Below are 117369 nucleotides of genomic sequence, written 5' to 3'. Positions count from 1 at the left end.
CCATGGGGATGTGGCTTTTGGGGGACATGAGTTAGCACTGGACTGGGTAGAGCTCAGGTTACTGGTTGGTAGAGTTAGGTAGTGGTTGCACTCTTAGACCTTAAAGGCTTTTTCCAACCAGAACAATTCTGTGATTCTGTAAAAACTCCTCTGTCACCAGCTGTTACCTACTGGTTTGCTGAGACTGTCCCTCTGAGCCTTTCCACTTGCATTCCCTAACCCCTTCAGCTTTTTCTATTGACAAATAGATTTCCTATTGACAATAGATTTATTTTCCTATTGATACTGTTAAAAAATCCAGCACAGTATAGACAGGAAAAAATGAGCAGTGTAAGAGAACCAATCATTTTGGCTGCTGGATGTTTGCCCTCACTTGAGGCTGGCCAAAATTGTGGCTCTGGGCTTGAGTCTTGAAGAGCGGACGTGTGATACTGAGGGCTTATAATTCGTGCAGCAGTTCTGGGTGGTAATTAGAGGATTTGGTGAGAGAAGCAGGAGGGATAACCTCTGTGTGAGCAAGGATGCTGGTAGCTGAGCCTCCCATCTCCTGTGGGAGCCTGGTGTCTGCTGCCCTTGTCTCTGGCTGGAGATTCCCTCTCAAGCTCCTGCCCTCCTCCAAAGGAGAGGCTGAGGGAGCTGGGGGTGTTGAGGCTGGAGAAGAGGAGGCTCAGGGGAGACCTCATCACTCTCTGCAACTCCCTGAAAGGAGGTTGGAGCCAGGGGGGGGTTGGGCTCTTTTCCCAGGCAACTCTCAGCAAGACAAGAGGGCAGGGTCTCAAGTTGTGCCAGGGGAGGTTTAGGTTGGAGATGAGAAAGAATTTCTTTCTGGAGAGGGTGATCAGGCATTGGAATGGGCTGCCCAGGGAAGTAGTGGATTCTCCGTGTCTGGAGATCTTTCCAGAGAGCCTGGATGTGGCACTGAGTGCCATGGGCTGGGAACTGCAACAGTAGTGGATCAAGGGTTGGACTTGATCTCAGAGTTCCCTTCCAACCCAGCCAATTCTATGATTCTATGAAAGGGAGCTGAGCCCTTTGCAGATCTGTCTTTAGGTCTTGTTTGGAATGGTGTCACACACAGGAGATCTGTGCAAGAGGCAGGTGTGAGCAGTGCTGGCCCTAAGAGCTCCCTGGACAACTGCCAGACAAGGAGAACATCCCTGCTTGGAGACACCTTGCTGAGCACCCTCCAGGCTGGTTGGGTGTTCAGTGACTTTAAAAGCAGTGAATGAATTTTCCAAGCTTATTCCTGATTTCTTCAGGTGACTGGGTCCTTTTCACTCAAGGGGTGCATATTCCATACAGCCTGGGGGCAATGGGAAGCTGTCATTAGTCCCTGAAGGCAGCAGGGCAGAAGAGGTGCCTCACAGCTTGGTGTAGAGCTGCTGGTTTCTGCTGCAGTACCTGCTGAGGCCTCTTCCAAAATCCCATCCTTCCTGATGTTGAAACAAGGATCTGGGGTTGCATCTTCTCTCCCACAATAAGCTGCTTCTCTGCAACATCTGTGAGCTGCACGGGGGGAGTGACCTGGTGGTGGAACCCCAGGAGCTCTGAGCTTGGGGGAGAGGAGAGGCTGGCAGGGAGAGCATGGATTTGCTGCCAGCTTGTGAACAAAGCTGTGGAGGGGATAACTCTTCTCAGAAGACAGCAACCTGGTGCCTTGGCCCCTGCTCTGGGGCAGTGCCATGGTAGGACACCTGCACAGGGGTGGGATGCTGTGATGCCCTTCGCACCTCCATCCTTGCTGGCCTTCTACAATATTCCAGGACTTCAGCTGCTGTCTGTGCTTTGTCACCAGCCTGCAGCCACCCAGGAAGCCCATCCCCAGGGCTGGGAGCCTGTGCCTGCGTCTGCTTTGGCCCAGAAGGTATATTTGGGGATGCTCAGCCAGGCTGGCTAGTCCAGCTCCAGGTCATTTGCTCCAGCTGCAATTTGAGGACTGGGGGCAGGGAGAGGAGAAAGAGGGAGGACCAGAGCTGCTGATGCTGCTGAAGAAGCCCTTGAGCCCCTTCCCAGCAGGGACAGCCTCAGCTTGGAAGTGAGTGCTCCCACGCAGAGGGAAGGACAGATCCTCTTTTTGGTTCTGCTTTTGGTTCTGCTCTGTGGAGCACATCTGGTGTCCAACCTCTGGGACCTGGTGTTGGTGGGTTGTGACTCTCCAAACCCACTGACCTCACCAAGGTGCCTCAGTCACTGTGTCCTGCAAACCCTCTGGCACCTGAGTCTCTGCTGTTGTATCCAGGGCAGGACGTGCTGGAGGGACCACGGGGCACTACGTGACCAGCACAAAAGGAGGGAACAACCCAGAAGTGAGACCCTGTGCTCTGGGAGCAGAAGAGATGGCTGCCAAGTGAAAGGAGCAGAGTGGAAGAGCAGAAGCTGCAGAAAGGACCTTGGTCCAGCTGGTCACCTGTGGCCAGAGAAGGATGCCAGCCCCCCCTCATGCCCTGCTCTAATTCCTGCAAAGTGGATTTTTGTGGCTTTTCTGCCAGGTGGGATGGGTGCCACAAGACAGCAGCAGCAACTGTGGCTATTGGTTTGGGTGCCAAACTGATCCTTTGGGTGCCAGGCCCTTTATTGCCAGTACTGAGCTGGCAGAGGGGGATCTGTCCCTGCTTGCTGGTAGTGCCAGCACGGGGTGGGTGCAGCAGCTCCTCCAGGCTCCCCAGAGGGTTGCAGGGCAGCTGGCTGGTGCCTCACAACCAGGAAAAACCAAAAAACGGGACAGAAACAGAGCTGTAGCTCAGGGGAGAGCAGCTTCCACTGGCCTGGGTGAGTGGTCAGGCAGCTTCATGTGTTTCTTTCTTGAAGCACAGTGAGCTCTGGAGTTGACCCCAGACCTCATTTCATGAAGATTGGCTGCAGGGAGGGATTGCCAGGGGCAGGTGTTTGGATGAACACAGGTAATTTCCCACTACAAAGGGGGTTGAGAAGCAAGGTTCAGTGAGTATCCCTGGTTGGTTTTTTTCCAGTTGCAGCCTGTGAGTAAGATTTGAATCACCCCCATGCTGCTCCTTTGCCTGAAGCCCTTGACAGCCAGGTGGCCAGAGCTGTCACCCAAACCTGCTTCTGTCTTTTCACATGAAACCCCAAGGGTTGGGGCTGGAGGAGGCTGATGTGAGTGGCCTGACCCCTCCACCCTCCTCTTCTTGTGCTCTTCTCAGTGATGTCCAATGATCCAAGGGGCAGTGGGGACAAACTGGAGCACAGGAGGTTCCACATAAATATAAGGAAAAACTTTTCCACTGTGAGGGTGAGGGAGCCCTGGCCCAGGCTGCCCAGGGGGGTTGTGGAGTCTCCTTCTCTGGGGCCATTCCAACCCCCCCTGGAGGTGTCTGTGTGACTGCTGGAGGTGACCCTGCTCAGTTGGACTCCAGGATCTTTTGAGATCCCTTCCAACCCCTAATTTTTTGTGATTCTATGTGTTTTGCTTCATGGCTTTGCCCCAGGAGTTTTCCTTGTCATCTGCTCTAAAGCTCAACATCCCTTTTGGAAACGTTTCTGGAGAAAAAACTCAGGCCTGGGTGAAAGTCCTGCTCCCAGTACCACACCCCCAGCTCCATAACGCTCGGGATAAAGTATTTGTGTAATTCTAGAGGCACCCATCATGTTGTTTTTTTTAAAATTTGTGTTTTAATTTATTTTTTTTCCCAGAAACCCCATGCTCTGCTCCAGGGTGAATTTTCTCCAGGGCGAGTTCTGCCGTGTGTTTAAGGGCCCCAAGTGCCTGGCCAGGGCTGGAGGAGGGATGCAGCAAGCCAGAAGGATCCATCCCCTTGTGCCAGCTGATGATGCCGGTGGCTCCGTGCCAAATGCTCCGGGAAGAGCTGGATCGTGTCACCCCCTGCGGCTCCCTGCCCGGCAATGCCAGGAGCAGCTTCTGACCCTGCCCACGCCTGGCAGCAACTCCTGGGCTCAGCAGCCCTGAGAGGGAAAGAAGAAACCAGCACATCTGTTTCTAATGATGCAGAAGCCAATTTAGCTCTAGCTCTGCATGAATCAGAACTTTTTTTTTTTTCTTTTTTTATATAACTGGAAGGGACAAGTTCTGCTCGACGTGTGGAACCGAGATGGCCGTTGAGCGGGAAACGGTGCCACCGGGCTTGGCACTGTGGAGTGGGGTTAAAACCCTCCCCCCGTGCCTCTGCCTTACTCTGCTGCTCCCTTTCCTTCTTGGAAACGCTTTGTTCTCATCCATCCAACCCTCCTCTCTGGCCCGAAATGCCCCGAAGAGGACAGGGGGGATTGTGCGGGCTGCTCTTCTCACTTGGGTTTTAACATTCTGCGTCACCAGCAGGTCCAGGGAAGGGATTCTGCCCTTGTGCTCAGCCCTGGTGAGGCCACAGCTTGAGTCCTGTGTCCAGTTCTGGGCCCCTCAGCTCAGGAAGGAGATTGAGGTGCTGGAGCAGGTCCAGAGAAGAGCAAGGAGGCTGTGAAGGGATCCAGCAGAATTCCTGTGAGGAAGGGCTGAGGGAGCTGGGGGTGTTGAGGCTGGAGAAGAGGAGGCTCAGGGGAGACCTCATCACTCTCTCCAACTCCCTGAAAGGAGGTTGGAGCCAGGGGGGGTTGGGCTCTTTTCCCAGGCAACTCTCAGCAAGACAAGAGGGCAGGGTCTCAAGTTGTGCCAGGGGAGGTTTAGGTTGGAGATGAGAAAGAATTTCTTTCTGGAGAGGGTGATCAGGCATTGGAATGGGCTGCCCAGGGAAGGGGTGGATTCTCCGTGTCTGGAGATCTTTCCAAAGAGCCTGGATGTGGCACTGAGTGCCATGGGCTGGGAACCACGGGGGGAGTGGATCAAGGGTTGGACTTGATGAGCTCTGAGGTCTCTTCCAACCCACCCCATCCTATGATTCTATGATAATGTCTCAGGTTGTTGGAGGGAGGGGACCCTTCTATTTCTACCCATCTCCAGATCCCGAGCATGGTGCAAAAATGTATGGGGAAAGTTTGGAGCTTGAAGGAGCCCAGATCTGGGATGTGGCAAGCAATGCCAGTGGACACCGTGGTCCTGCCTGAACCATGCGCATGCCAAAGCCCTGCCATGCTCTCACATTACCTTCCCGTCCCGGAATCACCCGGAATCACCTCCAGAATCTTTATTTTTGACAAACTGCACAGCTGCCAGCCCGGCGCACTCCGGGGTCGTCGGAGAAAGGGGGATGCTCTCCCGGAGCTTGCAGACCTCAGCACACGGAAGATCTCTAGGGGAGGCTCACAGCACACTGGAGACTTCGCGTGGAAAAGGCACTTTCTACCCCGCCGGCTCTCGGCTGCAGCATCCTCAGGCAGAGCAGGGAGGTGGCTCCTCGCCCCTCGCAGGGTGCTGGTTCTACAAATTCTGCCCTTCTTAACCTTGGCAGCGGCTTTCTGGGTGATGGAAAACATCCCGGCAGGGAGTGCTTAGCACAAGGGAGGAAGGGAGAAGTGCTGAGCCAGGGAAAAGCGGAGCGAGGGTCTCCCCCAGGAAGGGCCAGGGCACTGCCAGCCCCGATCCCCGACGGATGCAGGGCGCAGCATCACTCCGCAGGAGCTGGGTCTCGGGGCATCAAATCCCTTGGTTGTGGGATAAATCCTCCCTCAGGGAGTGCCAGCACATCCCTGACGGATGCAGGGCGCAGCATCACTCCGCAGGAGCTGGGTCTCGGGTGGGACTCGGGGCATCAAATCCCTTGGCTGTGGGATAAATCCTCCCTCAGGGAATGCCAGCACTTCCCCATCCCCGATCCTTCGTCTGCAGCCTGGGGAGCTGCAAACGCTGACTGGAAACATCCCTATCTGCCAAAACCAAATCTTCTCAGCGGGATAGGCACCTCCGAAAAAATAAGTGCAACTTAAGAGCTTTCTAGCAAGTATCTTTACCCCGACCGAAAAAGCCCGGCCAAGTTTAGGGTCTGGTTTAGGACGGGATTGGTGTGGCTGTGAGATCTCACCAGGAGAGGGCAGCTCGGCTTCTCAGTCAGCCTCCACCTCTCCTTCTCCCCACTCCCGCAAGCCCTGGTGGATTTTTGGTCCCTCCTGGTAGCTTTTGCCAATTTTCCCCTTCGTTCTGACTGGCCGACTTTGCAAAGCCCAGCTCTTCTCTGCTAACATATCCCTGAAGATGGGGGGTGATTAGGAAGGTCAAGTAAAGAGCCAGTAATTCCCTACAGCTGCTGATCCCACCCCAAAGTGTGAGGACTGTTGTCATGTAAATGTAAATGACATTTGTAAGCCTGTGGAACCCGGGACAGACACATCTCCTGTCCTCGGGCAGCTCGCTGGTGATGCTCATGTTTGGAGCAGAACAGGTGCTGGGGGAGCCAGGAATTTTCATAAAAGTTGTCATCTGGGAAAAAAAAAAACAACCAAACACACGCCTCAAAACCCCACCTTGGAGCTGGATCTCCAAACCAGGCAAGGAGGCAGCTGGGGAGGGATGTGCCAAGAGGAGATGGAGGTGACCCAGGGAGCTTTCCAGCCTCTCTCCAGGATTGATGGTCCCTTGGCTGCTCATCTTCAAGGGTTCACAAAGACTTGGGGAAAGTTTGTGCCTTCTGGTGATTTGGGATGTATTTATTTTCTTTTCCAGTGGTGCCCAGTAACAGGACAAGGAATAATGGGTTTAAGGTAGAACATAGGAAGTTCCACCTCAATATGAGGAGAAACTTCAGCACTATGGGGGTGAGGCACAGGCTTCACAGGGAGGTTGTGGAGTCTCCTCTGCAGACTTTGCAAACCCCCCTGGAATTGTCCCTGTGTGACCTGCTGTAAGGTGACCCTGCTGTGGCAGGGGGGTTGGATGCGATGCTTTCTAGAGTTCCCTTCCAACCCCTCACATTCTGTGATTCTCTGAATGGTGGGTGCTGGGGTGTGCTTCATGCCCCATTAAATAAAGGGGGTAAGCAAGATTTCCAGCTGCTTTCCTCCAAAGGATGTCCTGCTATGTGTCTGTGTATATATGGTGACAAGGAGCAGCACGGGTGACTGGTGCTGAGGGATAAGCTTGTGCTCCTGGGCAAGAAAAAGGCTAATTTTTCTTTCTGAGCCTATAAAGATGTGTCAGAGGGCTGGAAGGAAAAGGAATAATTGGCAGCACCCCTGTGCTTTTCAGTGTATTAAGATGTCACTGTGTTTGGGGTTTTTTTTAATATAAAAAAAAGAAAGCAAGGCATGAATAACAAATGGAGTGACACGCAGCTGACTTCCAGAGCAAGCTAATTTCCCTGGGGCTTGCTCCACACCATGTACATTAAAATCTGTCCTGCCTTGACAGCTCAGTGACCTGAGGAGGGATGGGAAGGAACAGGGAGGGTATTGGGGGCAGAACGTGGTCAAGGTCCTGCACCTCAGCATGATGAGGATTTCTTCTGTAATGCTTTAATGCACCCATGGAAAACTTGCATGTGCTGGGTTTGAGAGAGCAAAACAGCTCCCTGGAAGGAGGAAAAATCAAATTACTGCTCTTCCACATGAGAGCCAGGGTCTCCAGAGCACACTGGGCTTTGTGGGGATGGTTTGCTGGTGGCACCAGGAGGATGCAGAGCATCTGGTGTGAACGTGAGGCTGCTGGCAGGAGGGAAAAGTGGAAATTGGAAAGCTGGAATATTGCTTTTTTATTTGTTCTGTTTTGTTGTGTTTTTTTTTAAATATGGGAAACCCAAATGTCTGTGGTTAGCTGTGTGAAGGGCTCATAAATGTTATTTTCCACCTCCCTGTGGCATGTTCTGCACTGGTCTGCTGCAGCCCCTCAATGGGCCATGGTGGGCACAATGGATGATGGCATCACTGCCCCAAGGAGAGCAGAGGAGAGGGGACAGATGAGAGAGGTTTTTCTTCCCCCATCCTCAAATGAAAGTGGAAAATATTCACCTCCCAGGCCCTCCTGGAGCCTCAGCCTTCCAGAAGAAGGAATTAGAGCCACATCCAGACTTTCTGAACTCCTTTGATTTTCCATCACTTGAGCAGCCCTACTCTGGTGAACATGTGCCTTTCAGCTTTCTTTTGTTGATTTTTCATTCTCTCTGCATAGGCTGCAGAGGTTGCCTTGATGCCCTTCATACCAGAGCTGTGAAAATCAGCAATGGTCTGAGAGGGACTGGTCCGAGGTGCTGTCAGTATCTCAGCATCTTGGGAGAGCTCCCTTAGCCTTGCTTGCTGCTTGGTTGCTTGTCCATGGGGTCTTCTGGGGCTGAGCAAAGCAGGTTCATGTTTGGTGACCACCACCCTGTGGGAAAAGTGGATTTATCTAGGGATAGAACCCTTTGGGTGGCAGGTTGCTTTCTCAACCCCCATTTGAAAAGCTAATGGCTTCCTTATTGCTTTCTTCCTTACTGAGTCATTCCCTAGTTTGTTCCGGGAGCTTTTCTCGTGCCACTGACTAATTTCTCCTTAACTCTTTCCCCCACCCTGGCTTTTCAACTGGAAAAACTGGACCCAACCAGATCGGTTTGGTTGCTCCTTTTTTATGTGTGTTGTTTTTTGTTTTGTTTTTTTTTTTTAAATCCTGAGATTTAAAAAGTCCTGAGTCCGTGGCAGACTGTGACACGGTGTCATTAGGGCTTGCAGGGTCACATTAGGGTCACAGGGAGGTTGTACCTCTGTGTATCATAGAATCATGGAATGGGCTGGGTTGGAAGGGACCTCAGAGCTCATCAAGTCCAACCCTTGATCCACTCCCCCCGTGGTTCCCAGCCCATGGCACTCAGTGCCACATCCAGGCTCTTTGGAAAGATCTCCAGACACGGAGAATCCACTACTTCCCTGGGCAGCCCATTCCAATGCCTGATCACCCTCTCCAGAAAGAAATTCCTTCTCATCTCCAACCTAAACCTCCCCTGGCACAACTTGAGACCCTGCCCTCTTGTCTTGCTGAGAGTTGCCTGGGAAAAGAGCCCACCCCCCCCCTGGCTCCAACCTCCTTTCAGGGAGTTGGAGAGAGTGATGAGGTCTCCCCTGAGCCTCCTCCAGCCTCAACCCCCCCAGCTCCCTCAGTCTCTCCTCATAGGATCTGTGCTCGAGACCCCCCGCTCCCTGGGCAGCTCCAACCCTCCCTCCTCGGGTCTCGAACCCGCGGTCTCCCCATCTCCGAGCCGACGCATTCCCCTCTCCCCCACGGCAGGAGGGGCGGGGGGAAAGGGGCGGGGCCAAGCGAGCGGCGCCCCGCCCCTCCCTGCGCGGGCTCGCCTGACGGCAGCCGCACAGCGCTTTTTCAGCAGCCGCAAGTGAGGTGAGTGGCAGCCCCGCGACGCGGGGGGGAGGGAGGGGGCTCTGACCCCCCCACTCCGCTCCCCGTGGGCCGCAGCCGCGCTCCGTGCCCCTACCCCGGGACCATCGCCGAGGCTCCCCTTCACCCGGGGCGGGGTAGGGGGTGGGGGCAGCTTCCCGAGCTGTGGGGCCGACCCGGCCAGGGTGGGGAAGGAAGGGAAAGGGGGAGGAGGAGGGGGGTGTGGGGATGCGCAGGCCGTGAGGGGGAGGCAGCTCGGAGGTGCCGGTGCTGTGCTCCCCTCCTTGAGCCCGGCCCTGTGGGCTCCGCTCCGGCTCGGCGCTGCTCCCCGGGGAACTGGGGGTGGCCGGGAGGAAGGAAGGGAGTGTGGGGGGGGTGCCGGGCCGCCACCTTCCCTCCCGCTTCCCTCAGAGGTCCGGCGCAGCCACCGGGTGTCCTGCCCTGCCAGCCCGAGGCCTCCGCGCTACCTGAGCCAATGCTAGATCTGGAGGTGGTGCCCGAGCGGTCTCTGGGGAACGAGCAATGGGAGTTCACCTTGGGTAAGTGGCTCTCCTCCCCTCCCAACCTCTCCGAGCTTGCCTGGCTGCCCCTGGGCCCTGCTGCGGGGGGGAGGTGGGGATCCCGCTCTCGCCAGGCCTCTCCCAAGACTTTCAGGAGAGCAAAAGAGAGAATCCAAGCTCAGCTTTGTTCCTAAAACCCCAATGTAGGAGCTCTAAGGATTCTTTTCTAGCATACAGTCTAACCTTTAACTTTTGCACGCTGGGTTTTGCTTTGTTTATCAGCTTGTGTGGTTTCTACTACTTGTTTTCCTTGTTTTGGCATCTGAGCCTGGTAATCTTTCCAAATAACCCCTTAAAAGAGGAGGCAGGGGTGTGCTGATTGTCATCTGAATATATGTCAGGTGATTATCAGTATCTGCAGCTGTGTGCTAAAACTTCTCACTAATACTGGGCTTTTCTGTGCAAGTCCAGTGGGGTTTCACAATTTCTCTGTGTTGCTGAGGGGTTGCAACATTAGAGTGGAGAAAGCAAACTTCTGGGAGGGTTTTGGTTTTTTTTCAGGTTAGATAACCTCCCAGTGGTTCTAACATTCTGGGAGGCCCTTCCTTACCAGCTACTGCTCTCTTTACTCTGAGGAGAAAGAACATTCCCTCAGCTGATGGAAATTTGGCTGCTGCTCAGCCCAGGGCACTTAAATGCACTGTTGAAACACAGATGGTTTGGATTATTCAGATGACCTGTGCTTTCAAGTCCTTAAAACTCTCAGAAAATGCTTCTGCTGTTGTGTCTTCTGGGTGATTATTTAATATCTCAGTACTGGGCTTGAATTTCAGAGTTTTCTGCCTGTGCTGTTGCTCTTTTTATAAGCCCAGCTAAGAGCAGTGGTGGTTCGGCTGTTATGAACAACGTGGCAGCCAGAACCTGACTGACACTTGTGATGTTGATAGCTGTGACAACAAAGGGCCAGAGTGTCCCTTAGAGACCCTGCAAGGCAGCTGCAGTGAGTTTGGGTCCCACCAAAGGAGTGGGTGCTGTGCCCTGGCACCCATCAGGGACAAAGGATTGTTTAGGAGGCTGTGACTTTAGAGTCAAATCCAAGATGGTCACAGGGAGGGTGAGAATGGCTTTTTTAGGATAATTATAGTCCCACCCTTTGAACTCCTGGGGATCTTGTGCTCTTGCAGCTCTGCCTGACATTCTGTGATGCTCCAGTGCCTCTTTTACTGCAAAAAAAAAAAAATTTCCAATGATAAACCCTGCCAATCTTCACAAATATTTTGTATTGCCTTTCCCTTGTTCCCTTTATAAAAAATAACAACAAGGGAAGAGAGAAAATGTTCACTGTGTTCCCAGGAACCCCCCAGAGAAGTCCATTTCAGGGTTAAAATTCTGTCCTGGTGCCTCTGCCTGTGTGTACACACACCCAAACACATGCGTGGAGCTGAGAGGGAGGAAACTCAGCTGTAATTCTTGGAGTAAACATAGCCCCCACGTGATGAGGCTAATATATAATTAGCATGACCTGCTGGGCTAGAGCTGCCTAGGTATTAAGACACTTAATTTTGTCTTGTGCCAGAGGAGCTGGAGGAAAACTGGATCCCTGCTGCTGAGGCTGCTTGGGATTCTCGCTGCCAGTGTTGTTCTCTTTTTTTTTTTTTTTTTTTTTTGTCTTTGGAGCTGCTCTTCATAGAACTAATGGCAATATTCCTGAACTGCTGCTGGCTCTGCCTCCCTGTCTTGTGCCCACGAGGGAGATGACTGAGGGGAAATGCCAGAAAAACTTTTTACATGAGTTTTTTGGATTCTGTTTCTGGCTTCAGTGTTGACTCACTGCCTAACCAGAGCATAAAAAAATTTAAGTTTGAGTTTTGAGTTCAATTAGATGTGTGTCACTGCACCTCTTGGGCCACATTCCTGCTGTTTTAAAGCAGAACAATTAAATCCTTACCCTGTAATGCCTGCAGCTGTGTTAGTAGTGTGGGAGAGGTGTCATTTCTAAGGCATTGTGTTGTGTTTCTCTCACTTTTCATACTTTCTTTTCCTACTAAGTTTCACTTATTGATATCTATATTAATTGATATATTAAATATATATATCAATTAATATATAAGTATCAATAATATAAGTATCAATAATATAAGTATCAATAATATAAGTATCAATAATATAAGTATCAATAATATAAGTATCAATAATATAAGTATCAATAATATGTATAACTATATATATAACTATATTTATCTCTAAATATATATAGATCTCAATATAGATATCAATACAGATTATCAGTTAATATAGATATCAATTAAGGTGTATCAATGTATATCAATATGTAGATATCAATTAATATGTAGGTATCAATATATATCAATGTCTATATCAACTATCAATATAATATATATTGAATATATATATATAACAATTCAATTGAATTGAATTCATTTTATTTATATCAATTCAATTAATCTTTTCTGGGATTTTCTAGCTGCTTTTTCAATCTTTCTTCACTCCTCTACACCCTTCCTCTTCAAGGCACACAGTCTTGGCATAGATGCAGGCTTCAGGCCACCTTGTTCATGCCCTGCAGTATGTGTGAGGTGTTCCTGGTGTCACTGGAACTGCTCTAGCACATAGGAAGGGGGGAACTCCATGGTAGGAGAGTCCTAGTGCTGAGTTTTGGGGGTGTTATTTGCCAGGGCTGACTTTCTCATCTCCTGGAAACCACCTTTGCTTTCCCTTTACCCCAGCCTGGTGAGCAGGGCAAAAAGAACACTTTGTTTTCCTCTTGGACTGCAAGGGCTGAGGAATTACCTTGAGTCCTGTGTCCAGTTCTGGGCCCCTCAGCCCCTCAGGAAGGAGATTGAGGTGCTGGAGCAGGTCCAGAGAAGAGCAAGGAGGCTGTGAAGGGATCCAGCAGAATTGCTGTGAGGAAGGGCTGAGGGAGCTGGGGGTGTTGAGGCTGGAGAAGAGGAGGCTCAGGGGAGACCTCATCACTCTCTCCAACTCCCTGAAAGGAGGTTGGAGCCAGGGGGGGGTTGGGCTCTTTTCCCAGGCAACTCTCAGCAAGACAAGAGGGCAGGGTCTCAAGTTGTGCCAGGGGAGGTTTAGGTTGGAGATGAGAAGGAATTTCTTTCTGGAGAGGGTGATCAGGCATTGGAATGGGCTGCCCAGGGAAGTAGTGGATTCTCCATGTCTGGAGATCTTTCCAAAGAGCCTGGATGTGGCACTGAGTGCCATGGGCTGGGAACCACGGGGGGAGTGGATCAAGGGTTGGACTTGATGAGCTCTGAGCTCCCTTCCAACCCAGCCCATTCTGTGATTCTATGAATGTTGAGGAAAAGGGGATGTTTTGTGTGTGTCAAGGGTGGGGAAAATTACTCTTCCTTTACTCCTCCTTTGGCTCTCTGCTCATGGAGGCAAAGGGATGATCCTGGCTTCTCCGGGTGTGTTTTAGGTTCCTGGAGAACTTCAGTTGCTCATTATAGTTTTGCTAAGCAGCTGTCTGGCAAAATCTCCTTGATTCCCAGTTGCTGAAAACTGCACCAAGTCTGTCCCTGTCCATTTGCTTGCAGCTTGGGAGAGCTCTGAGTAAGAGTGTCACATGAGCCATCTGTTTGCACACTTAGAAACCCCAGATTGCATCAGTTTACATCAGGCTACAAACTGAACTTTTTGTTTGTGTGTACTTTTTTTTTTTTAACCACATCAGGTTTTTTTACTGAAACTTTGCCTACTTCAGGCATGTGGATTCTGTCACCTTGTTTCCTGGCTTTGCTTGAGCCTTGCCCCTTTTTTTTTGTGTGTGGGGTTTTCTGGGTTGGTTTTTTTTTGTTGTTGTTGTTTTGTTTGTTTGTTGTTTGTTTGTGGGGTTTTTTTTGTTTACTTGCTTTTTGTTTGTTTATTGTTTATTTGGTTTTTTTTTTTTAGAGAGCTCGTGGCCTAACCTCTGTAGCTCTGGAAATGCTGACTCTGAGACTCTGAAAAAAGTGTTATACTTCTAAATGTCACTTTTTTTTTTTGAATCATAGTTTGTACTAAGTTAGAAACTGTCAGACTTTCACAGCAGCATCTTTTGTCTCAACTTCTTGCTGTTCTTTATGTCTCTGTTCCATTTTGAAAATATTTTTTAATACATAACTGTCTTCTAAAAACTCAGCTGTTTAGAGAACAAGGCAACTGCAATAGATAAAAGGAAACAGTGCTGCTTTCTTGTGTGGCTCTGTGTTTTGATTTTTATTACTTTTATTAAAATAATGACTGTTCTTTTTGATTTTATATTACCTTCTGATGTATAATTTGTAGCTGAAAAAAACCTCAACTTTTTCCAGAATTATGGGCTAATATGAAAAACAGTTTCACAGAAGCAGTTGTATATGGTATTTACAAATTTCATCACTTTTGTTCTGATCTAGAAGCCTGTTTTGCCAACACTTTTTTTCCTAACTGCTGGAAAGCTGCAGTGTATGGGTAAAAGAGGTGTGTGCCTCAGTGCCACAGTGAAAATAATAGGGTTGTTTTGGGGTTTTTTTTCAGTGTTAAGCTAGTATTACATTAAAATGTTATCTTTGGTGATCTAGGTCTGTGATGCATCATCTATATATATATTTATGGAGAGAGGGGGGGTTTCTCTTTGGTACTGTAAATAATGTCTAAAAGCTGCTTTGGAATGGGATCTACAGTCTGATTTTGAGAGGTGTAGCTAGTAAGTAAAAATTAAAATGCCTGAGCTGTTACCTGAATAAAAGTGTAGGTCCTGTGCAAAGTTCTCCCTAATCAAGGCAAATTTCTTAGTGTTTAAAGATTAGAGAAGAATGGGGCATGGAACACATATAAAATGTTGGATAAATAATCTAAATAGACTTTCAGCAATTAGTAGTGAAGTAAAGCCTCACAATTATGAGTTCATAACATGTCTTTATACATGCCTACTTGGAATGCAGGAACACTCACATTTCATTGGGAGAGGCAACAAAGGTTTTAAGTGTGATAAAGGATGAGATGGTGAGGATGATTCTTTCTTGCAGAATCAGCTGCTTCATTCCACTTTCAGAAATTTAGAGCTGTAAAGATAAGATACACTGAAGAAGGAAAAAAACAACCAAAAAAACACCCTTGAAATGGTGATGGATGGTGAATGAATATTCAGTGTATTACTGCAGTTCAACCAAATTGTTTAGTGTGTTTATCTTGTCTGTAAGCTGAGAAGATAAAGTTCCTTCCTTGACACAAAAGCAGCTGTATCAGCAGCCAATGTGATCTGGGAGGTCTAAGGAGCATCATTGCTCTGTTCTAGCATTTGTAGCTTCTGCTCAGTAACTTATCAAAATCAAGAAAGGCTGTGCCATAAAATGCAGTCTGGGAGCCTCCTGAATGTACACAGGAATTCTCCAGCCACTGTGGAGTTTGGTGTGGGCTGTTTTTTTTTCACTTAGCCGATTTTTGACCCCAAAAAGAGTTTGGTCGTGGATGGTAGAAAGATCTGTGCTTTTTTTCTGGTCTGAACTTTGCTGTTTAATTTTGTGGCTAGAGTTGTTGGTTTTTTTTATTTCTTGGTAGATGGCTAACACACTGGTAGACAAACAATGACTTTTCTGTTTCCCAAGTCCAGGCCTGTGCTGATACCCTGAGTCAAGCTGGCATGTTTATGGATTGCATACCTTTCTGCTGTAATGTACTGTTTGCTGATGCCTGCTTGCTGACCTCATCTCTAACCTTGCTGTTGAAAAAACACTGTTAGCTGGGCTCCAAACCAAAGGAAGGCAATTGGTTGGTTGGTTTTTATTTTATTTAATTTGTTTATTTGCAGGAATGCCCTTGGCTCAGGCTGTAGCAATCCTTCAGAAACACTGTCGCATTATCAAAAACGTCCAGGTTCTCTACAGTGAGCAGGTGAGTGTCTGCCTGGGTCACTCACTTCCTTGTGCCCCAAAATGAAGGTGTTGGGGGGTATCATCCTACTGTGTCTTGTGTTTTATGAATTGTGGAATTGTATGAATTACACTAAATTATTGCCACCTCATCAGAGGTTTAGCTTTTAGAACTGTCAAGTGTAAGAATCCTCAGCACAAAACAGGTATCAGTTTTGTGTGCACAGTGGTGGGATATAATTGTTTTTACTTTAAAAAGTGTTCTGTAATTAGCTGGATAATTTCTAGTCTTTTTACATTATCCTTGTCAAGCACTGCACAATTTTTAAGTAGTGGATCACTCATTGCTTTCTTTCCTGCCTGGTTCAGTGGTGATGAACCTCCTGAAAAAGCTTCCACACTTTCTCTCTGGATCTGCAGTTTTGTCTGCAGAAAGTGGATGCAATAGTTTAAACCAGCTCTAGAGGATTTAATCATTCTCCATAACCTAAGCTTTAAGTTCCTAATACATTTGACTCTCATAAAATGGACTAGAAGTGAAACCTTTCTGCAAATAAAATGTGTACCCACCTGTACTTGGAAGGAAGAGGAGGTGTGACAAAGGATTGTGACTCTCCAAATATATTATCAGAAGATGATATCCACATGTTGGAGACTGCAGATTTTTTTCAGCAGGAAAAAGGCAAAGTCTTGCTAGGTTATCAGCTTGGATCAAAATAATGATGGAGGCCTCATGCATTTGCAGTGAATGCTGAATGCCTGAGGAACAAGCTCTGGGAATTAGTGCTGGATATGTTATTTTATATAATTGAGCATTTTTTTTGTTTCATGTTGTGTAGATTTGTGGGTTTTCTGATTGAGTTGCAAACTGGAAATCTGGCTTAATGCAGAGGAGCACACACCTGGCAGTGAAGGCATTCATTGGTTTTTGTATGCTCTGGAGAAGGTTTAGGGTTTTTTTCCCACAGTACATTCCAGAATTATTCCTAGGTTTGTTAAAAAAAATAAGATTTATATTCCTCTTAGGTTTATAGAATCACAGAAGGATTAGTGGTCCAGTGCTAGACAGCAAAGTATACCACTGCTTGGCTTTTCACAGCACTTCAAAAGCTACACTGTGCTTGACTGTGTACACTGAATTTTTATTCTATCTGCAGTGGAGGGAGGCTAAGGTTTTCCTTCCCAGACTCTAATAAGTATAAAAAAAGTTTCTAACATCTGCATAGTCCAACAAAATAGTAGTTCTCAACTTTGTGGAATAGCTGTGTTGATATTTTTCTGTATATTATTGTGATTCAGCTTCTATATTGGTGTGATTGCTTCCACATGCTGCTCAGGGCCTGTAGTTGACTGGCTTTATCCTCACCCTGGTGCAAAACCATGAGATACTTCATGAGCAGCTGAGCACCTGGAGCTGCTGCTGCACTTACAAGATTTAAAGCTTTAAATAAACTTTGTAATGGACAACTTTTATCTAGCTAAACTATAACTCAGCAGCCTTAATGTCTGTCTAATTTCTTTTGAAATGAATGCCTTTGAGAAAAGTGATGAAATGTTATTTAAAGCTGTTGCATCTAAACACTGAAATTCTGATCCTGTCCAGCAGTGAGCACTTCCTTTCAAAAATTTCATGACAAATTAAATGCAATTAGATCTGCCCACAGCTCTCTTTTTAACTTGACCTAAATGAAATGCCCAAACTGCCAAAAAAAGCTTGATAAACCCCTTTCTGTGACTGAAGTGTTTTAACTCCTTTTTGGTCAGTATAAGTGGGGAATTTATTTGCCATTGTGTGTTTTCCTAAGCCTCTGCCTCTGGATTCTGGTGACATTGTTCAGTGATAAGTTGTTTCTGCAACTTGATGTAATTAGCAGTGTAACTGCACATCTGAGTTGCTTCCTTCAGGAAGGACTCTGCTGTTGCTTCCTGGCCTCATCTTTCATATTTGAGGTTCTGTTTGGTGCAATAAAAGTCACATGAACTAAATTTGTGCCCTTGAAACTTTTCTTCTACTAGAAAATATGCCAGCATACAGCAGAAGCTATTTGCTGTATGAAATACCAAGCTTTTCCTCAGATGTGTTGGTGGGGTTTTTTTGTTGTTGTGTTTTTGTTTGTTTTTTTTTTATTTTATTTTTCACCCACTCAAAAGTACTTTTAATGCTCTCATTAATGTTGGAATAACCTCAAGAAAATTCTGCTTAGAAACCAGTCAAAAGCAGAGCATATACAAATCAGAGCAACTGTCTTGGTATATTTAAATGCACCATGACACTTTTTTTTTTTCTCTATGCATAGCCCTTTTAAATTAGATTTAGAAGGCATTTAAAAATAGATGGTGAGGAGCAAGCATTAGTTGTTTTATCTCAGGCTCATGGTTTCATTACAGTGCTGCCTGCATTATAAAATCATCAAATTTTGCCAGTATTAGTGAAATATGGATGCTATTGTGCAAAGCACTGTGAAGGTTTTAGCTGGAAGGCTAGCATGCTAGAACTCCAGTCTTCAAGAAAGGTTGGCTTGAATGGAAAGCTCCTGGAAAAGCTACTGGAGTGATAAAGGGGAATGGAAATCTACATCACAGGGAACTGAAATCCCTGTGGCATGTTTGGACCTGGTGATGTAAAGTCTAGGTTCTTATCACTGAAATAAAAGGTTTGGGAAGGGGTGGGAGGTGCTCGTGAGAATGCCCAAAAAGTGTCCAGGCTAGAAGACAGTGCTGAGGTGAGAAAATTTAGGGTGGAAATGAGACTTCTGAATGCCAAAATGGAGACCTTCACACAGTAGAGCAAAAGGGAAAGTAACTTTCAAGAGAGCTTATGCTTAATTCCTAAAAAGGGCTGTTTGGTGTGGCTGCCCACGTTGGAAACCTGTGTCCACCCCAGATAGAATCACAGAATGGACTGGGCTGGAAGGGAGCTCAGAGCTCATCAAGTCCAACCCTTGATCCACTCCCCCCGTGGTTCCCAGCCCATGGCACTCAGTGCCACATCCAGGCTCTTTGGAAAGATCTCCAGACACGGAGAATCCACTACTTCCCTGGGCAGCCCATTCCAATGCCTGATCACCCTCTCCAGAAAGAAATTCTTTCTCATCTCCAACCTAAACCTCCCCTGGCACAACTTGAGACCCTGCCCTCTTGTCTTGCTGAGAGTTGCCTGGGAAAAGAGCCCAACCCCCCCCCTGGCTCCAACCTCCTTTCAGGGAGTTGGAGAGAGTGATGAGGTCTCCCCTGAGCCTCCTCTTCTCCAGCCTGTTATCCAGCTCCCTGCTGGATAACTGCTTGGTGCATTTCTAGGGCAGGAATATTGGTGCCTGTTCTCAGTCAGCCTTTTTTTCCCCTCTGAGGAGGGCAGAGCTCTTAGAAGCAAATGTGCTCTGAGTAGCACAGAGTCAAATAGCAGAAATGGGGCTGTCTGTGTGGTGTAGGTGTGGATGTAACAGTGCAGGAGTGAGGAGCTTCCATGGGGTGACAGCAGACAGGGCTGGCTTGGAGCCTTTGCAGACACCAGTGATGCCAGTGGAATGTCTCCTATTGACTCCAGCAGACTGCAAATTAAGCCTCTGGTTGTTATGATACAGAGTAACTAAGGAAACCTTAATTCACAACATAAGAGCTTGAAGCTTCCTTTTGAAGCTTGAAAAAGACTGTGACAGCCTTTGATTTTTGAAGTGTAAAGCCCTCTCACCATCATTTTTTCAAGCGTACACTTGGTTCTGATGCATTTTTGGGGAGATGGGCTTTATTTTTGAGCCCCAAGAGAGCAACAGACTGTTCCTCAGTGATGTCTCTGATGCTGAACTTGGAATGTTAATTTTCTAGGTGTGGGTTTTGTTTGTTTTGTGAATTTTTTATTTTATTTTTTAAATTTTTTTTCCCTACACTTAAAGTAATGGACAGCTGCCCTCTTGGGAGTTCTTGCAGGGTGCAGATCTTACCCAGGCACTTCTATTTCTTTTCATAAGAAAACTGAAGGGGTTGAGAGGTTTGGCCCAATTTCTTTTCATTCTGCTTTATTCATTGAAGAAGTGGTGGTTTTCTGAGGCAGCTTGGTTTTAACAAAGAACCATTTTATACCTGCACACTGATCTATATCTTAAAGAAGCCTTAAAATTAAAAGCCTTACAGCTTGTTTTTTTTTGCTTGTTTTACAGTCACCTCTTAGCCATGACCTCATCCTTAACCTGACTCAGGATGGAATCAAACTGCTGTTTGATGCTTTCAATCAGAGACTTAAGGTAATAAAACACCCTGCAAACAAAACAGTGCAAACCAAAAGCCTGGGATACATTGACACTTAATGGAGCAGAAGCATGTGGGGTTTTTAGACATTTAATTTGCCATATACAATCCACTGTGATAACAAATTGCAATTCTTCAGTTAGGGGTTAAATCTTTCTTTTTAGGATTAAGAGACTTCTGGGAATTTTAAGAGTGCTGTTGGATTGTGGTGGTCCAGTGCAATCTCTGCCAGTCATGTTCCAAGTTGCTGCAGAAGCCCATTACCAAAGCTAAATCTAGGGTTTGAAATCTGTTGGTTGATGCAAACCAGACAGTGTTGGTTTTTGCTCAGGTTGCTGCCATTTTATTTTTGGAAATTAAGTTTCTTCCCTCTGTTCTTAGATTCCAGGTGAGTTAGGTTTATAGAGGTCTGGTGTGGTGGTGAGATACAAGCAGCTGCCTCCTGCACTGACTTCAGTTTGGTTTGGATGAGTTTTTATTCTTGACATTGAAGTCCCCAGCCCAGCTACTTCTGTGCTTTTAGGTGCCCGAATGTTGAACTGTCTCTCTGTGGGATGCTTTGTGTCATTAAGATGTAAAATAAAGGACAGACTGGTCACTGACCTCCTGAGTTTGCAAAAAATCTGTTAGAAAAATGCTATGTTCCATCCATACAACAGGGGTGACTGTGGGACTGTGAAGATGGGATTAGAACAGTACAAAAAAAAAGCTTTCCTAAGGAAAGCTACAAAAAACTTTACTGAAACATTGAAGTATCTGTGTGTAATGCCTTGTTATTCAGGGTGGTCCTTTTGTCAGGAGGATTACTCTGCTCTGCTGAAGGATTACCAGTGTGGTTCTCACCTGGTGTGTTTAAATTGCTGTGTTGATTGGGCTAATTGGGTGCCAGGGTGCTACTCTTCCTGCCCTGCTACTTCAGGCAGCAAAAGTGTGAGCTTAAAAGTGATACTAAAAAAAAATACAGTGCTTACCCTTTGGGTACATGGTGCTCACATCCATGCCTCCAGGTGGTGGAGCACTGGGAGGTGGAGCCTTGTTTATCACAGAATCATTCAGCTTGGAAAAGACCTCTAAGTCCAGTCAAGTCAGCTCAACACTATCATGCCCACTAAACCCTGTTCTGAAGTGCCACATCTAATATTTTTTTTTTGAACACACATCATCTGAAGCTTGAGCTCTTCATATACTGTGAATGTGTGTAAATATATAACTGCTGAAGAGCAACCTACAGTAATACTTGTTAAAAGTTTTTATATCTCTAGTAGTAACCTACATCACTGTAGTACGTTTGGCTTGTGTTTTTTTTTTTTCTTCAAAATCTCTTTTATACTAACTAAAAATACACATTTTAAACAATTTTCAGTTTAAATGGAGCTCAGATGGAGTACAGCTGAGCTTTTCATTTTTGGCACATTTCACTTTGCCTTATGGAAGTTTTTGTTCATAAAGTCATTCCTGTAATATTTTAATTTTTGTTAAGATTTAGAACTCAGTTATTCAGATTGCAAGTGTGAATTTAATTTTTTTAAATAGAATATATTGAAAAAACCCCCACCTTGTCAGATGGATGTAATCACTTCAAGTGCATGGCTTGCTCACTGATGTTTTTTTGGAATGTGGCAGTGGTATAGTGTTTTTTGAAGTGCTGTAACAAGTATATGCCATGTCTCTCCATCTCCAAATAGTTTTTGAGGGTCTGACTACCCAATGTTGTCAGAGCTGTGCCTGACCTTTCTCTAAAATGTGTTTTGAAAATTGTTTAAAAAAAAAAACAAAATTGCTTCAGCATTGTTCCCAAGAAGTTTTGTCTCCCTCTGAGAGGAGGAAAGCTTGAGCACAGCCTCCAGCAATTTCAGGAGCCAGGCACTGCAGGAGAGGTTAGTTCATTAAGAGTACTGATTAGTCCTGATTAGGACCTGGTTCTGAAAACACTCCTGTGATTTTTAACAACAAGTTGTCTCACACACTCTGAGGTGGAGGAAGGGTTAGATTTCACAGTGCTGGTCTGTTCTTGCTGGTTAGCAGATACCTGAATATTTTTATGAGACTTACTCAGTAGTCATCGTGAAAACACTGAGTGTGACAAAACATAAGGCTTTAATCATTTAAACCAGCTGCCTTCTGGCTGTGTAGTAAACATGTCACTGAATAGTTCTTGGGCTTCTCAGTTTTGTTCCTTTGCACATAGGAGGGTCACATTAATCCTTTTGTCAGTGTAGTTTTAAAAATAAACCCTTTTTTAGTGCTATGGGCTGTTGCAGTGTTTCTTTAATATGTCTTTCATTACATTCATGAGGTATTTTGTCTGCCTTTAAATTTTGCTAAGTTGTGCTTGTTTTTTCCTCTACCTTTTTTTTTTTTTTTTTCTATTTACTAAAATAAATATTGACATGGATAGACCTGTTTGTGAATCATGGGAAGAGGACTGATGGCAAATCAGTGTCTGTCTGCTCTCAGGGTGGAATGAGGTAAAAACCTCATTTTTGTGGGGCATGGTTTCTTTAGGCTCAAACCTTTCAGTGGGGAAAAGATGTGCAAAGTCAAAAAAACCTGTCCTGTAATTCCTAGTTTTTCATAAACGTAGCCTTTGTTTTTAACAAGCTGTGCAGTGAAGGAAATGACATGTCAAACTGCCTTTAAATTAAAATGCTGAATAACCATTTTTTCCAAGAACCATAATTCAAAGTATATTTATTAAGAAGAAAAAATTGTTTGCTCTTCTTTATGTTGGTTCTGCCAGAACATTCATTTGTTGCTTGCTTTGTGCTTTACTTGCTGCTTATATCCTGACATGTGTGGGCTTCCTGAGAACTCTTCCAACTTCTAATGAGTCAACAGTGTCCCATTAAATGTTGGGGGTGTTTTTTGTGGTGGGTTTTTTTGTTGTTTTGTTTGTTTGGTTTTTTTGGTTTGTTGTTTGGTTTCTTTTTCCAGTACAGTAGTTTAAGCATTCCAAGTTTTTTATTTATGGTTATTTTCTGGGCATCTCCTAAAACCAACTTCCTTCTTAGCTGGTGATATTTTTAGTCTTCAAAGCCATGTTTGGTAGCAAACTCCTTGAGGAATTCTACTTTATTCTCTAGCTGAAGAGTAAGTCCTTTCTAAATCTGCTGCTGATTTGTTGAAGGACTGTACAAAGTAATAAAAAGTTCTTTACCTTTTCTTCACAGCAGTTATGATGTGCTCTGTGTATTTCCCTGCTGACATAGGAACACATGTAGGGAGGAAGAAGCTTGTTTTTGACCATGGTTACTATCCAAAAATTATCTGGTTAATAATTATAGTAGATATAATAATACCTAGCCCAGCATAGCCTCAAGGTACATAAAAATAATAGGAAATCAATCTCAGGTGCACATTAGCAGGTATTCATTTAGAACAAAGGACCCATGTACAATATTACCTGTAGGGAGAAGAGCTCCTTCAGGAAGCTCTAAAATATTTAGTAAATGTCAGGGCTGGGTGTTATGGCTTGCTCTGATTCTTTGTGGGATGCTTTTCCTGATTTACTGTGTAATGCCTGGCTAGATGTCTATTTATGTAGTACTGAAATGGAATCCTGCTGCTTAGTCTTGCTGAGTTCATCTTTTGCTTTAGAAGAGGAGCTGGAAAGTTAGAATAGTGCCATCAGTGCTTGGGCTTGCTGTCCTGCACAGTCATTCTCTGGGGTCATAGGAGCACCCAAGGAATTCCCTACTGTTTGACATTCATTAGAGGGTTCCCTAATTAGCTGTCCTGTGTTTTTGCTTTCTTTTGAACTTGCTTAACTCTGCAGAAATCAAGATGCTGATATATTAGTGGAGAGGTTACTCTCTGTATGTCAGTGCAGGTTAACCCAGGATCTGAATTTGTTCTTCAGATTCAGATGTGCATTGGCTGAGTCAGTTTTGGAGTTTTGTCTCTGTCAATGTGACATATCCTTGCAGAGTTCTGGTAAGGAGGGGAGGGAGCAGCACAAGCTGGTCTTGCCATGTGATGAAAACTTTGTCCCTGTAATGATTCACAAATCTATGAAGAATGGTAATGTTTCTGTTTCCTGTCTTTCAGGTGATTGAAGTTTATGACTTGACTAAGGTGAAGTTAAAATATTGGTAAGTGACCTTAGATAACCCTTGATTTCTTCTTGCTTACAGTGATGGGGGTCTCTCTGGCTTTTAATCCTAAACTCATTTTAATTCAATCATTCTTGTTAAAGACAAAACAAAACAACTGTCAAAAAAGACTGTAGGTAATTACCCTTTCTTGAACATAGCTCTTGGTTAAATTACCAGTTTTCTCTTTCCTTCAGTCTTAGATGAAGTAAACATTTGTCAGTATGTCAGTAAATGTCAGTAAACATTTGTGGCATCTGTTCCATTTTCTTGTGTTTTCTTTTTTAGTGGTGTCCATTTTAACTCTCAGGCAATTGCTCCAACCATAGAACAAATTGATCAGTCATTTGGAGCAACACATCCAGGAGGTAAGCTCAAGTATTTCCAAGAATCAGAACCACACCTAGGTTGACAGTTTTCTTTCTAAGACGTTTTCCTTGTAGGTCTCCCAAGAGAAATGTTTAGAAACTTCTGTTGTCAAACTCTCTGAAGTTGTCTTCCAGAATGGTTGTGTTCTTAGAGCTGGTGTTGTGTAGCATGTACTGTAAGTTCAGTTGTGACTTTCTTCAAGTGAAATGGAGAGACAGGGAGTCAGTGGCATGGAATGGTGTGGTCAGGTATCATTGATCTGTGTTAGTACCAGAAAATTGTGAATTTATCATTGGTGCTGTTGTTTTTACACATTCTTACATATGTTCAGGTCTTAGGTGTTATTAGGGATGAAGTACACCATGAAGAGACAGACATTCAAGCTGATCTGTGTTTGCTCCACACTGCAAATGTGTCCCTGCTAGGGCAGGATCCAGTCTGAGCCTGTGTGTAACTGGCTTGCATCACCCTGTGCCTCCTTCCTGTTACTGGGGAGGGACGTGAAGCCAGCCTGCATGCAGCCTGACCAGAACCATGACAAGTTTAATTAACCTGGCTGAACCTACTCTGACTCCTGTGCTGCCACTTCTGTAGCAGGAAAAATCCTGTCTTTTAAGCTCCATTCTTACATATGAAATGGAATGTTTATTTCAGGGGTTTGTGAGGTGATGAAAAGGATTCAGTGGTGAAACTTGGAAGAGGATATTTATAATTAATCTACTCAGGAACTTTCAAGAAATGGAGCTGCAGACTGGCATAACAAGAAAGAAGATTTAAGGCCATATAGGCAAGATACTCTTTTTAAAGCATCATTTTCTATTTTTAGCTGAAGACAGTCTGTTTGCAGTAGCTGGGCTGATCCCAAACAGGCTAACATTCTTTGTGACTGATGGCCATTGCCTCTCCAGGCTTTGTCTCTGTGCTCTGTAGGCTCTCTCTTGCACATTACAGGACAGGATTAATTAGCTATGGAGGCTCATGTGGCTAAAGCAGTATCATTGCATAAAAGCCTGGTGTAGTAGATGAGTATCGGAGTGAGATAAATTAAACTTGGAGGATTATGAACCATAAAAATGCATATCCAGCTGGAAGCATTGCTTGTGATACAAATAGTATGTTTTATTACTTAATAAAATTGTATGCAAGCACTTAAAAACAGAGCTTGGCACCACGTGTTCTCTTGCTGAAATGGCCAAAGCTTGTGTGCCTGTTATACTTCCTTAAGAAAACTTGCACACTTGCTCCATCTGAGGAAAGTTTTTCATAACATCTTTTCATCCAGTGACATGTAGATATGACAAGGTATTTATTAAAACTTTGGCCTCTATTGCAATTTCACAAGTGCATTTGCTAATTCAGTTTCCTCCCTGGAAATTCCCTGTCTTCCATTATGAGCCCATCCAGCAGAAGTAGTTGCTCTGTATTAAGCTGCCTGTCATGAACAGTTTGAAGTGTATCATGCAGTGCAAATTTTTTTATCACTGTTTTTTTGGTTTTTTTTTCATTCTTTGTGTTTTCTGAAACAGGAAAGACAACAAAACAGAATAGTTTTCAGCTTGTGGGAGGGGTGGTGATGCTGTTTTCACGTCACAGGAAAATTTGAGCTGGGGTGGGGAGAGTAATGTAGGAAGGGAGACCTTTCTATTGATACAACAAAAGTATTAAGTGCCAGTTTTCATGAATGGAATTGTGAGAGAACCATCCCATTTCTTGGCTCTACCAATACTCCTCCAAAACCCTGATGCAATTCCTTTAAGTTTGGAAATGTTCTGTTGTCTCTGTGCATTCGCTCCACTGGAATTTCAAGCAAAATATTGTCTTTCACTTAAGTCCAAGGTGGTTGCAGCTAAGCTTTCCTGCAACAGGATACAGTGAGAGTTTCAAAACATATTTCAAAAGGTTAGCAAGGGTTTTGTGTTGAAACTGAGTGTCAGTAAACAGCTTTGGTTTTGCCAAATCACTGGTTTTAAAAAATGAAGCATCATCAAGAAGATTGCAACCAGCTTCATTACTTTTTGTCTTGTGTTAGTTTGAAATGCTGTAGTGTCTTGGTCATGGGGCTGATTGAAATATGACCACTTTGGAGGTCAATAACTTCATCCAAGCCAGTGTTTTATCCCACATTTCCATGATTCTCTGACCTATCTCCCTGCTGGGAAGTGCTTGCTCTTGCCAGTGGTTCTCTTGAAATCACATCCTGTTCTGAGTCTTTCAGGATGTGGGATTGAGCTGAAGTCATGAGGTACAAGAAAAAAAAAATTAAAAAAATCCTTCCCTCCTGCCACAGTGGCCTTGCAAGGACAGGAGCATCCTGTCTTCCAGCTCTGGAACTCCTCAGGATTCAGAGGTTGCCCAGGCTCTGCTGCAGTGCCAGAAAATTGTTGTGCTTCTTATTGGAAAGACTTGATTTGGGATCTCCCTGGCTCCATTCTGCAGCCTTGCTGGTGCTGATGGCTTTGTTCCATCCTTCTCTACAGAAAAATTTCCCAGCTGGTCACACTCTGCTGCTTTCCTGGAACGCAAACTCACTCCCTTTCATTCACCCAAACTGTAGCAGCAAAGAATCTGTCTTTTTGCTCCTGTCAGCAATTTTGAACAGAACTACTCTGCAGGGTACCTGTATAATAAATAAGGTTTTTTGGGTTTTTTAATTTATTTACCTTGTCCAGTCACATGGTTGTGACATGGTCTCAAGGGAAACATGTGTGAACTTGTTCAGGATAGAAGCATTTCTTGCCCTTTAAGCCAAAGCATCAACAAATACTTCAGGGATGGGAACTGATGTGATTTGTATAATCAGATATCACACTTGGCATGACCAGGGGAAAAACACTTCTCCAGCTGGCTGTGGGCTTTGGAAAAGATGTATCATAACTTAGCACATGAGAGAGATTTGTGTAATTTTCCTGCAGATCAAAATGTTTCCTTCTCCCCCCACATTTTCCTTTTGAGTGGCAAGCGGGGAAGCTCTTAACCAGCACATGCTGCATAAAAGGCAAATGATGACTTTTGAGAGCTTTGTGCTTATTGCTCAACATTTATTTTTCTATACTGAGCAGTCTGGTGTTGTCTGGATACCTTGTGACATGTCTCAGCTTGAACACTGGGAAGATACTTTGCAAGGCTAGGGGTTAATCAACCTCTGTTTATATGCATTTTCTCTCTCTGCTATGTCATCTTAAATATAAAATTGTAAGAAAAAAAGAGACTATTGAACCAAAGAGGAAGAAAGCATCTTCTCTTGTTCAGGTGTTTCTTTGTTGGTTTTGCCTCTGCTGTTTTCAACCTGTGTTGCTAATGTGTGAGAAGAACACCCTGTTCCCCCCAGCAGCTACTGGGCACAGGTTGAAATTTGGAAGCATCAATCCCAAAGCTGTTTCCAAGCTCCCAGTCTCTTGGGATTGGTTTTAAGCTTTCCATTTTCATGAACCATTATGTCTTGTGGAAGTACTGGGATGTCTTTCCTTGCTGTTTATAGCTGATGGTGTGTGATTCGTCGCAGTAAATCAGGACATCTCCTGATGTGGTGACAGCTGGAAAGCTGCTCCTGGCCTGATTTATTACTGCTCTTTGAAAAAGCTGATTGATGGGCTGGTGGTTCTGGTGATGATATTTTTAATTAGAATTGTAAATAGCTGAGGATGTTTCCTTTGGTGTGAAGTACAGAATTTAGCAGTGCTCTGAGCACACCTGGCTGAAAGACTTTCTGGTTAAGACTTTAAGACTTTCTGGTTTCACCTAACAAGGAACAGAACTGTTTTGTACTAATAGTAGCTGTTTAAACTACTTCAGGGATATTAAGGTTTAATAAATAGTGCCATACTGTATAATTAGGGATATGTTAGTTTCTGGAGGCCTAAGTAGGCAGCTCTTTAATCAGTCTAAGTTTTCTTTTATTGGTGTGTTTCTCCTGCAACAAATTGGAAGGAAAACTGTTAGTGTCTTGTGTAGTTGTGTTCCTCCCATATCTTGAGATACAGTAAATTCACTGAGGTGATGAAAGTGCTGTTAGAGCTGAACTGAAGAATTCTTAGTTTATTTTGGTAACTCTATTTTCTTTTCCCTTTTAGTGTACAATTCAGCTGAACAACTCTTTCACCTCAATTTCAGAGGATTGTCCTTTTCTTTTCAGTTAGACTCCTGGACTGAAACTCCGAAATATGAGGTCAGCAATCATTTTTTGCCTCTTTTTGCCTCTATGATACTTGTAAAATATCACCTATAATGTGCCTTGCCTGCAAGCAACAGAAACCAGTAATTTGGTAGGAATTTAACTCCTCAGCTGTGCTCTTATTTGTGCTATGTAATCATTTCAAAGTTGAACATTTTCTTCTTTTTAGCAGCAGGCATATGCTTAGAGGTTTTGCTTGCATCATGGACTGGGGCTAGCAATTATTGTTGAAAGGAATCTTCTAAAAATAAGAGTCTGCTCTATGCAAATACATAAAAAGCAATCTACTGGAAGGCTGTTATTTTATCAGATATTTTTGAGTCTCATCAAAATGGTTACACAACTGAACTAGGTTAGAGTTCATCAAATATGTTTTTATCTTAAGTGTCTTTGAGTATGAGTGCTTTTAGTAAGCTAAAGGAATGAGCTTTACTTGTAATGCCTGTTTGCATATTCAGCAAATGTCTGGATGAGTTTCTGAATAATTGAATATTCTGCTGCATTCTCTGAGATCTTTGGCAGTCGCATTCTATAGTGGAAACAAGAACAGGTCTTCTGTGACTTCCACCTACACTAACAAAATTTTATATATAACGTGGTTTTTGTGAGGATGGAAATGCTCTCAGTTGTGTTATTTAGTCTTACCTGTTAAAAACAGTGTATTGTATGGTATTAAAATAAAAACAGCATATAAAGAGCCAAAACAAAGTGGAAGAAATCCATCAAGGTGGTGACGTGTTTTTATAGCACAGTTTGGTACTTTAGTAATTGTGCTTTGGCATGTGAGACAACAGAGGCTTTACCAAGGGAAGTTACTATTCAGCAGTAGTGAAGATCAGTTTGGTTTCAGAAATACTGGAAGATAAATAGAAGCCAAACTCACAAAAAATAGTAGCTTTTGAGGCAAGGGTTCCCAGGGAATTTATGAATGAAATATCTGACTTAAGAGATGTCATTTTCTAGACTGAAAATTTGCAAAGGTCATGGCATCACAGAACGAGAATCTCAAGTTGGAAGGCACCCATAAGATTCCTCAAGAACTCCCTGCTCCTTGCAGGGCTTCGTAGACCTCCCAGGATGTTAAAATAAAACTCAACTTTCACCATTGCATCTGTGTGTCTTGTTTTGGTACATGAAAAACAGGGGTGGTTACAGAATGCTTGGTGCAAAGATGTGGTTCTTGGGGAAGTGTTACAGTTCTTTGTAACTGGTGAAAATAATTTTGCATTCTCAATGTCTTCCATCCAGTTGTTCAAATAAGGTTGGTAAAATGTTTTCCCTGAGTTAAAGGTGAAATTCTCTGCAGGAATTTAAATAGGTAGAAATAGGATAGTTTAGAAAACAGAGAAATATGAGACAATCCACAGGGAAAACAACAGTTTATTGAGCTTTTTGGGTAGAACATTAGGAAAGACAGAAGAGTGAAATGAAATTTGAAGCTGTCACAATCCCTTAAATTCCGGGAGGGCCATACAGGAATGCTAAACCAGTCAGCAAAGCAGTATAATCTCTGCTGATGGAAATGAAAAAACAATGAAGAAAACCTTGAGTTTTTTATATAGCTACTAACTAGCTGCAGGTGAACTGTTTCTGTTAAGGAATGAAGTGTGTGTAGCTCAGGTACTTCCATGGCTCTTCAGAAGATTTCTCTGCTGCTAATGCTGAGTATGTTAAAAAGTAATCTATAGTGCCTGACTGCTTTAGAAAGCTGTATTTTGAGATGTTCAAGTTCTGTGCAAATCAGAAAAAGAATTTAAGTCAGGCATCTCTAGATTTGCTAAGCAGAGGAAGTTCCATCCTAAATACCTTCAGCAGTGAAAATCTCTGAGATTTTTTTTTTTTTATAAAGAATAATTTTTGTGTTCACCTTCTGTGGTGTCCTGCTAAAGCAGGATTATAGTTTTAGTTTTGTTGACTGCTTGTCACAAAGTTAGCTTCTTTTTTTCCCGTGCCAGTCTTGAAGATCCTGTCATCTTCAGAGTTGAAAGAAATAGGCTTTTGCCACACCAGTAGAATGAATCTTTCTGCCTTAGCATGCTTTTTGTTTGATGAGAACACTCAAAATATCACTATCTGAATAGTATGGGTAAGAATGTGGTCATGAGGAGAGCTGAAAAATCTGCTTAATGAATGAGTCTTTTTTCATCAGATGACATTTTCACTGGTTTGTAAAATGCCTTTAAAAGGCTAAAATCAATGCAGTAGCAGAGGGAAAAAACAAATTTCTACATTTAAAATTAACAGTTTCTTCAAACCTAAATAGAGTGATCAATACAAACACTTTTACGTTGCTAGTTGCCAATGATTAAACCAGGAAACCCTGAATTCTCAATAGACGCCACAGCCAATTGTCAGGCTAGTGCCATCTCTTGGTGGATAACCAGAGTGTCTCGCACCAGCTTCAGAATCCAGGAATTGTGGCATGTCTAAAAAAACCCACCTTGAAGGGGTTTTTTTTGGTTTTCCCTTTTGTCACTGGCTAGACACTACTCTGAATTAGCAAGCCATCTGCTGTTATTTCTGATGTAATTACTAAATTTGACCTGAAGTGTCCCACATGTCATGTAAGAGGAATGGTTTTGTGTGTCCACAGCCTAACTTTGCCCATGGTCTGGCCTCTCTGCAAATTCCACATGGTGCAACTGTGAAAAGGATGTACATCTACAATGGGAACAGTCTGCAGGATACCAAGTATGTACTGGCCATGGTGCTTTCAGCATTTCCAGTAGACTTTTTCTTTTCTTAATGCTGAATACCATCAGATATGGTTTCTTAATTCAGTTTTATGAATTTGGTGATGTGCAGGGTGCCTTTGGGTGCCAGCTTCTTTCAGATTTCCCTAAGTGTTGTCCTCAGACCTTATAATCAAACACCAGTTTGATTTATGTTACTATAAAATCAACTTGGCTTGGCTGTTACAAGCTAATTCAATGGACTTGAAAATCAATTAATTAAGTCAAGGAGGAAATGGAGTTAATTTAGAGATGCAGCAAGGACATACTCACTCTATTTTGTTTGCACACTGGTGACCTCTCTCTAGACAGCTCAAACTTGGGGTAGGCAGTCATTCTGTAGCATATTGGTGCTGTGAATGTCATAGCAGTGTCCTGCCAAGTCTCTTAAATCTCTCACTATATGAAAATCATAGAATATATAGGATATATATATACAGGCTTAAGCCATATGCAGGGTCTACCCTATATTCATTGTATTTGCAGTTACTTGACTGGTCTTGCCATTCTGAGGAAACTAATCTTCATGCTAGTCATGCAATAGTTGCCTTTTAATTTGGTTAAGGGTTTCTGTGGTATTGTTTTATGTTGTCTTTTAAGCAGGAATTTATTGTACAGTATCTGATGTTTTGCTCTGTGTAAAAAAACCCATTGTTCCTGTTCAAGGAAAAATGGGAAAGATTTCTGTTAAATTCTTCCTGTCAACTTACCAAGTGGTAGTTTTTGCAGAGACGGTTGTATTTTAATGCTAGGAGAACATTAAGAAGTCTGTGGATTACTGCTCAGAAGGGAGGAAATCTTATTTATGCAGTCTCTTAATTAGAAATAAGTGCAGTTCAGAAAAATACTGTGTGGGCTTCAGTGAAAGCACTGTTAGTTGCTGAGGGCTCTGTTGTGTGTGAGAGCTCAAAACCTGACTTTCAGCTCATGTTGTTGACATAGAGGAGAAAATTACATAAGAAAAGTGAATTTTACAATGCACATACAAACTAACACACACAAAAAAGCAGCCCTGCCATTTAAATTATCTTTCCTGGTGTTGTTACAGTTTTCTCAGATATTTTTGTAATTGAATTAAAATCAGAACTATTTCCTGCAAAGCAGCACAGTTGTTTGTTCTGTACCTGCTGAAACTGTCTTCATGTTCTGGGCTATGGATTAGCTTCCCAAGAGCAGGGAGAGCATCCCAGAGAAGGCTTTTCTGCTGCATTTGGGGATACACCTAGTTTAAGGAATAAGGTATCTTTTAAGGAATAGGTATCTTTTAAAAGCTGCACAACCTCCATTTGCCCTGAGCGAAGTCTGAAGTGTGAGATGTCCTCACAAGGAGGTATCCAAAGGCCAGAAGATGCAGTTTCTGTAATTCCTGGACTTTTTGAAACTAGCCATTTGTTTCATTAGTAGTAAAAGCCCTGCATTCTTGTGCTGCCTTGTTTGGGGGAAAAGGAAGAGGAACACTTTTCTGCTCCTTGTGTTTAATACAATCTTCAGTCCCAGTTAAATGCAGCTTTGCCAAAATCCATGTGCTCTGTTCCAGCTTATTAATGGAAAATTTGAAGCTTAAGCAAATACTAGGTACATTTTTTTTTTCTGTGTGGTTTCAGGGCTCCCTTGATGCCCCTCAGCTGTTTCCTTGGTAATGTATATGCTGAGAATGTTGATGTTCTGAGAGATGGAACCGGACCCTCAGGTTTACGGCTTCGCCTACTCACTGCAGGTATTGATGACATTCATAACCCTGATCTGGTTGCTTTCCTCAGGAAAAAATGTGAAAGACCTGTAGAAAGTAAACATAGGTTATTTCTGGTGATTTTACAGGTGGCTTCAAACTGTTCCATGTACATTATTTTGAACTATTTGGAAGCAAAACCCAAAGAAACCCCAGTGACTGTTCATCTCCCTATTGCTCCATTTCTCAGGCCCTGGAGAAATGAGGGAGGGCTGTAGCCCTCTGTAGTTCTGAGTCCTTATAATCTGTTTGCAGAAATGGAATTTGTCTCCAGGTCTATATGTGGAATAAAACCAGATGCAGGTACATCACAGTAAAAAAACAGAGATCAAGAAGCCTTATGTACATGTGCTTCTTCTGAGATTCCAGTGAGCTGTATAATAGTGGTATTTTTGTGATTAGTTCTGAAAGGCTTTTAAAAATGCCAGGAAGACACTGTATAAATGCCACTGTCTTAGAATGCACTTTAAATTCAGGTCCACTTTCATTTGCTGATGGAGATAGCAGTGAAAGAGACAGAGGCTGATGAATAACTTCTCCTTGTGTGTGCTTTCAGAGACAGGGAGGAAAGTTAGGGAAAGATGTGATGACTGCAAAGGAGTCTTGTGTAGTCACCATATCATGAGACTTGACAATGTTTTTAAGAAATGATACTGAGCTGTATTAAACAGTTTTCATTGGCTTTTGACCTCTTATGGTTACTAGCTGCATGTGTGTTGACGAAACCCTTGGAATGCATTCCCAATATGCCAAAGTTAAAAGGGAGAAAATTTAAGATGAAGAGTAAATAATGATGAAAAAAAAGAAAATAGAGCAGATGTTTTCAAATTATTTTGCTTCTCTCTTTACAGTGAAAGATATGGAGAGCTGCCTAGGACAAGGAACATACCCTTGTGTACTAGGAAAGGATTTAGCTATAATGTCATAGTAATATAAACATTTTTAAGAAATTGGACACTTCAAGGTAGAGTGTCAAGTTTAGTTAAGTATATATATATATATGCAGCTTATATGTCAGTAAATACAAAAATTATTAAAATACATCTCTAACATTCAAGCTAAAACTTGCAGAGGCAATCTGGACATGCACTGTTCTTGATTTGCTGAAGGTTGGTTGGAGAAACTTCTATGTAGAGCATATTACACACCTGCTCTAGCACAAACTTCTCTGCAAGTGTATTAATTTCAACTAACTCTTGTTTGGGAAATTAAGGATGACTCAATTAGATGCCTACAAGTTATTTTATCAGGTAACTGGCTGCATAAGTAATGTACAGTGGGAAAAGCTAAGTGTGTGTTTAGAGCACAGCCCATATTTTGCAGTAACTGCTTCATGTATGTGCAGGCATTCTTGTAAATATATATATATATTTCTTGAAAGTAAATGGGGTCACAGACTCTTCGGATCTTTTATTTCTTAATATCTAGTAATGGATGTCAGCCACTCATCCATGTAACAGCTATTCAGTAAGATCCATTTTTAACATTGCTTCTGTATGGGGCACATACTCAATATTGATTTATTAAGCTATGGGAATACTGAGTAAAAATAATTTTTTCTGGAGCAGTAAATATGGATGAAGAATTTCACATCACAGGCTTTTTTTTTTTTTTTAGCTGGAGGTACATCCCTACTTGCTGAAGCAGAATATTTTAAGGATATAAATAATTCCTGGTACTCACTGCTAATAAGCAGCTGATCAAATTGAGGCTGATGAAGGAAACAGGTCGAGACACAAGGAAGTAAATACAAGATTGCCAGGGGTGGAGATTAGGAGGAGGGGATCTGTGTCAGCACAAATATCACTTGGAAACATTTCAACTGTTGCAAGAGAAAGGGTTTTAATTTGTTGTCTGAAGAACACAGCTGGTTTATAATAACTAAAATTATAACAACCAACACCAATGCTCTTGCTGTTGGTTTGCTGATGTCTTCTCTGATGTGGGAGAGTGAATTTTGACTTGTTTTCTCCTCCTCAGGTTGTGGCCCTGGTGTTTTAGCTGATGCCAAGATGCGGGTATTTGAACGTTGTGTGTACTTTGGTGATTCCTGCCAGGATGTTTTGAGCACCCTGGGGTCTCCTCACAAAGTCTTCTACAAGTCTGAAGATAAGGTGAGGGGACTGACGCAGGTGCTTGGCTGTCTCTGTTTTCATCACATCACACTGTGTTCATAGAATCATGGAATGGGCTGGGTTGGAAGGGACCTCAGAGCTCATCAAGTCCAACCCTTGATCCACTCCCCCCGTGGTTCCCAGCCCATGGCACTCAGTGCCACATCCAGGCTCTTTGGAAAGATCTCCAGACACGGAGAATCTACTACTTCCCTGGGCAGCCCATTCCAATGCCTGAGCACCCTCTCCAGAAAGAAATTCTTTCTCATCTCCAACCTAAACCTCCCCTGGCACAACTTGAGACCCTGCCCTCTTGTCTTGCTGAGAGTTGCCTGGGAAAAGAGCCCAACCCTCTCTGGCTCCAACCTCCTTTCAGGGAGTTGGAGAGAGTGATGAGGTCTCCCCTGAGCCTCCTCTTCTCCAGCCTCAACACCCCCAGCTCCCTCAGCCTCTCCTCATAGGATCTGTGCTCGAGTCCCTTCACCAGCCCAGTTGCCTCCTTTGGACCCGCTCCAGCACCTCAAGCTCCTTCCTGAGGGGCTGAGGGGCCCAGAACTGGACACAGGACTCAAGCTGTGGCCTCCCCAGGGCTGAGCACAGGGGCAGAATCCCTTCCCTGGACCTGCTGGCCACGCTGTTCCTGAGTGTTCCTGTGTTCTGCAAGGGTAGGGAAGTGAAACTTGTGTGTAGCACAAATTGTAAGTGCTTTGTTTGACATACAAACGGGGTGAGCTGTTATATCATTTGGTTTTAGAAAGCTTTTTTAGGCTAAATTGATGCAAACCTGTTTAAATCTTAATAAAAACAAACAAACAAACAACATCCCCCCCTCCCAAAACAAGCAAAAATCCCCTACATCATTAGAAGTGGTTTAAAATTGATAATTATGGCACTTAGTACCATGTTCTAGCCAGTGTGGTGGTGGTAGGTCATAGGCTGGACTTGATGATTTCAGAGATCTTTTCCATCTTGAATAACTGATTCTGTGAGAAACAGCAGCACTTTTCAATCCAAATGAGCCTTAGCAAGTGGCTGATTTTTTAATCAGCCTATTTTTTTATGGTTTGTGTAAAACAGCTTTAGTATATACTATGGTCTTTTCCTCATGTTTTTAAATACCATCATGTGAGTAAACTTAATTTTGAGTAACTAAAAAAGTAAAAATGGGTGTGTTGTTTTGCCACTGCAAGCAGCTGGTGGCTCTGTCATGAAGCACTGTATCTTACATATTTGAACAAGGGCTTCAAATGAGATTTAGGGCTTGGTTGTAGGTGTGTTGTTGATGGCATTCATCTTTAAATGTTATTAAATACATCTGAAAAATTGTTTTTTTGCAGATGAAAATCCATTCGCCCTCACCCCATAAGCAGGTCCCATCAAAGTGCAATGACTACTTCTTCAATTATTTTACACTTGGAGTGGTGAGTGGGAAGCTTCCATAAATCCATGTAATGTTTTGATGTAAAACTTTATGTAAAAACTTTATGATATAAAAGAATTGATGAAATCAATCCTTTCAGAAAGCCAAGGGAGGTAAGAAATGAGAGACTGCAAAGCTCTGGATTGCTCCCTTAGGAATCTCTGGATAAAAAGAACAAAACTGGTTTTTCTCTAGTGCTTGGAGATTCAGTCATATTTTGTATGAATATATATGAATATATTAATATTACTGAATATATATATTCAGTAATATTTTATCATCTCCACCAGGCACTGGAGGGTTCTTTGTGGCTGCACCTTGGCATTCTCTTTAAGTTTTCTCCCTCTGTCCTGTCTGGTGCACAGATACACTGCTTCTTGTTTCTGAAATCTACACTCCTGTCCCACAGAACTGAGATACAAGAATTAATTATAAAAGTTTGCTGGGCTGTGGGATGTAATGAAACCTTCATGCCCTTCCTTCCAGGTGTTTTGCTTTAGTCTCCAGTGCTGTAAAGAATATGCAGTAAACCAAAACCTCATTTAAAAATTTGACAGCATTAGCAAATGAAACTGCAGTTGTGGTAGAGTGCTGGAGGAAGTGTGTTTATTTGAATTTACAAATAGTCTCTTTATTAAATACTACTTTATAGTTCTGTTTGGGTATGTGTGGGATGGGTATGTATCACTATTTACAGGTACTGTTGTAACTAATTTCAGGTTAACTTGGGATAAGCAACCTTCCTTGATTCAGATTGCTTCATGTCTCTGTTTTTTTCTTCAACAGGATATTCTTTTTGATGCAAACACTCACAAAGTGAAGAAATTTGTCCTGCATACAAATTATCCTGGTCATTACAACTTTAACATGTGAGTGTGAAGAACTGATCTGTTAAAGAGCTTTTTAAGACACCTGAAAAGGAAACTTTATGTTACCTTTATAGAATTCCAGTATTTTTTTTCCCCTGAGTGTTTTTGGTGTGTCTGGTAACCTATGGAGGTTTCAGGTATCATTAATAACACTTTAAAAAAACAATTTTATTTTTGCTTTTAAATACCTTTATATTTTCAAGTGTGTCTTAAAGCAGTAAGTGAGGTGGGTCTCAGTCCAGCTATAATGTGTAAATTATCTTGCTACAGGCAAGCTTCGTATTAGTAAGGGTGTCTATTTACTGGTAGGTAAAGAGCTGTTTGTTTTTTTTTTTTCTCCTCACATTGTTTCAGCTAGTGATGTGAAAAAATTGTCCCACGTTTCTGAACATATTTTCAATACTTTTAAAATGTGAAGTCTTTAGGGGAGTAATGAGAGTTAAGGAGTAAGTGACTGGATGTCTGATTAAAATGAACAGGTTTTCAGGCAGTTGGCATTAGTGCCAGGGAAATCAATAGTTCTCTAAGCTGAGTTTTTTCTCTATCCACTCTATGTAGTAGCAGAGTAATTGTGCTGAAGGACCTTTTCTGTCCTTTAGAAAATTATGTTAGGACATTGCCAGGCTGCTGCCTTTTTTGATATAGAAAATAGAAATGAAACTTCTTAATCTGCTAGCATTGAGACTTCTGTATTATTCATGTGACTTTTCCTTAAACTGGTAATTAAGAGCCTTGAGCTTGTGCTAGGACATTTGTTTTGGATTTTCTAATAGCTTTATGATTTGCACTTTCCAGTTACCATCGCTGTGAATTCAAGATTCCCCTGGTCATTAAACGAGGTGAGTTGTTCATCTTGTGTCCTCTGCCAGGGGCCATGGAGCACAAAATGCTCAAAGGCAAAGCATGGCATGACCACATTTCATTTCTGATGCATCCTTTATTATCAGAGGATGCCAACAGGGAAAGCCATTGAGACCAAGGAGAAATTTTGGGGTTAGATGTCTGTTTAAGTGCTAATGATACTTCAGGACAAGCTAGCAGTTATCTGATTTTACTTACACTGCCTTTCTAACTTACTTGGAGCATACAAGTATTTAACTGCAACATCACTAATTTTCTGTAGTGCTGCCACTCTAGTAAAATCAGTTACCTTGTATCTGAAGGCTCAAAAGGCAGTGTGAGTCTGAGCTCTCTGTCCAATCCACTGCTGATCTTTTTAATTGAAAACTTGCTTGTGAAAGGCTTAGTCATGATATTTAATATAAACTAATTTAGCTGGGAATGGGAACAAACGTCCAGAATGGGGTTGGTCTGTGGGCTATAGAAAAAATGTCTGTTGTGTTCACTTGAAAAACTCTGCTTGGAAAAATATATCTGTGTGTGCTGAATTCTACAAGATATTTACATGTGTATGTAAGAAGTCTCAAGGAAGCACTGGGAGCTTTGACTGGAAAAACAATGTCTGTGTATACAAGCTTGTATGAAAGTTGATTTGTACATCAAGAGAATAAGCATGAAAGTTCTCACTTTTAAGATTATTTTCCCTTAGGTTATTGAGCAATACTGCAAAGGCATTAATTTCTGATTATTCACCTTTAGTAGTGCAATGAATCTCTTCTGAATATTTCTGGGATTTTGTTGCTTAGTTCACCTTTCTGGTCCCTAGCTTATTTTCAGTAACAAGTTGAAAATAAATGCTTCAGAATTTATCAAGAGCCCATCTTCCATCTGGTGGTGACAGTGCTTGGTGCAGCTTTTTAAACTCCTTTCTGTAGTTCATCTTTGGACAACAAATTGACAGGGAGAGTACAAGTGAGCTCTTTCAGCATAGAGAGCAGGTAGAAAATGCACTTTTCAGTCAATTCAGAGACCATTTGCTGTGTTTGACTTATTTAGTGTCCAAGTCCATTTGCACTGCTTCAGGAAGTTGCTTTCAGTATTCACAGGTCCCCCAGTGTATGCATGAAACTGCTTGAAACCACTAGCAAACAGTTTATTTTAAGACCGTGAACATGAATGCAGCCCTCACCTGCAGCTTTTTAAAGTATTTAATACATAGGCTAATTTAGTACGCTACAATTTTCAAACTCTCTGCTGAGTTTGTTTTTGAAAGTGACACTGCAGTTGCTTTCAGGCTTGCCAGCTCCTGCATGCCAGGACAGTTTGGACATAGCAAGTGTCACCTCCTGTCTTCTCAGGTGGTGGCTGTGCTAGGTTTGTCACCTTAGGGCAAATAGGTGGAGTTTTTTACACTGGCATTCTTCAGTGTAAGAAGCAGCTTACACATTGTGTTACAGCTTGAAACCTCCTGTAAGTAAGCACATGTGTTTAATCAATTGGCATTTAACTAATGTGGTTGACAATTCTGGTTGCCAGTAAATGGTTGTAAAGTTAGACATGGACTGACCTAATGCTTGGATGTCTCCTGCTACCTGAGCTAACCTCCCAAAATAAAGGATTATGTAGGAAACACAGACAAGGGGCAATGGGCACAAGTTGCTCCTGGGGAGATTCTGTTTGAGTATAAGAGGAAAATGTTTCCCCATGAGGTCAGACACTGGAATGGTCTCCCAGGGGAAGTGGTGGATTCCCCTCCTTTGGAGAGGGTGAAGTCTGAGCTCGAACAGAGTTCTGGGACATCTCATACAAAAAATTATATTAGAAGTCTTGGAGCAGATGATGCTTGAGGTTCCTTTCCACTCTGACTCTGATTCTGTGAGATTGTTCAAGCATAAACTATAAAGGCTTTTCTGTTTTTCTTTCATAGATAGTGCAGATTCACAGACTGAAACATGTACAACATATAGCAAGGTAAGTGTGTGCAGCTCAGCATGTTTTTCTTCTTTTCTTAAACCATCTAAATGATCTATGTTGAATTGGCAGCATGTTTTGAAGAAATAATAGCGGTTGTATCATGTTTTAAAGCAGAGAAGTCGAAGGCCAAAAGTTAATGTATGTTTTGTGGTTTCAACATTCTGTTGTGTTAAGTACTAAAGGCATTCATAATAGCACACTACAAGTGAGTTAAATTATTGCATTTTTGCATGTTTGGCATTTCAGGATACCTGCAGGTAGGAATAAAACAGTAAAATAAGCATTAGGGGAAAGGCATAGCAGTGGTGGCTGAATGTTAACTGGAAGAGATTGCTAAACAAAATTTTCAGATCTTTTCTGCTTAAGGTAGCTCTTGAAGAGATGGAGTACTTAATGGAGAGTTTTTAACCCCTCCACTACCTTCTGGAGGGATCCAGAAATGCAACTGTGTAGCCTAAATGAGGTTTAGCAGCAGTTGCTGCTGCATTTTTGAGAGCTGTGTTAAATTGAACTAAAATTTTGTGACCAGTGGTGTCTCTGCAATGAACGTTCAGCCCTGGATGGTGCTGCTCCCTTGCCCCCTGGGGTTCCAAATGAAGGCTTTCCTTGTTGAATTTTGGGAAATAAAAAATTGGAGATGGTGCCATTCTTTGCTTTTTTAGTCTATTTACAAAGATCCTTCATGGATTTATTTCAGTATTCTGTGTGAAACTGCAACTTCTTATTAAATCTGCTCAAAGTGATAACTTTTGGACATCCCTAATCATTAAATATGGTAGATTTCCTTTTTCTTTCTCAACTTGTCACTTAAATCAAGGGAAGGCTTTTGGGAGAGGTAGCAGTGATGATCTTTTTAGCACTGCAAAGGTGTGTAAGAGAATATTTTGCTGAGATTTCCCACAGATGCTTTTTTCTCTGAGATGTCCTTGGAATGCTACAAGACTTTCCAGCTACATCTTACCTATAAGACCCATAGAATTTGTTTTTATATTAAAAACTAAGTCAGAGCTGTTTTGAGACAAAAGTGAGAATAAACCCTGAGAAGGTTTCTTAGCTCTAGTTTCTTAGCTCTGTTACTGAGTGTGGCTTGTGGGGAACAACTCCTGTGCTGGCTGGCAAAGGAGCATGTCACAAACAAACCTGTACATGGCTCTCTTCCTAGGTAAAGGGTTTTCCCATGCCTTGTTTTAACACAAAGTTGTTTTTATATATTTACAGTGGGATAGTATTCAGGATCTTCTGGGACACCCTGTAGAAAAGCCAGTGGTACTTCACAGGTAAAGATCTCTCTCTATTCTTGCAGGGACTGAGCTGATGACAGAATGAGTTTAGATATAGGAAGTGTGGTCAATTCACTAGTTACTTTTAGGCTCCTTTGCTGGTACAGTGCAGACTTCTTGGCCACTAACAAGGCTAGATGACTGCTCTCAGAAGGATGGACTGACTTGCAGAATGACCTCTTGAAAAATTTTGGAATGAAGTTTCCAAAGTACTTTGAACTGTAAAATCCAGATAAGAGCTAGACATCATCTAAAGAACTATTTCTGTTAATGTATAATAAATACTGTAGATTTTCATCTGTAGGGTTTTTTTATACTGGTCACATGCACTTCAACAACATGGCATCCTATAACACTGAGTATATATCCTACAACTATAGTGTATGTAATAGCAGTCTTTTTGAATAAGCCTTGCTTTTATGAACATACCTGGTTGTTTCTTAGTCTGACTGAAGGTAGAATAGTGTGCTTACACTTGCTCCATTCCTTTAGGGAATAAAATGGGTTAGATGGTTAGATGGGCATTACCTGCTTGCACTGCTCCCATTCTGCAATGTGTAGGATATGAAAATATGATTTATCTTTGGACAGGAGTGAAGTCATGAGTACTGTGAAAATACCACAGCTATTTCATATACACCTAGCAAGGTCTTTTCATCAGCCTTCTGTATGATTTTAAGTTCTGTTCCAATCAGGTCATTAGACCAGAAGCCACGTAAAGGAAAGCTGGGGTGAAATAGTGATTACACTGAGCCCTTCTGCTGTACATCTGTGTTGTAGAGAGTCTTTCAAACATAGTTTGCTTTACTGAGCACATCTCAAAAGGCTGAGGCATGCAATTTGAGAAACTGACCATTGAGGCTAAAAAGTATTATCTAGGGTACTTTTGGGCTGTAATTGAAAATCCGTTGCAGGCATCAGCAGTTTGTTATTGTTGTATGTATGATCTAAAAATACCAGAAATATCTAAAGGACAAGTGATACATTCATCTTGAAAAACACTAATAAAATTTGGATTATTCTCTTTCAGCATCTCAGCATCTCTGATAAAAACAGTTAACTAATAGACTGCATACAGTAAATTAATTGGGTAGAGACTGAGAAATAAAATAGATTGAAGAGCAGGAAAGGGTCCTGCATAAAAATAATTTATAATAAATTACATGATGCTTCTCTCTTCCTATGTATCTTCTTACTTTTAGGGTTCTTACTGTTCAAGTTCAGTGAAAGAGTTTTCCTGTAGAGGTCATTAGTAACTTTTTGATTACTTTGTCCCTGAGTATTAGTAGCAGCTCTGAGGTATCCTGTGGCTCAGTTGACATCTAGCATGACGTTAGATTTACTTTCTTTTGATGAAAGCCCATGATAAAGATGTCATAGTTACATGTTACTGAGTGGTTATTCTTACCTAAGAAGTTCCTGATTCTCACACATACATTAATTTTTTTTTTTTCTGTCTTTTCTGTTCAGGTCATCATCTCCAAATAACACTAACCCATTTGGGTCAACCTTTTGCTTTGGACTGCAACGAATGATCTTTGAGGTTAGGAGGAAAACTTCTATGGTTGTTCAAGCAAGAGAATATAAGGAGCTTACTATTGTTACTGCTGGCTTTTTCCCATTTCAAGGAAAGCCAGTGCTTGGGAGTGGTTATATTTTGAGATGGGCTGAAAAAGGCAGCTTTCCAATCTCTTCTCTAGGTTGAAACATTTGCATGTTTGAGGTTCATCTGAGGTTCAACACGGCCAAGTGCTGGGTCCTGCACTTTGGCCACAACAACCCCATGGGGAGCTCCAGGCTGGGGACAGAGTGACAGAAAGGGACCTGGGAGTCTGGATTGCCAGGAAGCTGAAGAGGAGCCAGCAGTGTGCCCAGGTGGCCAAGAAGGCCAATGGCATCCTGGGCTGGCTCAGGAACAGTGTGGCCAGCAGGTCCAGGGAAGGGATTCTGCCCCTGTGCTCAGCCCTGGGGAGGCAACAGCTTGAGTCCTGTGTCCAGTTCTGGGCCCCTCAGCTCAGGAAGGAGATTGAGGTGCTGGAGCAGGTCCAGAGAAGAGCAAGGAGGCTGTGAAGGGATCCAGCAGAATTGCTGTGAGGAAGGGCTGAGGGAGCTGGGGGTGTTGAGGCTGGAGAAGAGGAGGCTCAGGGGAGACCTCATCACTCTCTCCAACTCCCTGAAAGGAGGTTGGAGCCAGAGGGGGTTGGGCTCTTTTCCCAGGCAACTCTCAGCAAGACAAGAGGGCAGGGTCTCAAGTTGTGCCAGGGGAGGTTTAGGTTGGAGATGAGAAAGAATTTCTTTCTGGAGAGGGTGATCAGGCATTGGAATGGGCTGCCCAGGGAAGGAGTGGATTCTCCATGTCTGGAGATCTTTCCAAAGAGCCTGGATGTGGCACTGAGTGCCATGGGCTTGGGAACCATGGGGGGGAGTGGATCAAGGGTTGGACTTGATGAGCTCTGAGGTCCCTTCCAACCCAGCCCGTTCTGTGATTCTATGTTAAAGCTGGGATTTCAAGTTTGCCACCTAGAGTTCACGCTTGCAGGAGATGCAGCTCTGACTAGTGGTGGAGCATGCTTGTATTTAAATATGTCATGGAAAACTAGAGAGAGCTTTTGGTAACCAGCCAAGAGCTTGTTGCTTTCTTTTTGTTGGAATTTTTTTATTTTCAGGCCGGTCAGTTCCATATTTACTATTTTCTTCTGCGTTCCTGTTTACATCCAGCTCTTTTAATTTCCCTTTTCCCCTGCTGTCCTTTTACAGGTGATGCAGAATAATCACATAGCTTCTGTTACCCTGTATGGCCCGACGAGGCCCAGCAGCCAGTTGAGAACATCAGACCTTCCCCAGTGAGCATCCCCTGCAGAGTCAGCTAATCTCAATGCTACAATATTAGTACAGCGTGCCTTGATTTGCTGCCACTTATAATACGGAAAGCACGTTATGATTTGATTTCATTTTTTTATTTTATTTTTTTATTTTTCAATAAGCCTTTCCACCCAGGAGTGGTGTGGAGGGGGAATTCTCTCAACCCTTCATCATGGGGCATGGAACTGGTGATGGAGGAAAGCAGCTTAGGTGCCTGTGCCGTCATTTATTCCTCTCTGTTGCCCTCATCCTATGCAGCACAGACCTGAATAGACTGTCCTGCCCTTCTCAGCTTGCAGAAGGGGGAAATGGAAGAGGGGCACATAAGGACTGCAAGAGTTAGAAGCACAAACTTTCTGAGCCTTGGAGCATCTGGAAGCAGGTATTGATTTTAGTCTGTTTGTGTTACTGTATCGATGTGGTGGTCACATTTAAGAAAAACGTGTGTGTGTATATATATAGATATAAACACATCGGTATTTCTGTGGCTTAGGACATTGTACCAAGTGTGACAAGGATGTATATATGTCCATGATTTCAGGCACCACATCTTCGTGTAACTTTAAACCAAGCAAGTAGCATGTGCATAATACTTGGTTGTAACATTTGCACTACATACACTTTAATTACTTGATAAACATTTATCTTCACTGAGGAGCATCTGTGTACTGGATGTGAGTGGGGTGTGATGGTTATTTAATGTACGCTGCACATAAAGCTTATTTATACAGTGGATCAAATTTATCCACCTTCCTGCACTAATATGTACTTGATATGCTGAAACAATTTTTTTCTGCCATGGCTGGTTTACTAATTTTTTTCATATGCAGTTTCAAAAAAAAAAAAAAAGAAAAAAGAAAAAAAAAATTCTCAAAGAGGTTGTTTCTATGATTGAATTATGTTTTAGTGAAAAGGGTTTGATACAATTTTTCATAATACAGAAAAATTTAATGATGAAATAGCATAGCCTCATTTGCCTCTAGTCCCAAATCCTTGATTCCTGAGAGGAAGAAAAGTTGTGTATATAGTGGGGTCCCTGAAAGAAATTCCCAAGCTCTGCCGTCACCAGGAGAACCTTTTCTGTAACTTTTGATGTATGATTTTAATTTATGCCAAAGGTTTAGCCAAAGACATCCTTAGTGTAGTTTCACCATTTCTGTACATATAGGCTAACTGCACACCCCACCCCAGCAGACAGGATATAGGCTTCTTTCTAGTTGGGAGATGCTGCTCATGACATTTTATCCCAGGAGGATACTTTAGGTTTCTAGTTCTCTTACCAGTCTTGTTTGGGGGAAATAGGTGGTCTGTCTTTGAAATATTGAACCCTTTTTAAAAATGGACAAGAGAAATGTATAATTTTATCCCATTTTTAATATTTTGGTGTAGCAACTTGTGATACATAGATGACGATTTTGTGAGTTTTACTATGTGTGTACAGATTTTGTAAATATGACATTTTTGTAATTTTAACTCCATGTACAGTGTAATCCTGTATAGTTTATCAATGAGTGAGAGATAGGAAATCGAATGTTAACTGAAGTTTTGGATCCTGGACCAGTAGCAGGGATAAATGTGGTGTGAGTGTGAGATGTTCTTTGCCATTTAGTCTTCCTGTAAACTGTGATACTCTAAACTGTTTTGCTAAAACAAACAAAAACACCCCCTGGAGAATCTAATGGATAAGGAAAAAGTTACTGTTTACCTTTATCCCTAGGTGTCACTCCTGTTGAATCCCCTGTTCAATCTGTGCTGTCTCCTGTGATCATTGCTTGCTAAGAAAATTCTATGCCTCAACCTTCCTTTTGTTTCCTCTCTAATTTTAATTTCATTTTATGGAACCCTTCTGTAAATTAAATGGAATAATAATGAGCATGTACACTGAAAGAAAAATAAAATGAGACTCTCAGTTACATTTTTGTGTTAAATACAGTTGCTGGGTGTTTTTGTAATAAAATCATGGATGTTTTTGCTTTTTTTCTTATCAGTTAGTTCTTTTATTTTACTGTCTTTTAGATATTCAGTTTTAAGTAGCTGAGTAGTCTTCCTTCTCCACAACTGATGCAGTTTGTTCTCTGAAGAAATAGTACAGAAAATAACACAGCTTGCAGTGTGTTTCTGCGTAGATACATGAAAGCATGTTATGAATTGTTGCCCTGAAGTGGAGAAGGAGAGTCTTATATATAACATAAGGTAAATAAGGTAAATAACACTGTGGCTTATGTATTGTGTTCAAAAATGCAATTGATACACTTGTATCAGCCTTTGGGTGTCATTAAAACTGATCAAGCCTCACAGAGCTCCAAGATCGCACAACGGAATGGAAAAAATGCCTCCACTAAAAGAATCAAACGTGCATTCTGATCCTGCTTTCTTGTGCCCTGAGGAACTTCAGTAGAAAAGGACCCTGCAGTAGTTTAGAGGTTATGCAAGGCACAAGGAATGGGAAATATCTGTTTCCATTCCCATTTCCTCTGCACTGGCTGCATGATGTAGGGGAGAGCACTTGGCTCTGACTTCTCTAGCATTCCTCAGTCTTGGAATATAAAATGGCCTTGCATAGTGTTTTGCTCACTGTGTTCTTGGGGAATTTTATCATCTTGGGATTGAGATGGTGTGCATGCTTGTGCTTGTTACTGTGACAGCTGTCCTGCTAATCATTCAAATTAACTTAAATTCTCTTCTAGTAAAGGCTTCAGATTAGCTACAGGAGGAGATAAATAATTGATTGGGACCATTTGAGTGATGGTTGTGCAGGTGATACCAATATCTTGCTCTCAAGCACTTTGAATTGAAATTCTTCAAACCTGTGAGGTCAGGACTGCTGTAGCATGCACCTCCAGGCTTAGGACAGGATCTCAGCAGCTCACCAAAGGTATTTAATAACTTCAGTGACTGCTGAAGTGAACTTCATGTTCACTTGTAAGACTCCAGTGAGTCAAAACAACTGAAACAGTCAGCATCATGAAATCTGCTCTCTTAGCAGCCAATATACTTCTTTAGCTCAGTCCCTCCTGGTTTTGCAGGGAATACAGGGAGGGTTTGGGCTGAACTGAAATCTCATATTCTCCACCTGTATGAGTTTTAGTTATAGTTGTGAAAGTCACTGCTCAAATGTTTCATCTGCCAAATCTCATATCCAAGGCTTTTTGTTTTGTTTCTGAGGATGTGTATTTTTCCACCAGGTTGAAATCATTCCTTTTCATGATTTAGGAACACTTGACTGCTTGAAACTGAGGGGAAGGTAAGCTGGAGTTTGCAGTGTAGGTAGTTTATTGTGGTATAACATACTGTTGTAATAGTAATTTTGTTCTGGACTAGACTGTGAAGTTTCAACATAGCCCTTTCTGATTTATCCTGTAATTAATTTCCTTTTAAATATTATCAGTTTGGTCATTTCCAAGTACTGCTTATTGTAATTTGTAGGCAATTTTTAAGTGCCTTAATGTTTGTTATGTACTCTACATACTTCACTTAGTGCATAAATTTAATTCCAATATTAATAACCTTCAGAGATACATTTATTTCAAATACCAATCACACACACACACACAAAAAAAGCTCAGCATGATTATGCAGTGTGCAGTCTAATCAAGTAAGTTCTTAAAACAGCCTAAATTACTGTTCACTTTTCACCTCCACTGGTCTCTTAGTAGAAAAATGAAGCCCTGAAATCCCAAGTTTGTCCTGTTTTTCTCTGTTACACATATAAATAAGGATGGTACTAAGATTGTTCCACCTTTTTTTTCTGCTTCTGTGCCCACGGTGAGTGTTTGTCTTAATATCACAGCTTTTTTCTCAGCAGCCAGACTTGGGTTTCTGAGTCAGATGGACTTTTTACTGGTTTTGAAGAACATCAGCAGAGTTAGTAGCATTGTTAGGGAGATGTGGTGGGCTAATTTTCAGGGCTGCAACTCCAGCTGGAAGGTTTGGAATACACTTCCCCCTGACACTCCTCTCAGTCTTTCAGAGAATGTTCCCAGTGCCAAGATTTAGTGAGGGTTTTCTGAACTGTTCAATTATTTCGTGCTGTTGGGGTTTGCTTCTGAGAACCTGCTGTAGAAGAATGAAGAAAACACTCAGTTGGGTCAGGGATGTCTTTGGCTTTTTTTTTTTTATGATATCAGTCAGCTGTGGCCTCAGCAAATGCTGGGTTATTCAATACCAGTTTGTGTGTTCAGAGATGGATTTGGAGGTGCTGAATGTGAGGTTTGAGCCAGTTCTGCTCCTTCGAATGATCAAATCTGGCTACTTAGGTACAGTAAGAGTAGAATTTGTGTGTGGATCCGTGGAATTCAGTAAAATTGTCCTTCTGCGTTAGTTTCAGGTGTTTGGCTGTCTTGAGGAAGTCTGCTTGCTTTCCTTGCTACTGGTGGAACCAACTCAGGATGGTTTATGTTTTCTTTTCTCATCGTGGCCATGGAAAACACTTCCAAGCAAGGCTTTGTCACCAAATCCTACCAGGTGCATTAACTCAATGGTTTAACAGGTTAACTCAACCTATTAAAACCTGCCCAGAATTCAGAAAGTGGAGAGGTTTGGTTCTCTCTGAGCCAGAAAAGTTGATGGAAAACTTCTGCCAGTTCTCATACACACCCTGAGTTCTAAGATTTTCTGAAAAGTCCCCTGCTTTTTAGGGAACAATCTCTAATTTGGGTGAAGTGGAAAACTTTTTTTTTGCTGTAGTAGTAAGAATTTTCCTTAATTGCAGGAGGTGCAGCCCTGCCCTTCAGCATTTCCCCAGTGCTTGAACTTCCAGCTCAAGTGCAGATGGCAGCTTGTAAAATGAGGTCAAATGGGCTACAGAGGCTGATGAATAAAAGCAGATGGATCTTACATTAATAAATACTAGATTTCATATTCCTTAGTTAAAATAAATCAGCTATTCCATAGACTTAAGAGAACAGAATAACCAATTGGCTGTGGTTCTGTTTCTGCTAGACATCAGGGTTTGTCCTTGTACAGGTGGATGGTGAACAACAACTTTGATCTGGGACAGAATGCTTTAATTAATGCTCTATCGTGGGTAGATTGCAGATCTGAACACGTTATAGAGGAATGAGCCAATCTCTGCATTTCCAAGCTTAAAAGGAATAAATTAATAAGGACTGCTGAACCTGACTGCCTTGTAGGAAATCATAAGGTAAGCTGTGTTTGGTTTTCTGCTATTTCCATTATGTTAAGTCCAGCATAAAGAAAGATTTACTAAATTATCCAAAATAATGAATAATGTATTTTTCTTGATGCATTTCATGATGATGTATTTTTCATGAAAAAATGTGGTGTTAGTCTTAGGATATGTGTCCAGTTGTACTTGACAGACTTACTCTGACAACCAGAGGCACATCTGCATGCTTTTTAAATGACAGTATAGATAATTTCCCAGACTGTAAAATAACCCCAGGTAATACATTTCTGTACAAGCTCACAAATACATAGACACCACCCATGAACAAGGTGGTTCATTTCCCCACCCTACAGAGCTCCTCCAGTTCTCGTGAGCATTTTGTATTTTAGGATTACACCCTGCAAATATCCCAAATCAGCAGAAGGTCTTCTGAATGCTGAAAATGCATTTTTCTAAGGTTTAAACTCCAGTGATAAAGATAACATGGAAGAGTGTTGCTTATAGTCTACCAATAGCCTGAATTACTGCTGGGTGGGGAGAAGTTTGTACACAGATAGAGTTCAGCTGCACTGCAGGTTCTGTTTAAGGGAAAAGAAGTTCTTGGACATTTATGGCTGACTGTAGTGCCCTTTGAATCTGTGTGTCTGTATCCTCCTGATGGCATCAGGGGTTCACTGATGGGTAGGAGTTCTGTTGAGGGTCAATTGCAAAAAAAAAAAAAGACAGTATCAGAGGTGAATTTAGGCTCTCTGCCCCAGGAATTTCATAGGTTTTAACCCTCATTTAGAGGAATCCTTGTTTGATGTCCAAGGAAAACATATTCTTTTAAGGCAGTCTGCTTCTGGAAAAAAGAAAATGCTTCAAAGTACTTGCTGTTCTTTGAAAAACAAGGCAATCCAGTGCTCTTGTCTGATGCTTAAAATAGGAAGTCACAGACTGAAAACTGGAAAGCCCAGAAGCAAGTTTGCTGGGTGATTTTTCTCCTTTGCAATAAATTTAGGAAGGCTTTTATTCCAAATCCCTTTTGTCTGAAGACTACTTCTTCCTTTCACATGGCACAAAAAAATACAAAAAGTCTTGGCTGCTCTTTGCCAAGCAAGAGCATTGAGGTCCAGAGAAAGCAGCCCAACCCATTGTCAAGTTTTCCTTTGATCTGAAGAAGCTCCCAGCTGTGATGCAAGCAGCAGCTCTGTGTGGTTTTACCCTCCCAAGCAAAAGTCAAAGGATGGCCCTAGATGCAAACCTGAAGATCTGGATTAGATGGTGGAGAGATCAGATTGGAGGACTCTGGGTTTTCACTGAGTGCCAGAGTTCATGGAAGTGCCAAAAATTGATCCCTGGGACTAAATATTCCTTGAGTCCTGACAGTAATAGAGGAACTGTTTGAACTCAGGACTTGCTATAAATATTGAAAAATCAAGACTCAGAGGGATCAACTCCAAGTTCTTCTTGGACTTTCTTTGAAGGGCCTTTGGAAGTCTGCTGCTTCCCAGTTGTCTACTTGTCCTTTGCTTAACCAGTGACACCAGCATCAGCCTCCCATTTGTTTTCTTCTTGTCCATCCTATCTGGAACATTCAGGACCTCATTTTAATAACTGCTTGTTGCTCTTCTCCTCTTATGAGGCCTACAGAAAGCCAACCAGGCAGCAGTGACTTGATTTCCTTTACTTGTTGTAGTTTGGTAATTTTCTTGGTGAGTCAAAGCCAAGGTAAGAATGTGACAATGATCCCTCTGTTTCTTCTCTTATTCTCTGTTTTCTTTCATTTCTCACATTTCTAACAATGCTGAAAATCTCCCAGGACTGCATTTTGCAACGTGCCTTTACACACTTGGCCCACTAAGCACTACTATAAATCTAATAAATAAGAATAAATTAAAGATACTGTTGTGAATATTTGGATTCATTAATGGAAGAAGGACCTACAGGTTATGTGTGTGCAAATGTAGAATTCTGGCAAATTCCTGCAATAGTTTCTCACCTTCTCTTAACAAGACAGTAAATAAGATTAGCTAAATTAGTCTGCTTCTGAAGTTGGTTCATTTGGCTGCTGCACCAGTTCCAGATTTCCTTTCTCACCTGGTTTGTAACATGTTCCTGCTCCAGTCTGCCTGCATTATCTGAGGGGTGATGCTTGAGTTGTTATTTGAGCTTTTTTCTTCCATTGGAAAGGCTTCTTCACCTGCTTCTTCTGAGTACAGGAAAGGTGTGGGCTGTGGAGCAGGTTCCACATTATCCAGATCTCAGCAACCTTTAGACTGTGAACTACCATGAGATCTTTGTAAAAACAAGGGTCAAATGTCTGTAGGTGTGGGGCAGCAGCAGATCTAACAATGCCAAAAGTCTTGAACCCTTCATGCGAAACGGGTTTGAGGTTGATTCTCTGCAAGCACATGCCCAAAAAGACATCATCAATGGGGAAGAGTTCTACCTCTCTGCAAGCCCTGGAGAGCTTCCTCATGGTGGAGCTTGACAGCAAAAATCCCCCTCCTCCTGCATAGGCTGGGTAGATGCTAAGCCCATACATGGTCTCTGGGATGTAGTATTTGCTCTTTGGGACACGGATGGGGTGGGCGTTGTAGATGATGTCCCCAACAAACAGGTCCTCAGTGGGGTCGTGTCTCTCAAGGAACTCAACAATGTTCTCAATGTTGACAAAAACATCAGCATCACCTTTAAAAATAAACTCGACGTTGTGGCAGAATTCAGCTGCCCAGTTGAGGAAGTGGATCTCCTTCAAGGTCAGATTGAAGAAAGTGTCCATGAAGTCCCAGAGTAAAACGTCCCGGTACATCTGACTTTCCTGCTGGATCAGGGTCTCCCATGACCCCAGCTCTGTCCTATTCTTTAGTGTTCCCAGGAGGAACACTCGCTGGATCTGCTTTCCATTCACCAGCCCCTCTCTGCCCCAAGTTTTCCGGACAATCTCACGTCTGTCAAAGTCTTCAACCACTGATTTTATAGCAATGAGCAGAAAAGGACCTCCAGGGGTTCTCCTGCATTTCTTGGGCTGGTTAATGAGGAGACTGAAGTTCCTGTTATCCTTGTTGAGGAGATATTGCTTGAAGTTGAAGGCAAAAGTGGTGAACGGGGGTGGAGTTGGGGTTTGGACCCTACTGGTGGCCACTTCTGTCTGCCTGACACTGGATGTTCCTTGGGGTCTGGGTACCTCTGCTGGCATCAGTCTCCAAGGAGGAGCTTGGTGGTCAGAAAATATTTTTGGTGTTGCTGAAGGCTTCTTCTGTCTCTGTTCTTTGTTTCCTGCTGGGACTAAATATTCCAGCTGGGAGTAGAGCAAAAAGCAAAGTGCTACCAGCAGGAAGAGGGTACAGATGGCATCCCCTTTGAGATGAACTCTCATTGTCTCAGGGTGGTTCTGAGGCTGTTAAAAGCTATGTTTGAGCTGCCTGGCACCAATGTTCATCTGTAAATAAACACAGGGTGTCAGCAAGGACCACTTGGCAGCTTTGAAGCATGCAGGCAAGGCTAACTCAAACACCATGAAGAAAAAAACCTGACAGCAACAGGAATTGGACTCATACAGATACAGAGACACTTTAAGGAACTTGCCAAAAGGCACCAGGGCTTGCAAACCTGACACTGATCTGGGTGAGTTAAGTCACCAAGCTGTCATCCTCCTGAGAACAACTCCTGAAGAACAAGGTGGAATCAGCCCTTCCTCCCACAACCCCTCTTTTTGACACATCAGAGATTTCACGGCATCAGGGGAAAAAAAAAAAGGTGGAAAATGATGAACCATGCCACTCTTTTTAGATATTTTTTTTTCTAACTTGGTTTTCTAACTGTTTCTTGCTGCTCTTACCCCTTTTGAGTGGAAAGGAGGAGGTGCAGAGCTGGCAGCATGTTGGTGACATTTCCCTACACACAGAGCCAGCTCTTGCACACCAAGATTTGTGCCTTCAAAATGAATACTTTAGGCACAAGGCTGGATGCACACAGGGCTCTTTTGCTGCCAGTAATCTTTATAAAATATTAAAGTATTATACATATCTTCCATTAATAAGGTCAAAGAGATTCGGGTGTTTTGCTTCTACCAAATCACCCAAACTAGAAAGCAAGAGGTGGGCAAATGAATCCCAATACACAGAATCCTGGTATTGAGGATGTTTTACTCAAGTTTGAGAGATGATGTTGCCTTTTGAAATGCAAGATTTGATTCCTCACTTACACTTTTCCTGGAGATGATCTGCCTCATTTGATCTGTTTGTCAACTGCAACAAAAAAACAACCAAAAAAAATTAAAATTAGAGTATTGAATGAGTTGTAAGGAGACAGAAGGCAGCATGTAACCACAGTTCAGAGAAAGAGCTGCCCAAGTTTCTGAAGCTGCAGCAAAGGCAGGTCCTCTTATCCCTGCCCTTTCTCCCAGCAGCTCAGCAAACTGAGCTGAACAGAGAGGACCTGGCAGTTGCTCCAAGTCCTGAAAGTTGAGTTCTACTCAAAAATTATTCCCTGAGTGAGCAGAATTTTTCTTATATCAGCCACTGCTGCTGTTGTGTGCATGCAGTGCACAGCTCTGTCTTGCCAGTGATGTCTTAGCAGAAGCTATATTTGTGTGCTGTCTTGGTCACCTTGAAAAAGAGAAAAGATCCTGACAGGATTAACTCCTGTAAGGAGAGTGGATCAGGCCAAGCTGTTTGTGTAAAGAAGTGAACAAAGCAGCTGAGACAACGGGATTAACTTCTGTCTTGGAGAAGTTGGATAATTAGGAGACACTGGGGGAGTGCAAACACCTGCACGGAAGACAGGATGAGGCTGCCATAGCCAGCAGATAAGGGGAAGATAATTGCAAAGGTCCAATTATCCTCTATAACAAGAGGATGAAGTCATCGAAAGCAAGAAAGGTAAGTTCAACCCTGAGGAAGACTTCGTTACTTCATCTGAAGACCCCCAAAGACCCCGAGACATATCCCCAAAAAGATGACTCCGCCCAGACTCCGCCTGTTATGTATATGTATGTCAGGATGGTGTAACCTCCCCTTTTAATGTATAAATATCCTAACCCTTTCCCTTAACCCTTGGAACTCTTTGTCCAGTGCGAGCTGGGGGTTCCCCAGATCCGAAAATAAAAACCTTTGCTGTTTAAAGACTCAAGATTTTGTCTCTAAACAGTTTTGCTGGCCTTTTTTGGCTTCAACCTTACCCCAAATGTCTTGCTTACAGGCTGCCTGCTTGGACATCAGTGACTTCACATAAGGAAAGCTTCTTAATGAAGGTTGAAAAGGTTGAAAAGAGAAGCCAGGGCTTTGCAGCTGCCTGCCCCATCTATTCCTGCAGCTGGGCCATCCCCAGATGGATGCTGTGCCTCCAGTCAAGCCCTGGAGCCACTTTGCTGACTCAAATACCACTTTGCTTGATAAGAATATCAATCAGCAAGATTGTGACTTAAAACAGGTCCCTCTTGAGGTCAGTGGCATCTCTTTTCAGCAAATACTTTATCACTCTGACAGACTGCAGCCGCCCCTCATTGTTCATTTACCCTCAGTTTTGGATCAGCCATAAAATTTATCTTTCCACAGCTCAAAATGAGACTGAGGAGTCTGGATTAGAAGTATTAGAATTGTGGCACAGCATTATCTCTGGACCATGTGGGATCAAGGCAATATTTACTATTTCAAGACCAGTAAAAAAGCACAATTAATAAGCCAGTTGATTTTATTATTTATTTTTTTTTTTGCCATCCCCTTTAAAATTCTTAGATGCCCATTCCCTGGACCTCATAATTTTAAAATACTTTGCTTTTTCATTACTGCTTAACTGCACCTCTAAGTTACTGTTGAAATGGAGAGTATTTCATCATTGTGTGGTATCAGCCATCTTTTTCTCGAGCACAGCTCCAGAATATTTACTGACCTCATTTGCTTTGTCTCCAGTATTTTAGCAAAAGACTTCTCTGAGCCTTGGTAAGGCTCTTTGTATTCCCAGTGGATTCCAAATCACTTCCTCCTTGCCCTGATGACCATGCTTTTTTTCCTCAGGCTGTTTTCTTGCCTCTAATTGCTGAAGTTTTCTCCACTTGTTGCTATTTTAAAACAATTTTTACTGTACTTTTCACTTCTCTGCTAGGCTACACAGATATTTGAACCAGCAAAACTTGGGGACTGGTATCAGGATTGTGGATTTTTTTTTTCCTGATCTTTCCTAAATGCTTGTTAAAATGCTTATAATAATCAGGAGCAGTTTATGCTTTTTCTGCCTGGTGAAACAGGCTTTTCTAATGCATAGAGGATATTAGTTTGCATCTTCCAGCTGTCATGTGCAAGATATCCTTGGGAAGTCCTGGTTGTGATGCTCTGCAGCACCCCACTGTGCTTCAGGTTTGTTCTAAATCATCATTTAATCTGCCAAGATATGGTTCTCAGCAGGATCTTCCTCATGTTGCCTTCAATAATTTTGAAAGGGAAGCTTCACGTGGTGAAAGGCTTGGTCTCACCCCACCCAGGACTTACTCCTGAATTGGACCTGCAAGTCTGTCCCTCTTCTGCCCATCGTCAGCAAGATTTTTTGCTTAGTGCTGTTGAGATACTGAAAAAAGGGACCCCCTCTTGAAAAACTCAGAAGAACTCAAATTGAGGTGTTTTTTCTCCTGATACAGATTATTGAGATGCTACAGAGCTCTGTGCGCGGGGGCTCCAGAGTGAGCAGGAGATGTGGAGTCCCTGGTGGGATGGATCATGATAATATTGGGATTTTTATGGATTTCCACTCAAGCTGTTCCTAAAGTCTCTTTCCCCACTGTAATAGATTTTTTTTAATCTTTTCCTATGCAAAAGTTTGATCTTACTTCAGCTGCCAGGCTCCAGATAGTAATTAAGGAGCTGGATGAAGGTTCTGGCTCTTTTCTGTGTTTAATTACATCAGCAAGGGTTTGGAATATAATGTGTGTGTCATGAAACTTGTAATTTCCATGATTTACAGATTTATCCTGCCAGCATCTCAGAATCTGGCAATAAATTCCCTTGGAATAGCCAAGAAAATCACTGGCTTGTTACAAGCCTGGGCTAATAGCCCAAATTTTCTTCTGTCTTTCCATTTATTGAAAGAATCTGAAACAGCAGTTTCCATGCTGGAATAAACCAGTTCAGTGCTGAATAAAGACATCTCATTTTCAAAATAATTTCCCAGCTCTCAAAGTGATTCCTTGATTAATTGTAGAGATTTTGCAGTCTTTGTTATATATTTCCTTCTAACACTGCAAGCAATGTTAATGGACTGAGCTGGGCCTTAGGAAGAGGCTGAGATGTCCCAGATCCATGCATGAGGTGGCCACATGGGGACACCCAATGTAGGGAATGGGCTGGAAGGACCTGCATGGCCTGAGAGGCCACAAAATGCTTGAAATCTGGAAGGGGTTGGTGCTGGTGAGCATCCAGACAAGGAACCTGTGTGCTCAGGCCCAATCCTTTGCCTAGTTTTCATTTGAGAGGAGGATTCTGAAATGCAGCCAAGGAGTGCTGCAGGAAAAGCAGCTAAATTATGCTTTTTTTTTTTTTTTGTAATTACTAGTTCTTTATCAACAGTTGAATGATGTGAAGCCTTGAACTCATCCTAAAATGTCCTTCTTTTGCAGCAGCAGCTGACACTTCTCCATCACTTGGCATTTCTGGTCACATGGTGGGGCCCAGGTGGGGAAAAGCCTCTGGATCCTGTTCCTGAATTCAGTCAAGAAGCCTTGGTAATTGTGCTGCATTGCTTTGTGCCCTGAGGAGAGGTTATTCAGCCCATCAACCTCAGAAAAAGAAGCTGTGAAAGCAATGCCAGCTGAAAACCTTCTGCAAAAACATGGCAAGGTTTTGCTGCATGCTTGTCCCAGCCCAGCTTATGGGAGCATCCATCCCCAGCAAGCACTGGTGTGGGTTTTCCGTGGATCAACTTGCTGCCCCACTGCATGTGAAGCATTTTCAGTTTCCTCCTGGCTCTTCTCCCTGCTGAAGCTGAAGCTGCCACTGGTAGGTTTGGGCTGGGCACTGGAAGGGCTACACATGTGTGTGGGGCTAGGGTTGGTGATGGAGAATGAGTTCCCTGTTTCTCTATAAAATTAGATAAAGTGTTGGGAATCCAGCACCAGTGGGATTAATGAGTTATTTTGCAATCCTTAGGAGAACTTGGAAAATTCTGGGTGGTGGGAGTGCTTTGAAGAGATGCTTTAGGTTTTGGATCTTTGTTTTCATGTCATGTTGGTATTTCTTGTGAACAGTCACTGGGTTGTAACACCCAAGGCTGGAAGCTGAGCCCAGGGCTCTGGTGAGCAGCAGAGGGCTCTGCACCCATGGCCCTCTCCTGCCTCAATTCCAGCAAAGTCTTCTTTTTTTTTTTTTTTTTTTTTTTTTTAAATTGGTTGGAAACAGAAGTGCTGAGGTACGAACAGGCTGACTCCTGTTCTTACCTCTGCTGTCAGAGTGGTTCCAAAGAATGTTTATCAATATGGTGATAGATGCTTTATATATATAAATATAAATATATCTATAAAAGCATACCTTTTTTATATATAAACCTTGTTGACTCAACAGGAGTAAATCAGGAGATTACCCTGTTGCCTCCTTCTAATGCAGTTCAAGAACCCAACAGCAACCTTAGCTGTTTGGTAGCTAAGGTTGTTGGGATCAGCAACCTTAGCTGATCCTCCAGCTCAGACTGTGGAAAGTAGGTGTGTGCATGTTAGCTTTATCCCACCAGCCCAGGATGCTGACAGCAAGAAGTCTGCACTGCTGGAGGCTCTGGTGACCACATCATCCTAGCAACTCTCCCTTGATTCCATCCTCTGAGCCCCAGAGAGTCAGGAGAGAAACTGTTTGACTTCTGTGTCTGCAGCAGTTTAGTTTAAATGCACAGCTGGGCAGGCAGACATGATCCTGTTTGCTGCCAGCATCCCTAGTTTTTTCTCTTGTAGCTGCTTTGGGCTGCCAATCCTCTCCTGTACAAGCACCTGAAGTGAAGCACCACAGCCAAGGCTGCAAACTCTCAGCTTGTGCAGGTGAAATTTTTGTCTTCATTTTGCATTACACAGTTGTCTGGGCTCTTTGGGGGTACCCAGAGGGAGAGGTGTCAGCTTCCAGGTCTGGTCTAGTTCTGCCCCACGTACAAAAGCATTTGGGAAATAATTCAGGTTTAACTGTTTGAGCTGGTTTTGGAAAGTTTGGAGGGGAAAAAAAAAGGTCAGTGTGTTTGACCAGGGGAAGAGGCTCCTCTCCCCTCCCATCCATTCATTGGGTGTCATGTAACGAGTTTTAGGACTGCATAACAAAACCTCTTTTGGTTTTGTTAGTTTGGTTTGGTTTTCCCTGGACAAAGTCAATATATAAGTCATCAAAGTTTATGCTTCAAGCTGTTTTGGTGACTCCTCTGCATTATGGGGTGTTTGTGAAGAGGTGTCATTTGGAGCTCTAGGGTTCCATCTTTACTTCATTACAACCCTAGAGCTCTTCACAAACACCATTACATCCCTGTAATGGATGATTTGATCTTCTAGTGAAGCAGACAGGGCAGGCTGAAACACAAGAGATGCCCTTTTGCCCTTTAGCCCACAGGTTAGTGCAGAGCTCCAGAAAAATGAAGTAACAAAACAAACAACAAAACAACAACAGAAAAGTTTTGAGGTCTATAAAAGAACTGAGAATCTGCTGTAGGATTTAATTAGCTGAGTTTTGAAAGAAATTCTTCCAGGATATGGGATCATGAGCCAGATGAACACAGTGCAGAGGGGCAAAGGCTCAGGGTACTCATTCCCACAACATGGTGCTGCTCAGACACTGCTGGCCCAGGCCACTGCTGCATCCCTGCTCTGTTCCAGTGCCAGCATCACCAGGACACTGGCACTGCTGCTGTTAGCTGTGTCTCAGCACCTGGAGGCTAAAAGCTCCCTTGGTTGGACTGCTGCACAGAAATGCAGGCTCCATTCCAAAGACTGTTTCCAACTTTCCTATCTCAGCTGCTTTTCACTCCAGTGTAAACAAATGGATAAGCACAGAGTCCTTGTTTTATCTCTCTGTTTGCCCCAGTCCTGATGTAGGTGGTTTCATCAGCTTCTCAGCTGGATTGTCCTATTTTATTAGAGTTTCTCCTCATCTTCTCAGTGCCAGACACACCTTAAACAGCTGTTTGAAAATGGCTGCTCCTCCTGGCAGCTTTCACCCTGCTTGGGGAAGCTTTTTACACAAGATTTTTTTGAAGTAAACAAACTGAAATGCAGAGGAACTGCAAGAGTCCCAAGGCTGGAGGTGGCTGCTGTCTGCTGTCACATGCAGGGGTCCCAGGAAGGAACCTGGGAATGGGGAATGGAGTGGGACCATGGAAGTGGTTGTGCACTGAGCCTGCATGACTGTCCCCAGGACCTTGGGAATGCTGCCTGTCATCCTGAGACTGTCCCAATCACCTTGGGAACACTGCCTGTGATCCTGTGACTGTCCCCACACCTTGGAAACACTGCCTGTCATCCTGGGACTGTCCCCGGGACCTTGGGAACACTGCCTCTCATCCTGTGACTATCCCAATCACCTTGGGAACGCTGCCTGTCATCCTGTGACAGTCCCAATCACCTTGGGAATGCTGCCTGTTATCCTGGGACTGTCCCCATCACCTGGGGTACACTGCCTGTGGTCCTGTGACTGTCCCAATCACCTTGGGAACACTGCCTGTGATTCTGTGACTGTCCCCACACTTTGGGAATGCTGCCTGTCATCCTGTGACTGTCTCCAGGACCTTGGGAACACTGCCTATCATCCTGTGACTGTCCCCAGGACCTTGGAAACAGTGCCTGTCATCCTGTGAATGTCCCCACACCTGGGGACACTGCCTGTGATCCTCTGACTGTCCCCAGGACCTTGGGAACACTGCCTGTCATCCTGTGACTGCCCCCACCTCCTTGGGAACGCTGCCTGTGATCCTGTGACTGTCCCCATCACCTGGGGAACACTGCCTGTGATTCTGTGACTATCCCCAGGACCTTGGGAATGCTGCCTGTGACTGTCCGCATTTTCTCAGGAACGCTGGCTACCTGCACCATTCCTCCCATCATCCTGCAGATGTGGTGGTAAGTGATTTGTGCACATGTGGCATGGTTTGGGTGCAAAACAGGGTGTTAGTGTTACAGCACAGAGCTTTAGGGAAAAAAAAAAAAGAGGTTTAGTTTGGTTTTTTTTTACAGGGCTTTATGAAGAAATTGAGAGCCTTCAGTGAAATGGGTTACTGGAGCTTCATAGATCTTAGAACTGGAGATCTGGGAGATCTCAGAACTGGATCTATTTCAAAATTTAGGGGAAACTGAGGCAGAAAGCAATAGAATTTCTTTGGCAGCACTGTCAAGATATAGAAAACAAATTGCAAAAAAACCCTGAAGGCTTAGAGCTGAGGCAAACTACTTGTTCAGAGAAGACATTTGGTGCAGTCACTGCTTCAAACAAAAGTCTTTAGGCAGCTCTGCTGTGTTGGGGCAGGACATGGCATCAGGCAGTGCCCCCAGGGGACTGTCCTGCTACTTGTGTCACCATGGAGGGCCTCAGCAAAAGGGAAACTCCAAACTTAGAGCCACAGCTCTAAGGAGAGTGTTCAGCTGCCTTCCAGATAGGAGAAGGGAATGTGCAGTCAGTCACCCTCTGTAGGCTGAGCAGCCTGGGGAGGCACTTCCCTAAAATCCAGATGCAGGCTGGCGTGTAGGGGGGGGGTGAGTTTCAGAATCACAGAGAGTTCAGCAGGTTAATTCACACCAGGAGTGCTTTGGGGGAGACAGACCCCTCTGACACAGCTAAGCACAGGGGGAAAAACTTGCTCTCCCTCTCTCTTGCCAACATTTCTATGCCCTGGATGCAGGGGGAGGATAAAGCCTTGCAGGCTTGTGGAGGCTTGTTAAAAATCCCCGCTGAAACAGCTGCCCTCCTCTCCCAGCCCTCCCCAGACTGCTCAGCTCTTGGCTCCCAGACCCTCTTCTGATCTCATACAGAATTAGCCTGATGAGCCCCAAGCCAGCAGCTCCAGTTCCATGGACTCAATTGTTATACTCAGACCCCAGTAGGACAGGGAGTCCGTGCTGACTTGTTCCACGGATTTCAAGATGATCCCCAAGGCAGAAGTTTGTCAGAATTAGCCCAGAAGCTGTTAAAAAAAATAGTGTCAATAACTGCTCATTTCACCACGTTGGAGGGGTGAACTCTCCCTCTTAGGGACACTGAAGAGCTTGAAAGTTCCCAAATATTGCTGCGAGCACCCAAGAGTGTGGGGGATTCACGTCCTCTTCCTGCTGAGGAACAGCTTGGGAATGTTCCACCACTGGAACACAGTCATGGCTGGAAGAAACCCTGTCTTGCAGCACTGGAGGCATTCTCTAAAGAAGCCCCAAACATTTTCCTTTAAAAAACAACCTAAAACACACACAGAAGGGTCTTTGGAAAGTACAGTGTAAAGCAGAGACAGCAGAGCCAGAGCCTGCAGCCTGTGTTAGCGATCACCATCCAGATCGCTGCATTTAGCAGCAGCAACAAGGCAAAAAGAAAAGCTGCAGGCTGGAGGGGAAGGAGAGGAACAAAGACAGTCTGAAGTTCACACTTCTGGCTGCCCAGCTCCCCCCAGCACACCCCGATCAAACAAAGACACAAAACAGGTACTCACGTCCCATCCGATCGCGCGGATCCCACATCCCCTCGGTAATGTCCAAAGAGGCACATCTGGATGTAGTTAGTGTCAGACATTCCTCAGCCTAGAAGCAAAACTGAGGAAATCCTCGCAGAGCAAAGCTGAGCTCAGCCCCTTCCTTCCCATTCTGGGCTGCCTTCATGCTGGAAGTCAGGGCAGAACCCCCCCCCCCCCCCGTGCCTTTGTGCCTGCAAGAGAGGGGCACACGTGGCAGTGGGGTCTAGGACGAGGCAACCGGGTTCCCTCCTCTCCCCCCCTCTCTGTGTGTATCCTGGTGGAAGCAGGAACAGCACCAGGGGATGGACTTGGGTCTGCTTGAGGAGCTGACACGTGATGTGCAGGCTGGGGAGCACAGATGGGCTCCAGCACCACTTGTGGGGCACCACTCAGCATCCTCTGCATCATCAGGGGACAGGGCAGGGATGGAGATGTCCGGGGACTGCATGTGGAGCCAGCAGTTCTGCCAGTTTACCCACTAAAAATAACAACCCTAGAAAAGGCTTGCTTTTTGTACCGTAACCTTTTTTTTTCAATAGGAAATATATGAATTTTTATTTATTTCCCTCCCATGCAATTTGGCTGGTTTATGTAGTTATTAAATCTCCTTGCAATTATTTATTTCACATCTGTGAAGACTACAGATGCCTTGAGGCTGGGGTCAGCTCAGAAAGAAAATCCACTTGGAGATTTTTTTTGTTGATTTGTTTGGGGGTTTTGTGTGTTTTTGTTTGTTGGTTTTGGTTTTATTTTTCTGGTAAGGGAAATGATGGGAGAAGGCAGAAGCTGAGCACTGTGGAGGCTGCAGACAGATACCAGTGTCTCTCCCAAATCTTCTGAAACACTGAACATTACATTAACAAAAATGCACTCAGGCACTCAGGATGACAGCAATGCTGTGGCCTTGGAGGAGTCCCAGGTATAGAATGGCACTGAAAGAAACACAGAGAACTCAGCCAGATGCCACGTTTGGAACAAACCTCCCCTTCTGGCCATGTTTGCTGAAAAAGCCTCATCAAAGCAGGAATTGGAAGCTGAGCAAACATGGTGGCTTAGCTTGGGTTTGACTTGAAATCAGAGCCACCAACTTGCAGGTGGGGGCACCAGCCTTGACCTCTTAGTAGAAATGTTGGGCAGGACCCTATTGTGCATCCAGACACCTTGGTTGGATGCTCCTCTGAGAGCTGGTGACAGCCAAGGTGGCCAGAACTTCATGCAGTAGGAAGAAAAAATTCCCTGAAGAGTTCAATGAAAGTCTCTGAGGCACTTGTCATCAAAAGAATATATTTATTTCTTTTTAAAAATGTGGAAAAAATAGACCAAGTTGCTTTTTTTACTATAAAAGACAATTCTTTGGAGGCTGAATCTGCTACACCTGAGTATACAGGCCACTGCAGTCCATAGCTGTAGGTGGCTGACACAGATCTGATGCTGAATACCAGAGAAATTTGGAATTGGAAGGTCAGCAAGAGATTTTTCCACTGGTTACTAAGGGCTTGACCACACATCATTTCAGTTCTAATATATATATCAGGTTGATTTCAGTAAATTTCAGTTCGATATATATGGCCAAAACCCTTTATAATTCAATCCAGAGAAGAAAAAATTAATTTTTGACTCTAGGCCTTAAACTGCCTCAGTTTGAGCCCATCTCTGTGCAGAAGACAAACCTTGTCTGATGTGAAGCAGCAGATCTCACCAATTTTATGTAAAAAGATGTGGGTGAGACTGAAGAAACCCTCTTTCCTCCCATGCCAGGATCTTTTGGGTTTAAGGTGTACAACACCTAGACCAATAATTTTCATTTGAAGTGAATGCCATATGTGTTCCCTTTTAGTTTTAGAGTGGGCAGCTGCTGGGGTGTGACTCTGAGGTGCCTCTTCTCAATGCTGAAGCAAATTTTGAAATGAATGGACACATCCCCAGGTAAGGAAAAACCCCATTATTTCCTCACACTGGGTAAAGACCTTTCTCTGTCTGCACCAAGTGTCTAAGCCTCCTCTGAACAAGTGGTTTCCCTCAGCTCTAAGCTTTAGGGGTTTTTTGCAATTTGTTTTCCACATCTTGACAGTGCTGCAAAAGATATTCTGTTGTTTTCTGCCTCAGTTCCCCCTAAAATGGATCCAGTTATGTGATCTCCCAGCTATGAAACTCCAGTAACCCATTTCACTGGAGGCTCTCAATTTTTTCATAAAGCTCTGTAAACAAAAAACTCTTTTTTTCCTAAAACTGTGCTGTGACATTATCACCCCACTTTGCACCAAAAATAATCCAGTTATCCATCTCTTCAGTGCTCGGGCTGAAGCTGAAAATGGAAACCTGGAAAGCATTGCTGGGAGCTGTCATTCATTTTTAATGTGACTTATATTATGAAAATCTGGAACAAACTTCTACGATTTCTTTAAGATTCTAGCTGGTGATTTTTAAGTGCTTTCTGATCAATAATGCTGAATTTGAGTCAAATCTGTTTTCACCTGACAAGCTGGTCCACTATAAGCAGCTGTGCCTGTGCTGCATCAGGCATCATATCACTGACTGCCCTCCAGTTCTTCTTGGTGACACTTATATCAGGGTATGCTCCCAGGTTTGTTTCTATCAGGTCAAAGTAAGCATTTTAACTTTCACTCTCCTCTTTTTTATTATCTGTTTGAACACTGTAACTCAGCTATGCTAAAACAAATCACTCAAATTCTCCTCTGGATGGATCTTTTATTCTTTCTGGCAGACTGAAAGGAGCTTCCTGCAAATCTGAAACACTGATATAACTACAAAAACAATCTGTACCACAAAACAAAAAAGACCTTTTGGATCCCTTCCTGTCCCAGCTTTTTTTGGCCTGGTTTCTGCAGTTTGTTTTATACTTTGTCTATTTCTTTTTTATCCATGCAACTGATTAACATCTTTATTTGCTTTGTAGTTATCGTGCACTGGTTTGCTAAATGTTTGATCCTGAAATACCACCAACTCCCTGAAGGTAATTTCTTTTTTTCCCAGACATATCTCAAAACATAAAGAAGAGCTGGTATGGGCTAAGGCCAATTTCACAAGCAGCAGCACTGCCCATGTCTTATCTCACACCCTAGACATTAGCTAAGAGCTACAAATAGCCATAAGGGAGTGTCACTTGTATGGCTGGCATTTGAGGAGGTGCAGTATGTGTGCAACTCAGTTTGCACAGCCCATGAAGAAAGCACAAGCTAATGTTTTGGGTTTTGTTTGCTTTTTTTGCCTTTGTGAGTGCTTCTTCCTTCCTGGCATGATGACAGCTTTCTTGTCCTTGCACACTGGTGTAAAACAGATGTCAAATCAAATAAAACAAGTCAGAGTCAATTCATCGTGTACTCATGATCCAATTGATCTGTTTCATTCCATGGCTTCTGTGAAAATTGTCTCTGTGTATGTTTGTGCCAGATAAAACCTCTGTTCTTCTAGGAGGAAGGAGTTCTCTTGAGACCAGAACTGAGTTTTCATTGCATCTCATGATGGAGAAGGTGTTCCTGTCCATGGAGGAGACTTAGTACCAGATGATCTTTAAAGTCCCTTCCAACCCAAACCAATTTGTGATTCTAGGATGACTGATCATGGAAAAGAAGATATGGAATAGCCCCTGCTATGGTCCCAAATCATGCCATGTGCTCAAGACAATTCCACTATGGAATATCACTGGGAAACTCTTTTCCTTTGAATCTCTGCATTGAAGGCACCTGTGAATGCTGTTAAATATTATGATATTCCAGAGAGGTTGCCAGGAGCTCCAGCACTCAATGACACTTTTGAGAAGGAATCTGTAAGAGGAAACATGCCAACTGCTGGCAGAGGAATAAAATGGCTAAGATTTGCATTAAGAAAAAAGTATTCATGCTTAGTCCTCTGTAAGACAGTAATAGCAGCAAAGAAGTTTTTTTGGGGACTTGAAGTAGAAGCTGAATAATAAGGCTTTTTCATTTTTAGCATTAAGATGCTACAAAAGGCAGCACTTCTCACTACTCAGTGGCTGCCTGATAGCTGCATGTGAAAGCTGTGCACAGGAGAAGCTGGTCTGAGAGCTTAAAACATTAATTATAAACGAGACAGCAGGCTATGCATCTGACCTTGTCTTCTAAAAAATCATTTCTTCAAAATCAAGAGCAAAACTTGTTGTTGTTAACATATTTTTCAAGTTTCTGATGTGTTTTTTTTAAATACCATTTGCCAGGTGAGCTGCTGCCAGAGTCCCTTGTTTAGGATCTGGCAGGAAAGCTCAATGCTTTTAGGTATGGTTCCTGCAGCAGCCTGAAGTAACTAAGATCAGCATGGCTGTACTGATCCCAAAAGCAAAACTGTCAGAGAGATAATTCCTACACTTGTGGAAGAGCCCAATAAAGGGTACCCATAAAGGATACTTTATGGCTATCCTACCCATAAAGGAAAGGGTAGGATATGGAGCAGGAATAGGATGTAGAATGGCTTAATTTTTTTACAGAGCCACAGCTTTGGTAGAGATGGTGCCTGCTTGAAGTCCTGCTGCTTTTGAAGGAAGCACCCTGAAAACATTCTCCCCATCTTTGACCCACTCCATTTCCTACCCACAGAATATGTAAGCCTGGGGATTAGAAATCTGCAGAAAAAGAGTCAGGTTCCTCAGGTTTACACTGAGGAACATGATGCTTGCACTTCTGAGGCAAGTGGACCCAGCTGGGTAGAAGCTGGCCATCTAAACCCTTTTGATCTGGGCTTCATGTGTGTTGGCAGAGCCACCTCCTGCGTCTGAAATAATTTCTAAAACCCACTGGCTACTCCTGCGGATGGAAAGGGCAGAGAGAGAATTAATGAAAAAGGAGAAGTAAAAGCATACCAGGAGAAGTAAAAGCATACCAGGAATGTGCACAGAATATGTTCAAAGTAATCAGGCTGTTGTTGTGCTCCACAGGCCCCATGCCATGCTGGATACTTGTTGCTTTGTTATGGTGCCTTATTGCAGTCTGCATCAACCATACCAGGACACTGGGCTTCTCCCACGAGGGCTGAAAGAGTTCTGAGCTTTGGGTGCCACTTTTAACCCTCAAAATCAGGGCAGGTAAATCCAGCTGATGCCCCATTGTCACACAGTGACAACACTGCCAGGGAAAGGTTGTGTGTAAATCCCAGCTCTTGTGAGACACTACAGCATGAAGCATCTTCCCTGGGGGAGCTCAGCAGGGCAAGTGGTGGTGGTTGAGATGAGAGTGAAGGCACAAGCAGAGGCTGGGCAGAGGTGGCTGCTCAGATCTGTGGGCTGCAGTCAGGATGGTGTTTGGTGCTGTGAGACACCTGAGAGCACTTCTGCACTCCAAAGGGAACTTGCTGCCTAGGAGACTCTTTTCTTTCCAGCACCATGTTCTGCTTTTCACAGGTGTGGGCTCCCTTGGGTTGGTGGAAAAGAGCTAAGCATGATACAGTCTGCATTATTGTCCACCATGCTCCAGAAAAAGTTGGGAATCACTCTCTGAATTTTGTCTTTGTCCACGTTGCTTGTTCAGTGCCTGAAATATGTTCTACAGCAGCAATCTGGTGCCCTCTGGAAGATTATGACTGTCCCAGGTAATAGGGAAGCCTCCAGGTGGTGAGAGGTGGAGAGAAGATAAACCAAGGTAGGGCAAGACAGATGCACTTGCCAAAGATGTTCCTAGTTTGAAGAATGAAGAAGAAAAACAATGCAAAATTTACTTTTCCTTAATTGCCCCCTCTCTCTTTGCTTGGTTTCATGCCTGAGGGTATAAATGTTTTCAACTAAAAAAAATATATTGCAGCTCTCCAGGTGATGGCCCTGGGCTGCATCCTGAGAAACAGTGGCATCATCTGCTTCACAGAGAAATTCTCTGAGAGTCCTTCCTTGCTTTTCTCCTCTTGCTCTCCCTCCCTCTGGGCTCTCTAAGTCTCTGGTTGCTTCCCTGTGAAATTTCAGTCCTGTAGGAAGTCAGGCTGAAGGCCTCTCCCATCAGTTCACAGGAGGATCACACTGACTTCCGCAAACAGAATGAAATAAGGCACAGAACCTCTTCCCAGGGCATTCCCATCTACATGGAAACCTGCAGTGATTTTCAGGATTTTACATTCCCAGGCACTGTGCAGCAGTCTCAGACAAAGCTAAAGCAAGAAAGCCCTTAGCAACACCACTGCTCATAAGGCTCTAGGAGCAGTCCTCATTGGAATGGAGGCCCAAGAGCTCCTCAGCCAAGCTGATGAGACCATTTTCTTCCAGGGCCACGATGAGCCTCACTATTGTGGCCTTCTTCCCCTCGGACTGGATAAATCTGAGGAGCATCTGATAGGCTTGTTCATAGAGTCCCTCTCTGTCATATTCAAGGGCCAGGTTATCAATGACAGGATCACGCAGGGCCCGGCAACTCTTCTGCAGAGAGCGACCCACTTGCTTCCACTTCTTGGAGACCAGCTTGGCAAACTTCTGGTGGTCGTCTGTTGTCAGCATTCTGTTGGCTGGAAGGGACAGAAAAACAGCATTTCATGGCTGATCTGATGCAAATTAGGCCAGTTCAGTGTCCACAGGACATTGTTAAACTGCTATGGAGCTCTCTGCTTGTCCTCTGGTGTTTTAACACCAAAGCAGTGCTCTGAGTTTGGAGAAGTGCAAAAGCAGTACCCCCACCCTGCAAGCTTGGCAATGCCTGTTTTCCTTTTTTTTTTTCCTTTTTCCTTCCCTGGGATGGGACTGTCTTGTAGTTTGCCAGAGCTCACTGTGTTTTTTGTGGGGTTATTTTTTGATGGCCATCCTCTTTCTTTGGTTCAGCCTTTCCAAAGCAACTCAGCAAGGCCTTTCTGACCAAGTGCTCTGTTCCCTACTCAGGCATTCTCAAAACAATAAAAAGCAGACAGGAGCTCTCTCCTTGGCTATTTAGCACTGGAGACTGAACACAGCTTAAGTGTGCTCAGAAATTATCTAGCTGATTCCAAGCTAAAATTGCTGTGTGAGACTGAGAGCTCTCTGCAGGGACAGACAGACCCCAAAGAGAGCAGTGTCCTACAGACAGCCTGGACAAACCAGTCCTGGCTGAAAGCAGGGCTGATGATGTCTGCTGTAACCTTCCCAGACTGATCCAACCTGTTCTATTAGCTCACCTCAATCTAATGATTTGGAGAAAGGAAAAAAAAAAAAAAGACAAAAAACAACTACTCAGTGTTCTTCCTTTCAGCATTAAGGAGTTTTAAAATCTGAGGAATCTTGGAGGGACACAGACTCTGAAGCATCTGGTTCTGTGGCACCTCAGAAAGAAACCAAGTTGAGGCCTGATCTGAAGCAGTATGGCAATCTTAGGACCACTGCAATTCCTGCCTTATGGGATGCTGGAGACACCTTGATTTCTCTGAAGTAGACCCAAATTTGTAGCCATGGCAGACCTCCCTTTTGACCTTTCAGGCAAGGAAGACCAAGGGCTCTCTTGACCAGTTCTGGATACTCACCAAACTGCTGTCCCTGAAAGGTGAAGGTGGCTTGTGGGGAATGAGAGTTGCCCTGAGAAGGATGAGGTAGAGATGGGGAGTTCAGAGACACAGAGTCCTTTACAGCCACGTTGTTGTTGATGCTCTGGTGAACAATCAGGCTCTTGAAATATTCCTCCAGTTCTGTGATCTCCTCATCCCGCAGGCGATCAGGCTGTAATGCAAACAGTGCCAGGTTCACCATCTTGTAAAGCTGTAGGTGTTAGCTGGAAGGTGCAGCCTGACATGATGGTGCCAAGAAAGCAGCAAGGAGACAGCTACAAGGAGACTAAGTTGTAAACTGATTAGATGAGATAGTCTAATGGAGTTCTGGCTACAAATCTGTGAATTTGAACCTGTAATGTAGCAGTCTCTGCTCTCCTGGGTTTCTCACAAGCAGCAGTGCTTACTCGTTGCATTAAACTGCTACTACTCCCTGTTTATTTTCAGCAGCACTCTGCAAGAATCAGAGTGCCCCACAGGCAGTGTGGTGTGTCTGACATCCATCATGTGAGGGTGAGACCCACAAAATAGGATGACAGCTCCTATTACCCCCCTCTTGCTCTCTGCCCCTCCATTACCTAAGTTTCATTGGTTCTGGATCCTCTCCAAGCTGTTTTGTTTCTTTTTTTCCTCACTGATCAAGAGAAAACCAGACTGACCTCCAAGAAAGAAAGTAGAAAATGAGTAAAGAAGGCAAAGCACATGGGAAAAGCTAAACCTAGTGAGTGCTCTGACTCAGTTTAGTGTTCAGCTGACATACAGCAGGGTGGTCCCACCACTGCCCTCAGCCAGCATCATGTCATTTTTCTGACCAAGTCAGTTTTGGGGAACTGAGAATAAGCCCATCTCTTCTGTACAGTCAGCTGGTTCAGCAGAAGGAGCAGAAGAAGGAGAAGTTGAGGAGGTGTGGGATATCTCATTGTTTGGTCCAGGGCTGAAAGGTTTCTCTCTGCTTGCAGAAAAGCAACCTGGCAAAACATTCTCTTGTGCCTGATCTTCCCAAGGAGATGGTGATTACCTGTTTCTCAGGAGCATCTCAAGGGAACCAGAGCTATGAGGTATTGCTAGTTCCAAGTGGGAAAAAGAGGAACTTTTTGCAGAAGAGGACTGCAATGTGTGTAATCATTTCATGTGCCTTGGTTTTGTGGTGACATGACAAGATCTCACTGTTCTTGCTAGCAGGATTAGAGTGACAGTGCCAAAGTGTGTGATGAGCTAAGCATTAGATATTGACCCTAAGGGAAAGACTTGCCTTCAAAAGTTCAGCCTGATCCTGCTGGCAGCAGATGCTGTGGGTCACCACTCTGTCACAAGCTGCTTGTGTAACGTGCAAAGCATTTGTGCTCGTGTTTGTTTCTAGGTGCAGTTACCATTGCTGCTCTCAGCAGAGGGGGTGTGTGAGAGCAAAGTGCTGAGCAGGGATGCCTCCACACAGAACTCTATGTCTGCCTCAGGTATATCAAGGCACACTTGCTCATTTTGGCAACTGCAACGTCTATTATTCCTCATTTTAGTGCTGATAACAGCCATAGTGCTTATTATATACATAAAGCAGTGTTAACACAGAATTTCTGTGGGATGTTTTAGGCAGCTATTGCCCCTCCAGAAGAGGGCACTGCTTTTCTGGGGAAGGGCAGAGCTGTTTTTCCATATTGCAGTTGAGAAGGAAAGGATGGAGAAGCCAACAACCCCAGCAAGCTGCAGCAGAGCAAGATCTGTTGCCAAGTGCTGTGCTTCTGCTCCTCATGTGGCTTCCCTCCCTCTCCCATTCACCTTCTCTCTGTAGATGCACTCCAGGCAGTGATCCTCATCCTTCAGCATGCTGTCGAGGTGCTCCTTGCCAGCCTTCAGCTCCATCTCAAGAGGCACTGTGGTCATGGCTAAGGAGAGCTGGAGGTGATTCTGGAGGGATTCCTGGAGCCTTCCTTCCCGGTAACTCTGCAGAAACCTCCTGCAGTTCTCCTGCTTGCAGAACTTGAGCTGGATGATGAGGTGTGGGTGGCTGCAGTGCACTTTGAGCATGTCCACACCATTCACACTTCCAGTGGAGTCTGGCAGGGAAAAGGGAGCAGAGTCACTACCCAGGCATGAGACTGACAACCCAGACTCATCCCAGCCACCACCAAGCCTGCAATGGAGTAGCTGGTGAATTCTCTTTTCTCTGTGATAAAGTCCTCAGGGATAAAAAAACCCTGCCACCATCATTCCCCATGAAGTACAGTGTCCAGCTGAGGCCAGATGGTCCTACAGTCTGTGTCATTACCCCAAAACTGTTTATTCAGGGAGGTTTTACATTTGAAGCCCCATTTCCAGGGCAGAAAAGGTTAAACTAAACTGGTAGCACAGGAAAGTTTCATGAATGAAAATGCAAAGTTCAGCTTAGTACTCAGTCAGGTCTCCTTGTGACTGGCATTTTATGCAGTGACAAAGGTCCTGGAAAGAGACCTCTCCTCTCCACCCTGTGCCTTAGAGGTAACCTTTGGCTGGCTCTGAGCCTTCAAGACATCTCACAGATGGCAAATGATCCAGTCCTGGCAATTTAGGCTGCCTGAAATTTGTCCTTGACTTGCTAAGCTCTTTTGCACAGAGAATTGACAGTAAAATCTAAGCAAGGGGTCTATCCTCTAGTGCAGGGGACACACAAGGAACACAGACAACACAGGCCTTCATTATTCCTTTTCCCAGTAAAAATTAATTTTGATTAACTGTGCACACTGACCATGTCACAACAGGGATTTTATATGTTGCTGCTGACAATTTAAAGGCTGTGGATTTGTCTTTTTTTTTCTTTCCTGCAGTGGAGGCCTGTGGGGTGATGGCTGTACTGCTTCCATACCCAAATCAACCTCTTGGCCTGGCATTGCACAGGGCTGTAGGAGCTGCCAGCTCAGCCTGGCACAGTATCAGGTATTTCTATGTCATTATTTAGCTGTGCTTGGAGGGGGGGTGGCAAGGCAAAGCAGACATGTGTGCTCCACATTAGTCAGGACAAGTGACCTGGCATTTAAAAGGATGTGAGCTCACAGTGACTTTATGGGATTTACAGAGTCCTGGTTGCATCAGAAAGTCTGGTTTGGACCAGATGTGGAACTGGGACATGGGGCTAGGCACCTAGGAAAGGCATTGTAATTCACTGTGGCTGGCCAGAAACGTCTTATCACTTCCTCCTTTTATGTGAGTGCTGGTTAAACAAAAACTTCCACAAGATTAAGAGGGCTGGGGAGGGAAAATCTGCACATTCATGAGTGGTGTACAAGACACTGTAAAGCTACCTCAAAGGAGAGGATTTTGCATGCGTTTCTTCACAAAACTCCAGACAGCTTCAGATTTCATGTCCTTTTTGTGTCTGAATAAGCATGGTAGGATTTAGCAGTTTTGTGGCCTTTCCTTTAAATGTGTGAGCAGACTCACATTCCAGTGACACAAAGGAGGACAACGTGTCAGGCTTCCTGCTGCTTCACATTTTTGGATCAAGCTGCAAGATGAGTAGGCCTGTACTGACCAGACTAGCAAACTTTGCTAGACTGATAATTGCCAGAAGAATTTAGAGTATAGTTACTCAAGCCCAATTAAACCACAGGGGCTCAGCTGTATGACACAGGTAAAGAACACCACTGGAGCCATTCTAGGTAAAGATGGTAAACCCTTCAAATCACTCTTACTCTGCAGCCAGCTCAGTGTACAGGTGGATACAGAAACACAGTTCTATGGCCATTTGAATCTCAAGTCCTTTTTTGGTGTAAACAGGGTTATGTACACTTGAACCTAATGTAGTTTTTTATCAGAAAAGATCATCAGCTCTATATCAGCTTGCTTATATCAGAAAAGAACTTATACTGGCTATCACTAATTTTAAAAGTTGGCTACTCAAAGAGGAAATCATGTTTCTGTGGTGGTATAAAGACAGAAATCAAATCTTCCACAGCAACTGCAGTCTTTTCCCCTCTTATGTAAATTTGTTTAAACAAACATTCACGAAGTAGAAAAATACATAGGATAGTTCAAGTTGGAAGGAAGCCCAGGAAGCCTCTAACCCAACCTCCCATGCAAAGCAGGGTGAGCTCTGAGGTCAGACCACATTGCTCAGGGCTTTTTTTGAAAACCCACAAGGATGGAGAACACACACTCATTCTTGGGAGTTGCTTGACTGTCCTCATGTTTGTTTGTCCTTGTATCTGGTGTGTCTACCTCTCCTGTTTCAATTTTTCCCTGTTGCCTCTCATTCCCCATGCCCCACTATGAAGAGTATGGCTCCATTTCCCCTCCCTATAGGTACTAGCAGGCATTTGGTAGGTCCTCCAAAACCGAGCTGAACTGGTCCAACTCCCTCAGGATCTGCCCCTAAACACCTTGGTGGGTCTCTGCTGAACCTGCTTCACTTTACTGTCTTCCCTAAGTACAGCAAGCACCAGCTTTCCTTACCCATGAGCGTGAGGTAAAAGACAGGCATGACAGTGTGTGAGGAGATAAGGCAATGTGCCAAGTTCTATCAGAGAGGATGGGTACCTGCTAATGCCAGCTTCAGGGCCTTGAACACTCCAGGTTTCTTCTGGGAGCTTTCGTAGAGAGAAGGCAGAACAATGGTCTTGCACGTGGACTGGAGAAAGAGATAAGCACTGCCAACCCAAGGAGTGGAGCTGCCTGCCATCTTCACACCCTACAAAATCACACAGGCAAGCTGAGAAGAGAGCATAGGGAACATGACCTGATGCCAGGTGAGTGCTTACAGCTACCACTAAGAATAGCATGATGGGATTACAAGGATTCACCCTGATTTCCTAGAGGAGGGGGTAATGTGAAAGCCAGTATACCCTCAGAGAAGTTTGCTGTTATTCTGTAAAGCAAAGCACAGTGGGTCAGGGCATCTCAAAGACTCAGCAGTGTACAAAGTTCTGCTTGTATTTTCCACTGGAGTTCATTCATATTGTACTCCAAAGAGACTCTGAAGTAAAGCATTTCAGTCCTCGTGCTTCTGATGGCCCAGCCAAGCTGGCAAAAAGACTAGCCCTTCACTTGTTAAGAAAATAGAGGAAGTAACCAGCAAATCGTAAAATCCACACTGAACTTGGAGTTCAAGGAGTGCCTGCAGGGTGCTGGAGTGTTTCCAGGCCATGGTCTCCCATACCATACAGGTCTTTTACAGAAGCATTTTGTGAAGAAGAAAGAGAAGGCTGCACGGCTGCTGCAGTCCAGGTCTGGTCTGAGCCTGCAAACACCAGGAAGTCTGGGATCTGGACACCCATCTCCTAGCACCTCAGACAAGGAGGGTAACAGAGATCCGAGGGACACCTTAGAAAACCACAGACAGGGGGCACTTAAAAGCGTTAACCTATGGAACGATTCGTCTTTTGCAGTACAAATGCCCGAGTGGTCCCTGCCAGCCGGGAGGCAGATGCAGGACAAGGACCCTGTTTCATCAGCTGCCCCTGCACACCTTCCTGGCACAGCCCATGCTTAGCAACCACCTGGTCCAGCTCAGCAGTGCTGGAGGGCCTGGATTGGACAGCAGGCTACCAAAACCTCTGGTCAGGGGCTTTTTGCCGCTGTGCCTTTGCCCCGTTAGCGACCCGGCCCCGTTCCGCCTCTCCCCGCAGCAGCCCTGCCCGGAGCGCTGAGGGTGGCTCCAGAAACACCAGCCCCAGGCCATCAAGTCCCGTCTGTCATCATCGGCATCGCCTTTTCCGCCGACTTTCGGCCCAAGCTGGGCTGCTGCATCCCACTGCCCCTAGAGGCCAATTGGGAGGAGGGGCCCGGCGCTACCGGAAAGGAAAAAAAGAGATCGGGCAGCCCCCGCCAAGCACCGGGCATCACCGGGCTGTGCCGCCAGCGGTCACGCCGCGTTTTCCTCTCTGCCTGGATATCTCTCCCCGGTCAGACCCGCCCCGCCCCCATCCCACCAGCAAAGCAGCACCGGGGCGAACGGGGCGCTGCCCCGCCGCCCGACCGGACCCTTCCCCGGCCCCTCCAGCGCCTCGGGGCGGTTTTACCTTCAGCCGCCTCCGGCCTCGGCGCCGCCACTTCCGCCTCTGCGCAGCGCCGGGAGAAGGCCCCGGCACCGCCCGCTGCTGCCCCGGCCCGGCCCGGGCGGGCCTGGCTGGGGAGCCCGACAGAGTGAGGGTGGAGGGCGGTAACGGGACGGAGAAACCGCCCCCTCCCTGGATGCCGGGGTTGTTTCGCTTTCTGTGATTATCTCCCGGTGTTCTGTCTAGTTCCCCAAACCCAAAAGCCTTGGAGCTGAGCCGAAGGGAAGGATCGTGTTTGGTGGGGGCGGTTCTGGACGGTCCTCCTCGTGTTTTGAGACTTGCAAGGTCTCCGGTATCAGTCCCTTTGGTCACTGGTGTAGGTGAGGATGTGTAAGAGAGTCAGAAATAACCCTGTTCACAGAGCTAAGAGCTGCCCACCAGTTGGGACCGAGCATGTGTCCCTGGTCCATCAGGGGTGGAGGAAAGTGGGGTTGCTGGAACCCCCTGCACAGCTTGGGGCACTGCAAAGTTAGTGGGTCCCAACCAGCTCTCATCAATCAACTAACACGAGTGAAGACTGAAAGCAAAGATTGGTTAAGTAATCCCTGAGCAGTGGAGGAAATTCAGCTCTTGTACCCTCCCTTCCCTGGAGCTCATTTTGAAAAGCCGCCTCTCTCTACATTCTCCCTCCCTCTCTGCTTCCTCCCTCTCTTTGCTTCCTCTCTCTGCTCTCTGTCTCTTTCTCCCTGCTGCATTTCCCCCCCCATCTTCCTTTCTTTCTCCCTTTCTTTCTTCTTTCTCTTATTCTCTCTCTCTCCTTCTCTTTCTCCTCCTTCTCTTTCTCGTTGTCTTTCTCCACCTCTGTTATCTTCTATTTCTCTCTTTCACTTTCACTTTCTTTCTCTCTTGCTTTCTCACTCTTTCTCCTTTCACTCCCTCACCCCTTTCCCTCTCTCTGCTTTCTCTCTGTCTCACTGCTTTCTGTCCTCTCCGTCTCTCTTTGCTTTCTCTCTTTTTGCTTTTTCTGCAGTACTGTAGCAGCCTACAGGACGCATGTATGGAAGTGCTTCAATTTCTCCCCATAGAAACCACAGTGGCAGCAGCAGCACAGGGTGTCTCAGTGTCTTCCCCCAAGGAAATTGCTGCCTTTATCTCACCGACCAAAGATACCATGCTTATCAACAAAAATTGGTTCCTTGCCAGTGAAGGTGTTTGACCATTTCTTACCGTGCTAATCCTGTGCTGGGATGCCAGCACAACTCCAAGCTCAGGTCCCTGCTCATTCTGGCCTAAGCCAAGCTGTAGCTGGCCACTGACTCTGGTGATTATCACGTCTCTATCAGCATTCAGGAGTGAGCCAGGTATTAGAACAGCCAAACTTTGCATCTGTGGCTAATCCAAGCTTGATAAACTTGTGAAGGGTCATTCCATTTCTAGATCGTTTTCAAACCCTGAATGCTCAAGGAGTATGACAGCTGAAGAAAAGACAAAGTAATAATAAAAAAAAGTAATAAAAAAACCAACCCTCCCTCCTACATTCAAGATCTTGAATCCTACTGATCCCTACTTGAATACCTACTGATCGCAACCTCATATTATTTCCGAAACCTAGAGAACTTCCACCAGGAAACACAAATTCTGGGAAACCCAGCACCTGGGCTACTATTCTGTGAGTTTGTCTTTGCTAATTTTAGGATTCAGAGAACCACAAAGGTTTCAGCTTCTTTTTTTCAGGTTGAAAAAAAGCGTCAAGATTATAGTATAATGTATAGTTTTTATTTTTGCCTTTTACAAAAAATACTGCATGTTGATCTAGAATCACGGGGGCCCCATGCTGGCTCTGGTTCATGTGGTTAAGTCTGATTAGTACATCAGCCACAGTGAAACTTGGGCAAATAAGAGGAAAACTCCTACACTGGTAGACTATTTGAGGTCACAAAAGTAGCATGCCTGTCCCTTTGTCTTTCACTTCACCAGACATGCCACAGTGAAGTACAAAAGGAAGTCAAAGATTTGATCTACTTGGGAAGCTGCACTGCTTTCTAGGTTGTAAGTGAGGGCAAGAAACCTCACTGTTAAAATTACAGTAAGCAAAGTGAGCAGGTTGGGGCTCCTGGACTGGTCTTTGCATTTCCTTCAGGAGGGGGTAAGATGATGGTGTCAGTATAGCTGAGTAACTTTGCTGGGCAGTCTGTTTTAGTCCTTCCTACAGTGATACCCAAACAATCTCCTTTAGAGAAACAAAATAAACCAGGTGCCTCCAGTTGCCAAAGAGTGGGTGTGAGTCCACCTGTGCCCGGTTAGGGCAGGCCCCTATTGGGCAAGAGCAAGACCAGGGGGCCAATAAAGGTGGGACCCACATCCACAGAGGAAGCTCACTCTTGTGCGAGGCAATGGAGAGGCCAGCAGCTCATCGAGCCTCAGGAGCAAGAATGGAGAGGCCAGCAGCTCATCGAGCCTCAGGAGCAAGAATGGAGAGGCCAGCAGCTCATTGAGCCTCAGGAGCAAGAAAGGCTCTTCCCGCTACGTTTGGTGGAGAATGCAGGCACCATACAGACGTCTAAAGAAGCAGCAGTGTGAGGAGCTGGCAACAGGAACATTCTCCCTGATTTGAAAAAGTGCCTGGGGTAACACTCTCCCTGAAAGGTATGACCAGCAAGCTCTTTGGATTGGAAACCCCTGAGCAGAGGGAAGCCAGGAGGATGGAATCCCATGAGGAAGGGTTAAATCCCATGTAATCCCATGAGGAACCAGCAAGCTCTTTGGAAACCCCTGAGCAGAGGGAAGCCAAGAGAAGAGAAGAACAACTCAAGTCGGAAAGGCAGAGGCTTTGTGAAAAGTGCCTGGGCTGACATTGAACGGTTTGCCTAGGCTGCAGCAGTGTGAGAAGCTAGGGTTAAATCCCGTAAGCTATAAGTGTATGTTTTTGTCAGTCGAGAAAAAAAAATGTTTGTAAGCTAGGGCAAACCGGGAAAGCTTTGCAGAAAAAAAAAAAAAAAGAAAAAAAAAAAAGGGGGGTGGGGGGAAATGTAGAGAAACAAAATAAACCAGGTGCCTCCAGTTGCCAAAGAGTGGGTGTGAGTCCACCTGTGCCCGGTTAGGGCAGGCCCCCTATTGGGCAAGAGCAAGACCAGGGGGGCAATAAAGGTGGGACCCACATCCACAGAGAGCAGCTCACTCTTGTGCGAGGCAATGGAGAGGCCAGCAGCTCATTGAGCCTCAGGAGCAAGAAAGGCTCTTCCCACTACAATCTCCCACCTGTTTCTGAGCCAGGTAAGGCTGTTTCCTCCACTGTGATTCTCCGACAGCGTTTAGAGAGAGTAAGGCAGTTTTCCCCACATCCATGAGTGGTTCTGTGTCAAGCAAAGCTATGGGAGCTGGATTTCGGTCTCTAATACTCAGTATTGAGAAAGACCCTGGTGCCCAGGCTGCATTTGTCTTGCAGAGCTGTCCTGCGTGTGGAGGGGTCACAGCATCTACCTGGTTTGTCCTCAGCTGTAGAGAAGCTGATGTGGACCTGGGGACAGATTTTGTGCCCATGTGCTTGCTGCCATCAAAAATGGAAAGCGTTATAAAAATGTATTGAAAGATATATTAAAAATACACATACATTTAATGTTATTTTACAACAACAGTGTTTTAACAAGGTCCCCTAAAATGGTCAGCAGGACTGTGCTGTTAACACTTCCTGGCAACCAGGTGTTTATGTGCTGGTCGTTTAAGCAGCAATCGAGTTCATGTGTTTAAGGGTTAGTGGGGTTAAATGAGCCCAGACATCCCAACCTTTCACTACAAAAGCAAGCCTGAAGGTGAGTCAGCTCCTAGACCCAGGCAGGAAACTGCAGGGTGTGTTGCTTGTAGGGACCCTCATCCAACTGTGTCCCGTTTCTCTTAGAAATGAATTTGTGGTTCGCTGTATCTTGGGGGATGGAGAAAAAAAGGAAAGTTTCTCTTTCTCTAGCCCTCGCTGAGTGCGTGCTTTCAGGGAGCATCCCACAAACTTCTGGAATTAAACCCTGGAGCTTCCCTCTTGGGAAGATGCCGGTGGGGGGACGAGCCAGCGGGGCTAAGCCGGCACAAGATTGATGTTCGGTACCGTGTCTGCTGGGTCAGGACAGGAGCCGGGCTGCTGATGGCGAATCAGTGCTTAAGCCTCAGAGGGAAATGCAGTTTTGAGGGGCGGGACAGTTGTGGGAGGAGGGGCTTTGGGGTTATTCCTTCTCTCACGGCTGGGATAGGGCCCGCGTCTATCCGGGAGGTTGTTTTCGGTATCTTCTCCTCCACTCCTTCTGGGGCGCCGGGAGCGCAGAGGAAGAGAGAAGGCGTCAGCTTCACCTCAGAGGTAACGCTGCCCCTTCCCGGGTTGGCGGGGGACATGCGGGGCGTCTGTGCTGGCTGCAGCTCGGGGCCTCTCTCCCCTTTGGGCTGCAGGCCGCTCGCTCCCTCATCCTCCGTCCGGCTGCACCGGGAGCTGGCGAAGCCGAGGGCAGGAACCGCCGCGTGTAAATAAATCAAGGAGATCCTCGGAGGGCTGAGGCGATCAGTCCAAATCCGATTGTTCTCAGCGGGACCGGTGCCAAAGGTGGTCCCAGGACAGCCCACAGCCTTCAGAGGCCTTGGAGCATACACGAGCTCACACCAGTCCATACAGTTTCTTGAATTAAGTATAATAATTGTGCATTTCTATCTGTTTTCCTGCGGTCAGGTCGTTTTTTGAAGCTTTTAAGCAATCACCACGACTAGAAATGCCCTTTTGCTTTCTGAGAGGTACGCAGTCCTTTTAACCTGACTCCAGGGGCTCGGGCTTTGAGGAAAAACACCATAACGAAAACACAGAACACTTTAAGATTTTGGGTAGGGCAAGAGAGCAATTTAAGGTTTGGGCAAGAGCGTATTAGAGGTGTTATTAAAAGCAGCTGTCAAGGTGATTGTCAGTGAAAATGCCAAAAGAGAGCCTGTCACACTTGCATGGCAAGGGGGTTGTCACTGATATGATGGCAGATAAGGTGGGACAGTTGCTGTGCTACTGCCACCTTGCACTCAGAAGAACGCATCACATTCGAAAGCAGCTTATTCTAGAAAAATGTGCAGTGTATGTTTGGCATCACTGATCCATGCTTCACACTTCGCAGCTGCTTTCCCTGCTCCCAGGATCTCTAGAAGCCTGTGTTTTTGTTCCAGTGAGTCCTGCAGTGCTGAGGTAACGCTGCAACTCCAAGAGGGTGTGTGACCAGGACATTCAGGAGACCCAGGGCTAGCCTGTGCTCCAGTGCTAGCCCAGGATTGGGAAGGTTTGCATTTGAAAATCCATCACTTGTTTCATTTGTGCAGAAGCCTAGAAAAGCAATTTGGGAAGGATGATGAATGAAAAAGTTAGGTAATGGTGTGATAGTACCTCAGCCTGACTGAGTAGTACCTCAGTACCAGCCTGATAATACCTCAGCTGGCCTCAGCCTTCATTTGCATTATAGTTCAAAGGGTAATCAAAAGGTGGTTTTCCATTTCCAAGTCAGACACGTATAAGTGCAATTTCTGAGGACTGGAGTCACAAAAATCAAACTTTTGTTTGTTCATTTACAAATTTTCACATCTCATCACAGGCAAGTAGCACTGTAATAAAGCCACCAGGCTCTGTGGCTCTGTTGTAGGCCTTCTGTGGGTCTGTTTTCTGTGCAGAGCTTCGACTTGCAAAGAGGCCCCTCAGTTTGATAAATCCATCTCAGCTTTTTGAGTACTAGTGCAGCAGTACTACAAAATTTGCTTGTGTTTTTATTGCTCAGAGTAATAAAACCTCACTGCAGGAAAAGAGACTTTCCCCTCTCCCCCTCCACAATGCTTTGATCCAACAGCTTTAACTCTTGAAATGTATCACCCATTGTAGGATTGATGGAAAAAAACACCTGTGAAGATTTTTCTCTTCAGGTTTGAAATTCAGTGAAATTTCACGTTTGAAAAAATTTTGACCTTTCTGTAGTCCAGTTCAGTTGGTTTCTTAAAAGGTCACGTGTCTGTCTTCTTTTTTTTTTTCTGAACAGGGGTTTCTGAGAATGAGTTGCAGTTTTAGAAGTTTCTCCCATTTTTAAACTGGACTAATGAGGAAAATGCCTACTCCAGTTCCGGAACTGTGGAACTACCTCCCAGAAGAAATTCTCATCCAAATTTTCTATTATCTTTCTCTTCAAGACAGATACTCAGTCTTCCAGGTGTGCAGACAGTGGGCTACAGCTGTTTCTTCTGGCTCTGTTTGGCATTTCACAGAGATCAGGTGAGAGAAATGGTTTTCTAAAGGCCAAGCATCCTTGCAGATATAAGCAGGTAGTTATTTCTAGAGCATGTCAGACATTCACGCCACTCTGCTTGGAGATTATTTGCATTATTTGTGACTTCCGTGTGTGATGATACTATCTGACAAGACACTTGTTTATATAAAAGATACATGCTGGAGTTTTACTGTGGCTGCTGCTGCTGATGTGGGTTTTATGGGAAATATTACACTCTTAGTTATGTTGCCTGTTGGAAATGGCAAGAGACAAAGTTGCTGAAGTTGTGACACTTCTCTGATGGGTCTTTCTGGGGACTGACTCTTCTCCCTCCTTCAGTGTTTGGCCTTTTAGTAACCCCAAGAATGAGGTGAGAAGAAATGTCTGGGGAATCTGTTAATGTTTGCAGAAACACTAGTAAAGGAGTGTATCTACTTTCTGGTACTCTGCGCCATGTTCACAGTGACTAAGACTTGGTTTTACCCTTCCAGCTGTGACTCAGAGGATGAGGAAGGCATGCTGCAAAGCCTGCTCCAGTTCCTCAGCCAGGTCAAACACCTGAAGATTGTGTTTGACCAGTCGAAGGCGGTCAACCGGAAGAACGTGGCACACATCTTGGATGTGTTGGCAAAAGAGAACCAAAAACTGCAGCAGCTGTGCATTGTGTGCCATGGGGAGAACCCTTATTTCTACTCTGGCCAGGACATCCTACAGAGCATACGGAATTTATGTGAAACTAAAAACCAGATAGATCTTCAGCATATTGATTTTCGACAAATGCCCTTCACTCTTGATGGGGAGCTTGTTGAACTCATAGCTACCACCAATCCAAACCTGCACAGTTTGTTTATCAACAACCACACCCTGGTATGCAATGTGACACCAGACACCCTTAGGAAAGTTCTCAGGGCATGTCCCAGGCTCACAGCTTTGGGGGTTTACTATGCCAGTTTGTCTGACAGTGTGTTTCAGGAACTGCTCAAGCCTGGGAGAGCAGCTTTCACCCATTTAGACATTTTCTGTGAGCGCCTGGACAAATACAGCCCAGTCATCTCAGAAGAGCTCTGGTCTGCTGTAAGTCAAAAGCATCCTCAACTCTGTGTCGACCTAGAGTTTGATCACACAGTCCCTGCCTGCAAAATACCAGGAATCCTCAAGGTGAATATACCTGTGAGCACCCTGCAACTTAACACTTATAATTACATGGTAAATCAGATAAGGTTTGTCACCCAGAGCTACAGCAGTACCTTGAAGAAGCTAATGCTGCAAACCACATCCTCGGAGGACTTAAATTCCTCCTTAGTGGATCTGGCCAGGCAGTGCAGAAATCTGCTGGAGATCCACTGCTACTGTGTGGTCAGTCAGGAGGTGGTAGAAGCGTTCCTCATACACTGCCCTAGGCTGAAACGGTACACTCTGAAGATCACCAAGGAAAGACACCCCTGGAAACCAGTAACTGTTCAGTGACCACCTCCTACTGACCCCCTGGGACACCTGTGGGGATCTGCAAGAGGACAGGGGAAGAAGATAAGGGGCTGTAAGGAAAAAGAACTTTATAATGGAGAGCATGTTGTTTCCCCAAGCACAGGCTGTTGCCTATGATGCACCCCTGTTTGCAGACCAAGCATTTATATTCAAATGTGACAGACAGAGGGTTGTAAAGAGAAACAGGATTGCCCTTTTTTTCTTTCCTTTCTTTATTGGGCTGTGGACAGCAGGTCTTTTCTTCTCTCCATCTTTATTTAGCAGTAGCATGAATGCCAACTTAGCCCTGCATGGGTTTTTACTGAGGATGTTGCCAAAATTTAGTTTTTATTTTAAATTTTAAAAGCACCTCAAAGTCAAGCACCCAGCAACTACTGAATTAATTTGGCAAGTGGCATAGCCATCTTCTGCCAAGTGAATTGCTTAGCTTTGCAGATTCAGTGAGCTATCCCAAGGATCTGTGGACATCTGATGGAATATCAACTCTCACCTTGATAATTCCTATTTTGGCATTTCAGTGATGGTGAATTTGCCAGATATCCAGTTGTCAGGTAGCTTCTAGCTTGGAGGAATGTAACAGGAATTATTATGTTATTATATATGCTGAATGATGTTGTGAAATACCAGTTGGAGAAAAAGCACTTGAGGAAAAGCATTTACAAGATAGTAATAAAAGGCACAAGGCCTGCAAGCTGGCAAGATGGACATCTGGTGTTTCTGTTGGTCAGAAATGAAGACCTTTGCTTTCATTACACTGTTGGCACTTCTTATACTATTAATACTTAGGAGAGTATTAATAGGTGTTGCATTTGATACCTGCCTTCATGTGCAAGTTACCTTGCATCCCAATTATGGTGTGAGTTGATCTGTTATACCAAAATTTTTGTTGAATGTTATTGGAAGTGACAATTTCTGATTTGAAATGATCCTAGCATAAAGCTATAATGCCATCACCTATTTAGAGCCATCTAAAGCATTAATAATAATAAATATTGTTATCTAGATCCTTTAACTGCTTTCATTGCCCTCTCTTCTTACCTAAGAGCCCCATATTTCTTGTGACAAATACCATGGGATCTGTAGCCAAACCAACGCACAAATTTGTCTTTTCTAAACCTTGCCGAAGAAGTGCAGTCCTGAGGTCTGGCCAGCCTTTGTTCCTCTGTGCTGACCAACATTTAAGACAAGAAAATCCCCAAATTCAGGTGTCTTTACAAAGCTGGGCATCCCCCAGGCTCTGAGCAGGTGGGTTCACTCCATGGAGCTGCTCAGCTCCCAGCACCAGGTGGGCAGCATGTGCCGCCTCTGCATGATGCTGCGGGTTTATTCACAGCTCTGTGAGGTTGGCTGCAGTGCATTTGTGCATTTTCATTCTCTGTATTGTTCTCTGGGGCTGGTGATGCCCTCTGATTGGCTGAGTTTTAAGAGTGCAAGCAGCACTGCTGATGTGACTACTCCCTGGGAACCTACTTTTCCACTGGGATAAAATTCAGTGGTTCATTCTCTGCCGGCACGCTGAGAGCAATGGGTTTTGTGGAGCTGGGATGCTGAGTAGACTATGCAGGATTCACCCAGCTCTCTGGTGATGGATGGGTACTCCAGCAATGTGCCAGCCTTCCTAACCAAACTCTGGACACTGGTGGAAGATCCTGAAACAAACCATCTCATCTGCTGGAGTAGTGTAAGTACAGCAAATCCCAGGTGTCCCAGACACCAGAAAAAACAAGGTGTGAGGCCTGAGAGATAGAGCTTCCCTTTGCTTTCCAAGGGCTGGCCAGCTAACTTGGAGTGGAAGGGCTGATACTTCCTTTGGGGATCTTCTGAACTTATTTGTTGTTGTTTATTTGAATTTTGGGGGTTTTCTGTTTCAAAGGGACAACTGGTTTGAGAGTATTTCAACAGCACTATTTACAGACTTCACCTGAAGCATCTTAAAGAGTGTCTAATATTGAATCTTCTAAAAATCCAGACTCTTAAAGGGAGAGATTTTTCACTTTGCTTCAATTGCAGTTTCCTAAACTAAATTTCTAGAAAAGGTGCAAAGCCCTTAATTGCACAGCTGTTTGTGATATTTCACATGTGCTCCTTATCAGACTTTCACAAGTGCCTGGAAGAAGGCAGCAGACAGACAGCATTCATACCCCAGGCTGAAGCCTATAAACAGGTCTCAGCCTGACACCCTAAATCACTCAGTACTTTTTGAAAGTATTATTTGATGTTTGAATTAGCCTGTGTGATGATGGTGGTGATGTGTGTATTGTCTGTAAGGCTTCACAGGAAAGGTTGCTTTGGCTTCTTGTTTGTCACTGAGGCATTAATATAGTAAGAGCAATCAGGGGACTAAAATGTTTTATTTGTCCCCCCTGAAGAACATTTTAATACTATGATGTGTTTTTGACCTGGTAAAGGCTTGCTACAAATAATGTGATTTGTCTTCAGCAGGGAGATCAAATGCATCAGGTAAGTTGTGTGCATAAATTTGTTATCTGAAACTAAGAACAAAAGTGGAAAGGGGATATAAAGGGGAAAAAAGTCTAAAGCAGGCTTTCTGTCATGTGTTTGTGTCCAGTGGAATTTTCATTCAAAACATGAGACAGAATTTGAACTGCATTGTTATCCAAGGCAATGTTTGCTTTCTGATGTGGGTATTACATGGTTGAACCTCTCCGTAACCACCAAGTTTTAGTATCCTGTGTTTTAAAACACAACTTTCAAACTAGGAAGGGTTTTCTAACATATAAATAGTCCCTTTTCTGAGGCACTTACTGTAATTTCTGACTGGCCACCCACCACCACACTCTGCTTTCCTTCAACCTAACATGTGCTATAGCTCCTTTCTTGGGCTGTTTTGGTAAGGCTTTAAACTGTTCTGAGTTTCCCATGTTGTGTCCTCCTATCCATTGGTGTTGGAGCAGACAGATTGTGTGCAGGCCTAAGATTTCCAGAGGTAATCAGAACTCTTGGAAAATAGGACCTATAAATACCTATGAACTGCTTCTTTACATGAAGCATAAGAGATGGAGAAGAAACATAATGGTTTATACTAAAGGCTGTTGTAAGCTGGCATGGAAAATTCTGCTGTGTGTATCCATGGTAGACTGGACAAGAAGTAATCAAATGATTTTTTTTTAAATTGGAAGATGTAGTTAGGAGGAACTCCTAGGAGATTCCTGGAGCAGCTTGCCTGGGCAGGGCACAGGGTGTCTTGTCGTTATGGGGTTGTCAAAAAGAGTAAAGCATATCCCAGGACTGATAGGCAGCAGAGTTGGAGTTTGCCTTGGGCAGAGACAGCTTCCAAAGTGTCTCCCAGCAAAGTGTCTCCTGTGACATAAACCAAGGAAGGCACAGCTGCTGTGTGGGAACAAGCACGTGCACAATTCACTGGTGAGCACACAAGAACTCCAAAGTCTCCTGTGTCTGTAGGAATCCTTTAGAGAGCATCTTCTGTGATGATCTGAGAACTTCTGAGAGCATTGCAGCCCTGAATTCAAAGGAACGACCTCTGGAGAGAGGCCATAAGGAGAAGTTCAGGTGCACAAAACCCTCATGTTTTTAAGTTTACATCAGCTTGCCCAGCCTGGGGGACACAGCTGTGTTCCAGGGGGAGTGAGTAGGCAGGAGAACAAGGAAAGCTGATGAACAAGGAAAGCAGAATAAACCACCTCTGTCCCTGCCTCTGCAGTGTTGAGAAACCTGGGTCCCTGCTGGCATGTCTGCAAGCTCAGCCTGTGAGGATAATTCCAGCATGCAGGTTATTAGAGAATTTCTTGAGTGTTTGGTCAGCTTGTGTTTTTGCTGTGTGGTGTACAGCGTGATGGGAAAGGCCTCAGTGATGCTCACAGCACACTCTTGAGGCAAGCAGGCATGGTCAGTGTTTGCTGCAGTGAACAAGGAGCAGGAGGTACAGCTGGCCAAGAGTTGTGTGGCTTGGGCTGAGCAGGGTTAAATGTTAGAGCTGACAAGCAAGGCAGAGCACAAAGGGAACTGGCATGGTTTGGGGATGATAAGGTAGTGGCAACTAGTGGGGTAGCAGGGTTTGCCAGGTGGTTGTTTTCTGGTATCCATGGGCAAGGCGCCAGCCACTCCTTAGTCACTCCCAGTTTAGAAACTTCCAGGCAATCCTGAGAGCACCCATGGAGCTCCAAAGCCCTGGGATGGGTGTGTGATGGGACCCCTACCCAGCTGGTCATGCAGAGCCAAGTCCTCACTCTTGGGAAATGCTGTCCCTGTTTCTAAAACCAGTCTTCTGTCAAATGACCCCCCAGGCTGACATGGCCCTTGACTGCCAGTAACAACAATGCTGAATGCAGCAGGGGGATGGCTGGGGCTGTGCTGCTGTCAGACCCCTCCCTGCCAATGTCACAGAGAGCCTGGTGTCTTTAGCCCTTTGAAACTCAGCTGCAGCTGAGCTGGTTAGTCCCTACTGTCTGCTGATGGTTTTGCGCAGGCATCTTGCCTGTCCCTCCCAAAAGCTGTGGTGGGCTGAGGCTGCACAGTTGGGTGGCTCCCCACTTTGCAGCTCTTCCTCTGCAAGTAAGGCCAGCCTAAGACCCATTTCTCTGCAGTTTTACAAAAATGCCACACGTGCCTCAAACTCCATGTCTAAAATCAAGATTCTTCACTCCTCCAAATCCCCCATACTGCCCCCACATCCAGGGAAGAGTGAGGATTTAAGGGAGTCACCCTGACCCCCTAGCCTGGAGATTCTTAGGCTGTTGAGGCTGGGAATTTAGAAAACATTGCTCCCAAGTCTTGGTTACAGGTGAAAATTAATTGCCAGTTCTTCTGTCCCTTAGAAAGGTTGCATGAAGTACTGTTTGCAAAATATTTCAAGGCAGCTTTGGTGCATTGAGTCTCTTTAAGCAGCAGGTTTCTAGCAGGGAGAGCACGCGGCCTGCAGCGTGTCTGCCAGCACTTTGCCTTGTTTTGTGGTGATGGATCCTGGCAATGCAACCCCAGAAAGTGGTAATTTATCTGTCTGACATGCATGTTCTAGCTTGGACTGTGCAGTGTGACTGTTTACATTTTGGAGGTTGCCCTTGTGGCTGTGTGCTCTCAAAAATAATCAAGAGAAGGTGTGAAATGCTCCTGGGTCCTGTCTCTCCACATGGTTTGCCTTCTTGGCTTGCTGTGTTTCTTGTGCCATGTATCCAGGCAGTACTTCCTCCTCTACTGCTGTGCTCTGGAGCAGATGGGTTGGAGCTCAACCTATACAAGCAGGTCAAGGGTTTATAGTGGGGATTCCCCTTACCAGGACCTTCTTCAGACACCAGGCTTTGTGTCAGGTTCAGAGGGAGAATGATCACCAGCTATCAGCTATTTGGATGCAAGGATCTGTGGTTTCTTTTTCACATCCAAGGCTCTCAACTAAGCAGTGGCAAAGCTTAGGAGAAAAGCAGCAATACTGCAGTCACAGAGGACTGACTGTAACAGAACTGAAAGATTTAGGTTGGAGATTAGAAAGAATTTCTTTACTGAGAGGGTGATCAGACATTGGAATGGGCTGCCCAGGGAAGTAGTGGGTTCTCCATCCCTGGAGATATTTAAAAAGAGACTGGATGTGGCACTCAGTGCCATGGTCTGGGAACTGCAGCAGGAGTGGATCAAGGGTTGGACTTGATCTCTGAGGTCCCTTCCAACCCAGCCAATTCTATGATTCTATGAAAGGAGCACATCCATCACTTGACACTCTTGTCACTTTTCTGAGCTTCAAGGTGACAATTCAGAGAACACATCTTCCCTCCCCTGCAGGACTTCAGGGAATCACCTTCTCCCAGCCCTCTCTCACCTTTGGGTCCACTCCTCTGACTTGGCCTTTCTCCTCCTCTCTTTTGCAGAATGGCACCAGCTTCCACGTGTTCGACCAAGGACGCTTTGCCAAAGAGGTGCTGCCCAAGTATTTCAAACACAACAACATGGCCAGTTTTGTCCGGCAGCTCAACATGTGTAAGTTCCACCTTCAGACCCATCCTGCAGACACGAGGGTAGTGGCAGAAAGTGAGGGTGGGAGAGGGGGCACAAGTGAGAAGTGTGGCTAGAAAAGTTGAGATACCTGTGTTATTGTGTCTTGATTGACTTTGCCAAAGAGGATCTGCCCCTCAGATGCCAGGGGAATGATTTCCTTGCACTGACTTTAGGTTCCAGCATGAAGTTTCTGTCAGATGACACTGTAAGAAATTTCAGCTACCAGACTTTCTGCTTCTCTGGCATCACTTTGGTGACCAATGATTATTTCTTTGCTGTTTTATTCTATACGGGGCTTTTTCCAGCAGCCTGGTCCTGTGACAGCTTTCTCAGACACTGCTGCTTTTGAGGGTGGCATGCCTTAGATATTTTCACTCCTTAAAGAAGGCATAAGCACAGTTTTCAGCCACATCCATACCACAGCTGTACGAAACATGGTTCTTTTCCAGTAGTTTTAGGAAGTTTGTCAATTACTAATTCACCAAGCTCCTTAGTAAAGTTTTTATGATGGGATTTAGCTATACCATAGCACCACTCTAACGTTTAGGACAGTTTTTAAATACAGCTGAGAATCCTTTCTAGGTTTCAGAAGAGTACTCAAAATAGATTTCCAGATGCACACCCTTTCTTCACACATCAGTGGCACGTGATGCTGGTCTGTGCCTTTGAAAAACCTTCCCCTGAATCCCTTTGGCTTGCAAACCAAATGAGATTTTGTATGAGCAGATGCTTCAGCTCCTGGCCAAAACCAACATGCCAAAGAGGTTGCCCTGTCAAAGCTTTCATAGTGTGGGCCAGTTGGATGCACAGGGCTCTCCCTCAGGGTGGATTTCCTGTAGGTCTGTCCCAAAAGGATGCCCAGCCATGGGGAGGGGGCACAGCTGTGCCTTGAGCACCAAAGCAGCTTAAAAAGTGTGTGTGGGGGGAGTGAACAGAAATATCCTTAAAGGTCATGGGGTGGGAGGCAAGGGGGAAGGACCTGTCAGCCCTTCAGCTGCACCCTCTCCATGCAGATGGTTTCAGGAAGGTGGTGAATATCGAGCAGGGGGGACTTGTCAAGCCTGAGCGGGATGACACAGAGTTCCAGCACCTCTGCTTCCTGCAGGGCCATGAGCACCTCCTGGAGCACATCAAGAGGAAGGTGAGGGGATGGTGGTCGGGAGGAACACACACATGTGAACCACTTGGGTGGGAAGGCTGGGGCTGAAGTGGGAAAGCTGATGTGCAGTGTTCTGCTCCAGAAGGTTCCACACTACCACTGAGGACAGGCTGCGTGGTGCCTTTTCAAAACATCCTCCACAACTTAACTAATGGTCTGCCTGGAGAGGTAGATCCCTTGGTTAGCTCTGAACCTGTCATCTCTTTATTTGGTTCCCCCTGGACTTTTGCTGGGAGAGAAGCATTGAATGCTTGTTTCTCATCCCTCAGGCACCTTGAGCAAGAAGCACCTTCTTCCTCCCTGACCAGGAGCCTGCCATGGGACTTCTCTGCTCTGGGCCCTTCTAACCCTCCTACATCCCTTTTTTTTGGGCAGAATGGCCAGAACAGCATTCCAGGGGCATTGTGAGGGTTTCTACCACAGATACATTATTCTCTTTGCTAAGTCACAAATGCTATAGCACAAATGCTCAGCAAGATCACCCTGTGGGCTGCTTTCTGTCCTCTGCACACCTATGTACGGTTGTGGTGGGCATCCTCAGGGTGCAGGACTTGGTTGCATCACAGTTTTGTCTTTTTGTTTTTTTTTTTTTCTCTATCCTCAGCATCATAAGACCTTTGCATAGTGTTGCATGGCCAGGCTTGCTTTGCACTGCTCTGCTTTTGAATGATTGCCTGCTTTTTGAGCAGTACAGCATCACACCTCTGCAGTCTCTAATCCTCTCATCTCCCATTATGACAGAAGAGATAACCTTCCTCTACCCTCTTTTTGCTGTCCTTCAACCATTTATTGATGCCCAGAAAGGCTGTTCTCTTACTGCGTTAGCATAGCAACTTCAGGAAAGGGACTTCAGCCAAAAACCTTCTAGAAATCCCAATGTAATATGTCCATTTGAAGCAGTACCCTAGGCTCATTGCTGTAAAAGACCAGGCTGGATTTGGTCTCTCTGTAGTTAAAATAGAAAGACTTAATCAAACAACCCAGTTGAATTTCTCCCTGACCCTCAAAATAGTTTAGTTTTTAGGCTGTTTGTTTTGTTGGTTTTATTTTTATGCCCCAAGCTGATTTACATCAAGTCCCCACCCTGGTGGGGTCTGTTGCCAACAGACCCACTGTATGAAAGGATTTGCTCTATTTTACCCCTCTGGCCCTTGCAGCAGTACCCTAAAGGACAGTTCAGGCTCTTGTGTGCATTGTGCCTGTCCTAGAGCCCAGCTGGTGCCACGTGAGCCACAGCAATGCCTCTTGTCTATCCACAGCTCTTCTTGCATGGGTTAAATCCAGCTTTGATTTTTTTTTTGTCCTCAGGTGTCAGTAGTGAAAAGTGAGGAGACCAAGATGCGCCAGGAGGACCTCAGCAGGTTGCTATACGAGGTACAGATACTGAGAAGTCAGCAGGAGAACATGGAATGTCAAGTGCAGGACATGAAGCAGTGAGTTGAACCCTCCTCAGCCTGCTTCTTTACAGGCATTTGGGATTAATGATAGGAACTAGATCTGTTGAGACAAAACCATGTAGGGTTTCTATGCAGATTTTATGATCTACAAAAGGAAATAATGTTCAGCCTCTCCATCTCCTGTGAAAGGCAGACATATTCTCTTTATCTGCATTTTCCCTTTACAGATGGGGAGAGCACAGAGGGGGCCATGTAGGAAAGATGTGCATACCCTGGGGACTTAGCTGACTGTATTCCTTTTCTGTTTCTGTGAAAGTAAAGGTGTAACTCTTTCTCACACCTGGCCTTGGCTGAAATGTTGTGGTGTCCACTCCAGCTATTAAAAAATTTTAAAATATCTGTGTCATCCTCCACCTCCAAAATATATGACTGGCCTGAAATCCATAAGAACATGAGAACTGCTGTACTGTTTAGGCCATGCACCCATCTCCCTGAAGAGTGTTCTTCTTACATGGTCAAGCTTCTTGTCTAAGAAGACAGATAGGAGATGGTGTACTGGGAAGCATTATTCCAGCCCAGCATCTGATGTGCAATGAATAAGGCTTTTTATCTTACCTCCATTTTTAAGGGGTCTTACACTCAGCACAGGCATGAAACTACACAATGAAATCCAGGTACAGTGGCAATGAAAGAGTTTCTAGCTTTGTATCTTATTTAATTTTTAAGGAATTCCAGTACTGATGATTTGGGCTTGTTTTTAGTTTATTCTCCCTTTTGATTTGCTTGCTTCCTTCCTCTCTCTGGCAAAATGCAAAAATTGCATTAAACTAAGGAAAATCATACAATTTTTTATGAACTTAGACCAGAAATCCCAGGCTGCAATCTAGTTAAGAAAATTACACTGGTGAAGAACCATGAGGACATGACTCCAGTGCAGGCTGTCAGATTAAGGAAAGTTGGTTGGCAGCTACTGTGGTCTTTTAAGACCTGGACCTTATCTCCCTAGTTCTAGCACCAGTCCAAACTAAGACCACCTGAGGGGATACACAGGCCAAAAGAATTTATAAATGTCACATATAAGATAGATTTTGCTGGTCTCCCATGTACTGGTCATCCATATACTCCTGAGATAAGTTGACTGGCAAAGCCTTTTCTATCAGTGACTTGGCTGGCATCTGTGTTTGGAGGCAGTGCAATAAAAAAGCTCTGTATGTCCCTGTCCCACTTTCTGGGGCTGTCACTGTTCAAGGAAGCCTGGAACTCCCCCATAGACTCCATTTGCAGGGAGAAAATAGATAAATGCAATTACAAGCTGGGCACCAGGCTGTGCTGGATGAAATCAGTGATTCCCATTATTGAACTAATTACAATCTTTGTAGTTCAAGAAGCATCCCTGTAACTCCAGTCCCTTCCAGCAGGCAGAATACATAGGATCTCTATCCATAGGATATCTTGGTTTTTGGAAGCCCTGGGGTAGTTGAGGATATGTTAGGCTTTCCTTAGTTCCCACAGTATTGGTGATACAAATCATTCAAAGTCATTAATCAGGCCTTCTGAAATTCTGAGTTTGCCCTAGATGTTCCATGAAAACTAAACACACAAATCCCCTTGTTTTACCCTCCCTGTGTATGCTGGCTTCTCTTTATTTATATAGAATTTATATAATTCTATATTCTCTTTATTTATATAGAATATTATTATTATTCTCTTTTATTTTCCTCCATGCTTTGGTCTAGTTCTTTTGAGGCCAAGGAAAGCCAGGCACTGTGTGACCCCATTTTGGTCACGTGAAAAGAGTCCAGCACTGCAAGAGCCCCAAGACTCTGCACTGTTAGGTGTGGTGTTCACCATGAGATAGGGTTCTGTGCTCACAGCAAGTTTCTCTTTCACTTTCAGGCAAAATGAAGTCCTTTGGAGGGAAGTTGTTTCTCTCCGGCAGAACCACTCCCAGCAGCAGAAGGTGATCAACAAGGTACAAATCATAGAAACCCCAGACTCACTCCTTCTGTGTGGTTCCTGTCCTCTGATTTTTTCCCCCATAATCTTCTCCACACTCTGCTATCACAGAAGGTTTGTTCTCCCTGTCTTTCAAGTGGTGTGAGACTCTTGTGTGTCATTAACAAAGCACAGATTACACCCTCAAGCAGAAGGTTTTCACTTCCCTGTCAGTCCTTGCTGTGATGTTAGAAACCACTTTTCTGCCCAAGTCCTGAGAAAGGCAGCACAGCTCTCACTAACTGCCCTGTGTTGGCTGTGCTCTGGTTGTACCAGGGATGTCTTGGGGCTTCCCAAATCTTTCCTTTGTACAAGAGAGGAGCCTCCCCCTCCTGCCAGCAGAGTTGGCTGGTGTGCACCTCCAGTATTTTACATTTTCTGGTGTAACTGCTGGAGTTGAGGAATTACTGTACAACCTTTGAGACCAAAGAAGCCACCTCCCTTAAAATCTAGCATGGCCTATACTTAAAAAAAAAGGGCTCTCCAGTGATTCCCTGATGGTGCTGACAGGACTGAGCACATCATGTTTCCTGGTCCCCCTGAGAGCCACGGTCTGACCCTCATGTGGCATCACAGAGTCATAAGGACAGGGTGGAAATGCACAATGCTATCAAACCTTCCTCCAGCTCAGAGCCTGGACAAGCCACACTGCTCATTGTAGAGCCACTTATGCAACTCTATTTTGTTGCATTGAGCAATGAGTAAGAGGCAGATGTGATATATAATGATAATGCTCTCTTTGTTTGGAGACCAAAGCAGACATTGGGCTCAAGCCAACGTTGCTAATATGTTGCTAAGTGATTCCTGTCCAGAGCCATTCTCTATCCATTTTAGTGTCTTGTTATATCAGCACTGAATTTCACAGGGCTGGAGAACTCCACGGAAAGAGCCAAGATCTCCATCCAGGGTCTCCCCTAGGAGTTGCCTCTTCCACTTGCAGAGTCCAATGAGGACATCATAGAGCCTCTTATAAAGGGCTCTAAAGACTTTGAAGAATGCCAAGTCTGACTCCAGGCCTAGCAGTGTTTGCATGGGTCCTTCACAGGCAGCTCCCCAGCTCTCATAGGGCTGGCTGGAGTTCTGCACACCCAGAAGTGGGGAGAGAAAGTGCTGAGCACAAGCATTAAGCATCCTTCACCCAAAACAGGCACCTGTCTGTGTTTCTTGGAAGCCAGGCAGATCATTTGGAGCCCTTGGAAAGCTCAGTTCAGATGCTTCAGTGCCTCATGCAGTTTGGCTCCCATATTTCGTGGCTGCTTCCAGCTTTGGGGTGGCATTGGGAGGGAGGAATGTGTGATATAAGAGCAGCTGTGAGAGCAGAGAGTGCTGAATCACTCTGCTGATTAACACCCTGTTTTGATCTCTCCTGACAGCTGATTCAGTTTCTGTTTGGCCAGCTCCAATCCAGCCCCAGCAGCACTGGGATAAAGAGGAAGCTGTAAGTACCCTGGTGTGGTGGGCACATGCTCACGGGTGCATAATGCTGCCCCCTCACTAAAAGCACAAGCTCAGCTTGGTCACCAGACTGGGACACCATGGTGATGGGAGATGAATGGGCTGAAGTGCAGAGTCAGACCTGCTGACATGGCCCATTCAGTGGCCTTTACAGAAGCACCGTGTCAGCTCATGACCTTTCTTTGGGGAATACAGAGTGAGATGGGAATGCCAACAGGAGGGTAAAGGGCAGGACCCCACTGCTGCCACTGCAGGATAGAGTTTTGCCACTTCTCATCCCTGGGAGCAGGGCTGGGCTCAGACACCTTCAGTTTGACCCACAGCCACTGAAAGGAGGGCATGTATCCAACAGGAGTTTGGTGGCATGTAACCTGCAGGCTTTACAGAGAGGAAGATAGAGAAAAATTTTAGCTAAGGGGTATCTTTAGAGTCATAAATAAGTTCTTCAAGGCAAGTGAATTGAGGAGCTGGGCTTAGGAAGCTTAGTACCTTCCAGGAGAGCATCCATGCACCTCTGGCTCTGTGGGTCTTGTGACTGAAAGAGGGGGGGACAGGGGCTACTAAGAGGAATTTGCCTTTGTGAGCTCAGGCTGAGGGCAGGGACCTGCCTCCATTTCCCACCTTTATTACTTTGTGGCTTTTGGCAACTCAGAAACTTCTTCATGCCTTGGAAAAAGGAGCCAGGCTTCCCAAGGGTTGATTTTCTTTAAGTTGGTGTCCTTGTTCTTGGCTGACTCTTTGAGGATTGTAAAGGAAACACAGGATTGAATGACGGAGTCTGTAAGGTGTACAAGCAAGCTGGGTACTCTCATCTCTGTCTACCCTCTCTAAGTGGGCCTCTTGGAAGGGATAAACACTGTAAGGAGAAAGGAAGCAAAGAAGAGGCCTCAAGGGGAGGGTATCAACTGCTCTGGGTCACTGAGGTTCATGACTGGGGAAATTTTCCTGCAGTAGAGTGAGGAACAGAACTGCTATTAACTGTAGTGGGTGTGTGTCAAATCCACACCAGCTCCCAGCTTCCCTGGGACTCTATCACAAAGCCAAGGACTGCCATTCAGGACATTTCATGATGGAAAGGCAGTCCCATTTTGATGCTAAACATAAAGCAGTCCTAGGGGAGCACCCCTGCTATATAGGACTCAGCATGCAGAGCTGCTTCTTCTGTAAAAGCTTGGAAGTCACTTTTTAAAAAGCCTGTGGGCATTGAGTTCAAGCTCTGCTCTGCTTCATATCTTTGTTTTATTACTTAGCTTATGGCATCGGTTCCTTTTGTGCAGTGCTATGCAGAGATCTAGTTTTGCCAAAGAAGCCCTGAGTTTGAGGGAGCTGGTAACAAGGCTGGATTTACAGCAGCATAGTAGTTTCAGCACAGCTACCTGCAGCTACACAAGCTGAGGATCCAGGCCAGAGCTTGAAACCACTTGCAACTAGAAGAAAATATGAATTTAATTGGTTCAATTCCAAATATTTACTGAATCTGTTATTTCACTTACATCTTTCAAGTAAGATCTCAAAAACACAGATTGTCCCTTCTCTGCATGACTAATGTCCTTTTTTAATGGTGACCCTCTCCAAAACTGTTGTTTCCCTTCCATGTCCATACTATTGGGCAGGAAAGTACCTGACAGCTGAGGAAAAACAGAGTGCCCAGGAGAAAACAACACTTGGCTGAGAGACATTCCTTGTGTGAGCAACCAGAAACCAGTCAGTATGTGCTGGGAAACAAACTGTGTTTCTCTTTTTAGACCCCTGATGCTGGACAATGGGATCTCATCTCCTCAAGTGTCCAAGTTCAGCAGGCATTTGCCCACAGACCCCCTTCATGACCCCTACTTCATACACTCGGTAGGTTTATGGCAGCCTTTGATCTTCCTGGGATTTCTTTGGCCAGCATGGAAAAATGCTTGAAGTAGTCACAGAGATTACAAATTAAGTCATTTGGCAAGAGTTTGGCAGGGAAGAGAAGAGATTTACAAAGCTGAGTGACATTTTACTCTTTCTTCAGCTCCAGTGTTCCAGGGAGGGGCACTTGCATGCCCTTACACTGCCCCATTCCTGTGTTCCCTGTATCCTGGGGGAGGGACAGGCAGACTCTCTGTGGTGTTACCTCCCCTGGCTCACCTAAAGGGCAAAGAGGAAGAAAGATGTTTTGGAAGTGGGTGTCAGAGCCAGGATTTTGTAGTCCCTGAGGATCCCCAACACTCTAACCCACCAGAGCAGACACAGGACATGTTGTGCCATTAAAACGCTCAAGCTGGTGGGATTGAAACCCATAGCCCCATGTTGAATCTTTTTCTCCAGGTGGAAATGAAGCAGGTAAAATGTCAGATCTAAGAAAACCTCTCTGTGCTTATGTTACACCTGCACTTCTGTGTGGAAGTGGGGAAAATCGGAGGAAATTATAATGTTGCAGAGTAGGTAAAAGCTTTCTTGGTTTCCATATGAGGGAGGACTCAAGGGCATAGTGGGTAAATTCTCTCTCAGATAGGGCCTTGGACTTTTTCTATTCCTCAGAAGGATAAATATACATGATTTTTGCTTTCCTCTCAGCCATCAACAGAACCTGCCTCTTGCTTAAGCAGCCCTGCCATTGCTGGAGGACCCATCATATCTGATGTTACTGAAGCATCACCAGCGAATGTAATAAATATGCAATCCCCTCCTGAAAATGACAGGTAACCATATTTGTGATTAAAATCAGGGAGAGCTGAGTGTGGGCATGCATAACTTTGAAAGAGTTTTTTCTGGTTGTAATTCTACCAAAGTTCCTGTCTGATTTGCAAAATCTCTATGAAGGTGGTGGGCTGGAACATTTGTTTCCAGTTTGCAGTGTGGGTCAGATTTTCAAAATTTGAGAGGAATAAGAGCAGCATAGCTTTTAAAACAGTTGTGAGTTTCATGGTGAGAGCTTCCACTCACCCCTTTGAGAAGTATTCCACATTTCTTTTATATTCTATTCTCAAGACAGTCTCAGAATTTATCAAATAATGAGATACTAGCACTCGTTGGGTTTGTTGAGAAAGGGAGAGAGATGAAGTTTCCTTTTGGCTTTGAGAAGAAGAAACAGAATCAAACTGCACATCTTTCTGCTAATGAGAACAGAAAGGCTGCATCACAACAACTTCCGATGTCTGACAACTTTTCTGTGAAAAGCTCTTGGTAAGCCAAGAACTGAATGCAGAAATATTTCACTGCTTATCTCTTCCTGCCACAGAAATGTTGTGCATTTAGGCCTAGCAGCAGAGTAGCTTCAGCTGTGTCAGTGGAAAGTAAGTGGAAAGATGAATCATGGGAACAGTTTCTCAGGCATAGAAGCAAGGCAGTTGTGCTCTAGAAATTGCCTGTAAATCTGCATAACTGAAACCATAGTCATAAAATTAACTAGAGGCATGAAAAGAACCCCTATTAAAAAAAGAAAAAGAGGGGAAAAAAAACCACAACATCAACAAAAAACCTGCTAATATCACGTTCAAGTTAAGCTGCTTCTTTTTAATAATTACTGCCATCTGGTGGCATCTGGTCTGTGCTGTGTCTGCATGATGGGAATCTGAACCAGCCTTGAGTTCAGAAGTGTGGTGCCTCATAAACCAACAGAGCTTCTGCTGGAAGTGTAGGACTCACTCACTGAAAGGATGATCAGAAAGGAAAGGACTAGCAGGCTGTGGAGCACCAAGTACCATCCTGTGATGTGTGACACACTCATGTGCTGAGCTTGTCAGTCAGTCTGGTAGGATGATGGATTTCAGGGTGATTTCCCTGTGTCTCTTGATCAATATGAGCTGGCAGTGTGCCCAGGAGGCTAATGGCAGCCTGGCTTGTATTAGAAATAGTGTGGCCAGCAGAAGTAGGGAGGTGATTGTCCCCATGTGCTCATCAGTGATGAGGACATACCTTGAGTATTGTGTCCAGTTTGGGGTACCTTGATATAAGGGACATGCTGGAGTGCAGGGCAGCAAAGCTGGTGAAGGGCCTGGAGAATAAATCTTATGAAGAATGATTGAAGGAGCTGGGTTTGTTTCATAGAATCATAGAACTGGCTGGGTTGGAAGGGACCTCAGAGATCATCAAATCCAACCCTTGAACCACTGTTGAGGTTTTTAGACTATGGCACTCAGTGCCACATCCAGTCTCTTTTGAAATATCTCCAGACACGGAGAATCCACTTCCCTGGGCAGCCCATTCCAATGCCTGATCACCCTCTCCAGAAAGAAATTGTTTCTAATCTCCAACCTAAACCTCCCCTGGCACAACTTGAGACCCTGCCCTCTTGTCTTGCTGAGAGTTGCCTGGGAAAAGAGCCCAACCCTCTCTGGCTCCAACCTCCTTTCAGGGAGTTGCAGACAGTGATGAGGTCTCCCCTGAGCCTCCTCTTCTCCAGCCTCAACACCCCCAGCTCCCTCAGCCTCTCCTCATAGGATCTGTGCTCGAGTCCCTTCACCAGCCCAGTTGCCTCCTTTGGACCTGCTCCAGCATCTCAATCTCCTTCCTGAGCTGAGGGGCCCAGAACTGGACACAGGACTCAAGCTGTGGCCTCCCCAGAGCTGAGCACAGGGGCAGAATCCCTTCCCTGGACCTGCTGGCCACGCTGTTCCTGAGCCAGCCCAGGATGCCATTGGCCTTCTTGGCCACCTGGGCACACTGCTGGCTCCTCTTCAGCTTCCTGGCAATCCAGACTCCCAGGTCCCTTTCTGCCACTCTGTGCCCAGCCTGGAGCTCCCCATGGGGTTGTTGTGGCCAAAGTGCAGGACCCGGCACTTGGAATGTTGAACCTCATCCCCTTGGAATCAGCCCAACTCTCCAGTCTGTCCAGGTCCCTCTGCAGAGCCCTCCTGCCTTCCAGCTGATCCACACTCCCCCCCAGCTTAGTGTCGTCTGCGAATTTGCTGATGATGGATTCAATCCCCTCATCTAAATCATCAATGAAGATACTGAACAGAACTGGGCCCTACACTGATCCCTGGGGGACACCACGGCCGCCATTTTGGACACCACAGCTGCCATTTTGATGCAGCCCCATTCAGCACCACTCTCTGGGCCCGGCCCTCCAGCCAGTCCCTAACCCAGCACAGGGTGCCCCTGTCCAAGCTGCGGGCTGACAGCTTTTTCAGGAGGATGCTGTGGGAGACGGTGTCAAACGCTTTGCTGAAGTCCAGGTAGACTCCATCCACAGCCCTCCCCTCATCCACCAGTCGGGTCACCTGATAATAAAAGTTTAGTCTGAGGAAGTGGATGCTGAAGGGAGACCTCATCACTCTATAGCTACAAGAAAGGACATTGTAGAGATGCTGGTGCTGGTCTTTTCTCACAGGTAATTGTAATAGAACATGAGGGAATGGCTTTGAGCTGCAGCAGGGGAGGTTTAGACTGGACATTAGGAAAAAAAATTTCACAGAAAGAGTGGTCAAACACTGGAATAGACTTCCCAGAGAGGAGGTGGAGTCACCATCCCTGGGAATGTCTGAGGGTCTTTTAGATGTGTGTTGGGGGATGTGGTTTAGGGGAGGACTTTTTAGAGTAGGGATGATGGTTGGACTTTCCAACCCCAAAGGTTCCCTGATTCTATGCCTTTGTCTCCTTGGCTCCAGGTCTGCACATCCACAGGAAGCTGTCAAATCTCCTGTGAGTGGCACAGAGTAGATTTTTCCACACAAAATCCTACTCTGCAGAATTTTAATATATGTCCATCTAGGAATAACATGGAGCGTCTCTTCTTCTTGCAAAAGGCAAACCTCTGCTTCCAAAAAAGTAAAACATCTAACTGGGACTGTCAGATCTTGATAGATTCTGTTCCAAATCCTGCAGGGCTACCTGTGTCTCTGGGATATTTAGAGTGCTTGCTGGTCCAACCCTATCTCCAGCTTGGGAATGTCTTGCTGATCCCATTCCTGTCTCTGGAGTGGAGGCTTTTTCAGGGCAACCTCTCCAGCCTTGTTACCCTTTAACCTGAAGCCCGACATGCTTCAGAGGAATAATCAGCACATCGAAATACACTTTCCGTGTTTGCAAAATTGGGCAAATTCACTGTGATGGTCAGGGATGAAGTGAATGAAGATATTGCAGCTGAGCATGCTTCTGGGGCTTTCTGAAATGAAAACAGAGCTTGTTGGTTTCTTTCTGCCTATCGAGAGGAATGGAAAGACCCTGTGGGGCAGTTTAATGGGAAGTGGGGAGCAAACCCTTGTGCTGTCTCCCCTCCCAGAGGCAGGAGGCCTTTATGGAGCAGATGTGTCTGTGGTGCTGACTCTTGTGTCTGGAACAGGGAGAAGTGCCTCATGCTGATCAAGGAAGAACCAGTCAGCCCTGGAGTGAAAGCCACCACTGAGCCTGATGTCTCCCTGCCAGGCTGCCGGGCTTGCTCCGAGCCCCCCGTGCTCCCAGTTGCCATGGTCCAGTCTGTTCTGGAAGGCAAAGGGAGCTGTGGTGCAGCCCCACCAGGAACCTCCCAACCAGCTGAGAGAAGAGGCAGAAGGGCATTGCTGGACAGGTGAGGAGAGCAAGAGAGAGCTGTGGCCCTGCATGCTTCATGGCCCTCTCTTCCCATGAGCAAGGAAGAGAAAGTGGCTGACCTTAAGTCACCTAATGCAGCTTGATGGGCTCCAGTCTGTACCCCTGGCACCTCCTTGAAGGTGGCACTTGACCCTTGGAGCCCAGTGGACAGCTTACAGGGGAAGAAGGTCTGTGGACCCATCAGAGGCTGAGCCTGTGCATCACAGCCAGAGGGATGGGAAGAGGCTTTCTGCAGTGGAGAGGGATTTGCCCAAGGTCCAAGTGAAAGCTGGAGCTCAGAGCAGCATCCATGTCAGCAGACCTGCAGGCCTCTGGACTGCTGGTGTCCTCTGTTGTTTATTTTGTTGAGTCTTTAGTTACATGAAGCCATAGAAAATACTTGTCACTGGTGCTCCTCTGCAGTGAATAAGGTATCATTGGTGTGCCAGCATGCAGACAGTCCTGGGAGGTGACAGGCAGTCATTACCATCACCTCTGCACTAATAGAATATATCTACTAAATATATCTACTAAATAAATCTATTTAGAACATATTTAATAAAGCATCAAAGCATTTATGAGGCCTAGGCTTGGGCTTGAGAGGGAAATAATTGTCCCCTTCTTTTCCCATCCTGTGCTGTAAAATCAAATAGATTTTTCTCTTTAATGTTCTGTGCCTTTTTACCTCCTCCCTCCTGTCACCTTTCCAAAGTGACTTTCCTGCATCAGTCGTGGGTCTGTCCTCTGGGGGCAGCCAGTGACTTTGGCACCATCATGTGGGCTGTGTGTTTCTGGTGAGGTGCCTGGAGATCTCAGCTTCCCCATCTATAACTAAGAGTGAAACCCCACCAAAATTAGCAGCACTCCTATGTTTGTCTCCTTGAACTGGAGGGGATCAGTAAAATGCCAGGCAGCTCAGATCAGGGCTTTATAAAAGGATATAAACCCATGCCTTAAAATCATGAAATAACAACTGGGGCTACTCAGAAGGACAGAGAGTTGAGAGTTTGTGTTCACCAAGAGCAGATTTTCATTATTTTGAAGCCAGGGCATGAAAGTATCCTGTGTGTGACAGAGAATGATGCCCTTTGCAAGGGGGGTTTAGCACAGTGTCACAAAGCTCAGCCATGGGGAGACTCTGGGTGAGCCACCTTGGAAGCTGTGGGAGTAAAATCCCAACAGCACCAATGTTAGGGGTGAGTGTAAAGCAGAATTCAACAGCAGCAGGAAAGCCTGGTGGCCTGGTGGCAGCTTGGTGGGTGACAGGGAAGTCAACTGTATAAATAATTACTGGTGGCATCTGCAGCCACATAAGGAGGATTTGGGCTGGAGAGGAGGCACAAAACACTCAACAGGGTTTTCAGAAAGGCTTCTGGGAGTTTTTTTGGGTCCTTGTTCCTCCTGTTAAACCTGCTTGCTACTTAAAAACATTTTCTTAGAAGAAAAGTCATCCTTTTGTAAAGACTAGATTTACAGAGAAATTTTGTAGCTGTTGGGGGTTAAACACAGCAGGGCCTCACAGTTTCTCCTCTGGATGAAGGTAAATGCAGCCTGCAAGCTGAATGCCTGCAGGCAAAAGTCACCCCTATGAAAGCCATTAGTTATTAGTAATTCAGCCATCCTAGACCCAGGAGGATTGGAATGCAGCCTGTTCTGGATCCCAGGTGCCTCTCTGGAAGGTTTTCTTTTAAGGAAAGCTTTAATTTTCCTAGTCTTAAAGAGATGAGCACAGACTATTCATCCCCAAATCACCTGACAGTGGGCCCTTGGATTTCAAAATTAGATTTAAGCATAAACCTTATGTTGGAAGGCTGCTCAGTACAGCTTCCTCTATGTATCTGTGCAAGCCTCATCCATAGCAATCTTTCCCCTTGTCTTTTATCAGAACAGATATTTCAGACTCATTGGAGGGCACTGACTGGAGCTTGGAGGGGCTGCAGCTGCTGCTAAGGAGCCAGCAGTATGGGCTGGAGCCTGCCAGCCTCTTGGATGTAAGTGTTGGTCCTTCTCCTGGAGCAGCTGTGGATAGCAGCTCACAGGGCCACCTTTGGGCTGTAAATCACACAGATAGTCCTGTTTGTGCTGGTGTGTCCCTTCTGCTGCCTCTGTTGTGACTTCCTCCTAACAGCTGGCAAGGTTGCCAACTTTAATGATTTTTACATTGTCCTTTTTACATTGCTTCTGAGAATACACAGACATCTGAACTTCTAGGTGCACAAAACAGTGCATTTGGTAGACACCATCATGAGACCTAACAAATGTACATGAAGTAGGTTTAATAGGGCTCTTTGGTAATTCCTTTGGGTAGTTTAGTTTATTTTCCTAGATACTCCTAAATTGTGGTCAGCTCTACTGCCTTCCCCTTCCCTTCACGTTCTGGGGAGTGTGGCCAATGTCAGATTCTCTCTCTGCTGAGAGAGAATTGCTTTATTTCTCTTGCTTTATTTCTCTCTCCTCATGGATGTGTAGTTAGTATCTGAAAGGTTTCTGCCAGTAATCAAACAATTGTACATAGCAAAAGAATCTGTATGTCAAGCTGCTCTCTTGTGGGGGTGCTTCTGATGCATCATGTGGTAAGCTTGCATGGATCAACAGGAATGAAAAATAACTTTAAAAATCAGTCTAACTCCTAAAGCCAGTTCCCAAGTGTCTGTGGTTTAATTTTGACTTTTTGGAAAGTTTTTCTAATAGCCTGCTCTATCACTGCCTCTGTTGGTTTCTGTTCCTTATTTCTAATTAGGAGGTGTTTTCTGTTACTGACACAGTTCTTTCTCACAGTTCAACTACATGTCACAATGAATCATAAAACTGTACCCCAGATCAACAGCTCCTTTCCCCAGATTGCTCAAGCTTCTCAAGAAATTGCCAGCTAAGCATTAATTCAGCAGTCATCTGCTTTCTGCTACTGCCATTTGGAAAGCTTCTAATAAAAACCACAACAAAACCCAAACAAATCTGGAAGTGTTCTAGGACCCAAGAGAAGCAAAACAGGGCTCTGAGTTGTATGTAGAGTGACACAAACAGCTGCCCTGGTTTACACCATGACTGTGGCACTGGCTGGTCAGGCAGCAGAGTAGGACTTGCTGTTCTGCACAAGTGCCCAGGGCTCAGCTCAGCCTTTGCTCTGCCACAAAAACCCCACAGAGGAGCTGTGCCTGTAGATGCAGATCCTGTGTCAGAACAGCTGAGGCATGGGCAGAAGTTGCTTTCTGCAGGGCAGAACCTCCAGGGGCAGCCAAGCTGAAGAGATGAGTGCCTGGAACCATTACACCTTTCAGAGCTCTACTTTTATTTTTTCTCCTAACAGGTCTTTAATCCAAGTTTATCCTTGGGTGAGTGGAATTTGAATGAGATGGAAGCCAGTCTGTCCCCGGTAAGAGATGTGTATTTCTAAGATCTGATTATAATAATGATGTAATTATGAAGCAGAGCTTGTGCATAACTGAAGGATGTTCAGTTATTTTATAGGCAGAGGGAAGAGTGTGGTAAAGCACAGCTACTGCTCATCTCTGGAGGGTAGGCTGGGAGTGTTATCTTATACTCTTGACCTGTTTTTCCCACTCACCCAGGGCTTGTTTAGAGATATGTTGGTGTCCTGGAGTCTTGAACTGAAACTGGCCACTCTAAACTTTCTCATGGATGTCACATCTTACTAATACCACAGATCCATCAAGTGTCTTTGCACCCAAGCTCTTAATAAAATGCGCCTTAATAAATTCTTACCCCTACAGATGAAAAAGGAGAACTGGTTGGGCAGTTTTTGTTTGGAACTGATACTGACACAGGCATTTCTGAAGTGTATATGGTGATTTAATACTCAGTGAGTGAAGTGTGTGTTTCATGGTTGGGTTTTTTTCCTGCTTGACAGAAAGTGAATTTTCAGAGCCCTCACTGCCAGCCAGGTCAGATAAAGACTTGGGTGGTTCTGGCTTCTCTACAGACACACAATCACAGTGTAATCTATCCTAATGAACTGTGAAAGGTCTCTTAAACCTTCTTAAATATAGTACTCTCCATTTTAGGTTTGATATAATAAGTTGCAGTTTCCTAGGTAGTTCCCTTTCCTGAGTGTTGGGAAAGTCTCTGAGGAGGTAGATAATATTAACACGTCTCACAACTGAGGGACACTCTCTTTTTAAAAGAATTGCATGAGAGAAAAGGCCAAGAGGGAGGCTGCCATATTTAGCAGTTTAGTCCTCAAGTCCACTGAATTTCTCAGCATCTGGTGCAGCCAACCCTTAGGTTGCTTGTCCTGCAGAAACTCATGAGCAGAGAGAAGCTTCCAAGTAATAACTGCAGCAGCTCCATGCCTAGAAGCACGGGGCTAGCTAAAGCTAATTTGAACTTTAAAGACAGTTCTGGGACAATTCCTTTTGGATTTGTAGCTGGCTGCAGTGGACTGTAGGTGTGCTTGGTGTGGCCACCAGGCAGGGACAGCCACAGGGACACTATCCTGGCCTCCTCATGGGGTGTGAGCTTCACAGGGTGTCAGTGACAGGGTTTGGCACCTCCCTTTGCCCTCTCCTTCAGGCACAGCAGCCCTTGGGCTGTTCTGACAGAGCTGAGGTGAGACTGGGAGGAGAGCTGGTGTTACTGGTGGATGTTGTGGAGCACTGGTGGTCACAAGTGCCCTAGTTCTAACAAGCTCCCCTGTCTTTGTATAATTGTACATTGTAGTTTATATTTTTGCATCAAGATGCAGCGACTCACGGTGGATCTGGAGAAGAATGCAGCTGAACTGTCCTCAAAAGTGTTCAACCCACCCTTCAACAGTACCTGCCCAGGTAGGAGCACCAGCAGACACCAGGCTGGGGATATAATTAAGGTGTTAATGATGCCAGCAGCTAGATGCAATGTCCAGTACTCACCATGTGCTACTCTGGGGGAACAAAACACATCTGGTCTTTTACTTTCAGGACTGTCAGTCAGCAATGTTTCCATGCCCATGCAAAGGACAAATGGAGGGTTAAGTTTAATTGCAGTCTCTGCTCCTGCTTGGCTCTGCTTCATGTCTGTCAGTATCTCCATTTTTTAATATGCCTGTTCCCTGCCACCTAAGAGCAATATGGTGATGAAAGTGGGCAGGGGTGGTTAAGAGCTGTACAGCCCCTGTGTTTCTTCTGGCTTCTGCTGCAGAAAAGGTGACCTGGTGGCTGCCAGCAGCCAGAGGCAAATGTTACATCTTTTCTCCAGACCTTTTTCCAGCCCTCAAAGGGGCTGCCCACTGATCCTCTCACTGGCTGTTGATAGGCTGTGCCATTGAACTCAGATATGAATCTGGAAGTGTGCTCCTGGTCTTGGAATAGTGATATGCTATTATTATTTTAATCTGTATTCATCTGGACCTAAGTGAAGCTTTTGTGAGTCTTAGTGTTGTGCTGTAGCCACCTGAAGCTTTTGTGAGTCTTAGTGGGGTGCTGTAGCCACCTGACCCCACTCCTGAATTTTCTTGTATTGTGTGTCCTTCAAAGACTTCCAGACTCCACCTAGAGCTCAGTATCTTAAATGAGTACCAGAGGCATTAAAACCCCAGTTCTCTGGAGAAGTTCCTTCTGCAGGCTGGGTCTGAAATGCACTAGAGGAGCATCCCCTGTTTGTAAAGCCCTTCTGGTCCCTGCAGTGGTGTGATACTGGACTTAATGGGGCAATTTGCACATGTCACCTTCTGCAAAGATGAGGAAAAGCAGAAAGTTTTTGAGTGAAGAAGAAGCAAGGCTTCTCTCATCCACTTCTTAGTGTCTCATTTGGTCATCCCTCTCTCACTTCTTGTGAGGCATCTCAGCATTCAGGCAGAAGCCAGCTTGGCAGCCTGCAGGGATTCCCATAGATTTGAGTGAATGCAAGTTTGACCCAAGTGTTTTGCCTGCAGTAAGGGCCCTTCACCTCCTCCTGAAGTGAGGATTTACCCCTTTTCTTTATGTGCCACATGTATAAAGTCTGGTAACTTGCCTTCCAGAAACTGAGTTTTCTGTTGTCCGTTTGCATTCCCAGGGAAAGATGTCATTCTTGAAAGCACCCAGCAGTTCCTCAGTGACCGTCAGTCAATCTTTGGAAGTGACCTCACCAGCTTGCCTGAAAGTTCAGCACTTTATGTTCCATCTGAGAACATGGTTTCCTACCTGTCCTCTGGGGGTGTCCAAGGGGACATCCCATTAAATCTGAGCTCCTCAACTGACAACAACCAGTGATTCAGTTTCCACGAAACAACATCACCCTCCCAAGCATCTCCAGTCTTGAATGTAAAGGAACAAAAGTGACTCAGAAGCCCCCAGGAGAGTTTCTTTTTGTGCCCTTCCTTTCTGAGCAGATGGAAATGGTCAGTAGCTGTCACCTCACCCTCCTGTCACCACCTGCACCTGGATTTCAGTGTTTTCCCAGGATAACAGTGTTAAAACAAAATACTGCCCCTGGTTCTTGCTCCCATGGGGGGGTGAGAACTTGGCAGGATTTTTTTTTGTTCTTGAAAATGCTTTCAGAAATTTCGTATCTTCTAATAAAATTTAAGTGAGGAGTAGCTTGAAAGCACATCAGGGACTTCACAAAATAAAATGATCCTGACAGTGTGTGCAAATGGCAAAGTGTTGGATTTTACTGGGGCAGCACAGATTAGCTAAATTTGACCCTTCTGGATGCTGGTTTGTTCTTTTTTTTTAAATAGGAAAATACTTGTATAAGCCGGTCAGATGCTCTAAAAAACTCTTTTATCTATTTTCTGTTTTTGTTGGGATGTATTTGTGCCTCTCACTTGTCTGCCTAGGGTGGGTAGGAAAATGAAGATATCTCGGGATATGTAGAAGATAATTTTCTGAGTGACCACTCCAAGAACTTGTGCCTGGCTCCTCGGGACTATCACAGGTCTCTCAATATCCCATAGTGAGTTGAGAGGGCTCACTGTTTGGGATTTTCTCCTAAAAATTTCCAACATAAAGGCAGGACACCCCAGTTTAAAAAAAAAATAAGGGATAGACTCTTCTGGACACACAATTATTTTCCATGTGCTAAGAGGACTGAAGGAGCACACTCTGGGTCTTGGTGCTGGCTGAGTATCTCCTGCCCACTCCAATGATTTTTTTTTCTTTGGCCTTGTTCTGTCTTATTTCCCCAGATGTGCCTGTTGATTTATTGATGTATAAAATCTGATGAATCAGTTTATAATTGATTGTATCTCCTTTTGAGGAGGACTCTCAGTTGCTCAGTGTAGGAGAGGCAGAAGGGTTACTCCATCGTGTCCCACTGACTTTTCTTCTGTCCTTTGTGCATCTGACCAGTCTCCTGAGGTTGTTTCCTCTTTTATGTGGTTTCTGACAACTGAGTTTCTGAACAAAGCACAGTTTTTTTATGCTGTAGTTCTAATGAGAACATAATATTTATCTCAGTATCCTCTAGCTGAGTTGCTTAGGAAAGCTACAGAAATGCAGTGACAGACCCAGGAAACTCAACTAACTCAGGCCTGCTGAGGGCTTAGACAGGGAGGTAGAAGCCTTGCCACTGTCATTTAAAGAAATGCTCTGCCCATTTTGATTGCCATGATGGTTCTAAACCATATTTTTGAGCATCTTGAACAGTTAAGCAGCATCCACCTCAAAACGTAGCGAATCAGATGAATTCAGCTCAAATTCTCAATAAGATGACATGTTTTAGATGTTCTGTCACAGCCTGTTCCTCCATCCATTTATCAGACAGATGTGGCAGTCCAGAAACATTCACTTTTGAGCCCACTTTTCCCCAGCTAAGTACTGCTGGGAGCTCTGTCACCCCCTTGGTAGTGCAGTCTTTGCAGAAGCAGTTCTGAGAGCTTCAGAATTAACTCCAGCCACTCTTTCCAAATTCAGGATTAAGGGAAAATTCTGGCAGCCCACTGGTCTGGTATTTAGATGATGTGCTTGAGTGTATTATGGCCTGAGAAGTTTTTCCTTTTTGACAGATTTCTGCTTAGGAAGTTCATCTTTGTCAGCCCATTTCCCACTGTGTTTTGTAATCTCCAGTGATGGAAATTTGGGGTTTTTTTTTTGCATTCCTGGTTACTTCTTTTCTCAAAGGTAACTGAAAACTGTCTGGTGTCTCATCTCACCACACAGTGTGTTCTCCCACGTCAAGATTTACACCCTTCTCACACACTGCGTTGCCTCAATGTCAACACTGAATGTATTGATCCAATAAGGTATTTAAGCACATTCTTAATTTCAAGCTTTGGAGCAGTTTTCCCTTGTTTTTATGAAGCCTATCATATGCTTGAGGTTATACACACACTTTGGTGTCTGAGTGGATTGTCTGGTTGGGGAGGAGACATAAACCACCTTAGGAGAGCTACTTGCAAATAGATGAAGGTGCAGTTCAGCAAAGGAGGAGGGGGCCTGCTACCACCTCAGGCTGTAGCATTTTTGCACTGCCCTTGCTGTGAGCAGCCACTCGGGATGGGTCTTGGGTTTTTCTAGAGGCTTTTTGCTCTACTAGAAACATGAGGTTGGAGCTTGGTGGTGAGAGAGGAACCTCCAGGAACACTCCTGGAGACCCAATCCTGTGAAGAAGCAAGCTTGTGTTCCTTGGCTTTTTACACTGTTAATTTTACTTGAAGGTGATGTGCTGAGACTGTGTTTTTTGCACTATGCTGTACATTTGTAAAGTTTTACAGAAAATGCTAATTAAATATGTTTCCTTTTTCTCATTTATTCCTGCCCTGATATTTCTCTCTCCATCTGCACCTACTTCTTAAACCTTTTCTCCTTCCTAAGTACTCCTGAAGTAAGAAGAGCTGCTAGGAATTCAGGACTGTGAGATAATGTGGGGGTCTCTGATGGGTTCTGGGTACCTGCATGCAAAAACAGGAGCTGGAAAGCTCTAGATGTAAAATGTTGCAAACTAAAGCAGTTCAGGAAGCAGCTGAGTTCTTCAGACTGAAATGCCTGGCAGGGTGGATGGATCTGGTAAAATCAGGATCAGGGTGAAAGAATCTATAGTTCTTGCAATTACTTGCATTTTTTTTCTCCTTTTTTTTTCCTTTCAGTGATAACAGAGCTCAAACTTCATTATTGGAATGATGTTTTATAGTCTTGTGTTAATAAACATTTTTTCTTTTAGAAGTGTAATTTGATAATATGGTGCTTGTTATTTCTTCTTAGTGTAATCAGGGGTTAGCAGGACAGGCACTAAAGCACAGCACAAAAATTGAACCATCCAAAGCCCTCAAAGCAGAGCTTCTCCAGCTTTCTGTCAGAAAAAAGGTAAGTTTTAGGACCAAGCTCACTAACAATGTTGGCAGCTTTTACAGCTTTCCAAAGAGAAGATTCCTTTGGAGATGCATTCATATAGGCCCTTGCGCATCCTCCTGGAGGCCAAGGATTTTACCAGGATGTTTTAACTCACAGTAGGAGAAATGGCTGAAGTTTGAAAAAAAATAGTGTTGTCATCAATTATGTTGTGTTATAATTAGGAGCAGTTCTCTCACCACCAGATGGCACCTAAACCCACTGGAAATCACAGGCTGTCCCAAAAGGCAACACCAGATATTCCAGGCATGGATGCTCTTTGTACATCTGTTTTTGCATAAACAATCTGTAAAGATTAAATCTATAAAATACCCAATAAAATACTCTGTAGCTTCTATAAGGATGCAAGGGAAAAAAAGTATGTGAGACTGAACTTTAACCTTGAAATAACCACCTGCAGCCAGCCAGGCACAGTGCTCCAGATTTGGTCTGGGTTTTTTTAAGTGATTAATCTGATCCAATCTCACTGCCCTTGAGGACACCCCTCACCCTCATCCAGGCACTGTATCCAGTGCTGTCATTAAAAAGCAGGAAGGCAAAAGGCACAAAACACTTGTTGGTCATCTTTAATACTAGAAAAGGAAATGCAAGGCCCAACTCTTAAAAACCATTTAAATAAAAGTCAGCAAGAACTTCCGTGAAGAACACAAGAAAGCAACACTCTAACAGAACGCTGCCTTCCAGGTTGCCTTTAGTATGCTTTTAGCTTTGTAGCAGAGCTCTCACCCCTCTGAGTCTTTCAGGAGACTTTGTGAGTCCATATCTGTGACCCACCCCACTTGTTCTTTCCTCTCTTCTGTCTAATCCAAGCCTCCAAAGACCTTTACTCTGTTAAGGTTCCCTGTGGGTTGAATTCTTACCTGGCCATGTTGCTGAAGTAAGGAGAGAGAAAAAAACCAAAAATCCTCAGCCGGCATCAGGGAGTTTCTCTGCTTGTCCTGTAAACTGAAGAAAGAGGAGAAAACTGACTGCTTCTCCTCTGGCTGCTTTTATACCTTGTGGCAATTGCCACCTCCCCTTTCCCAGGAGATTTTGGGAAAAGCTGTGGGCGGTGCCTGGAGTATATAAACCATAGCCTTTGGCTAGGGTCTTCAGTCAGCTCCTGGGCTTCTCTGAACTCAGAGCTCTCCTCCTCCTCCTGGAGCTGACTGCAGCTGTTGAGCTGTTTGGGCTGTTTGAGAAGACTCTTTAAGGTAAGAACTTTAGAACCACCAAAAGATAGTGCTCTTTATAGGAAGAATATGGCTGTATGCAAGTTTTTTGGTTTTTTTTGTTTGTTTGTTCGTTTTTTAAATGCAGTTGTTTAGGGGAACCTTAAAACTGCAGGAACATGCTAATCAGACAATGTGTTTTTGTTGCTGGACATAAATTTAGACCTACAGCCCTCTGAAAGCTAAGTATAGGAACTTGGTTGCAGAGGGGCTGAGGCTTGGAGCTGCAGGAGGTATTTTGAAGATGGCATCTGGTAGAGGGCTGTCTATAATCAGCCCCCTTTGGCTGGGTGAATAGAGTGCATAAGTTTCCAGCACAATACTAGGGTGGGCAGGGCAGCTCTAGCCTTGGTGTGTGGGGTTGTGTATTTTGTGTTGTCTGTCTTTATCTTAGAGCTTCCTCCACTTTTGATGGTCTTCTGTGTGTCCCCACAGAACAAGTCCATCATCTTGGGCATCATCCCTGCAAAGCTTTTACTGATCAACACAGTGCTGATCAGCAGCATCTTCTGTATGACAAGTCAAAATTGCAGATTGGTCTCTTGACTTGGAAGTTTCTTGATGGTTGTCTTCTGCAATGTCATTTTCAATTGCATTGCCATCTGATCTCTGTCCATCCAGTTTCCCTGAGAGGGACTCATTCCCCGCATCCTTGCGTCCTCAGGTCTCGAAGGCGGCTTCTCAGGCATCTGTCACTTCATTCCCTCGCTTTGCAGACGCATCGCTGTAGGTCTTACTGCCCAAAAGTCTTAGTTTCCAGCGACCCACATCTTGCTGCGAGTTTTATCTTGAGGTCAAGTCTTGTGACTCACATGGCTGTGTCTTGGGTCAGTCTGTGCATGTGAGTGTTTGGCTTGGAGCTGCCCTGCCTGCTGCGTAGGTTCAGGGGCCACGGGAAGCACCACAACCTGACCGACTACGGTGTTGAGCAGCGGTCTGGTAACTTCTGTAATCCTGTTTCTCAGTTCCCACAAGTCCAAGGATGAGCAAGAAATGGATGGACGAGGAGACAAGGGAACCAGCTGAAGGTTGGTCAGGGTGTGGAGTTGGTGGGAAGGTGCCTCCCTTGGCTACCCGACCACATTATGTTTTTTTGTCATTTTCACGGTGGAAGCGGTGAGCGAAGCGGGATAGGGACACCGGAGGTGGCTGTGACAAGGTGAGCGAAAGCTGGTTGGCTGGAGGAGCAGTTACTTCTCAGGTGTTGTATTGTCAGTTAGTCATGAGCATCCCCTGTATGTGTTTTTTTTTCTTTTCAGGTGCCCTCCTAACCTCATCGTGGCACCCCAAAGAGATGGCAGGCAGAGGGGCGAGGGGCAAAGGTAATGGAGCGGGAGAGGGATGTCACAGTGGCCTGGGTGTTGTTGGCGGCAATATCTCAGTGTGTGCCTTTTGCTTTGACTTTGGCAGGTGTCGCACACAGTGCCAGAGTGACAGGCCATGTGTCAAGAAGCGGTTCAAAAAGGTGAGATAGCTGTGCGCAGAGTCGTTCACGTGTTTTATGTCAACTCTTGTAAATGTTTCCCCTTTTTTTGCAGGTGGTGTGCCTCCTGCCTTTGAGAATGGATGACTGTTGAAGGTGAGGTGTTAGAGAGGGGGTTCATGGAGCTTGTGATGATTGATCAGCAGAACAGTAGCTCTTTCTCTTGGTCTTTTAGGTGTCCAAAGCAGTGGTGGCCACAGCATTCAACTCTGGATCTAGGAGGTGAGTGGGGCTCTTTTTAGGTGGTGGATGTAGTATAAGTGGTTGTTGATGGCTGAAGTGCACCTTATTGGTGACACTGTTTCTGATTTTTCCTTTTTTTCTGGTTGCAGGTCATGAAGAGGAACATGCCCATCAGACAGCGTGGTGTTTTGCTGGACATAGATCCAAAACACCAGCCCTCAGAAAGATAAGTTGAGGGACTGAAGTGCTGAGCTTGGGAGTTGTTGCAGAGGGGATGTTGAAGCTTTCTGAGCAAAGGCTGGTGTGGGCTTCTGTTGATTGGGGCAATATCTTGGCATGTGTCTTTTGCTTTGACTTTTGCAGGTGCCACACATTGCCTAGGAGGTACAAAGCCACGTGCAGAGGAGCAGTTGGAGAAGGTGAGATGGTTGTGGGCTGGGTCAGCCGGGTGTTTAATGTCAATTCAGTTAAGTGTTTCCCTTTGTTTTCGTAAGATTTTTTTGGTGTGGGTTTGTGTGTGTGTGTGGTTTGTGGTTTTTTTAAAGTTTTTTTTTGTCTTTTTGGTTTGGTTTGGTTTTTTTTTTGTTTGGCTGTTTGTGTGTTTTGTTTTTTGTCAGCTTTGGAGCTGAGGCAAGCCAGGGTGGTAATTTTGGAGGTTTATAAAGGTGGTGACTTCTTTCAAGGCAAGCAGTGGTGTTGTTTATTTTAGGTATCCTCCTGCAGTGCCTAATTCTGTGATGAGCAGGTGGGTGAGACCTCACAGGACTCTTGAGAAGCTGGGTCTTCTCTAAGAGGTTGATGCTGGCTTATGTTGGAATTTCTGGTGACAATTATTATGTGTGGTGATGTGGTTGGTTTGTTTGTGTTTTTTCTTTTACAGAAGATGATGAACAGGAAACCTGTGGCAGCAGGAACATCTCTGTGGATGATTTTGTGTTTCCTTGAGGAGCACGGCTTTGGACCCCTACCATCAAATATAAGTTGCGGGACTGGGGATGGGCAGAAGGGACAAAGCTGGGAATGGCAGGCAGTGGTTTTGAAGTTAGTATTAAGGAGAGGGCTGTCTGGGAGCAGCTTGCTTTGGTCAGGTGAATGGGGCAGATGAGTTTACAGCATTGGTTTGGCTTGGGCAGGGCAGCTCCAGTGTTCGTGTGTGGTGGTGTGTACTTTGTGTTGTCTGTCTTGAGTGTTTTATAACTTCTTCATCCTTCCATGTCCTCTTTGTCCTCACAGAGCAAGTCCCGCATCTTGGGCATTGTCCCTGGAAGGTCTTGTCTCATCAGCACAGTACTAGTCAGCAGCATCTTTGTCTTTCATGATGAGTTAAACACATGGATTATTTTCATCTGGGAAGTTTCTCGATGGTGGTATTCTGAAACACTTTTCCAGCCTTAATCAGCATCTCTGGTCATGGATTTTTGCAGAGTAGCACTTGTTCTCTGCATCCTTAGGTCTTGAAGCCCGGGTTGGTGGGCATCTTTTGCTTCCGCCCCTCACGTCAAAGCTGCATTGCTGTAGGTCTTCTTGCCCAACAGTCTTGGATCCCAGAGATATTCTTTTTGCTTGGTGTTCTCTTGAGATCATGTCTCATGATTTGCAGGGCTGTGTCTTGAATTGGTCTGTTTGTCTTGGAGCTACTCTTCCCAGAGTTGTAGGGTCAGGGTTTTTTGGAAGAGCCCTAAAGGACTAGTCCACTGCTGTTGAATAGTATTCCAGTGACTTGTGTCATCTGTTTTTCAGATCCCATGTGACAAGGATGTACATGAAAGAGCAGAAGGAGAGAAGAGCACCATCCAAAGGTTAGTCAGCGTTTGTTGTTGGAGTGAAGGTCCCTCTCCTGGCTACCTGACCACATTATGGTTTGTTTGTCCTTTTGAAGGTGAGAGCAGCCAAGGAAGCAGAATATCTCTTCCGGAGGTGGCTCCGGCAAGGTGAGCAAAGGCTGGTGTGCTGAAGGAGCAGTTATTTCTCAGGTGTTTTATTGCCGTTGAAGGCATTGGTATCCCCTGTTGTTCTGTGTTTTCCAGGTGTCCTCCGAACCTACTTTTGGCACCTCAAAGAGATGGCAGGCAGATGAGTGAGTGGCTGAGATAAAGGGGCAGGAGGTGGACATGACAGTGGGCTGACTGTTGTTGGAGGCACTACCTCAGCATGTGCCTTTTGCTTTGACTTTTGCAGGTGCCACAACCATCCTTGGGGGGACAAAGACACACATTTAGGAGGGGTTGGAGAAGGTGACATGGTGGTGGACTGGGTCAGCCACGCATTTTACGTCAAGTCACTTAAACGTTTCCTTTTGTTTTTGCAGGCACTGTGCGTGCCACCTTTGGAACCGGATGAGTGTTGAAGTTGAGTTGGTAGTGAGGGGTTCATGGGGCTGGTGACTTCTGATCAGCAGAACAGGAACTCTTTCTCTTGGTGTTTCAGGTGCCCCAAGCAATGGTGGTGATAGTGTTCAACTCTGGAATGAGAAGGTACGTGGTATACCGTGGGGCTTTCTTGAAGAGGTGAGTGCAGCGGAAACAGTGTGCGTTGGCTTAGGTGGGACTTGTGCCAGCGCTGTTTGTGATCTGTGGGTTTTGTGTTTTTTTTTCTTTTCTACGTATAGGGGATGAAGAGGAACCGTGCGACTGGAAGCACATCCCAGTCAAACAATGTCGTTTTCATTACTGACCGTGGCTTTGTGCTGTTGTCGCTCTTGTAGATAAGTTGAGGGCCCAGGGGTAGGTGGGGAGGGGCTGAGCAGAGGAGTCGAGGTTGGGAATTGCAGGTGGTGTTTTGAAGCTAGTGAGTTGCAGGTGGTGTTTTGAAGCTAGTGTAGTGGAGAGGGCTGTCTACAATCAGCCCCCTTTGGGTGGGTGAGGGGAACAGGTTACTTTCCAGGATGATTCCATCATGGGCAGGGCAGCTCCAGCCTTGGTGTGTGGGGTTGTGTGTTTTGTGTTGTACGTCTTTGTCGTCTTAGAGCTTCCTTGATGGTCCTCTGTGTCCTCAAAGAGCAAGTCCTGCATCTTGGCCATCATCCCTGCAAAGCCTTTCCTGATCAGCACGGTGCTAATCAGCAGCGTGTTATGCCACACGACGAGTCTAAAATGCAGATGGGTCTCTTGACTTGGAAGTTCCTTGATTGTCACCTTCTGAAACATCATTGCCAACTGCATCAGCATCTGGACTCATTCCCCACATCCTTGCGTCCTCAGGTCTTGAAGGCGGCTTCTCAGGCATCCTTCGCGTCGTTCCCTCGCTTTGCAGATGCATCGCTGTAGGTCTTATTGCCTAAAAGTCTTGGATTCCAGAGTCCCTCTTCTTGCTGCAAGTTTTTTCTTGAGTTCAAGTCTTGTGACTCACAAGGCTGTGTCTTGGGTCAGTCTGTGCATGTGAGTGTTTGGCTTGGAGCTTCCCTGCCTTCTATGTAGGTTCAGGGGCCACGGGAAGTGCCACAACCTGACCGACTTGGTGCTGAGCAGCTTCCCAGTGATTTGCATATTCCTGTTTTTCAGATCCCACATGTCAATGACCAGCAAGAAGCAGATGGAGGAGGAGAGGAGGCTGCCATCTGAAGGTTGGTCAGGGTG

The 117369-nt window shown here is 44.7% G+C and overlaps 5 protein-coding genes across 10 annotated transcripts; 3 read left to right on the top strand and 2 right to left on the bottom strand.

Moving 5' to 3' along the window:
* The first annotated feature begins 9138 nt into the window (after nt 1-9138).
* C11H16orf70 (chromosome 11 C16orf70 homolog) lies at nt 9139-46243 on the top strand. Of its 3 annotated transcripts, none has more exons than XM_030457790.1 (19): nt 9139-9202; nt 9611-9738; nt 15506-15588; nt 19721-19804; nt 23856-23899; nt 24188-24267; nt 28339-28433; nt 31033-31130; nt 32776-32888; nt 34881-35014; nt 36352-36435; nt 37221-37303; nt 38099-38142; nt 40071-40114; nt 41336-41394; nt 42868-42940; nt 44155-44240; nt 44518-44641; nt 45977-46243. In XM_030457790.1, exons 2-18 carry the CDS (start codon nt 9675-9677, stop codon nt 44600-44602), a joined length of 1353 nt encoding a protein of 450 aa, XP_030313650.1. In that variant the 5' UTR covers nt 9139-9202; nt 9611-9674; the 3' UTR covers nt 44603-44641; nt 45977-46243. The 3 variants fall into 3 exon arrangements, with proteins under 3 accessions (XP_030313650.1, XP_030313649.1, XP_030313651.1); XM_030457789.1 differs by lacking the exon at nt 9139-9202 and adding an exon at nt 9221-9336; XM_030457791.1 differs by lacking the exons at nt 9139-9202; nt 45977-46243 and adding an exon at nt 9221-9336 and having other exon boundaries at nt 44382-44610.
* A 4804-nt stretch (nt 46244-51047) lies between these two features.
* On the bottom strand, nt 51048-52748 carry B3GNT9 (UDP-GlcNAc:betaGal beta-1,3-N-acetylglucosaminyltransferase 9). The gene has a single exon (XM_008492672.2). It carries the CDS (start codon nt 52746-52748, stop codon nt 51504-51506), a length of 1245 nt encoding a protein of 414 aa, XP_008490894.2. The 3' UTR covers nt 51048-51503.
* Nucleotides 52749-67228: 14480 nt separating this feature from the next.
* TRADD (TNFRSF1A associated via death domain) lies at nt 67229-75848 on the bottom strand. Of its 2 annotated transcripts, none has more exons than XM_030457969.1 (5): nt 75475-75848; nt 73994-74144; nt 71261-71538; nt 69467-69659; nt 67229-68485 (listed from the first exon to the last, which is right to left on the bottom strand). In XM_030457969.1, the coding sequence occupies exons 2-5, from the start codon at nt 74133-74135 to the stop codon at nt 68178-68180; spliced, it is 921 nt and encodes a 306-aa protein (XP_030313829.1). In that variant the 5' UTR covers nt 74136-74144; nt 75475-75848; the 3' UTR covers nt 67229-68177. The 2 variants fall into 2 exon arrangements, with proteins under 2 accessions (XP_030313829.1, XP_030313828.1); XM_030457968.1 differs by having other exon boundaries at nt 73994-74165; nt 75475-75530.
* Nucleotides 75849-79648: 3800 nt separating this feature from the next.
* Nucleotides 79649-84202, top strand: FBXL8 (F-box and leucine rich repeat protein 8). 3 transcript variants are annotated; one of them, XM_030458058.1, is made up of 4 exons: nt 79725-79792; nt 79882-80110; nt 81486-81715; nt 82202-84158. In XM_030458058.1, the coding sequence occupies exons 3-4, from the start codon at nt 81543-81545 to the stop codon at nt 83175-83177; spliced, it is 1149 nt and encodes a 382-aa protein (XP_030313918.1). In that variant the 5' UTR covers nt 79725-79792; nt 79882-80110; nt 81486-81542; the 3' UTR covers nt 83178-84158. The 3 variants fall into 3 exon arrangements, with proteins under 3 accessions (XP_030313919.1, XP_030313918.1, XP_008490892.2); XM_030458059.1 differs by lacking the exon at nt 79882-80110 and having other exon boundaries at nt 79649-79792; nt 82202-84202; XM_008492670.2 differs by lacking the exon at nt 79725-79792 and having other exon boundaries at nt 79807-80110.
* A 551-nt stretch (nt 84203-84753) lies between these two features.
* On the top strand, nt 84754-108135 carry HSF4 (heat shock transcription factor 4). The gene is made up of 13 exons (XM_030457826.1): nt 84754-84876; nt 89033-89141; nt 90173-90300; nt 91627-91751; nt 93612-93687; nt 95084-95148; nt 96911-97010; nt 97716-97840; nt 101425-101649; nt 103537-103642; nt 104959-105024; nt 106348-106435; nt 107643-108135. Exons 1-13 carry the CDS (start codon nt 84754-84756, stop codon nt 107837-107839), a joined length of 1533 nt encoding a protein of 510 aa, XP_030313686.1. The 3' UTR covers nt 107840-108135.
* The last annotated feature ends 9234 nt before the right edge of the window (nt 108136-117369 follow it).

This window comes from Calypte anna, chromosome 11 (assembly GCF_003957555.1).
Source record: "Calypte anna isolate BGI_N300 chromosome 11, bCalAnn1_v1.p, whole genome shotgun sequence".
NCBI classification, from domain to species: Eukaryota; Metazoa; Chordata; class Aves; order Apodiformes; family Trochilidae; genus Calypte; species Calypte anna.
The sequence above is the reverse complement of the archived record's forward strand: the minus strand, read 5'-3'. Positions and strand labels throughout refer to the sequence as shown.

Coding starts and splice junctions, on each gene's coding strand:
- FBXL8 (XM_030458059.1), top strand. CDS start 81,543: ATGAGGAAAATGCCTACTCCAGTTCCGGAACTGTGGAACTACCTCCCA. Junction 81,716..82,201: donor TGGCATTTCACAGAGATCAG/GTGAGAGAAATG, acceptor TTACCCTTCCAG/CTGTGACTCAGAGGATGAGG.
- B3GNT9 (XM_008492672.2), bottom strand. CDS start 52,748: ATGAGAGTTCATCTCAAAGGGGATGCCATCTGTACCCTCTTCCTGCTG.
- HSF4 (XM_030457826.1), top strand. CDS start 84,754: ATGCAGGATTCACCCAGCTCTCTGGTGATGGATGGGTACTCCAGCAAT. Junction 89,142..90,172: donor TGTCCGGCAGCTCAACATGT/GTAAGTTCCACC, acceptor CTCTCCATGCAG/ATGGTTTCAGGAAGGTGGTG. Junction 106,436..107,642: donor CTTCAACAGTACCTGCCCAG/GTAGGAGCACCA, acceptor TTGCATTCCCAG/GGAAAGATGTCATTCTTGAA.
- C11H16orf70 (XM_030457790.1), top strand. CDS start 9,675: ATGCTAGATCTGGAGGTGGTGCCCGAGCGGTCTCTGGGGAACGAGCAA. Junction 15,589..19,720: donor AGGTTCTCTACAGTGAGCAG/GTGAGTGTCTGC, acceptor CTTGTTTTACAG/TCACCTCTTAGCCATGACCT. Junction 28,434..31,032: donor CTGAAACTCCGAAATATGAG/GTCAGCAATCAT, acceptor GTGTGTCCACAG/CCTAACTTTGCCCATGGTCT.
- TRADD (XM_030457969.1), bottom strand. CDS start 74,135: ATGGCAGGCAGCTCCACTCCTTGGGTTGGCAGTGCTTATCTCTTTCTC. Junction 71,539..73,993: donor CCTGAAGCTGGCATTAGCAG/GTACCCATCCTC, acceptor TTTCCCTGCCAG/ACTCCACTGGAAGTGTGAAT. Junction 69,660..71,260: donor AGTGCATCTACAGAGAGAAG/GTGAATGGGAGA, acceptor TTTGCATTACAG/CCTGATCGCCTGCGGGATGA.